Source organism: Haliotis rubra, unplaced genomic scaffold, assembly GCF_003918875.1.
Source record: "Haliotis rubra isolate DU_JTF1 unplaced genomic scaffold, ASM391887v1 Scf69, whole genome shotgun sequence".
Lineage (NCBI taxonomy): Eukaryota > Metazoa > Mollusca > Gastropoda > Lepetellida > Haliotidae > Haliotis > Haliotis rubra.
Genome location: NW_025767401.1, coordinates 2371793 through 2515971, shown reverse-complemented (window position 1 = coordinate 2515971; position 144179 = coordinate 2371793). Strand labels below are relative to the sequence as shown.

At 40.0% G+C, this 144179-nt stretch overlaps 4 protein-coding genes and 1 long non-coding RNA gene across 6 annotated transcripts; 4 read left to right on the top strand and 1 right to left on the bottom strand.

Moving 5' to 3' along the window:
- Nucleotides 1-30063: 30063 nt before the first annotated feature.
- On the top strand, nt 30064-44284 carry LOC124258339 (hephaestin-like protein). The gene is made up of 12 exons (XM_046692428.1): nt 30064-30317; nt 31511-31764; nt 33537-33749; nt 34524-34851; nt 36306-36412; nt 36933-37143; nt 37423-37700; nt 38379-38584; nt 39219-39405; nt 40256-40468; nt 41274-41481; nt 42206-44284. The coding sequence occupies exons 1-12, from the start codon at nt 30184-30186 to the stop codon at nt 43140-43142; spliced, it is 3276 nt and encodes a 1091-aa protein (XP_046548384.1). The 5' UTR covers nt 30064-30183; the 3' UTR covers nt 43143-44284.
- A 3331-nt stretch (nt 44285-47615) lies between these two features.
- Nucleotides 47616-63834, top strand: LOC124258281 (ferroxidase HEPHL1-like). Its single transcript, XM_046692347.1, is given in 15 exon segments — nt 47616-47773; nt 49837-50090; nt 51012-51224; nt 52114-52450; nt 54988-55094; nt 55571-55838; nt 57020-57140; nt 58151-58307; nt 59095-59306; nt 60222-60402; nt 61131-61343; nt 62028-62244; nt 62842-63095; nt 63132-63722; nt 63725-63834. Coding segments are annotated over 15 exon segments (3393 nt in total).
- Nucleotides 63835-70897: 7063 nt separating this feature from the next.
- Nucleotides 70898-74762, top strand: LOC124258363. The gene is made up of 5 exons (XM_046692454.1): nt 70898-71544; nt 72149-72534; nt 73656-73731; nt 74126-74226; nt 74595-74762. The coding sequence occupies exons 1-5, from the start codon at nt 70911-70913 to the stop codon at nt 74637-74639; spliced, it is 1242 nt and encodes a 413-aa protein (XP_046548410.1). The 5' UTR covers nt 70898-70910; the 3' UTR covers nt 74640-74762.
- A 10032-nt stretch (nt 74763-84794) lies between these two features.
- On the top strand, nt 84795-100972 carry LOC124258332. Of its 2 annotated transcripts, XM_046692420.1 has the most exons (5): nt 84795-84943; nt 92314-92767; nt 94176-94688; nt 95586-95621; nt 100571-100972. In XM_046692420.1, the coding sequence occupies exons 2-5, from the start codon at nt 92746-92748 to the stop codon at nt 100630-100632; spliced, it is 633 nt and encodes a 210-aa protein (XP_046548376.1). In that variant the 5' UTR covers nt 84795-84943; nt 92314-92745; the 3' UTR covers nt 100633-100972. The 2 variants fall into 2 exon arrangements, with proteins under 2 accessions (XP_046548376.1, XP_046548377.1); XM_046692421.1 differs by lacking the exon at nt 95586-95621.
- Nucleotides 100973-111539: 10567 nt separating this feature from the next.
- Nucleotides 111540-135904, bottom strand: LOC124258345. The gene is made up of 3 exons (XR_006893572.1): nt 135746-135904; nt 117284-117290; nt 111540-111550 (listed from the first exon to the last, which is right to left on the bottom strand). It is a non-coding gene; the product is annotated as an uncharacterized LOC124258345 (long non-coding RNA).
- Nucleotides 135905-144179: the final 8275 nt, after the last annotated feature.

The window sequence follows — 144179 nt, the reverse complement described above, 5'->3', positions numbered from 1 at the left end:
CGTTACACCACAGTGAGGTTCGATTCCTACATGGATGATGCATTGTATAACGCCTACTTCTGGTGGTTCCCCCTCACCACTCTCCCTGGGGTCACAAACTAACAACCAGTGTAAAGCATTGAATCAACATATCTGACAGCTGAAGGACATCTAAACCCTCTCCAAAGCTATTGTATCGCCCACGCAAATATCTCTATGGGCAAATGGTTTCGAACAACAAGCGTGGTAGCAGTTTCATAGAAAACTTGATGATACATCTTATAATGAACCGGAATCATTGAGAAGTCTCGGTGAGTCATGATAAGTCATTTCATGGAATACTTCCGTACCTACCATAAAGTCTATATGTCTGACTAACCTACTCGCTAAAGTCAGCTGTTTGATGCCGATATCAGCTATCGACATCTGACTGACATCACTGCGAGCGGAATCTGGTACAACACCATCACGTGTAGAGCAATGAACAAGGCATGCAAATACGTCGATATCACAATGAACTGTTTGATTCAGAACACCACCCAGAGTTGACATTTCCATGATATATATAGGAAGAAACAAATGTATTCTCAACACGATTTATGTGGGAATTTAATTTCAACAGGATTTGGCCTCAGTCGGGTAGATGCTAGATCGTCTTTCAAAAAATGATCATTAAACTTCCTGGTCTTACAGCTAACAGTGCAGTTTAAGAGTTATCCGTCGCTGCAGCTGTCTCTTTGTTTGCTGTCGTGATGTTTAAGCATCTACAGATTGTTTGCTGACACAGGGCGTGCTCATGATCATATATGCGCCATATATTGGTAAAGTGTCTTCATAGAAACGGACCGGTGAAGACCAGGGTTAGAATTGATCTTCAGTAACCCATGCTTGTCGTAAGAGACGACTAACAGGATCGGGGGGGTAAAGCTCGCTGACTTGGTTGTTTAACGCCTCATTCAGTAGTTGTCCTGCTATCTGACGGCGGTGTGTAAATAATCTTGCCTGGATCAGACAATCTAGTGATTCACATCGTGTTCATCGCAGTTGGGATAAAATGACATGGTCAACCAAGCCTGACCACCCGATCCCGTTAGTGGCTTCTTACGACAAGCATGGGTTACTGAAGATACATTCTTACCCCGATCTTCACATGTCCTTCGTAAGTTATCCTCCTAATAATGCGTGTACAGATTACTTGTTATTCAGCATTATCATACTTTACATGTACATGTATTTTGTATTCATATGAAAGTGTGACTCTGTCGCCTCCATTTCGAGTTACGTCCCTGAGGGAGCTAGGGATCCTGTGATCACAGGATATAATGTCAGATTCGCCCCGATTAAGATATCTGATTTTTCAACGATTTGGATATCGATTTGTTACCCCTCTTAAGATTTAATATCAGGGTTCACCCGACATAACATTTAATGTCAATTCGTGACAACATTGTTCTATTTCAAAATGTAGGCGGATTCGCAAACAAACTCAACGGACAGTTACAAGACTGGTAAAAACGCGTCCTATTTGCAAAACACCTAAAAATAACTCCTGGCATGTCAACATGAATTCCGTCACATTTTGTCTCGCAGGTTCATTAATTAACGAGCCATGGTAGCTGGAAAATTTCCAGGAAATAAAACTTCAACACTATGTATACGTCAACACAGCAATAAATGAAAATTCTTCAGAATTAAAGTAAGCTGTTTTAACTTGTAAAATGTTCCATGTTTACACATTAGTTTGATGTAGTGTTCCAGATATAAGTTTAAAACCATGTCAATATTCAGATATATTGAATATTCGAAAATTTATTTTACATTGTAAGATACACTGAACGCCAAAAGAAACGTTACCCTCCTTCCTTAATGACGGAGGTACCTATCTTCAACTGGCGTTGTGATGCGTGGACGTCCACTCCTTGGTCTGTCTACGGTGACCCCAGTCTGTCTGAAGCCCTGAATAAGTTTATAACCGTGATACGGTGGCATCCGAGGGCGTTGGCAATAGCATTGTAAGTCGACCCCATCTGCACCATCCCAATGGCTTTTTCTCTCCCTTCAGCTGTTAATCGTGGAATTTCTCGTACTTGTGTATCATATCGTCTTTTCTAGGCTTCTAGAATCATTCTACATGTGAAATGGAAGCATATACTGCTTGAATATTGCTGCGTTTTGGCGATAGATATTGCTATGTGTAAACAGAAAATGGAAAAATGTTACTTTGCAAGCAAAACAATGTTAGCAAAGATCATTGTAGGCGTTCCTAAACCTTTTTTCACAATATCAAAGACACGTTTTACTTGTTTTCACTAATGCAAATCAGCAGACTGAAATCATACGAATGATTATTTTACAATTTTACACACTCTACAACAGTTGTGTCTTGTTTTAATAGTTGAAAAATGGTGATTTTAAATGGTTTATCTTTGTCCCAAAGCAGAATTTTATTTCAACGTTCTTTTGGACATCTAAATTACTGTTATTGGTTTATTTCGGCATGGGAGAAAATAGAACAATTTAACTCTTCAGAAATAGATACATTTCACCTAAGTACGAATGCATTTGAGAATTTATTTTCGTGATTTTCGTAAAGCTGTGTTGTTCAGCTTTCTTGTAAACTAATACCTTCTACCATATCTTTGATAGTTTTTAAAGTAAGTTTTTAAGTAAACGGATTTTAAAAAGGTCTCAAGCGGATTGGGGTTTAAACCAAGTATGTCCAATGCCATTCTTTACAAAATAGCAATGTCTAATAATTCAAACCAATATATTATCATTCCTACTTTTGTTATAATATACATGTACAACAGATATCCGGCGAAGCAACCATATAGTTACTTTTGAGGGTCTGACTATGTCATTTTGAAATTTAACATTGAACATATCTAGCAAATCTGGTATCTATCGTATAAAATATTACTACAATTACTCTTTTGTATTCAAATATCCGTGTTCAAGGATGAACAGGTTTGTACATATATAATTACTGTTTAAAATATTCATCTGCACAAAATATGTTTTCATGCTAACTTCATTTCCCTGTTCCGTGAAACACAATCGTCATTAAAAAACTAAGTTTGACCCGGAGCCATGGTGTTTACATGCATCAGAGCATTATGTTTAATCGTTATTAGTAAGCCTTGGGTCCTGATTCGATGGAATGACTCGTGGGGTCTATACACGGAAATACGATCCTGCATAGGTACACAAAAGCCAATCAAAACTGAGACATCGAAATATCTACCAGGACATGGACTTTGATATCAACAGTAATATCAGCGCGCATATTCCGAGCTTTACCTTAACTGAGTTAATGCTAAATAATGCTTAACTGTCACTTAAATATTTTCTTTAAAGGGATTAACTGTCTGTATATTAATTTGTTTCTCACGAAAATACCACAACACATCAACTCACCTTGTGCATCCCATTTGCGATTTGATAGAGAAAATTGTTAATGTTTGGTGACTGGGGCGGTAGGAGCCTAGCGGTTAAGTGTTCACCCGTCACGATGAAGATCCGGGTTCGATTCGTAATGGGAGGACAACGATTCGGTTATCTGACAGACACCCATTTGACAGACAGTCGATTGACAGACACTGAACTAGAAGGTTTTCTTTTATTTCAAAGTAAATAATTTAGCTCCATTTTTTCTGTGTGTTTTTATTTGGACTATACCATTATAATGTGTAGGTAACAGGTAGTAACTAATATGTTCATTGAACCGTAAATGTTGTTATTTTAAGGCGTCTACGAACTGCCTGTCTGCGTAATGGGAGGACACCGATTCCCACATAGGTACAATGTGTGAAGCCCATTTCTGGTGTCCCCCACCGTGATATTGCTGGAATATAAAGCGGCGTAAAAGTACAGTCACTTACTCACTCTTATGCAGTTATTATTAATATGTTTGTTCAGAGACAAACGGGTCGAGAAGCATACCCACATCTCTAGAGATATATACACTAAACGCTAAAGAAACGTTACCCTCCTTCCTTAATGACGGAGGTACCTATCTTCAGCTGGCGTTGTGATGCGTGGACATTTAAATCACTGTTATTTGTTTATTTCGGCATGGAGAAAATAGCACAATTTAACTCTTCAGAAATAGATACATTTCACCTAAATATGAATGCATTTGAGAATTGTTTTCGTGATTTGCATAAAGCTGTATTTTAAGCTTTCTTGTAAACTAATACGTTCTAATATATCTTTGATAGTTTTTAAGTAATTCATAAAGGTAGGAGGGTAACGTTTCTTTTGACGTATTGTTGTGCCTTATACACCCTAGATACAAACTTTCTTAAATATGAGGGCGTTAAACGAGCAGTTGTATGATATGATAATTCATTAGGTATTACTTTATCCGATGTAAATTATGTAATCCTGTGTATCCGTTTATAATGAAATGTACAAACAATCGCCTTGGACATCAGAAGGTATACGATATGCTAGCTGATTCACGGTTTGTTAAACTCCCTTGTTATGATAAGTGGGAACACGTCACTGGTTCACACTACTCGGACTTTGACTGGAAATGTTTCAACTCGATCGCAAATAAATGTACTCCAAGTACCGAATTAAGATGGTTGCAGAACCATTCACAGAATATTGCCAATCAGACATTTCCTCTACAAAATAAACTATGTGGATAGCCCTAAATGTACCTTCTGCAACGATTATGACGAAACAATTTATCATATCTTCTGGGAGTGTGACAAGGTAAAAAACATATGGCGTGAAATAAAATTATGGCTCAGAACTGTAGACGTAGAATTGAGTTTTACAAATACCCAGGTAATGTTTGGCATTAAAGGAAAACATAACTATGCACTAAATGCGATAATTATTTTAGTCAAGAATACCATATACAACTGTAGTAAGAAAAGTTTCATTCCAAATATTTCATACATCAAGAGACAAATCATACAATATGATAATACCACAAAATATGTATATATTAATCGTGACCAGAAAGCCTACTTTCTAAAACTATTGTCCAGCCTACACATGCTATTTAGAACCGTTGAATAGGTAACTTATTTCGATGCATATGTAACAATGTTGACACTGTATAATTATACTAAAGTATTATTGATTATTTATTGAGACCCTACATGTTTGCATTGAACTAATACTTTACATAATATACGTCAACTTGTATAGTGTATACTGAAAAAATGTGTCAATATATACCTATAAACAAACAAATATACGTAAAACCATAGAATTAATATTCCGTTAATTAATAACTTAAAGAGTAAACTGAAAGCGAAAACAAAACTAATATAAAACTATATTATATACATAATTATGTTGTTAATTATATAACAGTAGAGCGTTACGGTACCTAATGAAATAGGTAGTGTGCCACTTAATAGTGAGTGAGTGAGTGAGTGAGTGACACCAGAAAACGGACTTCACACATTGTACCCATGTGGGGAATCGAACCCGGGTCTTCGGCGGCCACTTAATAAGAAGAGAGAATGATTAAACATGATCAAATATACATGTGCAATGCATCCTAATGAAAACGATTCTTTAAATTATATTTCGCTAAAGAATAAGATAATTGAGTTGCAAAGTAAAATATAAACGAATACAATGTACTTAGATTAACGATATTTAATTATGCATAATTTGAAGGGTTATAGTTCCTATGTAAATGAAGGGCGAACAAATATATTGGAAGAGTGGATGAATAAACATAATCAAAGAGAAAAAAAATTATTTTCTTGAACAAAATGCGAAACTCTTTCAGTGATAGGATCAAAAGCGATACAGTGAATGAGTGAGAGTTGGTCTTTACGCCGCTTTTAGCAATATTGCAGCAATATCACGGCGGGGACACCAGAAATTGGTTTCACACATTGTACCCATGTAGGTAATATTGCAACAATATCACGGCGGGGGACACCAGAAATTGGTATCACACATTGTACCCATGTAGGTAATATTGCAACAATATCGAGGCGGGGACACCAGAAATTGGTTTCACACATTGTACCCATGTAGGTAATATTGCAGCAATATCACGGCGGGGACACCAGAAATTGGTTTCACACATTGTACCCATGTAGGTAATATTGCAGCAATATCACGGCGGGGACACCAGAAATTGGTTTCACACATTGTACCCATGTAGGTAATATTGCAACAATATCACGGCGGGGGACACCAGAAATTGGTTTCACACATTGTACCCATGTAGGTAATATTCCAGCAATATCACGGCGGGGACACCAGAAATTGGTTTCACACATTGTACCCATGTAGGTAATATTGCAGTAATATCACGGCGGGGACACAATAAATTGGTATCACACATTGTACCCATGTAGGTAATATTGCAGCAATATCGAGGCGGGGGACACCAGAAATTGGTTTCACACATTGTACTCATGTAGGTAATATTGCAGCAATATCACGGCGGGGGACACCAGAAATTGGTTTCACACATTGTACCCATGTAGGTAATATTGCAGCAATATCACGGCGGGGACACCAGAATTGGTTTCACACATTGTACCCATGTAGGTAATATTGCAGCAATATCACGGCGGGGACACCAGAAATTGGTTTCACACATTGTACTCATGTAGGGAATATTGTAGCAATATCACGGTGGGGACACCAGAAATTGGTTTCACACATTGTACCCATGTAGGTAATATTGCAGCAATATCACGGCGGGGACACAATAAATTTGTTTCACACATTGTACCCATGTAGGTAATATTGCAGCAATATCACGGCGGGGACACCAGAAATTGGTTTCACACATTGTACTCATGTAGGAATCGAACCCGGGCCTTCGGCGTGACAAATGCTACTACGACGTGATGTTTGAAATCTTTAGCAGGTATCCTCCCATTTGTCAGAGATCCCAATAGTCAGACAGGTTAAAAAACAAACCATTTGGTTGAGTGCACAGCTAATCTCCTGCCTGTTCCCTCTTAATGAAATAGGAATGGCCCATAAAATAAATAACAGAACAGAACTTTATTACTCTCAGGCCGATATCATCGGCATATGAGGTACAAATGACAATAAATTTCTGTGGCGGAATAGTAGTTAGCCGGAAGACTTTACAATTTGCATGATATATTTACAGAATATACTGAGATGATTTTTCATAACAGATATCTTTTCACATGTAAAGAGTGATTTAACTTTTAACATATTTGGTCTGATTATAAAGGAAGCTGGTATATACATTGATCTTTCTTAAGTTTTCTAAAATATTTGTATTTAAGAATATAATGAAACTCATCACCCACATCATTCATACAACATAATTTACATTTTCTTTCATTTATTGGTATGCTATTCCATCTTCCTTCTTCAACTGGTAAATGGTGGGATGAAGTACGAAAATGGAGTAAGGGGATAATTTTGTTAAACGGTAGGGACGTTAGATAATTTTCAAATTCAAATTGAGATTTCAAAAGAGAATGGATTTTTCTTATTTTTCGGCTAATTATTTAACGAGGGGGGACCACTTGCTGGTAAAACAGCCAGGTGTGCACGTTGCACGTGTGAAATTGAAATTATACTGCACACGCATGTTGATTACCTGGCTGTTCTACCAGCAAATCCCCCCCCAGCCCCAACCCATCGTACAAAATAGTGTAAAGTGACAACAAAATAATGATCGTATATGTTAAACAACTATTTTATTCTGGTGTCCAAAATTATGAGACAAATCATCAGAGCTGGTGTGTCCATTTCATGTGACTGTGCAAAATTTGGTTTTGCAGCATTTATCAGATTTTGCGTTAGTGGGCAATTCATCAGTCTCAGTTGAACTCAAACGGACTGTAGGTTATGTGACTTAAGTAAACGATCAGAGTAAAAAAACATTGCTTAATAATATCTAAAATACGTAAATAAAAATACTAAATGTTACGTAATATATGAGCATCTGAAACTTCGATACCCATACCACGGCCATAATGTGGGGCTGTGGGGTAGCCTAGTGATTAAGGCGTTCGCTCGTCACGCCGAAGACCCGGGTTCGATTCCCCGCATGGGCACAATGTGTGAAGCCATTTCTGGTGTTCCCCGCCGTGATATTGCTGGAATATTGCTAAAGGCGCGTAAAACTAAACTTACTGCTACTTCTACTACAGTCATAATGTACTCATCAGTACATTCGTAATGTGCGTGTCTAGAATGTATGCGTGAGCTTCCATAATGAGCTGCAGACAGAAGGTCAGTCAACGGTCAATATTAGTAGCAGATAATCTACAGTTGAAACAATAGAAAGGCAGTCGTACTTCTCACGCTCGGTGAGAATCACTGTACATTGAGAGAGTGGTCTAGTGGTTTAAGCGTTCGCTCGTTACACCACAGTGAGGTTCGATTCCCTACATGGATGATGCATTGTATAACGCCTACTTCTGGTGGTTCCCCTCACCACTCTCCTGGGGTCACAAACTAACAACCAGTCTAAAGCATTGAATCAACATATCTGACAGCTGAAGGACAACTAATACCCCTCCAAAGCTATTGTATCGCCCACGCAAATATCTCTATGGGCAAATGGTTTCGAACAACAAGCGTGGTAGCAGTTTCATAAAAAACTTGATGATACATCTTATAATGAACCGGAATCATTGAGAAGTCTCGGTGAGTCATGATAAGTCATTTCATGGAATACTTCCGTACCTACCATAAATTCTATATGTCTGACTAACCTACTCGCTAAAGTCAGCTGTTTGATGCCGATATCAGCTATCGACATCTGACTGACATCACTGCGAGCGGAATCTGGTACAACACCATCACGTGTAGAGCAATGAACAAGGCATGCAAATACGTCGATATCACAATGAACTGTTTGATTCAGAACACCACCCAGAGTTGACATTTCCATGATATATATAGGAAGAAACAAATGTATTCTCAACACGATTTATGTGGGGATTTTATTTCAACAGGATTTGGCCTCAGTCGGGTAGATGCTAGATCGTTTTTCAAAAAATGATCATTAAACTTCCTGGTCTTACAGCTAATAGTGCAGTATAAGAGTTATCCGTCGCTGCAGCTGTCTCTTTGTTTGCTGTCGTGATGTTTAAGCATCTACAGATTGTTTGCTGACACAGGGCGTGCTCATGATCATATATGCGCCATATATTGGTAGAGTGTCTTCATAGAAACGGACCGGTGAAGACCAGGGTTAGAATTGATCTTCAGTAACCCATGCTTGTCGTAAGAGACGACTAACAGGATCGGGGGGGTAAAGCTCGCTGACTTGGTTGTTTAACGCCTCATTCAGTAGTTGTCCTGCTATCTGACGGCGGTGTGTAAATAATCTTGCCTGGATCAGACAATCTAGTGATTCACATCGTGTTCATCGATCTACGTAGTTGGGATAAAATGACATGGTCAACCAAGCCTGACCACCCGATCCCGTTAGTGGCTTCTTACGACAAGCATGGGTTACTGAAGATACATTCTTACCCCGATCTTCACATGTCCTTCGTAAGTTATCCTCCTAATAATGCGTGTACAGATTACTTGTTATTCAGCACTATAATACTTTACATGTACATGTATTTTGTATTCATATGAAAGTGTGACTCTGTCGCCTCCATTTCGAGTTACGTCCCTTGGGGAGCTAGGAGCCTGTGATCACAGGATATAATGTCAGATTCGCCCCGATTAAGATATCTGATTTTTCAACGATTTGGATATCGATTTGTTACCCCCTCTTAAGATTTAATATCAGGGTTCACCCGACATAACATTTAATGTCAATTCGTGACAACATTGTTCTATTTCAAAATGTAGGCGGATTCGCAAACAAACTCAAATTGGACAGTTACAAGACTGGTAAAAACGCGTCCTATTTGCAAAACACCTAAAAATAACTCCTGGCATGTCAACATGAATTCCGTCACATTTTGTCTCGCAGGTTATTAATTAACGAGCCATGGTAGCTGAAAAATTTCCAGGGAAATAAAACTTCAACACTATGTATACGTCAACACAGCAATAAATGAAAATTCTTCAGAATTAAAGTAAGCTGTTTTAACTTGTAAAATGTTCCATGTTTACACATTAGTTTGATGTAGTGTTCCAGATATAAGTTTAAAACCATGTCAATATTCAGATATATTGAATATTCGAAAATTTATTTTACATTGTAAGATACACTGAACGCCAAGAAACGTTACCCTCCTTCCTTAATGACGGAGGTACCTATCTTCAACTGGCGTTGTGATGCGTGGACGTCCACTCCTTGGTCTGTCTACGGTGACCCCAGTCTGTCTGAAGCCCTGAATAAGTTTATAACCGTGATACGGTGGCATCCGAGGGCGTTGGCAATAGCATTGTAAGTCGACCCCATCTGCACCATCCCAATGGCTTTTTCTCTCCTTTCAGCTGTTAATCGTGGAATTTCTCGTACTTGTGTATCATATCGTCTTTTCTAGGCTCCTAGAATCATTCTACATGTGAAATGGAAGCATATACTGCTTGAATATTGCTGCGTTTTGGCGATAGATATTGCTATGTGTAAACAGAAAATGGAAAAATGTTACTTTGCAAGCAAAACAATGTTAGCAAAGATCATTGTAGGCGTTCCTAAACCTTTTTTCACAATATCAAAGACACGTTTTACTTGTTTTCACTAATGGAAATCAGCAGACTGAAATCATACGAATGATTATTTTACAATTTTACACACTCTACAACAGTTGTGTCTTGTTTTAATAGTTGAAAAATGGTGATTTTAAATCGTTTATCTTTGTCCCAAAGCAGAATTTTATTTCAACGTTTCTTTTGGACATCTAAATTACTGTTATTGGTTTATTTCGGCATGGGAGAAAATAGAACAATTTAATTCTTCAGAAATAGATACATTTCACCTAAGTACGAATGCATTTGAGAATTTATTTTCGTGATTTTCGTAAAGCTGTGTTGTTCAGCTTTCTTGTAAACTAATACCTTCTACCATATCTTTGATAGTTTTTAAAGTAAGTTTTTAAGTAAACGGATTTTAAAAAGGTCTTAAGCGGATTGGGGTTTAAACCAAGTATGTCCAATGCCATTCTTTAAAAAATAGCAATGTCTAATAATTCAAACCAATATATTATCATTCCAGCAACCATATAGTTACTTTTGAGGGTCTGACTATGTCATTTTGAAATTTAACATTGAACATATCTAGCAAATCTGGTATCTATCGTATAAAATATTACTACAATTACTCTTTTGTATTCAAATATCCGTGTTCAAGGATGAACAGGTTTGTACATATATAATTACTGTTTAAAATATTCATCTGCACAAAATATGTTTTCATGCTAACTTCATTTCCCTGTTCCGTGAAACACAATCGTCATTAAAAAACTAAGTTTGACCCGGAGCCATGGTGTTTACATGCATCAGAGCATTATGTTTAATCGTTATTATTAAGCCTTGGGTCCGATTCGAGGAACGACTCGTGGGGTCTATACACGGAAATACGATCCTGCATAGGTACACAAAAGCCAATCAAAACTGAGACATCGAAATATCTACCAGGACATGGACTTTGATATCAACAGTAATATCAGCGCGCATATTCCGAGCTTTACCTTAACTGAGTTAATGCTAAATAATGCTTAACTGTCACTTAAATATTTTCTTTAAAGGGATTAACTGTCTGTATATTAATTTGTTTCTCACGAAAATACCACAACACATCAACTCACCTTGTGCATCCCATTTGCGATTTGATAGAGAAAATTATTAATGTTTGGTGACTGGGGCGGTAGGAGCCTAGCGGTTAAGGGTTCACCCGTCACGATGAAGATCCGGGTTCGATTCGTAATGGGAGGACAACGATTCGGTTATCTCCCAATTGACAGACACCCATTTGACAGACAGTCGATTGACAGACACTGAACTAGAAGGTTTTCTTTTCGGCCATATTTCAAAGTAAATAATTTAGCTCCAGTTTTTTCTGTGTGTTTTGATTTGGACTATACCATTATAATGTGTAGGTAACAGGTAGTAACTAATATGTTCATTGAACCGTAAATGTTGTTATTTTAAGGCGTCTACGAACTGCCTCTGCGTAATGGGAGGACACCGATTCCCACATAGGTACAATGTGTGAAGCCCATTTCTGGTGTCCCCCCACCGTGATATTGCTGGAATAAAGCGGCGTAAAAGTACAGTCACTCACTCACTCTTATGCAGTTATTATTAATATGTTTGTTCAGAGACAAACGGGTCGAGCAGCATACCCACATCTCTAGAGATATATACACTAAACGCTAAAAGAAACGTTACCCTCCTTCCTTAATGACGGAGGTACCTATCTTCAGCTGGCGTTGTGATGCGTGGACATTTAAATCACTGTTATTTGTTCGGCATAGGAGAAAATAGCACAATTTAACTCTTCAGAAATAGATACATTTCACCTAAATATGAATGCATTTGAGAATTGTTTTTCGTGATTTGCATAAAGCTGTATTTTAAGCTTTCTTGTAAACTAATATCTTCTAATATATCTTTGATAGTTTTAAGTAATTCATAAAGGTAGGAGGGTAACGTTTCTTTTGACGTATTGTTGTGCCTTATACACCCTAGATACAAACTTTCTTAAATATGAGGGCGTTAAACGAGCAGTTGTATGCTATGAAAATTCATTAGGTATTACTTTATCCGGATGTAAATTATGTAATCCTGTGTATCCGTTTATAATGAAATGTACAAACAATCGCCTTGGACATCAGAAAGTATACGATATGCTAGCTGATTCACGGTTTGTTAAACTCCCTTGTTATGATGAGTGGGAACACGTCACTGGTTCACACTACTCGGACTTTGACTGGAAATGTTTCAACTCGATCGCAAATAAATGTACTCCAAGTACCGAATTAAGATGGTTGCAGTACAGAACCATTCACAGAATATTGCCAATCAGACATTTCCTCTACAAAATAAACTATGTGGATAGCCCTAAATGTACCTTCTGCAACGATTATGACGAAACAATTTATCATATCTTCTGGGAGTGTGACAAGGTAAAAAACATATGGCGTGAAATAAAATTATGGCTCAGAACTGTAGACGTAGAACTGAGTTTTACAAATACCCAGGTAATGTTTGGGATTAAAGGAAAACATAACTATGCACTAAATGCGATAATTATTTTAATCAAGAATACAGAATACAACTGTAGTAAGAAAAGTTTCATTCCAAATATTTCATACATCAAGCGACAAATCATACAATCTAATAATACCACAAAATATGTATATATTAATCGTGACCAGAAAGCCTACTTTCTAAAACTCTGGTCCAGCCTACACATGCTATTAGAACCGTTGAATAGGTAACTTATTTCGATGCATATGTAACAATGTTGACACTGTATAATTATACTAAAGTATTATTGATTATTTATTGAGACCCTACATGTTTGCATTGAACTAATACTTTTGTGGGGAATCGAACCCGGGTCTTCGGCGGCCACTTAATAAGAAGAGAGAATGATTAAACATGATCAAATATACATGTGCAATGCATCCTAATGAAAACGATTCTTTTAAATTATATTTCGCTAAAGAATAAGATAATTGAGTTGCAAAGTAAAATATTAACGAATACAATGTACTTAGATTAACGATATTTAATTATGCATAATTTGAAGGGTTATAGTTCCTATGTAAATGAAGGGCGAACAAATATATTGGAAGAGTGGATGAATAAACATAATCAAAGAGAAAAAATTATTTTCTTGAACAAAATGCGAAACTCTTTCAGTGATAGGATCAAAGCGATACAGTGAATGAGTGAGAGTTGGTCTTTACACCGCTTTTAGCAATATTGCAGCAATATCACGACGGGGGACACCAGAAATTGGTTTCACACATTGTACCCATGTAGGCAATATTGCAACAATATCGGCGGCATGGGGACACCAGAAATTGGTTTCACACATTGTACCCATGTAGGTAATATTGCAGCAATATCACGGCGGGGACACCAGAAATGAAACTGGTTTCACACATTGTACCTCATGTAGGTAATATTGCAGCAATATCACGGCGGGGACACCAGAAATTGGTTTTCACACATTGTACCCATGTAGGTAATATTGCAGCAATATCACGGCGGGGGACACCAGAAATTGGTTTCACACATTGTACCCATGTAGGTAATATTGCAGCAATATCACGGCGGGGACACCATAAATTGGTTTCACACATTGTACCCATGTAGGTAATATTGCAGCAATATCACGGCGGGGTCACCAGAAATTGGTTTCACACATTGTACCCATGTAGGTAATATTGCAGCAATATCACGGCGGGGGACACCAGAAATTGGTTTCACACATTGTATTCATGTAGGCAATATTGCAGCAATATCACGGCGGGGGACACCATAAATTGGTTTCACACATTGTACCCATGTAGGTAATATTGCAGTAATATCACGGCGGGGGACACCAGAAATTGGTTTCACACATTGTACCCATGTAGGCAATATTGCAGCAATATCACGGCGGGGACACCATAAATTGGTTTCACACATTGTACCCATGTAGGTAATATTGCAGCAATATCACGGCGGGGACACCAGAAATTGGTTTCACACATTGTACCCATGTAGGCAATATTGCAGCAATATCACGGCGGGGGACACCAGAAATTGGTTTCACACATTGTACCCATGTAGGTAATATTGCAGCAATATCACGGCGGGGACACCAGAAATTGGTTTCACACATTGTACCCATGTAGGTAATATTGCAACAATATCACGGCGGGGACACCAGAAATTGGTTTCACACATTGTACCCATGTAGGTAATATTGCAGCAATATCACGGCGGGGACACCATAAATTGGTTTCACACATTGTACCCATGTAGGTAATATTGCAACAATATCACGGCGGGGACACCAGAATTGGTTTCACACATTGTACCCATGTAGGTAATATTGCAGCAATATCACGGCGGGGGACACCAGAAATTGGTTTCACACATTGTACCCATGTAGGCAATATTGCAGCAATATCACGGCGGGGGACACCAGAAATTGGTTTCACACATTGTACCCATGTAGGTAATAATGCAGCAATATCACGGCGGGGGACACCAGAAATTGGTTTCACACATTGTACCCATGTAGGTAATACTGCAGCAATATCACGGCGGGGACACCATAAATTGGTTTCACACATTGTACCCATGTAGGTAATATTGCAGCAATATCACGGCGGGGGACACCAGAAATTGGTTTCACACATTGTACCCATGTAGGTAATATTGCAGCAATATCACGGCGGGGGACACCAGAAATTGGTTTCACACATTGTACCCATGTAGGCAATATTGCAGCAATATCACGGCGGGGGACACCAGAAATTGGTTTCACACATTGTACCCATGTAGGTAATATTGCAGCAATATCACGGCGGGGGACACCAGAAATTGGTTTCACACATTGTACCCATGTAGGTAATATTGCAGCAATATCACGGCGGGGGACACCATAAATTGGTTTCACACATTGTACTCATGTAGGGAATCGAACCCGGGCCTTCGGCGTGACAAATGCTACTACGACGTGATGCTTGAAATCTTTAGCAGGTATCCTCCCATTTGTCAGACATCCCAATAGTCAGACAGGTTAAAAAAACAAACCATTTGGTTGAGTGCACAGCTAATCCCCTGCCTGTTCCCTCTTAATGAAATAGGAATGGCCCATAAAATAAATAACAGAACAGAACTTTATTACTCTCAGGCCGATATCATCGGCATATGAGGTACAAATGACAATAAATTTTGTGGCGGAATAGTAGTTAGCCGGAAGACTTTACAATTTGCATGATATATTTACAGAATATACTGAGATGATTTTTCATAACAGATATCTTTTCACATGTAAAGAGTGATTTAACTTTTAACATATTTGGTCTGATTATAAAGGAAGCTGGTATATACATTGATCTTTCTTAAGTTTTCTAAAATATTTGTATTTAAGAATATAATGAAACTCATCACCCACATCATTCATACAACATAATTTACATTTTCTTTCATTTATTGGTATGCTATTCCATCTTCCTTCTTCAACTGGTAAATGGTGGGATGAAGTACGAAAATGGAGTAAGGGGATAATTTTGTTAAACGGTAGGGACGTTAGATAATTTTCAAATTCAAATTGAGATTTCAAAAGAGAATGGATTTTTCTTATTTTTCGGCTAATTTTACGAGGGGGGACCACTTGCTGGTAAAACAGCCAGGTGTGCACATTGCACGTATGAAATTGAAATTTTACTGCACACGCATGTTGATTACCTGGCTGGTCTACCAGCAAATCAAAATAATGATCGTATATGTTAAACAACTATTTTATTCTGGTGTCCAAAATTATGAGACAAATCATCAGAGCTGGTGTGTCCATTTCATGTGACTGTGCAAAATTTGGTTTTGCAGCATTTATCAGATTTTGCGTTAGTGGGCAATTCATCAGTCTCAGTTGAAATCAAACGGACTGTAGGTTATGTGACTTAAGTAAACGATCAGAGTAAAGAAACATTGCTTAATAATATCTAAATTACGTAAATAAAAATACTAAATGTTACGTAATATATGGGCATCTGAAACTTCGATACCCATACCACGGCCATAATGTGGGGATGTGGGGTAGCCCAGTGATTAAGGCGTTCGCTCGTCACGCCGAAGACCCGGGTTCGATTCCCCGCATGGGCACAATGTGTGAAGCCATTTCTGGTGTTCCCCGCCGTGATATTGCTGGAATATTGCTGAAGGCGCGTAAAACTAAACTTACTGCTACTTCTACTACAGTCATAATGTACTCATCAGTACATTCGTAATGTGCGTGTCTAGAATGTATGCGTGAGCTTCCATAATGAGCTGCAGACAGAAGGTCAGTCAACGGTCAATATTAGTAGCAGATAATCTACAGTTGAAACAATAGAAAGGCAGTCGTACTTCTCACGCTCGGTGAGAATCACTGTACATTGAGAGAGTGGTCTAGTGGTTTAAGCGTTCGCTCGTTACACCACAGTGGGGTTCGATTCCCTACATGGATGATGCATTGTATAACGCCTACTTCTGGTGGTTCCCCTCACCACTCTCCCTGGGTCACAAACTAACAACCAGTGTAAAGCATTGAATCAACATATCTGACAGCTGAAGGACATCTAAACCCTCTCCAAAGCTATTGTATCGCCCACGCAAATATCTCTATGGGCAAATGGTTTCGAACAACAAGCGTGGTAGCAGTTTCATAGAAAACTTGATGATACATCTTATAATGAACCGGAATCATTGAGAAGTCTCGGTGAGTCATGATAAGTCATTTCATGGAATACTTCCGTACCTACCATAAAGTCTATATGTCTGACTAACCTACTCGCTAAAGTCAGCTGTTTGATGCCGATATCAGCTATCGACATCTGACTGACATCACTGCGAGCGGAATCTGGTACAACACCATCACATGTAGAGCAATGAACAAGGCATGCAAATACGTCGATATCACAATGAACTGTTTGATTCAGAACACCACCCAGAGTTGACATTTCCATGATATATATAGGAAGAAACAAATGTATTCTCAACACGATTTATGTGGGGATTTAATTTCAACAGGATTTGGCCTCAGTCGGGTAGATGCTAGATCGTCTTTCAAAAAATGATCATTAAACTTCCTGGTCTTACAGCTAATAGTGCAGTATAAGAGTTATCCGTCGCTGCAGCTGTCTCTTTGTTTGCTGTCGTGATGTTTAAGCATCTACAGATTGTTTGCTGACACAGGGCGTGCTCATAATCATATATGCGCCATATATTGGTAAATTAAAGTGTCTTCATAGAAACGGACCGGTGAAGACCAGGGTTAGAATTGATCTTCAGTAACCCATGCTTGTCGTAAGAGGCGACTAACAGGATCGGGGGGTAAAGCTCGCTGACTTGGTTGTTTAACGCCTCATTCAGTAGTTGTCCTGCTATCTGACGGCGGTGTGTAAATAATCTTGCCTGGATCAGACAATCTAGTGATTCACATCGTGTTCATCGATCTACGCAGTTGGGATAAAATGACATGGTCAACCAAGCCTGACCACCCGATCCCGTTAGTGGCTTCTTACGACAAGCATGGGTTACTGAAGATACATTCCTACCCCGATCTTCACATGTCCTTCGTAAGTTATCCTCCTAATAATGCGTGTACAGATTACTTGTTATTCAGCATTATCATACTTTACATGTACATGTATTTTGTATTCATATGAAAGTGTGACTCTGTCGCCTCCATTTCGAGTTACGTCCCTTGGGGAGCTAGGATCCTGTGATCACAGGATATAATGTCAGATTCGCCCCGATTAAGATATCTGATTTTTCAACGATTTGGATATCGATTTGTTACCCCCTCTTAAGATTTAATATCAGGGTTCACCCGACATAACATTTAATGTCAATTCGTGACAACATTGTTCTATTTCAAAATGTAGGCGGATTCGCAAACAAACTCAACTTGGACAGTTACAAGACTGGTAAAAACGCGTCCTATTTGCAAAACACCTAAAAATAACTCCTGGCATGTCAACATGAATTCCGTCACATTTTGTCTCGCAGGTCATTAATTAACGAGCCATGGTAGCTGGAAAATTTCCAGGGAAATAAAACTTCAACACTATGTATACGTCAACACAGCAATAAATGAAAATTCGTCAGAATTAAAGTAAGCTGTTTTAACTTGTAAAATGTTCCATGTTTAAACATTAGTTTGATGTAGTGTTCCAGATATAAGTTTAAAACCATGTCAATATTCAGATATATTGAATATTCGAAAATTTATTTTACATTGTAAGATACACTGAACGACAAAAGAAAAGTTACCCTCCTTCCTTAATGACGGAGGTACCTATCTTCAGCTGGCGTTGTGATGCGTGGACGTCCACTCCTTGGTCTGTCTACGGTGACCCCAGTCTGTCTGAAGCCCTGAATAAGTTTATAACCGTGATACGGTTGCATCCGAGGGCGTTGGCAATAGCATTGTATGTCGACCCCATCTGCACCATCCCAATGGCTTTTTCTCTCCCTTCAGCTGTTAATCCTGGAATTTCTCGTACTTGTGTATCATATCGTCTTTTCTAGGCTTCTAGAATCATTCTACATGTGACATGGAAGCATATACTGCTTGAATATTGCTTCGTTTTGGCGATAGATATTGCTATGTGTAAACAGAAAATGGAAAACAATGTTAGCAAAGATCATTGTAGGCGTTCCTAAACATTTTTTCACAATATCAAAGACACGTTTTACTTGTTTTCACTAATGCAAATCAGCAGACTGAAATCATACGAATGATTATTTTACAATTTTACACACTCTACAACAGTTGTGTCTTGTTTTAATAGTTGAAAAATGGTGATTTTAAATGGTTTATCTTTGTCCCAAAGCAGAATTTTATTTCAACGTTCTTTTGGACATCTAAATTACTGTTATTGGTTTATTTCGGCATGGGAGAAAATAGAACAATTTAACTCTTCAGAAATAGATACATTTCACCTAAGTACGAATGCATTTGAGAATTTATTTTCGTGATTTTCGTAAAGCTGTGTTGTTCAGCTTTCTTGTAAACTAATACCTTCTACCATATCTTTGATAGTTTTAAAGTAAGTTTTAAGTAAACGGATTTTAAAAAGGTCTCAAGCGGATTGGGGTTTAAACCAAGTATGTCCAATGCCATTCTTTTACAAAATAGCAATGTCTAATAATTCAAACCAATATATTATCATTCCTACTTTTGTTATAATATACATGTACAACAGATATCCGGCGAAGCAACCATATAGTTACTTTTGAGGGTCTGACTATGTCATTTTGAAATTTAACATTGAACATATCTAGCAAATCTGGTATCTATCGTATAAAATATTACTACAATTACTCTTTTGTATTCAAATATCCGTGTTCAAGGATGAACAGGTTTGTACATATATAATTACTTTGACCCGGAGCCATGGTGTTTACATGCATCAGAGCATTATGTTTAATCGTTATCATTAAGCCTTGGGTCCGATTCGAGGAACGACTCGTGGGGTCTATACACGGAAATACGATCCTGCATAGGTACACAAAAGCCAATCAAAACTGAGACATCGAAATATCTACCAGGACATGGACTTTGATATCAACAGTAATATCAGCGCGCATATTCCGAGCTTTACCTTAACTGAGTTAATGCTAACTAATGCTTAACTGTCACTTAAATATTTTCTTTAAAGGGATTTACTGTCTGTATATTAATTTGTTTCTCACGAAAATACCACAACACATCAACTCACCTTGTGCATCCCATTTGCGATTTGATAGAGAAAATTGTTAATGTTTGGTGACTGGGGCGGTAGGAGCCTAGCGGTTAAGTGTTCACCGGTCACGATGAAGATCCGGGTTCGATTCGTAATGGGAGGACAACGATTCGGTTATCTCCCAATTGATAGACACCCATTTGGCAGACAGTCGATTGACAGACACTGAACTAGAAGGTTTTCTTTTCGGCCATATTTCAAAGTAAATAATTTAGCTCCAGTTTTTTCTGTGTGTTTTGATTTGGACTATACCATTATAATGTGTAGGTAACAGGTAGTAACTAATATGTTCATTGAACCGTAAATGTTGTTATTTTAAGGCGTCTACTAACTGCCTGTCTGCGTAATGGGAGGACACCTATTCCCACATAGGTACAATGTGTGAAGCCCATTTCTGGTGTCCCCCACCGTGATATTGCTGGAATAAAGCGGCGTAAAAGTACAGTCACTCACTCACTCTTATGCAGTTATTATTAATATGTTTGTTCAGAGACAAACGGGTCGAGCAGCATACCCACATCTCTAGAGATATATACACTAAACGCTAAAAGAAACGTTACCCTCCTTCCTTAATGACGGAGGTACCTATCTTCAGCTGGCGTTGTGATGCGTGGACATTTAAATCACTGTTATTTGTTTATTTCGGCATAGGAGAAAATAGCACAATTTAACTCTTCAGAAATAGATACATTTCACCTAAATATGAATGCATTTGAGAATTGTTTTTCGTGATTTGCATAAAGCTGTATTTTAAGCTTTCTTGTAAACTAATATCTTCTAATATATCTTTGATAGTTTTAAGTAATTCATAAAGGTAGGAGGGTAACGTTTCTTTTGACGTATTGTTGTGCCTTATACACCCTAGATACAAACTTTCTTAAATATGAGGGCGTTAAACGAGCAGTTGTATGCTATGAAAATTCATTAGGTATTACTTTATCCGGATGTAAATTATGTAATCCTGTGTATCCGTTTATAATGAAATGTACAAACAATCGCCTTGGACATCAGAAAGTATACGATATGCTAGCTGATTCACGGTTTGTTAAACTCCCTTGTTATGATAAGTGGGAACACGTCACTGGTTCACACTACTCGGACTTTGACTGGAAATGTTTCAACTCGATCGCAAATAAATGTACTCCAAGTACCGAATTAAGATGGTTGCAGTACAGAACCATTCACAGAATATTGCCAATCAGACATTTCCTCTACAAAATAAACTATGTGGATAGCCCTAAATGTACCTTCTGCAACGATTATGACGAAACAATTTATCATATCTTCTGGGAGTGTGACAAGGTAAAAAACATATGGCGTGAAATAAAATTATGGCTCAGAACTGTAGACGTAGAACTGAGTTTTACAAATACCCAGGTAATGTTTGGGATTAAAGGAAAACATAACTATGCACTAAATGCGATAATTATTTTAATCAAGAATACAGAATACAACTGTAGTAAGAAAAGTTTCATTCCAAATATTTCATACATCAAGCGACAAATCATACAATCTAATAATACCACAAAATATGTATATATCAATCGTGACCAGAAAGCCTACTTTCTAAAACTCTGGTCCAGCCTACACATGCTATTAGAACCGTTGAATAGGTAACTTATTTCGATGCATATGTAACAATGTTGACACTGTATAATTATACTAAAGTATTATTGATTATTTATTGAGACCCTACATGTTTGGATTGAACTAATACTTTGTGGGGAATCGAACCCGGTCTTCGGCGGCCACTTAATAAGAAGAGAGAATGATTAAACATGATCAAATATACATGTGCAATGCATCCTAATGAAAACGATTCTTTTAAATTATATTTCGCTAAAGAATAAGATAATTGAGTTGCAAAGTAAAATATTAACGAATACAATGTACTTAGATTAACGATATTTAATTATGCATAATTTGAAGGGTTATAGTTCCTATGTAAATGAAGGGCGAACAAATATATTGGAAGAGTGGATGAATAAACATAATCAAAGAGAAAAAATTATTTTCTTGAACAAAATGCGAAACTCTTTCAGTGATAGGATCAAAGCGATACAGTGAATGAGTGAGAGTTGGTCTTTACACCGCTTTTAGCAATATTGCAGCAATATCACGACGGGGGACACCATAAATTGGTTTCACACATTGTACCCATGTAGGCAATATTGCAACAATATCACGGCGGGGGACACCAGAAATTGGTTTCACACATTGTACCCATGTAGGTAATATTGCAGCAATATCACGGCGGGGGACACCAGAAATTGGTTTCACACATTGTACTCATGTAGGTAATATTGCAGCAATATCACGGCGGGGGACACCAGAAATTGGTTTCACACATTGTACCCATGTAGGTAATATTGCAGTAATATCACGGCGGGGGACACCAGAAATTGGTTTCACACATTGTACCCATGTAGGTAATATTGCAGCAATATCACGGCGGGGACACCATAAATTGGTTTCACACATTGTACCCATGTAGGTAATATTGCAGCAATATCACGGCGGGGGGGTCACCAGAAATTTGTTTCACACATTGTACCCATGTAGGTAATATTGCAGCAATATCACGGCGGGGGACACCAGAAATTGGTTTCACACATTCTATTCATGTAGGCAATATTGCAGCAATATCACGGCGGGGACACCATAAATTGGTTTCACACATTGTACCCATGTAGGTAATATTGCAGTAATATCACGGCGGGGGACACCAGAAATTGGTTTCACACATTGTACTCATGTAGGTAATATTGCAGCAATATCACGGCGGGGGACACCATAAATTGGTTTCACACATTGTACCCATGTAGGTAATATTGCAACAATATCACGGCGGGGACACCAGAATTGGTTTCACACATTGTACCCATGTAGGTAATATTGCAACAATATCACGGCGGGGACACCATAAATTGGTTTCACACATTGTACCCATGTAGGTAATATTGCAGCAATATCACGGCGGGGACACCAGAATTGGTTTCACACATTGTACCCATGTAGGTAATATTGCAGCAAATATCACGGCGGGGACACCAGAAATTGGTTTCACACATTGTACTCATGTAGGTAATATTGCAGCAATATCACGGCGGGGGACACCAGAAATTGGTTTCACACATTGTACCCATGTAGGTAATACTGCAGCAATATCACGGCGGGGACACCATAAATTGGTTTCACACATTGTACCCATGTAGGTAATATTGCAGCAATATCACGGCGGGGACACCAGAAATTGGTTTCACACATTGTACCCATGTAGGTAATATTGCAGTAATATCACGGCGGGGGACACCAGAAATTGGTTTCACACATTGTACTCATGTAGGCAATATTGCAGCAATATCACGGCGGGGGACACCAGAAATTGGTATCACACATTGTACCCATGTAGGTAATATTGCAGCAATATCACGGCGGGGGACACAATAAATTTGTTTCACACATTGTACCCATGTAGGTAATATTGCAGCAATATCACGGCGGGGGACACCATAAATTGGTTTCACACATTGTACTCATGTAGGGAATCGAACCCGGGCCTTCGGCGTGACAAATGCTACTACGACGTGATGCTTGAAATCTTTAGCAGGTATCCTCCCATTTGTCAGACATCCCAATAGGCAGACAGGTTAAAAAAACAAACCATTTGGTTGAGTGCACAGCTAATCCCCCTGCCTGTTCCCTCTTAATGAAATAGGAATGGCCCATAAAATAAATAACAGAACAGAACTTTATTACTCTCAGGCCGATATCATCGGCATATGAGGTACAAATGACAATAAATTTTGTGGCGGAATAGTAGTTAGCCGGAAGACTTTACAATTTGCATGATATATTTACAGAATATACTGAGATGATTTTTCATAACAGATATCTTTTCACATGTAAAGAGTGATTTAACTTTTAACATATTTGGTCTGATTATAAAGGAAGCTGGTATATACATTGATCTTTCTTAAGTTTTCTAAAATATTTGTATTTAAGAATATAATGAAACTCATCACCCACATCATTCATACAACATAATTTACATTTTCTTTCATTTATTGGTATGCTATTCCATCTTCCTTCTTCAACTGGTAAATGGTGGGATGAAGTACGAAAATGGAGTAAGGGGATAATTTTGTTAAACGGTAGGGACGTTAGATAATTTTCAAATTCAAATTGAGATTTCAAAAGAGAATGGATTTTTCTTATTTTTCGGCTTATTTAACGAGGGGGGACCACTTGCTGGTAAAACAGCCAGGTGTGCACATTGCACGTATGAAATTGAAATTATACTGCACACGCATGTTGATTACCTGGCTGTTCTACCAGCAATTCCCCCCCCCCTCCCTCGTACAAACTAGTGTAAAGTGACAACAAAATAATGATCGTATATGTTAAACAACTATTTTATTCTGGTGTCCAAAATTATGAGACAAATCATCAGAGCTGGTGTGTCCATTTCATGTGACTGTGCAAAATTTGGTTTTGCAGCATTTATCAGATTTTGCGTTAGTGGGCAATTCATCAGTCTCAGTTGAACTCAAACGGACTGTAGGTTATGTGACTTAAGTAAACGATCAGAGTAAAGAAACATTGCTTAATAATATCTAAATTACGTAAATAAAAATACTAAATGTTACGTAATATATGGGCATCTGAAACTTCGATACCCATACCACGGCCATAATGTGGGGCTGTGGGGTAGCCCAGTGATTAAGGCGTTCGCTCGTCACGCCGAAGACCCGGGTTCGATTCCCCGCATGGGCACAATGTGTGAAGCCATTTCTGGTGTTCCCCGCCGTGATATTGCTGGAATATTGCTAAAGGCGCGTAAAACTAAACTTACTGCTACTTCTACTACAGTCATAATGTACTCATCAGTACATTCGTAATGTGCGTGTCTAGAATGTATGCGTGAGCTTCCATAATGAGCTGCAGACAGAAGGTCAGTCAACGGTCAATATTAGTAGCAGATAATCTACAGTTGAAACCATAGAAAGGCAGTCGTACTTCTCACGCTCGGTGAGAATCACTGTACATTGAGAGAGTGGTCTAGTGGTTTAAGCGTTCGCTCGTTACACCACAGTGGGGTTCGATTCCCTACATGGATGATGCATTGTATAACGCCTACTTCTGGTGGTTCCCCCTCACCACTCTCCCTGGGGTCACAAACTAACAACCAGTGTAAAGCATTGAATCAACATATCTGACAGCTGAAGGACAACTAAACCCCCTCCAAAGCTATTGTATCGCCCACGCAAATATCTCTATGGGCAAATGGTTTCGAACAACAAGCGTGGTAGCAGTTTCATGGAAAACTTGAGGATACATCTTATAATGAACCGGAATCATTGAGAAGTCTCGGTGAGTCATGATAAGTCATTTCATGAAATACTTCCGTACCTACCATAAAGTCTATATGTGTGTATCCAGTGACTAACCTACTCGCTAAAGTCAGCTGTTTGATGTCGATATCAGCTATCGACATCTGACTGACATCACTGCGAGCGGAATCTGGTACAACACCATCACGTGTAGAGCAATGAACAAGGCATGCAAATACGTCGATGTCACAATGAACTGTTTGATTCAGAACACCACCCAGAGTTGACATTTCCATGATATATATAGGAAGAAACAAATGTATTCTCAACACGATTTATGTGGGGATTTTATTTCAACAGGATTTGGCCTCAGTCGGGTAGATGCTAGATCGTCTTTCAAAAAATGATCATTAAACTTCCTGGTCTTACAGCTAACAGTGCAGTTTAAGAGTTATCCGTCGCTGCAGCTGTCTCTTTGTTTGCTGTCGGATGTTTAAGCATGTACAGATTGTTTGCTGACACAGGGCGTGCTCATGGTCATATATGCGCCATATATTGGTAAATTAAAGTGTCTTCATAGAAACGGACCGGTGAAGACCAGGGTTAGAATTGATCTTCAGTAACCCATGCTTGTCGTAAGAGGCGACTAACAGGATCGGGGTGGGTGGGGGGTTGGGGGTGTGTGTAAAGCTCGCTGACTTGGTTGTTTAACACAGCATTCAGTAGTTGTCCAGCTATCTGACGGCGGTGTGTAAATAATCGTCCCCTGGATCAGACAATCTAGTGATTAACATCGTGTTCATCGATCTACGTAGTTGGGATAAAATGACATGTGTCAACCAAGTCAGCGAGCCTGACCACCCGATCCCGTTAGTGGCCTCTTACGACAAGCATGGGTTGCTAAAGATACATTCTTACCCCGATCTTCACATGTTCTTCGTATGTTATCCTCCTAATAATGCGTGTACAGATTACTTGTTATTCGACATAACATTTAATGTCAATTCGTGACAACATTGTTCTATTTCAAAATGTAGTCGGATCCGCAAACAAACTCAACTTGGACAGTTACAAGACTGGTAAAAACGCGTCCTATTTGCAAAACACCTAAAAATAACTCCTGGCATGTCAACATGAATTCCGTCACATTTTGTCTCGCAGGTTATTAATTAACGAGCCATGGTAGCTGAAAAATTTCCAGGGAAATAAAACTTCAACACTATGTATACGTCAACACAGCAATAAATGAAAATTCGTCAGAATTAAAGTAAGCTGTTTTAACTTTTATAATGTTCCATGTTTACACATTAGTTTGATCTAGTGTTCCAGATATAAGTTTAAAACCATGTCAATAATCAGATATATTGAATTTTCGAAAATATATTTTACATTGTAAGATACACTGAACGCCAAAAGAAAAGTTACCCTCCTTCCTTAATGACGGAGGTACCTATCTTCAACTGGCGTTGTATGTCGACCCCTTCTGCACCATCCTAATGACTTTTTCTCTCACTTCAGCTGTTAATCGTGGCATATTTCTCGTACTTGTGTATCATATCGTCTTTTCTAGGCTTCTAGAGTCATTCTACATGTGAAATGGAAGCATATACTGCTTGAATATTGCTGCGTTTTGGCGATTGATATTGCTATGTGTAAACAGCAAATGGAAAAATGTTACTTTGCAAGCCAAACAATGTTAACAAAGATCATTGTAGGAGTTCCTAAACCTTTTTGAGGGTCTGACTCTGTCATTTTGAAATTGAACATTGAACATAAATTATCTAGCAAATCTGGTATCTATCGTATAAAATATTACTACAATTATTCTTTTGTATTCAAATATCCGTGTTCAAGGATGAACAGGTTTGTACATATATAATTACTGTTTAAAATATTCATCTGCACAAAATATGTTTTCATGCTAACTTCATTTCCCTGTTCCGTGAAACACAATCGTCATTAAAAAACTATGTTTGACTCGGAGCCATGGTATTTACATGCACCAGAGCATTATGTTTAATCGTTATTATTAAGCCTTGGGCCTGATTCAAGGAACGCCTCGGGGGGTCTATACACGGAAATACGATCCTGCATAGGTACACAAAAGCCAATCAAAACAGACATCGAAATATCTACCAGGACATGGACTTTGATATCAACAGTAATATCAGCGCGCATATTCCGAGCTTTTCCTTAACTGAGTCAATGCTAAATAATGCTTAACTGTCACTTAAATATTTTCTTTAAAGGTATTAACTGTCTGTATGTTAATTTGTTTCTCACGAAAATACCACAACACATCAACTCCCCTTGTTCGTCCCATTTGCGATTTGATAGAGAAAATTATTAATGTTTGGTGACTGGGGCGGTAGGAGCCTAGTGGTTAAGCGTTTGCCCGTCACGATGTAGATCCGGGGTCGATTCGTAATGGGAGGACAACGATTCGGTTATCTCCAAATTGACAGACACCCATCTGACAGACAGTCGATTGACAGACACTGAACTAGAAGGTTTTCTTTTCGGCGATCTTTCAAAGTAAATAATATAGCTCCAGTTTTGTTCTGTGTGTTTTGATTTGGACTATACCATTATAATGTGTAGGTAACAGGTAGTAGTTAATCTGTTTATTAAACCGTAAATGTTGTTACTTTAAGGAGTCTACGAACTGCCTGTCTGCGTAATGGGAGGACACCGATTCCCCACTTAGGTACAATGTGTGAAGCCCATTTCTGGTGTCCCCCACCGTGATATTGCTGGAATATTGCTAAAAGCGGCGTAAAAGTAAAGTCACTAACTCACTCTTATGCAGTTATTATTAATATGTTTGTTCAGAGACAAACGGGTCGAGAAGCATACCCACATCTCGAGAGATATATACACTAATCGATAAAAGAAACGTTACCCTCCTTCCTAAAGACGGAGGTACCCATCTTCAGCTGGCGTTGTGATGCGTGGACATCTAAATCACTGTTATTTGTTTATTTCGGCATGGGAGAAAATAGCACAATTTAACTCTTCAGAAATAGACACATTTAACCTAAATATGAATACATTTAAGAATTGTTTTTCGTGATTTGCATAAAGCTGTGTTTTAAGCTTTCGTGTAAACTAGTATCTTCTAATATATCTTTGATAGTTTTTAAGTAATTCATAAGGTAGGAGGGTAACGTTTCTTTTGACGTTTAGTGTATACTGAAAAAATGTGTCAATATATACCTATAAACAAACAAATATACGTAAAGCCATAGAACGAATATTCCGTTAATTAATAACTTAAAGAGTAAACTTATGCAAAACTAATATAAAAGTATATTATATACATAATTATGTTGTTAATTATATAACAGTAGAGCGTTACGGTACCTAATGAAATAGGTACCCATGTAGGCAATATTCCAGCAATACCATGGCGGGGGACAACAGAAATTGGTTTCACACATTGTACTCATGTAGGGAATCGAACCCGGGCCTTCGGCGTGACGATCGAACGCTTTACCACCAGGCTACCCCACCGCCCCTTCAAAGCGATATAGACCGCCTCTGTGGTATAGTGGTTAGAGCGTCCGCCCGGAGAGCGGAAGGTCGCGGGTTCGATTCCCGACCGCGTCATACCAAAACACATTAAAATATGGTACTTATTGGTCCCTGCCTGGCGCTCGACATTAATGGGTAGAACAAGGACTGGTCGGCTCGGAGTCAGTATAATGTGTCTGAGTGGGGTATTCATGCTTCACTGCGACATGGTATTTCAGTGGGCTAGCACTATAAAACCAGCTTAAGTCCGCACATACACATACACACGCATGCACGTCGTCATATGAGCCAAATATTCTCAAGTACGACGTTAAACCCAATTTAACCTCACCTCCAAAGCGATACAGGGTTACAAGCTTCTAATGGTGGACGTTAAAACAATTAAAATATGAGAAAGGTTGAACGAACGAAAATGGGCGTAAATATCAAATCGATTTAATAAAAGGTGATCATGAATCAATAAAACGTATAAAATAAAACAAGAATTCATTCATATAAAACGATTCTCATAACACTGAAATGATAATGTTTAGCAACGCCGACAAAGCCTCGTGTCTGTAGTTTACATTAGGGACACGCGTACATGACCCAAAGGTTCACTGAGTCACCTCGTACGTGAGTGAAAACATGTAACTATGTAGAGCAATAGCTAAATATTGTGACGCAATCAATAGGTGAAAACGTTTAACTCCTTGCTAAGTTTAGTTACATTTACTCCACAATTCTGGAAAGTCCAATTCCTGCGAACTTCCTCATCGAAGATCCGTCCACGCCTTTTATTTTCTTTGCACAATCATACGTCAATAGACCACGTGTGTCTTATCCGGTTTGGAAAAGATATAAAATATCGGGGACTCGTTAAGCTTCGGAACGCATCGGAGATCGAATCACTAAAGGCTGCTACATAGGTTTAGTTCGGACGTTTAAAATATTGAAAAACTTGCGATTCGAATTCCATTCAGAAGTAGATTTTTTTGTTTAATGAAATGAATTTTTTAGTTTTCTTTTGTGTATTGGCACTGTTTTATTCAGTGAATGCTCGCATACGTGAGTATTACATCGGTGCTGTTGAAATCGAATGGAACTATGCTCCCCACGGGAACAGGGTAAATAACAACAGGTAAGTACTTTTTAACTGTATAGAATATATTGAATATTTAATACTTTTTCTCCTCCCGCTTGTTTCTAGCAGGGATTTTATATTTTATTTGTTCTTATTTTGTTTCCTTCGAACTTTGTTGCTGTATTTGAATATATACTGCGGGGTAAATGAAAGCATACTTCATTTTAGTTGTGCCTGAAAATGAAACGAACACGAAATGGCTATTAAACAACACTTAAATTCTTGTTTGTATTTTTCTAAAACGTATGGTCGACAGGTATTTTTTTATTTCGTTAAAATTCAATGATGGCCATATCTTGACAATTTGTTTTGGGATCAGGTATGAAAACAATTTTGTTTTGATAATATTTCTAAATATGGATTTTAGTCTCAATGGCAATAAAATAAACTCTTTAATTGATATTTTTATATTTCTCTCGGGATTTTTATGGTCAGTGGATTCCTGTAACCCATTTATACCCATGAAGGTCCGGGTTAGAATATTGATCTTCAGTAACGCCATATAGCTGAAATATTGCTGAGTGCGGTGTAAAACTAAACTCACTCACTGTAACTAATTTATAAGAACTAAAACGCCTAACGGATTAAATAAATAAGACCAACGTGACTTAACGCCAAACTCACTCACTCCTGAATCAAACTATACTTCACGTATCTGTATACTCGTTTAGCTAACCATACCTGTTAATGAAATACCGACTATAAGAGTCAAAGTATGCGAACCAGCCTTGATATCTCGTTGATAACATTAACTTAACATTCTCCTTAAAATATATTTAGCCTGCTTTCATTAAGTATATAATGTGTGAATATTGTAACAGAAAATATATTGCAAATGAATACTATTTTTTTATTAGTGTGTGACTATTATATAGACTTAAGGATGATTTTAAGGGGTTTTACCCATTTTGTTCTAGGGAGGTAGGGGGATGGGGTAATCAATTTTGTACACACGGATGGCAATTACTTGGTACAAAAACTTTACGGCCCTAACTGTAGTAAATGTCGAAACAAAAAACTGCTGCTTTGATTAGCAGAGAATTTGGTGATTAACATTCAAACGCAAGATACCTCATGGAAAACAGCTTCTTTTTTATATTATGAAGCCACGTTTCAGTTCATTTTCTTATACCGTTGTCATCACATTTTGGGGATATGACTGATATCAAGTCTGTCTATTTTGTTCGCAGTGATTTTGATACGTATCTTAAACCGGGACAGGACCGTATAGGAAGTGTGTACAGGAAAATAGTATATCGGGAATTCACTGATGGCGGTTTTACAAAGCAGCGCCCCCATGCGGCAAGTTTGGGATATGTGGGTCCAACCCTACGGGCCGAGGTTGGAGACACTATCAAAGTCTACTTCAAGAACATGGCGATGACCGCTGGACGTAATTTCAGTGTCCATCCTCACGGTGTCCAGTACAATAAGGATGCTGAAGGTTAGTTTTGATACAGCAGCTGTCGTAGTTTTCATTGTGATGCCTGTGTTTGTTTGTTTGTTTGTACGTTCCAAGTCTCCATTATTCTAGTTACCCCAAGGTTGACTGAATGTAATTCAGTTTGGGAATGGACAAACCATTAACCAGTGATTGATATTATAAGCAAGGTCCCACGGTGTCAGGGCGACATGCAATGGTCGTAATCACCGGATCGAATTCAGTTAAATTAAAACAAAAACATATTGGAGGCCTCGTCTAAACTTGACCCCATTCGCTCAGTAATCTGACTGGCTGTATGTTTCGTATTACGACGGAGGACACCAGAAATGGGCTTAACACATTGTACCCGTGGAATCGAACCCGGGTCTTCCTTTGGTGTGACGAGCATACGCTTTAACCACTGGGCTACCCCACGTCCCTGTTAACGAAAACGCAGACGCTGCTGTTGATTCTTATGACAATATAGCATGACCAGAAATTATTGAGAATTTTAGGAATATGTTTAATTGGATTTCTGGTATAAACAACCTTGACCAGCTATCAAGTGCTTGGTTTCATTCAAGAGAGACAACTCCGTTAATCCTTTTTCATTAGTTTGTGAAGAGTTATCCCCCTTTGTTTACTTGCTGGCAGACGACATTTTCAGGGATTTTTATGGATGATTTAGAGAAGAGGAAGTTGATCAGCTAAAGTGATTTCAAGTAGAACAGGCATCTCTTTGTCCACTGTTTATCGTGTTTTGAAAAATATTGCAAATGGAATATGGCATTGAGCACCAGAGAGGCGCAGGTAGGCCCAGAAAATTGACTGTCGGTGACAGGAGGCGGCTTGGTATTCTTGTTTCTAAAAACAAACGAAGGAGTTTAGAAAACTTAAGGCTGGATATGATTGATAGAGGAACTGTGGCTGTCTGTAAGGAGACAATTAGAACTGAGTTGCATGCAATGGGTTGGCAGAAAAGTCGAGGAATTCCATCACCGATCATGAAACCTGAACAAAAGGAGCGAAGGTTGAACTGGTGCTTACAGCATAGAAATTTTAACTGGGACAATGTGATTTTCTCAGATGAAAGTTCTGTGTGGCTGTTTCCTAATACACTGAAATTCTGGACCAAACAAACTGAAAAACCTTTGTATCAGTGCCCAAAGTACAGTCCGAAATTTAACGTGTGGGGTGGCATGTCTGTGTTAGAGGCAACGCCCCTCTGTGTATTTGAAGGGAATATGAACAGTGAGCGGTACACAGATATTCTCGAGGGACATTTACTTCGGACTGCTCACGGGTTCTATGGAAATATTTGGATTTTCCAGCAGGACAACGACCCAAAACATCGCTCAAAGCATTCACAGGCCTGTTTTCGGACCCAAAATATGACATTATTAGATTGGCCAAGCTATAGCCCTGACCTAAATCCAATAGAAAATGTTTGAGAACTTATGAAGGAAAGTGTCAATAAGAAAAATCTGACAAATATTGCTGAAATGAAAGAAGAGGTGGTCCGATATTGGGACAGCATGGACCACGACTTTCTAACTTCTTTGATCAGTAGTATGCCCCGCCGCATTGAAGCCTGCATTGCTGCCCATGGTGACTTGACAAAATACTAACTGTTCACCTGTCTTTGAATCTGGAGTTATTTTCTGCAAATATTCACATTTAATACGTGAGTAATGAGTGAAAAAATATATATAAATTAACAATCTTTAAATTCTCAATAATTTCTGGTTGTACTGTAACTGTGTTTGAATGACTTTTCACTTGTCATTTTCAAGGTGCGCTTTACGTCGACGCGACGACAGGTACAGACAAGGCTGATGACGGCGTAGGTCCCGGAGAGACGTTCACGTATGTCTGGAGGTTGACACCCAACTTTGCCCCCACCAGTGACGACTCGCGATGTCTCGCCTGGGCCTATCACTCACACGTGTCGCCGGTCCAAGATGTGGACAGCGGATTGGTCGGCGTCCTTATGACATGCAAGAGAGGTCAGTAAACACAGTCTAAACTGTGTACAGGGTTCACGCAAGGAATATTTTCTGACATGGGTCCTTTAACGGGAAAGTTCAATATTGCAAGGGTGTGCCTATATTTGCCCATACAACACAATGGTAAATGCCTCACGTGTTTGAAAACGTGGGCCTAAAATCTCAAGGGCTTCTACTACTACCATGGACTACAAATGTCAATTGTATATCAGTCATATATCATCTGGAATAGCTAACTGTTTTGGTGATAAGGTTGTAACTGACATATGTACATGTCATCTTGAAATTTGAATTCGAGTTCACTATCGCCTGAACCTGGTGTTATTAAGGGTAGAGACTCTGTACATCGAATCTCAGTATCCTTGAAATACATAATCTAAAGGATTCAATACATGCATTGATTCAGGTCTGTTTAATCATATAGTATTAAGTAATGTTCATGTTATTACATATTATTGTTTTTATCAATATTAGCAACGTATAACTCAGAACTAGAACGTATGTGCTTCAGTTCCATTTGGTATGTGTTTATTGGGACATTACAACGAACACGGACATACGTGAGAATCTCGGGAAGGGGGCAATGATTTGGGAAGGAGACATATATTTTGCATTATGTCTATGAGTCACATAGACATGTCTTCTTCATTATGTCTATTTTTGTAAAAATATGCCTTCTGTAACAATGAGTTTTTGGTGCAGACAATTCTTTTTTTTCAACCTGTTTGTTTCAAATAAATGTTGGACAAAGCTTTGCTAAATGTGTTCATACAGGAACGCTTCGTTTTGGCAACAAACGTCGTGACATTGACAAAGAATTCGTGCTGTACATGGACCAGACTGACGAAGGACGGAGTTGGCTCCTCTCCCAGAACCTAGACAAATGTGGCAATCCTTCCGCATGCTTATCGCTTAGCAACAATAACGATGGCTCTTTCAAGACATCCAACTTGTTGTTCCACGTCAACGGCTATATGTATGGAAACCTGCCTGGCCTCGATGTGAGGCAGCGTGATGACGTCATCTTCCACTTCCTGTCCCTCAACACCGGAATTCAGAGTGCCCACTTCAGTGGTCAAGTCCTGACCTACAGGAATCACAGGTATGTCGGGTGGGATAAATAAATAAATAAAGAAATAATAATAATAAACCTTCATATTCTCCGGAAAGTTCTTGGTGGGTTCGACTAGGCAGCGTTTCCTGGGAGAAGACCCATTCGCTGTCTGGGCTGCGTGTAGAGGGGGCAAGGGCCCTGAGCTGATGATGAGCCTTACCAGCCTGACTGTGCCAGGATCACCCGAACCCTCTCTGCTGCATTTTCATCTTTAATCCGTAAAACATAATAATAATTATAATATGTGCACCAATACTGCGACAAACCCCAGGCACAGAGTGTTTGCTCATGGCGCTACAAACAAAATGAAGTCACTGCAAAGAGTCAGTGAGTTTAGTTTTACGCCACACTCAGCAATATTCCAGCTATATGGCTGCGGTCTGTAAACAATCGAGTCTGGACCAGACAACCCAGTGATCAACAGCATGACCAATTTCTCCATATATATATCTACACACTTTCCTTATTAACCCAGGGATACAGAACATGTTTTGGTGAGTGTGTGAGTGAGTTTAAGTTTACGCCGCACTCGATCTGCGCAATTGGGAACCGATGACATGTGTCAACCAAGTCAGCGAGCCTGACACCCGATCCCGTTAGTCGTCTCTTACGACAAGCATGGGTTACTGAAGATCAATATTCTAACCCGGACCTTAACCATATCTGGGTAATATATCCCGAGTAAAATGGTTTGGATACGACTGTACAGATGGAAAAGGATGAAATAAGATTTAAGTGGAACTCTACTCTACTGAGTGTCTATTCAGTACCAGTCTTGTATTTTGTGCCTTGTGCTTAAATTAAACACTGGTCAAGCACGGTGACATATTTGATACATGTCATCTTCATCCCAATCGATGTTTTTGATGCCAATCACAAGGTTGTCTCGTCAATTCTCTATTGTGTCCAGAACATCGCAATTTAACCGGAATATTGCTGAGCATTAAACAGCAATCCATAAACAACTGTTTGTATGTGATCAGTGGATTATTAACTGATACAGTTTAAAAGGTTTGTGTGAGCAGTGTTGGGTCAACAATATGATCTAAAATTCATCTGAATGTCAATTGCAGAAGCTAAGTTTCCCATTTAAGCGGGTTTCAGAAACTACCAAAAGGAAGATGGTTAGGGATGAGAATCTCACCTCCGGCAACAAAACATTCTCTGAGATATATTCTTGGGTTTAGTTTTCCTCGTGTGTTGCGTTGATCTGATTCTAACCAGGTTCGGATCCAATCTCCAGTATTATGTGTAAAGTTCAGGGCCTAGATTTTCGAAGCTCTCTTAGCGCTAAGATAGTCGTGAGTTAATGTTAATGTATGGCACTTGCTGCTATCTTAGCGCTAAGAGAGCTTCGAAAATCTAGGCCAAGAATCTTGGCCTTAAACTATACAATCTGAACAGATAATATCATACAACTGTCTGTCGTCTGTCTGTTACAGAGTGGACACAGTTACCTTCTATCCAGCTACGTTTGTATCAGCTCGTATGATACCCATCAACACCGGCACGTGGCTGCTGTCGAGCAGAATCGCCGAGGCATTCGACGGTAGGTGGAAATCTTGTAATATCACTACCTTCCTTTTTGTGTAGAATATTAAGCATTCTTTTAGAGTTTAATCAACGAAATGGAAGGAATTATGTTTTACCGCCTACATTAAATGCGAGAAGTTAAAGGGGCGTACAGATTTTCGAACATCGCTCGTCACGCCGTAGACCCGGGTTCGATTTTCCATGAGGGTACAAGATGTGGAGCGAATTTCTAGTGTTCCGCGCAGTGATATTCGTAAGATAAATGCGGTAGGCACCATTAGGTAGATTTACGTAGGTTTACGGAATCTGGCAGACCTCGCGAGCGAATCCAAGTGTAAAGTCCTTGTGAACACTATTTTTTGGTCCAACGGTGAATGATATTCTGCGTTAAACTACTAGAATATTGCTGTCTGATACTATTTTCAACCATACACTGTCCAGACTCCTATAGAATTACACAATGTTCTTGTATTTGGAAGTCAACAGTGATCGTGTAATTCTCGTTATGTAAAGGATATACTTCTCATCCCCACCAGGTGGCATGCACGCATTCCTGAATGTAAACCCTCGCAGAGGTTGGCGAGGGAAGAGAAGCATTAATTTGTTCGAATCACCGCGTCTTCCGTGGGGCTACGGCAAATCCCGGAACAGGAAATACTATCTTGCTGCGGAACTCATTGAGTGGAATTATGGTCCTTCCGGTAAAGACTTGTTCAATGGAGGAAATCTGACTGGCGATTCAGCAGGGTAAACCTTCCATTTTTTCTAATTATTTGATAACATTACGTTGAGACTATTGTATGCATGATGTAAACGCAGATAATGGCGGTCCTAAATGCAGCTGTGCTTAAAAGGGTTGTCTCCAAAATTTAAACCCTTAAAACAGGGACATTGTATGTGCTTAATTAAGATGATTAGTAACCGCTTTACGAGCATTCATAAAGACTAAGTTAGCAGAGTGTAGAATAGTACCTAGATTCGATGGAACATGACTAGCAATTTAAGTTTGAATTTTTAACCTTTCAGCATTGCGAGCCAGTATTTTACACGAGGGCCAGACCGCATCGGGGGAGTGTATAGAAAGGCTGTTTACGTGGAGTACACTGACGATAGTTTCCGGACGAAGAAAGGAAGGAAGGATAATGAGAAACACCTGGGATTCATGGGACCTGTCATTGCAGGCGAGGAAGGGGAGACAATCGAGATCGTCTTCCGCAACAACGCCGATAGGCAGTACTCGGTATATCCACACGGAGTTATGTTTACAAAAGAAAATGAAGGGTTCCTTTACAACAATCCCAAGAGTAAGTGTGAAGTTTTTGTCTAAACATCAGACTTGATTCAAACAGTTTTAATTGACATTATAGGCACCAAGTGTCCCTGTCAGTGTACAGAGTTACGCCCCGTAGATGCTAAGATCCGTTGCGTGTTAGTTCTTTGCACTTACTGTTACGTTTCATAAAAATGCAGCCATGTAGAAAGTTTACAGGTGTTATTTTGAGCTTCACTCCGACGTAAGGTAAACACGACAAGACTTTACACACATACCCTTCGAAGTTTTGGAGTATATTCGCTCAAAATACCCACAAACGTTTTTGAGTTATGTAGTCACGGATTGTCCCAGAAACCATAAACACATTACCACGCATTTGACAAAATCTGCGTATGCGTTCAACTAAAGAGAACCCAGTCCTTACAGAGAATATCATTAGGGGCACGATTTACTCGGCTTATGACCTGCACGGGGATCCGTAACCCTTTGCTTGTCTTAAGAACCGACTAAAATGAGGATCGGATGGCCACAATATGAGAACTTGCAAAGAGCATGTCATTGTTTTCTGAAACCGGGATTCATTGGGATTGATTATATTCATTGCCTTGATATAGATTTAATATTATGGCCTTAAACAACATGCTCTCTAGATCTCCCGCTTTTGAATCTCCATTACCATGCGTTATGACATTTGAATCTTTCGTTTCAGCAAATCAAACAACCGGAAAAGTAGCTCAGCCAGGGGAGACAATCACCTACAAGTTTCGGGTCCCCCAGATCATGGGACCTTCACGAGATGACCTCGACTGTTTGACCCACACATATCACTCCGCGGCTGACCCGATCAGAGACGTGCACTCCGGTCTCCTTGGCCCACTCCTCGTCTGCAATAGAGGCCAACTTAGAAAACGAACGGTCAGTCAGTAAAATATGACACTGTGATGCTAATATTATCGTAATTGTGTATCGTTTTTATCTGTGATACAAACGTATTGCTAGAAACGTATGTTTCAATGGGACAGTGGTACAAAGAACACGGCTGACATTTTCATTAGAGACCAATTTCTTCATATTTCTATCTACACAATTTCCTTATTAACCTAGAGATACAGAACATGTTTTGGTGAGTGTGTGAGTGAGTTTAGGTTTACGCCGCACTCGATCTGCGCAACTGGGAACCGATGACATGGTGTCAACCAAGTCAGCGAGCCTGACACCCGATCCCGTTAGTCGTCTCTTACGACAAGCATGGGTTACCTAGGATCATTTCTAGCCCGGACCTTCACGGGTACGTGTTTTGGAAACTGACTGCATTGTTAACAAATTTGAAATTGTTGTCACCCAACAGGCAACAGAAAAAAAACTTGGAAAAACTAGTGTGATCTGTTAGTTGACCGTTCGCCAAGAAGACCACCTTCCATTCCACATAAAGTTACAATATGTGATAAACCCATGGTCATTCTCGCCTGCCCAGTGATACAGGTTTTGGTGTTGTTAAAACGGTTGTTTAAAATACATCATTTCACCCACGAACGTCTTTTTCTTTCAGTCCGGGTTCCTGTTCAGGAGGAGTCAGCCCACCTGGTACGGTCGTCTGACCCACCTGTACCTTCTGTTCTTGACAGTGGACGAGAACAGGTCATGGTACATTGACCACAACATTCAGACTTACACAACGGACCCAGCGTCCGTCAACAAGGATGACCCTGCCTTCTTCGGCTCAAACCGAAAACATGGTAGGTGACAAAAGAGGATCGTCGGTCTGTTAGACATGAGAACGTTGAATAGATATGTAACATGATATATGATATACAGTGGTAACAGTATAACCGGCTTCTGACTAGTTTGGTTCTGTTAAAACCAGACTAAACGTTTGTTCTTATACAAATTCAGTTTATTCAGATTCCACTGTAGCAGTAGTAGCCACACTGGCAGCGACAGTGGCGGAATGATATTGTTAAAGTAGAAGCAGTAGCAGAGGCTGTTGCAGCGGCGGTAGTAGTAATAGTAGTAGTGGCGGTGGTGGTAACATCAATTGTAGTAGCAGTAGTAGTAGAGAATGACAGTAGAAAGAGCAATAGCTGTAGTAGTAGCATCAGCTTCAGCAGTAGTAGTAGTAGTAGTAGTAGAGAATGACAGTAGAAAGAGCAATAGCTGTAGTAGTAGCATCAGCTTCAGCAGCAGTAGTAGTAGTAGTAGCACCAGCAACTGCAGTAGTAGCAGCGGCAGCTGTAGTAGTACTAGCATTACTAGTAGTAGCGGTAGTAGGGTTAGCAGTAGTATCAGCACTATCAGTATTACTAGTAGCAGCAACAGTAGTAGCAGTAGTAGTAGTAGTATCAGCTGCAGTAGTAGTAGTAATAGTAGTAGTAGTAGTAGAAGCAGCTGTTGTAGTAGTATCAGAAGTAGTAGCGGTTGCATTAATTTCAATTCATTTAGAATCAGGTATGTGTTTTGATGTCTATTGACAGGAACGGGTATCAATAGAGTTGTTTACATGCCTATGTGTGGAATTCATAAACAGAAGCACCTGCAGTGATACACCAATAGAGTATTGACTATGATATGTTCCTTTCTTTATGACAGCCATTAATGGACGAATGTTTGGCAACCTGGAGGGTCTGGAGATGTGCCAGGGAGATGAAGTTGCCTGGCACATCATCGGCTTTGGGGGATGGTTTGACATGCACGGCGTCAACTTTGACGGACAAACGCTGGATTTCCTTGGGACAAAAGTGGAGGGCAAAGAAATCATCCCTGGCTCGGCCGTCACCCTGTTGTCGACACCAGATAGAGTTGGTCAGTGGCTCATTTGTCAGTGTTAAAACGGGTTTATCGGGACCTGTTATTTCATCATTTTGTTTAGGAAACGTTCCTGAATTATGTGGTTATCTCGATGAGAAAATTCAACACAGACGGGTGTTCAGTAGCCTAGTGCTTAAAGCGTTCGCTTGTCACGCCGAAGGCCCGTGTTCGATCCCCCACATAGGTACAAAGTGTTAAGCCCATTTCTGGTGCCCCCTGCCTTGATGTTGCTGGAATATTGCTAAAAGCGGCGTAAAACCATACCCACTCACTCACTTACTCCACAACTCAGATGTAATATCATTATTGACAAAATAATCGAGTCTTGAGAGTTGGTTCATGCCGGGGTTGTTATGAGGGATATCATTTAAATCAAAGGTCCAGTTTCAGATATATATGGCAATTTTATGAAAATTAATCCTGATATGATTATACTTTATCACCCCTTTTTAATCAACATGGCTCTGGTAAGTCCTGTTTATGTCAGACTTCCATTTCGTATGGACGCCCAGGTGGCTGAGTGGGTTAGATGACTGACTTTGTGTGCTGGAGATCATCGTTAGGTGCCTCACTCTGAGAGTGCAGGTTCGAATCCTGGATTGGAACCAACCTAACAAAAGTACTAGAATCTGTACTTTTCTGAGAAAATCCCAAATATAACATATGTTACATTTAACCACTATCTAAATGACATGTATTCATAGTCCTGTGCATGACAATCAAATATTTGTCTGTCTGTCTGTCTGTCAAAGAAATATTTTTGCAGCATTATATAGATCCTGTTCTATCTTTCTCATAGGTAAATGGGCACTTGTATGTCGGACTAACTTCCACTTTAAGACTGGGATGGTGGCTCTGTATGACGTCAAGTCGTGTGGAACCCGGCCGAAACCTTTTGTAGCCAGCAAAACCCGGAAGTATTTCATCGCTGCCGAGGAAGTAGACTGGGACTATGCTCCGATACAGCGAGATCTCGTGACAGGGGAGAATTTGACAGATCCTTCTTTGTAAGTCTAATTGAAACGAAATGTTTATTTCTAATACATTTGAAATAGGTTGGTATTCTATAACAGATCTAAATGTATGGTTAAATATCTTCTTAGCTTTCATGTGTGTAGATACAGAATTTCAGTTTATATATTAAGTATTTTGAAAGTGATTTCATCGATAGTAACTAAAACAGGACAAACTATTCACATAGTCATGAAATATTAGAATGTAAAATATAACTCGAATAATACTGTATTTGACATAAATATCTGTCATGCAGATATTTGGCTCATTCTTCAAATTCTAACATGTTACAATATGGAAGAAGCTGCATATCCTTGGAGTCTATTATTATTTTTACTGTCTAATCTTATCGAGGAACGCTTTGCATGATCTCAATCACTAACTGGTCCAGAATCTATTATTGACAAGGGGTCGTTAATTAGCTGGAATGAAACCCGTGATGATCCGGCTTAGAATTTGTCTTCAGTAACCCATGCATGTCGTAAGAGGCAACTAACGGGATTGGGCGGTCAGACTCGTTGACTTGGTTGGCACATGTCATCGTATCCCAATTGCGTAGATCGATGCTCATGCTGTTGATCACTGGATTGTCTGATCCAGACACGATTATTTACAGAGCGTCGCCCTATAGCTGGCATATTTGCTGTGTGCACACACAAGCACAATCAAGAATTAACTTCTAGGAACGACTCCGAATGCTCTTCCCTTATTTTTCAGACCAGGGCACTTGTTCGTGAAGGATGACGACTATTTCATTGGTAGCACATACAAGAAGGCTGTATACCGAGAGTACACAGATGCCACATTCAACACTCGTAAAGCCCGCACAACGAAACAGGAACACCTTGCTGTCCTCGGACCTGTCATAAGAGGTGAGGTCGGGGATATCATTGAGGTAGTTTTCAAGAATAAGGCCACAAGACCCTACTCCATTCATCCTCAAGGTGTCCGGTACGACAAAGCCAATGAGGGGTCGCTTTACAACGACGGAACCAGTCAGAAAGGTGACGACGGAGTACTTCCGGGTCAAACATTCACCTACAGATGGGAGGTGCCTGAAAGAGCCGGTCCCGGAAAGAACGACCCTGATTGTATATCCTGGATGTATTATTCGTCCGTGAACTCTGTCAAGGACATGAACAGCGGGCTGGTTGGCCCGTTGATCATCTGCAGCTCCGGGACGATGAGTTACGATGATGCAAGACGTGACGTCGATCGGGAATTCGCCATACTCTTCTTCGTGTTTGATGAAAACGACAGCTGGTACCTTAACGACAATGTTGACAGGTTCGCACCACAAAGAACGGATCTTCAAGACGCCGAGTTCCGAGCAAGCAATTCCATGAATTCCATTAACGGTCGTATCTATGGTAACCTGGATGGTCTGGTCATGGATGAAGGAGACTGCGTTGATTGGTTCATACTTGGACTTGGATCAACATTTGACTACCACCCTGTTCATTTCCACGGGCAGACTTTCCTCTCGAGGTCCGACAAAGTTCACAGAGGTGACGTCATTGAGGTATTCCCTTCGACGACGCAGGTGGTGACAATGCTAACGGATAATCCGGGCACCTGGATCCTGCATTGTCACTTCAGTGAGCATGTGAAGAGCGGCATGGAGGTGACGTATACCATTCGCCCGGCACCATAGTACTCAACGTGAGCGAGTTAGGTTTAACGCTGTGAACAGTATTTCAATTGCATGACGGCGTGTCTAAAAATGGGGGGTGGGGTGGGTGTCAAAGCAAGAAGGTCGGGCCGGTACACACTTCACTTACTGTAACGTCTGAGTGAGTTTAGTTTTACGTCGCTTTTAGCAATATCGCGACGGGGGACACTAGTACTGGGTTTCGCACATTGTTCCCTTGTGGGGCATCGATCCCGGGGTTTCGGCGTGACGAGCGAACGCTTTAACCACTCTGCTAACCCACCGCCCCTTGTAGCGTCCGATATCACCGGTATCGCATAATATTTCATGTGATGTTAACATACATGTATTTCAGAGTTCTGAGCTGAACGAACGGTTGTTTATCGTAGACAAATCAATAGTTTTGTGGATATATGTTGCTGTTATCAGCTGTTTCACGCCATAGTCATTCATTCATTGTATAAAAGAGTATGCATGTTCCGTATTTATCAAAAGCAGTCAGATAGTGTTCGTTCAAGATGTTAGAAACTCGAAATCCATCATGTTTTGCGAGTAGAGTGTGTGAGTGAGTTCACGTCGTCGTTTAGTAGTTTGGTGAAATTAGAGTACATGTAGTTTGATGTATGAATCAAGTCAAATAGAATATCATGACTTATGAATGTTAATTTCTAATATAATATAATCTCTAAACAATCGAATAGAGCTCATTTTCAACCGTCATCTCTCATTTAAAATGTTAAAGATATGTTTGCAACATTTATGACATAGATAAAGCAGAATTATTATTAATATCAAACTCAATTTTGCATAATCATAACTTTTACTTTGTATATTTGTATGAAATGGATGCTTAATCAGATTTTATATATTTTATTAGTGTTTTGTCCCATGTCTTGATTGCTTGTCAAATCCATTTTGGAATATTATGTTTTTGAAAAAATATTTATATGATCCAAGAATATTCTGTGATAATGATTTTATATGAATATTTATTAGATACAAACGTGTCATGATATGTGTTGTGATTGATGATGTGCATCTTTCCAAAAGTGTTTTATATGATATCACATTGTTTTATGTTCACTGATATCATTCACTTGATATTTAATTTCATTTATTATTATAATAAAAAACAAACAAATATATTTCCAATGTTGGTTGTTATAGGAAACACGGGATGAAGATAATATTTACCGCATACTATTTACGTAAACTAGAAGGCAAAGGAATATGATATCGCATGTAAACTGACGTTTAAAAGAAAATATACACCCATATTTGGTGGTCTCTGAAAATGACACAAACATGATAGTGCAAACCAGTGGGAATATCATGCCGCTGTTTAACATAGATACACCAATCAGAACTGTATACTGACTCCCACCCTTCTCTCTCCGGACGTTCTATACACTACATTAAGATTGGTTGGTTGTTTAACACCGCACTATATGGCGACGGTCTGTTAATAATCGAATCTGGACCAGACAATCCAGTGATCAACATCATGAACATCGTTCTACGCAACTGGAATACGATAACATGTAACAACCAAGTCAGCAGGACCTTCACTACCTCAGCGAGCCTGACCACCCGATCCCATTAGTCGCCTCTCACGACAAGCATGGGATACTGAATATCAGTTCTAACCAGGACCTTCACTACTACATTAAGGAGGCAGACAGACCTCAACACTAAAAATATTTGAACACTACAAAGAAATATAGTCCATGAAACAAATTACCTATACTGTTGCATAATGTGCAGTCATAACACACTGGATTGAAAAATAGTCCATGGAACAAATGACCTAGGCTAATATACTGTTGCATAATGTGCAGTCATAACATACTGGATTGAAATATAGTTCATGGAACAAATTACCTATAGTGTTGCATAATGTGCAGTCATAACACACTTGATTGAAAAATAGTCCATCAAACAAATTACCTATACTGTTGCATAATGTGCAGTCATAACATACTGGATTGAAAAATAGTCCATCAAACAAATTACCTATACTGTTGCATAATGTGCAGTCATAACATACTGGATTGAAAAATAGTCCCTTAAACAATTGAAATAGGGTAATATACTGTTGCATAATGTGGAGTCATAGCATACTGGATTGAAAAATAGTCCATGGAACAAATTACCTATACTGCTGCATAATGTGCAGTCATAACATACTGGATTGAAAATAGTCCATGGAACAAATCTCTTAGGCTAAGATACTGTTGCATAATGTGCAGTCATAACTTACTGGATTGAAAAATAGTCCATGAAACAAATTATCTATACTGATGCATAATGTGCAGTCATAACATACTGGATTGAAAAATAGTCCATGAAACAAATTATCTATACTGATGCATAATGTGCAGTCATAACATACTGGATTGAAAAATAGTCCATGAAACAAATTATCTATACTGATGCATAATGTGCAGTCATAACATACTGGATTGAAAAATAGTCCATGAAACAAATTGGCTATACTGATGCATAATGTGTTTCATAATACAACGGATCGACACTTAGTTCATGAAACAAATGTCATGTAAATACTACTACTGAATTTACTTTGGAATGATACATGAATTGAATGACATGTACTGCTACATAGTGAGTGAGTGAAAAGTCAGCATCAGCAACATTTCGGGTATATCGTGACGAGATACTGCTACAAAACTTAAATTGAGTACACACATAATACATGGAGGAAATCGTAATTATTGCTACTGAATTAACATTGAATTGACACATTGTTCATGAAACAAATGATATATATCGTTATTCAACTTATGACACATTTACATGAATATATGCCACTTAGTTGCATTGACACATAGTTCGTGTAAATGAAGGAATATACTACTACTGATTTTACATTCGATTGACACATAGTCCATAAACAGCAACGCATATACAATGTACTATGATTTTACATTGCATTGACACATAGTTCATGAAGATCAACGCATATGACACATAGTTATGAAGATCAACGCATATACTACTATGATTTTAATTCGATTACATAGTTCGATTCGATTACATACATGAAGATCAACGCATATACTACTATGATTTTACATTCGATTGAAGATCAACGTATATATACTACTATGATTTTACATTCGATTGACACATAGTCCATGAAGATCAACGCATATACTACTATGATTTTACATTCGATTGACACATAGTTCATGAAGATCAACGTATATACTACTATGATTTTACATTCGATTGACACATAGTCCATGAAGATCAACGCATATACTACTATGATTTTACATTCGATTGACACATAGTCCATGAAGATCAACGTTTATACTACTATGATTTTACATTGCATTGACACATAGTCCATGAAAATCAACGCATATACTACTATGAATTTGCATTCGTTTGACACATAGTTCATTCATGAAGATCAACGCATATACTACTATGAACTGACATTGGATTGACACATAGCTCGTGAAGATCAACGCATTTACTACTATGAACTTTTTGGATTGACTCATAGTTCATGAAACAGAGGACATATACTATTACTGAATCTACATAGCATAGGCACACAGTACACAGCCTGTGGCACTCTTTAGAATTCATTTCTTCCCGCAAATATCTATTGCTAAGGTTTGCCACAGACACTGAATACAAATTAATGCCTAACACATCAATCCTTCAATTGCACGCCCTTCGAGTCATAACGTCATCCCGGATATCAAATTCAACATCCCACCAGTTAATGGTTTACCTCAGCAGGCGGCTGGTTTGACATTACATGTAAGATATTTACAGGCTCCACAAAGAGAACAAAATCACCGTAGGATTCAAATGTCCTTTCATTCACTTCAGCAGTAAGTGTAATTACCCTCTCGTAAACATCAATCACGGCAAATCCATATTATGTATACTATTGCATCCACAGATCAGGTGATGAAGTATAGCGCCAATAACCATCCCACATTGCCATGTGTTCAATGTAAGAGAATATCACATTCATTCCGCCTACTGCTTAAGCCAGTAGATAACGGAACATCCCAGCTGCGGTTATAACAACGAATTGAATGACTTTCCGAGTCTGCATTAATCGGACTAACAAATACCATTGCAGAAGGATATTAATGTCCATCACTATAGATTATAAGCACAGGCTTTTCCAAACAATGACCGCATAATGAGATAGCGGTGAAAATTATTTAGATCTAAAGTATGGATATTCAAAGGATTCATTGAACATCACTACACCTGCTTGTTATTGGTGAATAGTGGACACAGAATGTGGTATATTTATTACCTTTCTGTTGTTCTACTCAAGTATATAAGGCACGGGGAATATTTATACCAGCATATACCAGCATCTACATCCGCATCATGTTGTAAATACTCTTTCGAACAGACCTTTGCTATTTGTTTTGCTTTAAACAAGCATTTTAGTTGGTTAAGTCTCTGTTAACAGTCAGAATGTGGATAGCTATAGTCCTCTATTCACTAATTCACCTTAGTTATGGGCATCCTATTCACACGAGTAAGACTATTGGAAGAACCCGAGTAATCAACATAGCTGCTGTCGACATTGACTGGGACTATGCTCCACTGGGCAACCTTGTCAACAATGATCCGTGAGTATGAGTTAGTAGATCGATGCTCATGATGTCAATCACTGGATTGTCTGGTCCAGACTCGAGTATTTGCATACCGCTGTCATATACCTGGAATATGAGTGCGGCGTTAAACGAAAAAGAGAGAGTATGAGTAAACACCTTTTTAATCTGTTGATGTGTTTTCCCGGAAGTAGTGGTTATAACGAGAACATGATGGACAATCAATTTCGACTATCGCAATGACACAATAAGAGAAAATGATTTTGGTTTCAAAACTATTCAGACAAAACGCTTGTTTTAGAGTTAAATATGCGTTCCTCAAACTACTCATTGAGCTATTATCGAAGCGGTTACCCTGGCGTAAGGGATCATGTAACAACTGAGCTCGTCCTCATATACAACAATACAAGTAAAACTATCGTCATATCACATATAGATAATGACCATAACAAGTTAATTATAGTAAGTAAAGGTGAAAATATGTTCAGAACAAACAAAGTGTTCCTTGACTTCCGCTCACTAGTCTACATGCATATTCTGAGTTTCACCGACAATTTGCAACATCTCCTTTGCAAAACCAATAAATGTTCGAAATTGTTTAGTTTTGAAATGAAAATGTTCCCTGCTTTTAATTCATTTGCGTCGAATTATAATGCTTTCTCACTGGTATATTGAGGTGTCTTTAGACTTTGCGGGTTTGATCACCCAGCTGCAGCTCAAATCGAATCCTTATCATCTGAACTTGTGACTATTTGACTATTACAATACAATGAATACCGAAAGTCTGGCAAATATAACTTTTACATGTCGGTAGCTGGGGTTTAGAGGAATGTATAGATTTATGTATAAAACAGCATATTGATTCGACTAGATGTACCTGCTGGTTCCCGAATTTACACGCTGAAGTGTGCAGACGAACATTCAGCTGGTGAATAATATATAGCACCTCACACTACGTTTTTGACACGTGTTGTTCATAAATCGAGCACTTAATCGTATCTTGATTCACGGACAGGGGATGAAGGCGTTCTAGACATTTACGGTTTATATTAAACTGGAAGCGCTATCTTTATCTTTCAGGGCATCTTCATTATGAAAGCATATTTCATAGAAAGGATACATGTAGGTTATGCATGTCTCATATCAACGACCGCCTCCGCGGTGTAATGGTTAGAGCGTCCGCCCGGAGAGCGGAAGGTCGCGGGTTCAATCCCCGAACGCGTCATACCAAAAGACGTTAAAATATGGTACTTGTTGGTCCCTGCCTGGCGCTCGGCATTAATGGGTACAACAAGGACTGGTCGGGTCGAAGTCAGTATAATGTGTCTGAGTGGGGTATTCATGCTTCACTGCGGCATGGTATCTCAGTGGGCTAGCACTATAAAACCAGCTTAAGTCTGGGCTGGTACAAGCAGCCGCACATACACATACACACGCATGCACGTCGTCATATGAGCGAAATATTCTCAAGCGTGACGTTAAACCCAATTTCACCTCACCTCACCTCATATCAGCGTGAAAAATACAATACCATTGGGAACTATTCGATTATCATTCAGACTGTGTGTTCCGTACTTTAATATACAACCCGTTGATAGCATCATTATGCAAATCCATCAAAGGACTCAATACACGGTGTATCATATAACATATGAGATACAACAACTATCGATACACTGTCCTTCAGACGTATAGGGGAGTATCTATTCATGCAGTTATGCAATTACCCGTTTACGATTATCAATGACAACAATGGACAAATTATAGTTTACAGGATATATAACTCATGTGATTATACCACGAGTTTACTGTTACATTAAGTGTTTATATTGAATTCGTTCAGTGCATGTATTTCGCAAACGTATTACTTGACTCACCATTTATCCTTTTAGCATATCCTTTGAAATACATGCATCTAGTTTGTGCTCAATCCTTGTATTTTGCTATCCTATATATGAAACGTCCTCGGACGTTTTATTTTGAAAATACTTCAAAACGCCATGGTCATTCCTTTTACTTCTATTTGTAATTAGACCTTTGAAATATTTCATTTGAATTCATTCGTTGATGCTCTATTCCAGAGTTGCAAATAACTTCATCCAACGAGGTCCGAATCGTATAGGCAGCAAATACTCAAAGGTTGTATATCGTGAATACACAGATAACAGCTTCTTGTATCAAGCTCCGAGGCCTGCATGGTTGGGCTACCTTGGTCCCGTGTTCAGGGCGGAGGTCGGAGACACAATCCTCATCAGATTCGCCAACCTGGCCTTCAGATGCAACCAATCCTTCACCCTACACTCTCATGGAATCTTCTATTTGAAGAATGCTGAAGGTGGGTGACTGCGGCTGGAACAGGCATGCGTGTAGAAATGTAGGGTCGAGGCAGCCTAGCGGTTAAAGTAATGCCAAAGGTCCGGGTTTGATTCCCTACATTGTGTGAATAATTTGAAGGGTCTGACTTTATGTTTGTATCTATATCTCTCTATCGATCGTCAAATGTTTGAGACAAAATCCGTAAACCAATCAAGAAATATCCTTGGAGCAGGACCATAAAATATTCTGAAGTAAAGGAAATATTAAGATTTATATGCAGTGGCTTATAAATTTAAATACGAGATCATTTATTAGAATTGCTTCCTGTTTTCAAAAGTTAAATATAATTTTACAGTATGCAAGGAATCTGACAAAGAAATGGTGAACCGATGTCAGGAGTTAAAAATCAGTTAACTTGTATTTGTGTGTAACGTTCACAGTATGTGTGAGTAACCCATACATACACCATCGGGATTAACTGTTAATTTTATGCAGTCTTAATGAATCTTTTACCATTAATCAAGACTATGCTTATTCTACGGCGCATAAGCAGCTTTGAATAATAAAATATGAAGGTTTCATTAACAATATAAAATTGCTTTGAAAAGAACTTTCTGTGTATTGGCGAAGGCATAATATTGACCTGAATTGTTAAATCGGATAGTCGTTAATGCGGACAGTTTCTAAAGTACATAGTTTTCTAGGGGTTGTACTGTGAGCAGACATGCCATTGACATCATAGCCTAGTAGTTAAGCGTTCGCTCGTCACGCCGAAGACCAGGGTTCGATTCCCCACATGGGTGCAATGTGTGGAGCCAATTTCTGGTGTCCCCCGTCGCGATATTGCTGGAATATTGCTAAAGGCGGCGTAAAACCATACTCACTCACTCACTATAAGAAGCTTAAACCTAAACTCACTCAATCACTCATTTAACTACAGGGGCGCTCTATGAGGACAACACAAGCGGTAATGACAAGCTGGACGATGCTGTGGCCCCTGGCCAGGTGTATGCGTATGAGTGGGTTGTTCGAGAAACGTTTGCCCCGACGGCCGAGGATGAGAACTGTCTCCCCTGGGCCTACCACTCGCATCGTGTATCTACCAGGGACGTAGACGCCGGTCTCGTCGGCATGTTCCTCACGTGCAAGAGAGGTACGTGTTTGTATGTTTTTTGAGGAGTGAGTACTAGGAATGGAAACTCAGAGACTTCAAACTGACTCTGGGCTACCAGTGTTCGTTCTGTTCCTATATTCACGGAATGCAAGGCAGGGTAACATCAAGTACCCACTTTTGGTACGGCATACTGGGGAAGACGATCTATCCACTAGTGGCACTACACAACGGGGACACATTTTGTGTCATTTTCACTGATCCATCTATTTAGTTTTCATTGCTGTTTTTAGCTTACGCCAAATGGAATCGGGTTATGGGATAATCGTAAATAATTGTTCTATTCACGTTGACGTGTATATTTAAACCGTCAAAGTCAGTAACTGTTATGCATAATCAAAATATATGTTCACATTTTCCGCGTCTTACATTCTTGACGACGGACATTGTTTCGAACAGCCGTGTATGATGTGTGGCCTTTTGAGTTGGTGTTCTTGGTGATTAAAAGAGTGTCCCTCATTTCTTCAAAGACGGCGGGGTAGGTTAATGGTGAATCGTGCACTGAAGGTCCGGAAAGACCAGGGTTCGATTATCCACATGGGTACAACGTGTGAAGCCCATTTCTGGTGTCCCACGCTGTGATATTACTGGAAAATTGCTAAAAGCGGCGTAAAGTCATACTCACTCACTCACTCATCAACAAAATACTTTAAAATGTTACCTCTCTTCAATTTTTAGAGAAACGTATACGAGAAACATTGTATTTCTTTTACTCAGCGAAGAAACATAAGCGCGAATACTATACTCATGCCAATAATGGTTGTCACCCCTCCCACCCCACCCCCACACACCTCACACCCCCACCCCTCTCCAATTAAAAAGATCATATTTAAACCAGGTCCTTGTGTCAGGTGTTATGACTACTTTCCAGGAACTCTCGACTCCAGTGGCCGTCGACGTGACGTTGACAAGGAGTTCATTATCTACCAAGACGTCGTCGACGAACAAAAGAGTTGGTGTATTAGAGCCAGCATTAACAACTGCATGAACGTCACCGAGTGTACACGACTTCTCGACAACGAGGACGCTGCCTTTGCTGCCTCAAACACCATGGCTCACATAAACGGCTACGTGTACGGCAACCTCCCGGGCCTCGTGGTGAAGGTCGGCGAGAGTTGTGTGGCATTTCTTCTCTCTCAACGTCGGTCTACAGAGCGCCCACATCAACGGACAAGTTTTGTTGGTTCAAAATCACAGGTAAAGTCGCAGTTTGTATCTGTGAGCTTATTCACAGGGGTCGATCATCCATGTGTGTAATGTGTGAGTTGTGTTGCTATTGTGTGTTTTCACCCGTAAAGATGGATCCGGGTTAGAATTGGTCTTTAGCAACCCAGCTTGAAAGTGGCGACCAACGGGATCGGGTGGTCAGGCTCGCTGAGTTGGTTGGCCTATGTCATCGTATCCCAATTGCGTAGATTGATGCTCATGCTGTTGATCACTGGATTGTCTGGTTCAGACTCGATTATTTACAGCTGCAATATGTCTGAGTGCGGTGTTAAGCTAAAAACAATATAATAGAATACGGATTAGAATTGTCTTCAGCAACCCATGCTTGTCGTAAGAGGTGACCAACAGGGTCGGGTGGTCAGGCTCGCTGACTTTGCTGATGAATATCCTGATTGTGTAGATAGATTTGCATGATGCCAATCAACGGATTGTCTTGTCCAGACTCGCTTCTTTACAGACCGCCGTCATGTAGCCAGGCAATTGCAGAGTGCGGCGTTTGACAACAAGCACGTGCGTTGTGGTGCTGCTAGCTGATAAAAGCGCCGTAAAATCTCAGATTTGTTAACAGATATATCTCAAACCAGAAAACCATCGTGTCCCGACTGCTTGCCCTGTTATTCACAGGGTGCCGATATATAGCTTGGTGACTGCGGCAGTAAAAAAACATTCAATCGCACACGTAATATGTAACGAAAGTCGTTTTTGAGAAACTATGGTTTACCAGAATAATAGTGAAACACTTATATCCTTGTGAAACAAATGAATCTTCTAATCTAATATAATCCAGTATTGAGCGAGTGGAACTTTACGCATCCGTTAAAAACATACCGAGGGGGTACCTAAACACTGAGTTCCTTTGAACCCAAGAAGCGGTAGACTAACGCTTAGTCCCTGAATATACATAATTTTGATAGTAACAAATAAACCCAATTAAACTGAAAAGGAGCCCCAGTGAGTTAGGACATTCAGGGGAAGCCCGAACCTGGGGAAATCTAGACTTGCTTCATCTAGGGCTTTAACTTTGCCGGGAGGGCTAGGCAGTAGGGAAACTAATGTGGTCCAGGGACTGTGAGACTACGGTATAATCTGTTATACTTTATGGGGATGCCGCCTCCCCTGGGTCCACATACAACAATTAAACTACAGCCCCTGGTTTACTGTGGAGCAGAGCAATAAAAACGATCAGTTAACATCATAAACATACCCAGCTTGTAACATAACCCAGGTTACCTGTCTCCCTGCAATCTGTCCAACAGTTTCCCGTAGGCCTGGTCATTGAGTAGTGACACAGGCGCCTGCTGTTTCACTGTGTCAAGGTGTTCCACATTAACAGGGGCTTTCATTACCACGCGGTGACCAGCGGTCATTGTTCGAACTGGACAGTATAACTGTGACACCTTAGACCGGGTTGAGTAATGCCGAACATTATACCCATGTTAAAGCAGATATATAGCTTGTTGTTACGCTGCACAGATAGATTTACCGTTTAGAAATGACCTGTTCACAGATACAGGCATATCTGGTATCACAATTGGTTCTGAATTGTGGAATGAATGATGAATAGAACTAGATCGAGGGACGTTAAAATTATTTGAAAGTAATTTCAATGTGTTAGAATATTTCAAATTCAAATTTTATAATTACACCAATTAGAATACTCCGATGGTCTTTTTCACAGCCGAAGCTGTAGTGCATGTACGTTCGTATTGTAAAATTATAAGTAAGGACAGTGAGCCAGCCAATGTGTGAAGCATATTTCTTGATGCCACCGGACCCAATTAATTTTACTAATGTATAACTAAACCTGATGTCCAACTTCATTTAGCGATTCACTTGATATTTATCCGTTGCTAATGAAAATAGCCCTATGTCACATTCCCTTTGTTTCGTCAACAGTGTTTTGGGGCAATTTACTTTTGTGTATGGAGACATGCAAGCATATAGCTATGAGTATATGCAGTGTATGAAATGAGGCCCGTCCGACCGCTCGAGACGGGCTAGATTTCTGACGGACGGTCTAAATTTGCAGCTAGCCAGCCCGGTGATCTGGTAAAATCTATAGATAGTATGTTCCATACATCTGAGTAAATTCACCATGTTTTACAAATCTATAATAATCTATTTTTCAAATTGAGCGTTACATTTAGACTTGACAATTACCGTTTGAACATTAAACTATTGAATCGCAAGCTCAAAGCACTGCGTTGACATAAATTATCACTAAAACAGCGACACCTATCGATGCGCGGAGTCGGATTTCTCTGAAAATGACTGTTGTGAATAGACTGTAAGATAGTAAATACATGTCTCAGGTTTATGGAATTATTCATTGTGACCAAAAATTGAGTTATTTTCTTTGGATTGTCTGGTATTTTGGACTGGTAACATTTTGAAGTTACCAGCCCTGATGTCTGGCTGGGTTTTTGGCTTATTTCATACACTGGTATATGATCAGTTCTTAGTGTCCTTCATCAGCAATAAATATACAACATGTATATTGTTTTTTACCTTTTTTCAGAATGAACACAGTCACGTTTTATCCGGCTACGTTCCGGTCAGCGCTGATGATACCCGAAAATCCGGGCGTCTGGCTGTTTGCGTCGAGAATCGCTACCTGGTACAGAAGTGAGTAACACACCACGACCACACATAGTGTCTCATGATTAATTTGTAACTTCAAGTTAGTATATTTTAAACTTGTCCCTTACCGACAACGTATATCTTGTACTAACTTTTATAATAGCAGCAGAGAATTGTTATCTCTGAGATCCACAAGCTCGTTGATACAGTGAATCCCCCTTATTCAGGACTCCGTTAATCCAGAAACCCGTCTTTTAGAGCCGACTAATGAGAGTCGAGTGGTTACGATGTGATGCTCATGCTATCAACCCCCGGCACATAGTGTTTACAGGTTGGGATAGCAAAGCTGTAACATGGCTGACTGCATCTGTAAGAATAAACTCTTCCGTCACATGTGTGTGCTTGAATAAATGTAATTATCTCTGTTATTAACTTTTGTCTTGACAAAAATGGCGATCGTTCAGAATAAGCCACTGTGTTATCATCATCCCAATCGTTATTGTTGTTTATATTATCATTAGATGGCATGCAAGCATTCGTCCTCGTTCAACCGAGACAGAAAGGCGGTTACGGTTCCCTGACGCCCTACTATTCCGCCATTGACTTCCTGTCACATGACCACTTGCCGGGGTTATCTGTCCATGGCGGACATTCTGGGAGTTACCTCCCTTACCACGACGACATCCATCCAATCAAGCGGTACTTCATCGCAGCAGAGAAGGTGGTGTGGGACTATGGTCCGTCCGGTCAGGACTTGTTCTTTGGAGGATCGCTGACGAACCCAAACAGGTGATGCTTGACATGAGTGAGTGAGTGAGTTATTATTTAACGTCACATCGGCAATATTGCAGCCATATCGTGACGAGAACATATTTGACATTGAAATGGAATATATGTATATTATAAAAACCTGTCGACGAAGGACAGTAAAACAACTAGAATATCGCAATTAGAATTAAAACTAGCGTGGAAAGTTAAAACTAATAGCACTATTTGGACAATACAATATAAAAACAGGCAAAAGATCGCCAACAACTGAAGGTAGATCACCATACTAGGGGCCATGGGGACTTACAGTACCTTTGCTACCTCCATGGACCCTAGTTGGATTTACACCATCCCTTCAGCTGCTGGCGATTGTAAGAAATGTTAGCTTAAATTAAAATAACAAGAATACTACGTTTAAAAATCCTGGTAAGTTTAAATTGACTTTGAAAATTTGGGGACTTAAGTACCCTCTCAGGAGGACTGCTTGACATGAAATATGTATCCTCTGAAGATACAATAAGCAGAGATGTGGCAAACCTGATGACTGACTGTCTGATACGACTGAAGGTAGAAATATATGAGTAGATGTAAAGTGTATATTTGCAATCAACAATCTAAAAAAACAACAACCGACACCCATGCTTGTAGTAAGAGGCAACTAACAAGATCGGGTGGTCAGGCTCGCCGACTTGGTTGAAACATGTCATCATTTGCGTAGATCGATGCTAATGCTGTTGATCACTGGATTGTCTGGTCCAGACTCAATCATTTACGGACAGCCGCCATATAGCTGAAATATTGCTGAGTGCAGCGTTGAAACAACAAACAAACCAGTCAAATGACAATGGACAAACGACTTGACATAAACTTACAGTATCCTATGAGTGCTCATATATATTAAAATGTGTGTGACTTAATCATTCTCTTTTATGGATATGACAGAATTGGCAATTTGGTATTGGCCGGTTTACATCACGTTTCACTATCAGTTTAACTTTTTCCTCCTCAGTAAAATACACGGACACTAGCACGATGCTGTAAAGTATAATGATCAGGACTACCCGGGGTTCGCTAAGACACTCAGCGGATCCTGGTACAACCCTGCTGAACGTATGTTGGTGTAAGCTGCGTGTCCCTGGGTATTGCCAAGGCGTGGGACCATCGATTAAACATTTTACTCACATTCATATTCTACTCGACAGCACTTCCTCGAAATACTTCACCCGCAGCAACAGCACCATCGGCGGCCAGTACGTGAAGGCGCTGTACATAGAGTACACCGACGCCACCTTCACGCAGAAGAAGCTGCGGACCCCCGACAAGGTACGACACACCAACGTTGGTTGCATTGCTTGTAGGAATGCAGAATACCGGAGTGGAACTTACATTTGCTTTTCATCGTCAGTGATACTGATAAGAATTAGTTGATAAAAATGTCACAAAATTAACTGACCTTTGGGTGTCCAAAGCGTTTGGAAGGTTTCGAATCTTTAAGATATATTTGTTCAGTCTCACTAATGTTAACACGATTTGGGGGGGGACTCTGTAGGGATTACTTACTTCCAAGGTAGAATAGGTCACGTGTAACCAATGCGTTTCGTAAGAAACAGCTGGCTATCAGATGGTTACAATATTGAGATTGTGTCATAGTTTTCCCGATGACAAAAATCAATGTTCATGTTAATAATAATATACAAAATTTGAATAGCTCGCTTTATGTTTTAGGAACTAAAACACTCTAAGGCAGTTAAACATGGTCTGATGAGCCATCGTATTATGGTTCAATTGTGTAGTACGTGCATGTCTGAGTGGGTGTTTATAACGTCGCAGTATATCAGTTGTGTAATGGCGTGTCATCTTGATGGGAGAGGGAAGCCCGAGATAATTTAGGTCGTAAATGGTTACCAATTGCTGACAAACTAACCGTGCTGCGAGAGCTCGGATATCACACCTTGTAATATTAGTCATTTGTATGTGCCAACACAAAGCATATTCCGATGATCAGACTCATTGACGCCTAAGGGAGATAACTCTGCACTGCGATCACGGCTACCAAGATGCCTTGACTAACCGTGTTGTGTGAGTTCGGATTAGAAACCCTGTAAATATTAGTAATTTGTATGCGCCAACACAAAACATAGTCTCAGAATAATTGATCTGAATAATCCGTTCCGTGAACGCCCGAGGGAGATAACTCTGAACAACGATTGCGCCTAACAAGACATCAAGACTAACCCTCCAGTGCGAGTTCGGACCCCATGTAGGGCGATATCAGTAATTAGTATGTATCAACACAAAGCATAGTTTGATGATCAGAATCATTCGTTCTTCAGATTCACCTTGGGCTGCTGGGTCCTGTCATCAAGGCCGAGGTCGGTGACACAGTGGAGATAGTCTTCCTCAACAGAGCCGACCGCAACTACTCCGTGTACGTTCACGGCGTCACATTCCCCAAGGAACAGGAGGGATTCGTCACCAGAGACCCTAACAGTGAGTAATGAATTAACTGGTTAGCGTTGTACTCCAAATCAAACATCATGTGAACGACGAATCCAGGAACATGTAAATGTGAAATGTCCAAACAAATTTGGTTGACACAAGTTTTCTCAACACAATCCTAACTGAACTCATGCATTGGCTATTTATTGCATTCGCACTGCACTGAACAAAACTCTTAGGGATCACTGATATGGAAATGTCCTCAAAACTATTCATGATAAGAACTTCATGTGTTCACGTTATATTTTCAATACAATTTTTTCCTGTTAAACTGGAATGCTACGTTTTTATTAACCAATCAATACGAATTTATTTATTGAACAAACTGAAATATTGAAAATCTACGATAGAATGTCTGTGCCTCGACACTTATGACAGTTGTGCTTTTGGGGTCTGATTGGATGTTGTTCATCTGAAGCCCATCAATATGTGTTGACGTGTAGAATTATATACCAGTCATCCATTGAGCAGTCTATAGAGACAGAGAACTTGTCCAGATCACATCCTTCGCTTGGTGCGGGAATGAAAATTCCATAAACTTCATTCAATTCCCATTTTGATTGTCCAGTATTTCATGTCTTTCGATTGGATAGTGATTCATAAACACATGCTCTAGATATAGGCCAAGCCACTGTTTTTGCAGAGGTTTCTTGTTGAGGCGGAAAGGGTTTTGATGTTTTTATATAACCTCGGTTCGGCTTTTCGACACTTAGATCTGTATAATACAGTTGTCTCTACTGTGCTGAAGACCACCATTCACTGTTTCCTTTCTGTGCAGGGAACGGTACAGTTGGTAAGTTCGCCCGGCCTGGCGAGACCGTGGTGTACAGGTTCCAGGTGACCGACAGCGTGTCACCCACCGAGGACGACCCTCCTTGTCTCACGTACACGTACCACTCCGCTGTTGACGTCGTCAGAGACGTGTACACTGGCCTCATCGGACCAGTGGTCATCTGTAAGAAGGGACACAGCTTTGACTGGAAGTCCGAGGTATATATTTGTCAGTTTTCTTAGTTGATGAGTACTAGTATGACCGCGGTTTGTTTGTAGTTTAACTCCGCACTCAGCAATTTCCCAGCTATATGGCGGCCGTCTGTGAATAATATCGCCTGGACCAAACAATCCAGTCATCAACAGCGTGAGCATCTACTTACACATTTGATATTCGATAACATGTGTTAACCACGTTAGCGAGCTTGACCACCTGATCCCGTTAGTCGCCTCTTATGACAAGCATGGGTTGCTGAAGACCAATTCTAACCTGGACCTTCACGGGTACTGAACCACGGTTCTTACGATTTCTTTTCTAATTTCATAACGCTTTGAGTGAACGAATAAGTCAATGAGTTGGATGAGGAAGTAAGTGAGGTGACAAAAGTGGGTCTGGAAACACAAGACCAGTGTGTATACTGTATGTCAGCATCATAAAATACATATGTAAATGATCAGGTTAAAACATGCGCAAAAGAAAATGTACGCATCTAAATTAGCGGTGTCATGATAGGTCACATGACATAAGATACAATACATCGATTTAATGTATTTACAAGAAATATATGAATATAATCAGAGACCATTCACCTGATCTGCACAATGCCTCTAGCTTATATATTTCTCCCTAACAATATGATATTTTCGTTACCTGAGATTGTGAACTTATAAAATGAAAGTACTGTACCCGTATACAAATCGTATCGCACTCAAATTAATGGAGGTACGTAAAGCTGCCGCAGAGTAACATTACATCCTGCTGTTACTAAATATTCTTGGAATTATTATGTTCCACATGTGTAGTCATAAAACAGTGTGGTGGCGGTGTGCTTTCCGTCTCATCACGCACCCATCTGTTCAAGTGCAGTGTTAACGTGACCGGCTTACTTATTACGTTGACCTTCACCCCTGCAGGTTGGACCGGGGCACTGGAGCAGTACTGGGTCCCCCACAGACCGGGAGTTCTACCTCTTGTTCCTTACCCTCAACGAGAATGAGTCGTGGTACATTGACGAGAACATCCAGAGATTTGCTCTGAATCCCGCCAGCGTCGACAAGACAAATGCTGGATTTAGACTCTCAAATACCATGTTCTGTGAGTTGTAAAGAGATGCGATAAATTATTCTTGTAATGACTATCATGTATGTAAGACTCTCATCCATGGTAGACTCCGATGAGTGTGAAATATTTTATATGATATTAATCGATCTTATGTCGACCTATGAAGACTGAAGTTAAATCTGGTCACCGACCAACGCTTTAATCTGATAAGAATAAAATGTGCCCAAGGAATCAGATAGTTAAGGTCGTAATAGGGCTCAGATAGTGAAGGGAATCGAAAGGTGCAGATGGTGAATGATACCCAAGGGTTCAGACAGTAAGGATCGTCACAGGGGGTCTGAGGGCGAAGACAGTAAAGAGTTCTGAGGGTGCAGATAGTAAAGGTATCTATTGGCTCAGACAGTAAATTCGTCATAGGTCACAGTAAGTGAAGTCGAAGAGCTCGAATTGTAAAGACCTAGTAAATGGCCCCCGGGGTGGAGATATTAAAGGAACTCCGAGGCTGCAGATAATAATAACTGTCAAATGGCCCAGATAATAAAGGGTGTCATCCCTCATCACTATCACGACCGTCACGTACCAGCAAACAGGGCCATCAGTCGAACTGGACCATCAGTATTTTCTATACAAAGATCACCATTAAAACAAATGATCGCTGTAATTCCGGTTGAACTACCCAGAATGTGTCCTATCTACTGTTACACGTAAGGCAGATTAAATCTGTTCATTTAACAATTTAACACAATTCATGTCTACTTCAGCGATAAATGGCCGAACGTTCGCCAACTTGCAAGGACTGGACATGTGCGTCGGCGATCACGTCACATGGCACGTGTTTGGCCTTGGTGCTTTCCGGGACAACCACGGCGTCAACTTCAACGGCCAAACACTGGAGGTGGACGGCAACCACGTGGAGGGGAAGGTCATCATTCCTGGGTCCGGGGTTACTCTCCACTCCATTCCGGACAGTGTTGGTCAGTATGGTAGCTGGTCGTTTGTTAAAAATAGACGCCCAATAAAGCAATTCCTTAGTTTGTACAGACATGTCAGTTCATTTACCTGGATGTTAGATATCGATAAATAAAATAACATATTATATAAATATCATGTCACAACTCTAAATATCATGTCACAACAAAAGTGGGTCTGGAAACATAATACCAGTGTGTATACTGTATGTCAGCATCATAAAATACATATGTAAATGATCAGGTTAAAACATGCTGATAACTGTTTTGGGATAAACAGAACCTTTTTTTGGTGTTTTTTTATATAATCAGAACAACAACCAAATATTTTTTGTTAATTATTTGTTAATCACTTGACATTTTTTGTTAGAAAATAATGTTCTACGAAAAGTTATTTGTTGATTGGATTTAAGGCCTTATTATGTGTGTTACTTGTTCTTGTGGACACATTTTGCAGGAGTAGCAGGAAATCAAAGATTTGAAATTATTTAAATTTGAAATCTTTTATGCTCATGCTGAAAAAGACTTTTGTATAACTTACATGGATCTTAACCCTGATCTGTCATGTAAAAAATTCACCTCCCAGCCTTTGTGGTATTTGCCGAGCTAATCTGTAGGAACAGGAACAAAGAATGAACACCAAGCTCCCAGGAACTTATCTAATGTCCTATCTATGTACTATGTTTTTAGGCCGTTGGTCAGTACATTGTCGCACCAACTTCCACTACACCAACGGCATGGTTGGTCTGTACGACGTCTTCTCTTGTGGTGCACATCACTCCCCGCAGTGGGGCCATCACCGACATCATGTGCGACGTTACTACATTGCCGCTGTTGAAGCTGTGTGGGACTACGCCCCAGTCTTGACAGACCTGGTCACTGGACTCCCTCTCACCAACACCTCGCTGTGAGCATCTCCCATCTGTACTAGGAATGTGTTTCAGGGTCCCGACGCGCATATCATTCGTAGCGCTACGACATTAATATGCGTTATGAGTTACGTCAGGTCGTAACGTTACGAACGCTTTCTATCGTGGATCGTAACCCTGGACCGTTATCTACCAAGCGTTTGTAGCGCTACGACAGGCATAAGTCTATGTTAATATATGTAGTTCGCATAGTCGTAGTGCTGCGTGAGTGAGTGAGTATGTTTTACGCCGCTTTTAGCAATATTCTAGCAATATCACGGCGGGGGACACCAGCATTGTACCCATGTGGAGAATCGAACCCGGTTCTTCAGGGTGACGAGCGGACGCTTTAACCATCAAGTGCTACGTGAGCTTTGATGACTAACGTTCATTGCAAGATGTTTATCCACAAAGCTATAACATAAGACAGCCATATGTCTAATGGGAATTTATAGAGTAATATAATTTTTTGTAACAACAAAAGTCGTAGCTGCAGAACGTTTTGCGGTCCTGGTTCGTTAAAAAGTGTGTACATGTATATCGAATTAACTGTCTGCTATTACGTTTATCATGAATGATTTCCATTCTTCTTGCAGGGACGGATACAAGTTCATCAAAGGAGGCCCAAATTTTATCGGCAGTAAATATAAGAAAGCCTTGTACCGTCAGTACACAGACAGTACCTTCACAACACAAGTACCACGTGGACCGGAACAAGAACATCTGGGAATTCTGGGACCGTTTATCAGAGCAGAAGTAGGGGACACCGTTGAGGTTGTGTTCAAGAACCTGGCCTCCAGGGCCTACTCGATCAATCCCCAGGGATTGTTTTACAACAAGGCCAGCGAAGGTGCACAATATCAAGATGGTAGCGCCTTCACTGGAGACAATGCGGTACCGCCAGGTCAAACGTTCGTGTACCATTGGGAGGTACCCAAGAGGTCAGGCCCTGGCAAGAATGACCCCAACTGTATCAGCTGGTTGTACCATTCATCCGTTGATTCCACCAAAGACATCAGTAGTGGTTTGGTCGGACCTCTAGTAATATGTAGACCTGGGGTGTTGAATGCTTACGGTAAACGTACGGACAAGATAAACCGCGAATTTGCTCTTCTCTTTCTAATATTTAACGAAAATGACAGCCATTATCTGCAGGAAAATGCTGCGACGTTTGCACCTAACCGAACCAACCTTGGCGACGACGATTTTGAAGACAGTAATGAGATGCACGCTATCAATGGGCTTATTTACGGGAACGTTCGTGGATTAACCATGACAGAGGGAGAGACTATCGCCTGGCATATTCTTGGTCTCGGGAGTTCTGGCGATATTCATCCTGTCCACTTCCATGGACAGACGTTTATACACCGCACCGACAAGGCCCACCGCAATGATGTCATTGAGGTTTTTCCTTCCACAACTGAGACGGTTGAGATGTTCACTGATAACCCCGGTACGTGGCTGGTCCACTGCCACCTGGGGATCACGTGAAGTTTGGAATGGAAGCTGTTTACACAATCAATCCGAAAAATAGTATTATAGGCCCACGTCATGTCAATCACTTTTTATTCCGACCAAATCATTATTAACTGAACCAAAGCTTCCTTACTTATCACGGATAACATAAGACATCATAGTTTTTTGGCGGCGAGGATATTGCATCTAAGCAATTGATACTTAATTTTGTATGAAATGGATTACTTTTGTAAAAGAGGATTACCTTTGTAAAGCGTTCAATAAATTCTGAGCAAAGTAAGAAATATCTGTCAGTTGATTTGATCAATTTGAAAATATCTGAAAGTTGCATTATTACATCCAATAAATTGACAGCAGTGACGCTAATGAAAAGACGGCTTTCAAATAATGCCCTTTTAAGGTCGTATGTTTTTGATATACATAAATGTAAAACTTTCTAAATATAAAAGTATACATAATCATAAATTATACATAGTGTTTCTTTAAATTATATTAATGGTTAAATATACCCAAACAAGTTTAACATAAGCATTTTTTAGTTTTCAATAACACTAAAACAAACCCGGTACACTTTCTTTTGCTCCCAATAATTTTTTGAATGGTTTAAAAAAAGAAAAAAAACTTTGCAAGAATATTTATTAGATGTTATTGTAAGGTTCAATTCGAATCTCCATTTCATCGTAAATGCGCAGTCATGTAGAATGAACAGGTTACAACGAAATCAAGTTTTATTTCTGAAATACATGTTTAACATTGGTTTTAACAGCTAACATTGTGATTAACTTCTGTCTGCATGTACAATGTACACATTATTTGACGGACTGTGTTCACGCTTGTACTGACCGTATATTAATACCTGCCACATAGTCCCACCCTACTCTCATTCTGTATATTAGTACTACAACTGGTTCGAATCGCAGTTCCCCGATTGTTTCTAGGTTTGTTAGCGCATTATCCGTGCTCATTGATTTCACAAGTGGTAACCTAGTTAACAACTTCACGTTGTCACAACGTTGTGACGTGACGTTGGGATAAGTAATTTTATCGTCGTCACAATGTTAAAGGTATTTGATGCTAACGTATTTTACGTTGTCTTAACGTTCTGTTTAACGTTATTACTTGAATAGATTTCCCAGTAGGGAAAAGTACATGAGAAACAAAGCAGAAATCCACTTCAATGTTTATTCCTCAATTTGCATGTTGTTTTGGCCCTGCGTTTTGTGATGTTGTTGCTGAATAGTGAAGAAAGAATCTCAAAGTGAAACGTTTTACAGAAAACTCTAGCGTGACTCCAAGTTATTGTGTAATAGCCGATACACAACGTTTTGAAAACGTATATATGTAACGCTGTGAAATAACGTTATAACATGACGTAATACTAACGTTGTGTCATGACGTTACCAATCTACAACCTTCTCACAACGTTGCGGAAACGTTGTGTGTTAACTGGGAAACGCCAGAGAAATTAACCAGTTCGGGCTTTGCTCCGCAGGAAAGGGTACGAATACACAATGCACAACGTTAACGTTACTATTACAACTGGCGTACTGTTTAGTGCGACGTCTTGTCGTAAGAGGCGACTAACGGGATCGGGTGGTCAGACTCGCTGGCTTGGTTGACACATGTCATCGGTTCCTAATTGCTGTTGATCACTTGATTGTCTGGTCCAGACTCGATTATTTACAGACCGACGCCATATAGCTGGAATATTGCTATTACTAAACTAACTCACTTTAGTGCGACGTGCAACTCACTCACTAACACGTTTTTAGAGAACACCTGCTGATGAGCCTGTGGGCGATGGGTTTAATAAGTGATTAACATAATGTCTCTACACGTACAGATTCGATTTCGGATATTGGTGCATCGCTTGATTGTTAGAAATGTGTAACAACCATATAATGTGAATAAAGTTTTCATGTTTTCAATGTCGTTGTGGCTGGAGTAATGCTTGAAATGGCCCAAATTTCATTCGCTGATATGGAATTCAGAAGACTACAGTGTACATCTTTGATTCAAACATACATGACTGATGGTCACATTACAGTCTTGGAATACATAATATTTACGTGAACCTCTTTAAGTATTGAGGCTGCACGGAAAATTCACTGCAATGATGCCTTAGCCAACCATGAGTTGTGTCACCTTAGCTGAGCGAAAGATCCGCAAATATGATTCTACTTTGGTAAGCGTCAAACCCATGCTCTGTTTCAGCAAAAGGTCCACGCGATAAGCCACTTTGAAATCTCCTGCCATATTAAACAGACATGGTGTGGTGTAACTGAAATACAGTTTATAGTCACATAAAACTTGTTGACCACTGGGTTGTCTGGTCAAGATTCGATTGTTTTCCGACCGCCGCAATATATATATGGAATATTATTGAGTGCATCGTTAAAGAAGAAGTAAACACATAAAACCCATATCACAATGGACGACTCATCGCTTCACATTTCACGTAAGAGGCTACTAACGGGATCGGGTAGTCAGGCTCTCTGACCTGGTTGACACATGTCATCGGTTTCCCTGTTGTGTAGATGGATGCTCGTGCTTTCGATGATCTGCAGGTCCCCCCATATAGCTGGAATATTGCTGAGTGTGGCATTGAACACCAAACCAACCAAAAGCTTCACATTTTAACCGGCAGGACAAACAGTAACTATCGCATAACACAGCTGTCCTCTGCGCCCTTAAACCTTGCATCCTAGTTTATATCGTGTACCTACTTCATTCCTGTTAATGCATCAGTCATCACGTAGACAAGCGATTATGTGCACTATATTCAGAGGTGATTGTGAATATATACTTACAAAACAATCAAAATGTTTAAAAACAGTGAGAAAAATATCCGTCCGCCCTAAAAGGTCGAGTCCTAAGTCAAGATCCTGAACCTGATCTAAAACCACTCAATAAAGATTGCAAAGGATTAGTGTTACGAAAAACACTTTGCAAGTAAACTCACGTTCTGTGATTCTTATTGAAATAAATGTAAACAATTTAACAAAGCAGCATCGAAGTTGAATTCTCTGGGAGAATAAGATTAGTAATTATGACTAAAACAATATATAGTATGACCAGAAATTATTCAGAATTTTAGGAATATGTTTAATTGGATTTCTAGTATAAACTACCTTGACCAGCTATTAAGTACTTGATTTCATTCAAGAGAGACAACTCCGTTAATCCTTTTTCATTAGTTTGTGAAGAGTTATCCCCCTTTGTTTACTTGCTGGCAGACGACATTTTCAGTGATCCTCAGTATGGATGATTTAGAGAAGAGGAAGTTGATTTTAGAGTATTATAACAAGGACATCAGATCAGCTAAAGTGATTTCAAGTAGAACAGGCATCCCTTTGTCCACTGTTTATCGTGTTTTGAAAAATATTGCAAATGGATATGGCATTGAGCACCAGGGAGGCGCAGGTAGGCCCAGAAATTTGACCGGAGGCGGCTTGGTATTCTTGTTTCTAAAAACAAACGAAGGAGTTTAGAAAACGTAAGGATGGACATGGTTGATAGAGGAACTGTGGCTGTCTGTAAGGAGACAATTAGAACTGAGCTGCATGCAATGGGTTGGCAGAAAAGTCAAGGAATTCCATCACCGATCATGAAACCTGAACAAAAGGAGCGGAGGTTGAACTGGTGCTTACAGCATAGAAATATTAACTGGGACAATGTGATTTTCTCAGATGAAAGGTCGGTGTGGCTGTTTCCTAATACACTGAAATTCAGGACCAAACAAACTGAAGAACCTTTGTATCAGTGCCCAAAGTACAGTCCGAAATTTAACGTGTGGGGTGGCATATCTGTGTTAGGGGCAACGCCCCTCTGTGTATTTGAAGGGAATATGAACAGTGAGCGGTACACAGATATTCTCGAGGGACATTTACTTCCATCTGCTCACGTGTTCTATGGAAATGTTTGGATTTTCCAGCAGGACAACGACCCAAAACATCGTTCAAAGCATTCACAGGCCTGGTTTCGGACCCAAAATATGACATTATTAGATTGGCCAAGCTATAGCCCTGACCTAAATCCAATAGAAAATGTTTGGGGACTTATGAAGGAAAGTGTCAATAAGAAAAATCTGACAAATATTGCTGAAATGAAAGAAGAGGTGGTCCGATATTGGGACAGCATGGGCCACGACTTTCTAACCTCTTTGATCAGTAGTATGCCCCGCCGCATTGAAGCCTGCATTGCTGCCCATGGTGACTTGACAAAATACTAACTGTTCACCTATGTCCTCTAATATTCACATTTAATACATGAGTAATGAGCGAAAAAAATATAAAGCTTACAATCTTTAAATTCTCTATAATTTCTGGTTGTACTATTCAAAAGAAACATGTTGCCAGTGAACTTTTCGCCCCGCGATAAAAGGAGTCAAATAATGGCAAGAGCTTTTGACTGTCTGGCTATTCCATCTCCCAACGGAATGATTAGCAAGTACAGAAATCTAATCACTCTCCCTTAGTCTAATTCTCTCTGTCATTCCTATGGCAATATTCCGATACTCGATCACCCTGGAGATTAGCTTTGCTCCAAGGCTGTACTGATTGCTGAACCCATGGATGTGTAGTGGTTCTATCCTTCAGAGAGGCAAGTCCAGATAAGCGAACAGTACTAAGGACGCCAGTCTGTTGGAGGAATACTTATTTTTGTTTAGAAATTATCATTTAAACTATTTATTATTACCTTAGAGACTTGCGCAAGTCTACCTGGAGACCAACACATGTCAGTATTCAGTCCTGTTCAAACTTACATTCATCAGCATGACAACTGAACGCCATTCCGGCCATGCCCACGTTCAACATGGAATATTTTATTCACAAGTTTGTTTTTAGTTTCTGTCACAAATATTCTAGTGTGTATAATGCTTGAAATTTGCAAGTCTTATTATTCCAGCCTTAATTTATCATACTTGAACCGTGTACTTCCGTGAACAATTGAAACACAACATACACCGCCCTTCTTGGAAAACCCATGAAATGAATAGTATTACTTATTTCAACGTCATCTTGTTTTTCTTAAATATGTAACTTGCAATTCTATACCTAACCCGTTATCGCATCTTATATTATCTTATATTAATGATTACACAATATAGTTACACATTGAACATGTACATACATTGAGTGAATGAGTGAGTTTGGTTTTATGCCGTTTTAGCAATATTCCAGCAATATCACGGAGGGGGACACCAGCAATGGGCTTCACACATTGTGGTGTCCCCCGCCGTGATATTGCTGGAATATTGCTAAGACGGCGTAAGACTGTAACTCACTCACTCTCACTCACTCACTCAATGAATGTACATGTTCAACATGTGGCTATATTCTGTTGACACACGTCTCATCCATGTGGGGAATCGAACCCGGCGTGACGAGCGAACGCTTTGACCACAAGGCTACTCCACCGCCTCTACATACATTGAGAAAATTAAAGTATCATTGCTTCGTTTCACGTAACAAATCCTGCGGACAATCCGGGTCAAGAAGGTTCCACAGTATTCCATGCTTGTCATTAGAGGCGCGGTTTGAGGATCGGGTGGCTATAGTGACTGATGAAACTGCGATATTGCTCATAGCATAATAAAATACATTAACTCACTCATAAAAGATCACGATCATGATAACGCGTGTCAATATATCAGTATCATTTTAGGCAAGATATTTCCTTACAGATTCCAAATTCCTAGTTCCTGTTTAAAATCACAACAGTCTCTAAGGCAATATTGATTTTGATTAATGATGAAGCTACCAAATGTGTCAGGTACTTTAGATATTCACAAGTTTGCATAATACATGTGTCATAAAGGATACACGAAAGGACGATCACATTACCTATCTTCACTTGGTCACCTGACGTCCTGATGACCTTCACCCCAAAACAAGCACTAGATACTCAGCACGGTGTCAAACATAAACTTTACGTGAATAGGTGACACGAATGTGGGATTGGGTTGAATAACATAGCATATATTACCCTCGATGTTATGTATTTCATTGGAACATTCCTTCAACCACGGTTGGACATGCTAGGCGTTAAAGCCTTTTGATGACGTCATCTTTGTAACCAATCACAGTGAGTCTTGCAATTAAGGTAGGTATAAAAGGGAGCAGTTGTATCTTTTCTTTGTGCGGGTTTCAAGTGAGGGAGCTCAGGTTAGTTAATATAAGATGTTGCAATAATATGTATATTAATAATTGATTGTTAGCATGTGTATGCTGTTTATGAAATCAACTATGTTAAGACTTTGAAAATTAACTGTAATTATTTGTTTTACTTTAAGAGCCATGCACTATCATTATATTTGTGCTATTTAAGGCGAGTTTCCATTATCTATAAGTTACGGTCGTGTGTTTGTGTTTGTTTGTTGTTTAATACTGTACTCAGCAATATTCCAGCTATATGGCGGCGGTCTGTAAACAATTGAGTCTGGACCAGACAAGTCTGCAACATCATTAGTATATAGGTTCGGGTGTATGGAATCTGATGACCTAACATAACCTGCTACAAAGCATGCAGTGCCATGAGGTGTTTGCTCTTTCATTCGGTTGTTTGTTTGTTTGTTGTTTAACGCGGCACTCAGCAATAGTATAGATAATGGCGACTGTGTGTAAATAATCGTGTCTAATAAATACGACACAATTCTAACCCGGATCTTCAAGGATCTATGAGCTGTACTTAATGAATGGAATCTTTCTAAATGGAACCTTGATATCCACAGTTGTCCAGGTGAGTATGATTTGCCTGAGACCCGTGAAGATCCGGGGTAGAATAGGTCTTCAGCAACCCATGCTTGCCACAAAAGGCGACTATGCTTGTCGTAAGAGGTGACTAACGGGATCCGGTGGTCAGGCTCGCTGACTTGGTTGACACATGTCATCGGTTCCCAATTGCGCAGATCAATGCTCATGCTGTTGATCACTGGATTGTCTGGTCCAGACTCGATTATTTACAGACCGCCGCCATATAGCTGGAATATTGCTGAGTGCGGCGTAAAACTAAACTCACTCACTCACTCAACTCACTCATGATTTGCCTGATCCAGACTCTGCGTACACGTCACCCTGATACAGCTGTGATATTGCTGCCTGTGGCATAAAACAAAATGCACACATACGTAATTTATCAACAAACGCCTGATTTGTATTGTCTCCTTCCAGGACTAGTGGATACCACAATGACGGGTAGATACATCACAGCTCTATATGTCCTCGGTCTGTGCTGCGTTTCTGCGCAGCCGTACAATACCAACGATGGAGACTCGTTCAATCTGGATTTTATTTTCGGCAACCCGAGTTCCCCGGCACCGAAAGGCGATGGTACCTCTATAAGCAGAGTTCCCAGTCGTAGTAATTTAGATTGGTCCTTGAGTCTGTTCCCCAGCAGCGATTTCTTCAACGACATTAACCTTGACAACGGCTTTAATGACGACGATAATTACCCTGACAACCGTAACACAAACAGTGAAATTGGAGGGTTTGATGGTGGCAAGGATTACCATGACAACGGTAGCCCGTACGGAGATAACAGTAACAATTATGATAGTTCTCCCGTTAAGCCGGATTACTATGGAAACAGCGAGACGCATCCAAACCTTTACCCACAAGGTGCGTCTCTTCAGGTATATGATGACGATGATGATAATGATGATGATGATGGTGATGATGATAAAGGCTATCCGTTTCCTGGTAATAATGACAACTACAGACAACCATACGCTCCTGGGCCAAATTCAATCTACCCACAGTACCCGGGTAAGATAACTGTGCCGACGTCTTCCTACGACGTTGACTACGACAAGAAGCCTGCAGGTAAGTCAAAGGGTAATATCGTCTTGTCTGTAGGTAATTTTGATTCGACTGCGAGCTTCATAACATATCTTCAATTATTCATCAAAACGTGCAAGCTTAAAAAATTCAACACGAAATACACGTGTAGTACAAATTGTCAACATGAAGCAGATCCAGTAGTAGTAGTAGTAGTAGTAGTAGTAGTAGTAGTTTTTTCCTTTATTCCTCCGTTTTGAATAAACACTTATTCGGTTCATATAAATAATTAAGTCATCAATAATAACTTCCAATTCCCAGACTTCAGTAGTTATCAGTAACACAATACACTAGACTACAATAAGAAATCAGCAAAAAACGTTCAGCGCCCAAGCCTCGCCAAATCCATCATAAGTTTCAAGAGGGCGTGCCCTAATTGCTCGGTTTAAAGAAAAATAAACGCAAAAGTATTGCATGGTCAACCAGTCAACCCTCATGGAATCAGTTCTAATTCATTTACACATCGTTGTATCATTTTAAAGACGTGATATTGCTGAATAAAACCCTCTCACTCACTTTTGCTGAAAGAGCGGGCGTAAAACCACCTAACTCACATTATAGTCCCACTTCAACTTTAACCTGTTTACAGCGAAGAAGTGTCGACCGGAATTCGCTTTTGACTTCGAAGGTAGCCATCCGTTTTCCGAGCGTTACAACAGGATCTGGATGGGGAGTGAAGGGAATGTGTTTCCTCAGGATGGAGCTGCCGTCTTTCAGGGGGGATTTCTTTACATCCCATTTTTCACCGGAAATGACCTCCGACCTGCATACCGCCTATCTCTGTTGGTGAAGCCCAAATCTTCAAGGTCATCAGGTCAAACTATCGTCAGCAACAACTTCTCTTGGACATCAAGCACCTTCAGTCTGGCTTTGATTGGGAACAAGATACAACTGGTTATAATACCACGGTACCCGAAGAAAGACGGACATCGACAAAACAAAAAACCAGTGATTCTATCTCTCCCGATCAATCAGGTAAGCTTATCATAATGCAATATTGCTACAAAAATGTTTTTATTCTGAAACAAGTAAATGTTTCTGTTATACCTATCGCAGTGGGTCAATTCAGATACGTTTTATAAAAACAATCGTTTTTAGGCCAATCATAAATCGGTTCTGGTCAGCAAAAAAATCCGGTATTAACGCAATTTTAGCTTGTCCGGATCTTTACGAAAGAGTTTAGCTTATCTTTCCTTGATTTAAATGTCGGTGGTGTTGGAATTTGTTTCATGTTCCCAAACCGACTGAGAAAGGGCCCTGAGATCTGAGGTCACAAAACAAAACACACTTATGATTACGACTTAACCCTAGAAAACTATTTTAAAAAGATTGCTAATCAAGAAATTTGAATTGAAAGGGATGAGGTTTGGCAGTCAGGACCACATGCCCCTATTTCATAGTGAGTAAGTATGGTTTTACGCCGCTTTTAGAAATATTCCAGTCATATCACGGTGGGGACACCAGAAATGGGCTTCACACATTGTATCCATGTGGGGAATCGAACCCGGGTCTTTGGCGTGTCGAACGAACGCTTTAACCACAAGGCTACCCCATCAGCTCCCCTTTTTTAATAACTCTGTAGGCAATGAGAGAAAGGTTAGTTATGAAAATGATAGTTAAGCTCCTCACAGCACTAAGATCGGCTTAAAGAACAGTGCCCAGGTCATTTGAACCTGAGCTCCAAGATGTGAGAAAGATTCAAGGCTCGGAGTCTACATATTATGGATCCCATGTAATCTTGCTATTCATGGCCAATGTGGACGCGAACAGCTGCAGTGCATCCTATACAACTAACTGTATCTTTTCGAGCCACATCAATATTCACTGAGCCAACAATCAATAAAAGTGGAGCTCTAACGGTGGCGTAATTATTCTGACAGGATTATCAATCGATGTTTGGATGTGAACGCATTTGATAGCTGGTCACATTTTTACGGCAACATTAACCCATCACAATTCAACAGGACTCAGCCTGTTTAAACATGCATTCACACGTGTCTTGACATTACCCAAAGATCCATACTGTTGTGTAATACCTGGTACCACGCATTGAGAGATGAGCGACAGCTGTGATATTCTATGCACATATTCTACAGGGATCTTATACGTACGTCTCGGTGGAGCAGGACGATATCACGGTGAAACTGACAGTCGGCCATAGAGCCGTGTACGGTAAGACAGCCTCGGGCTCTAAGGTGGAGGGCATTTGTAGAGGGTTTGGGTAGTACGGAGACCATCACACTATGATTCACAATCCTCATAAATTATGCAAATTCTATTGAAATCCAGAAGTGTCAAATAATAATGAATTCTAAAACAGAAATTAATTCTGAATTAAATTCGTATTTGTTTTCGTGTGAATGGCTGAAAAATAGTATGCTTCCTTGTAATACTTTTTCATTCGTTACAACACAGAGCTTTAATGAATATTTTCCCCTTGAACAATCAAACTGACATTGATCAGTATGCATTTATGATTTTGTAGTATTACTTTGATATAAATGTTATTAAATTATGTTCATAAAAGAAACATGATTGAACAGCCTGATTTCTACATATTCTACAGCTCAGGGACGGATACCAGCCGTGAGCAACGAACCTCTCTACATGGGGGCCGGCGGTAGTCCACTTGGCTATCTGGACCGTTTTTATGGGAAAATTGATTCGGTAATAACTGATTAAATATATTAAGTGGAAGCTATTTAGCTATTAACTATATTTACATATTGTAACCACTTGAACACTAGATGTCTTTCTACAAACATTTGGTACGTAGGGCCTATTTCTTCCGAGAATCCTCATAACTAGTTTTAGAGATTGTACGAGCGCTTCGAGCTAAGTTTCATTTCGCACTCGTTAACCAAGCTGAGTGTTCCGGCGTCCAGTGTTGTGCATGAATGAAATTGACATGTATTTAGTGAATATCCTTTTTTTAAAACATATCTGACGAAGGTAATACAATAATATTACGTTGTTTTTCCATATATACTTCGTAATGCACCCTCATGTATTGACAATATATAACCATTCTGCAGCTGGTCTTCGACAAATGTCCGGGGACAATAACGAGAGACTACTGAGGTGACAACTATCAACGTGTTGATGTAAACAGGAAGCAAGAAATGAAGAGACTATTTTCCATAAAAAGTATATTGTAAATTATATTCGCGTGCCAAACAACAGAAATTAAAATGTGATACACATTTACGTATTGTTTTGTATATCAATTTGATTTTATGCCATATTGAAGCAAGCAAGAATTGGGTTCAGACATTGTTTCCTTGTTGCGCTTTGAACATGGATATTCGGTAAAATAAAATAAATTGTTAAATCAATATCTATACATGTCGACATATAAGTATTATGATCACATTGTCATACTCGGTTCATAATGTCAATTGTTTTGATTTATACTTGTTTGCGGTCTGTAAGTATTCGAGATTGAACCAGACAACCCGGTAATCAACAGAATGAGCATCGATCTGCGTAACTGAGATACAATGTATCAAGCGAGCCTCACACACACACACACACACACACACACACACACACACACACACACACACACACACACACACACACACACACACACACACACACACACACACACACTCACACTCTCACACTCACACTGGGCTGAAGAGCATAATATGTGCTTTCTGTGTAGTGACGTTAAATGGTTTCACTTCTTTGACTGTTTTTCCCATGGAATATATGTCACATATATGTTAAGATGTAATGACGACACTTAAGGCACATTGAGCCGTATCAAATTCTTGTTTCTACTACCGACCAATATTGAAGCTGCTTGCATGCTAAATTCTGTCCCTGTTTCACTTCAATTAAAATTCCAAATTCCAAATTCCAAACCTGTCTGACATTGATTGAAGTGTTAGATGTTTTACTTAATTCTACTATGTCACTTCGCAACAATATCCAAATGTAAAATGATTCATTGTTAGATAGATACAGATTATTGTGAAAATATCCATACAATTTATGACTAAATCTTATATGCTTTTGCGTCACGTCAGTTTGTTTGAGAGAAAGGAAATAAAGAGCACGCAGCAGATGTTAACCGTTCTGGTGAAAGCCAAGGTGAACGATTATGGTGCAGACTGAGTGAGTGAGTTTAGTTTTACGCCGCGTTTAGCAATATTCCAGCAAAATCACGGCGGGGGACCCCAGAAATGGGCTTCACACATTATGCCCATGTGGGAAATCGAACCCGGGTCTTCGGCGTGACGAGCGAACGCTGCAACCACTAGGCTACCCCACCACCCGAGTATGGTGCAGACAAACCAAGGGTTATAATCAAACTGAATCTCAGACTCGAACACGTGATCAGCACATCCTGACACTACTTAGCGAATTGCTTCCTGCTAGGCCACTAGTCCTATGTAAAGTTAAATATGAAATTTCAGATACATACATCCCATTATCCCACAGCGAGTGAATATTCTTTTACGGCGCTAACAGAATTCATCAACTAGATTGCGAGGGAACACTACAAATAGGTTTTGCACATAATATATACCTATGTACCTATGTGGGATTCGTCCACGAACACCTGAGTGAGAAAGTGAGTTATACTATATATATAGTAGTCAGTGACAGTATATACCTTGATGGCAGTTTTAGCGTCACTGACGGGATCTTAGTACTATATAAAAGGTACTAAGTATAAACAAATGTAGTACTAAGACCCCGTCAGTGACAGTATATACCTTGATGGCAGTTTTAGCGTCACTGACGGGATCTTAGTACTATATAAAAGGTACTAAGTATATACAAATGTAGTAGTAAGACCCCGTCAGTGACAGTATATACCTTGATGGCAGTTTTAGCGTCACTGACGGGATCTTAGTACTATATAAAAGGTACTAAGTATATACAAATGTAGTACTAAGACCCCGTCAGTGACAGTATATACCTTGATGGCAGTTTTAGCGTCACTGACGGGGCCTTAGTACTATATAAAAGGTACTAAGTATATACAAATGTAAGTACTAAGACCCCGTCAGTGACAGTATATACCTTGATGGCAGTTTTAGCGTCACTGACGGGATCTTAGTACTATATAAAAGGTACTAAAGTATATACAAATGTAGTACTAAGACCCCGTCAGTGACAGTATATACCTTGATGGCAGTTTTAGCGTCACTGACGGGATCTTAGTACTATATAAAAGGTACTAAGTATATACAAATGTAGTACTAAGACCCCGTCAGTGACAGTATATACCTTGATGGAAGTTTTAGCGTCACTGACGGGGCCTTAGTACTATATAAAAGGTACTAAGTATAAACAAATGTAGTACTAAGACCCCGTCAGTGACAGTATATACCTTGATGGCAGTTTAGCGTCACTGACGGGGCCTTAGTACTATATAAAAGGTACTAAGTATATACAAATGTAGTACTAAGACCCCGTCAGTGACAGTATATACCTTGATGGCAGTTTTAGCGTCCATGACGGGATCTTAGTACTATATAAAAGGTACTAAGTATATACAAATGTAGTACTAAGACCCCGTCAGTGACAGTATATACCTTGATGGCAGTTTTAGCGTCACTGACGGGATCTTAGTACTATATAAAAGGTACTAAGTATATATACAAATGTAGTACTAAGACCCCGTCAGTGACAGTATATACCTTGAGGGCAGTTTTAGCGTCACTGACGGGATCTTAGTACTATATAAAAGGTACTAAGTATATACAAATGTAGTACTAAGACCCCGTCAGTGACAGTATATACCTTGATGGCAGTTTTAGCGTCACTGACGGGATCTTAGTACTATATAAAAGGTACTAAGTATATACAAATGTAGTACTAAGACCCCGTCAGTGACAGTATATACCTTGATGGAAGTTTTTAGCGTCACTGACGGGGCCTTAGTACTATATAAAAGGTACTAAGTATAAACAAATGTAGTACTAAGACCCCGTCAGTGACAGTATATACCTTGATGGCAGTTTTAGCGTCACTGACTGGGCCTTAGTACTATATAAAAGGTACTAAGTATAAACAAATGTAGTTCTAAGACCCCGTCAGTGACAGTATATACCTTGATGGCATTTTTAGCGTCACTGACGGGATCTTAGTACTATATAAAAGGTACTAAGTATATACAAATGTAGTACTAAGACCCCGTCAGTGACAGTATATACCTTGATGGCAGTTTTAGCGTCACTGACGGGTTCTTAGTACTATATAAAAGGTACTAAGTATATACAAATGTAGTACTAAGACCCCGTCAGTGACAGTATATACCTTGATGGAAGTTTTTAGCGTCACTGACGGGGCCTTAGTACTATATAAAAGGTACTAAGTATAAACAAATGTAGTACTAAGACCCCGTCAGTGACAGTATATACCTTGATGGCAGTTTTAGCGTCACTGACTGGGCCTTAGTACTATATAAAAGGTACTAAGTATATACAAATGTAGTACTAAGACCCCGTCAGTGACAGTATATACCTTGATGGCAGTTTTAGCGTCACTGACGGGATCTTAGTACTATATAAAAGGTACTAAGTATATACAAATGTAGTACTAAGACCCCGTCAGTGACAGTATATACATTGATGGCAGTTTTAGCGTCACTGACGGGATCTTAGTAGTACATAAAAGGTACTAAGTATATACAAATGTAGTACTAAGACCCCGTCAGTGACAGTATATACCTTGATGGCAGTTTTAGCGTTACAAGGTGAGGTGAGGTGAGGTGAAATTGGGTTTAACGTCGTGCTTGAGAATATTTCGCTCATATGACGACGTGCATGGGTGTGTATGTGTATGTGCGGCTGCTTGTACTAGCCCAAACTTAAGCTGGTTTTATAGTGCTTGCCCACTGAGATACCATGCCGCAGTGAAGCATGAATAACCCACTCAGACACATTATACTGACTCCGAGCCGACCAGTCCTTGTTGTACCCATTAATGCCGAGCGCCAGGCAGGGACCAACACGTACCATATTTTAACGTATTTTGGTATGACGCGGCCGGGGATCGAACCCGCGACCTTCCGCTCTCCGGGCGGACGCTCTAACCTTTAGCGTTACAAGCCCCCGTGAGTGTTCTTGTATGGTGGGTTGTCTGTAGGTTTTCCTTGCTTCCGACAAAGGTGCATTTCACAAGGCAAATTCCAATAATGTATTTTTGAGTTAGGATACAACGTGTCCGAGATTTCATGTCAAACACGTTTGAGCGAGTGAATATAAGAACGTTGAATCCTACAACGTGTTTGGAGGCCGTGAGTATTGACGAGCAAAGTTGGAGTTGAAGCAGGTCTGAGATCTTTACCGCTTTGGTGAAACCCACGAGTATGTTCAAAGTCGATGCACTTTTACCAGGTCAGTGTGGGATTCGAATCCACGCAATTAGAATTCTGGCAAAGCGAAGTGCGTGCGTGAGTGAGTGAGTGTGATTTTACGTTTTTCGTGGTTTTGGCAATATTCCAGCAATATTACGGCAGAGGACACCACAAATAGTATTCATACATTGTACATATGAGAAATCGGACTAGGGTGTGGTGTGCTGAGCGAACACTTTATACAGAAGGCTGTCGCACGGCCCCGCCAGGCCAGTACGCTAACCACACCCAGTGCGCGAAATAGCTCGAGGCTAGTAAATATCAAGTCGGGACAGTAAATCTACACAGTCACTGGCCCGACTAGCTAGATAATTTTAATGGAGTCATTTTGTAAATATATCACTCTCACCGACTTGTTACGTACGCTTTTAAATCATGCAAGATAGTGGCCTGATAAAACTGTTCATCATATTTGCAGCATAAGGATGTTGAGCATAAACATAACATTTCAGAAATTCAGACATGTGTTTTCTTATTTGTTTTTGATGGTATTTTACCTTTTGTAATCTTTTGCTCAGTTTCTACATTTAAATTTCGGGTTAGTGAGTTAACTTTGGGACCGTTCATAATTTATGGCTGGGGGGATGATGATTTTTATGGAGAAGCATGTACAATGTGAATGACCCCCTAAATTTATGTACAAAATAAGTGACCCCCTGCATGTCATATACAAAATCAATGACCCCCTCCCCTTCCCTCCCCATAATTTCTAAGCATAATTTTAATCATAATTGACAAAATTGATGACACCCCCTATAAGCAGTCATTTACTTGCAAGGAGGGAAGCAAAACTGGTTATTGTACATTTTCTTTGTATATGCATTACTCACCGTGGACTAACTTCTAGTCTCGGAAATTTACAGACACAGTTCCATAAATTATCTTGACAAAATATAGTAAGGAGCCCAGAGACTCTGCGGTAATCTGGACTTGTTACACACACGGCGTATATCGCGGCATCTTGGACGTTTACCACCTTCATGAAACCCGTGAACACCGACGTTAATTGGGTTAAATTTGGGACTTGAAGTTCGGGTAAAGGAAGCGTCTTTGCACAAAGAATAGAGGCGCCTTAAACAACAAGTGAGTATGATTTTACGCCGCATTTAGCAATATATACATATATATATATAATCAGCAACATTTCGCCGTGGGATGAGTAACCCGGGCAGAAAGTGTGTGAGTGAGTTTAGTTTTACGCCGCTTTTTCCACTATTCCAACAGAAATGAACTTCTCACATTGTTCCAATGTGGGGAATCGTACCCGGGTCTTCGGCGTGAGCGAAAGCTTTATCTATTAGGTTTCACAACTTTTAGCAATATTCGAATATTTTTAAGTCAGGGACAATTAGTAGCCGTAAACTACAAGCATGTTTGTTCGCGTGATGAACGAATGCGTCAACGTCTGTGCTGCGTCACCGCACCTTTAACCAAGAGGCGTCTTCGAGGATGAAAAACGAAAGAACCGCCCGTAAAATATTCCATTTTCATTAGTGCATATTCATGGCTGACAAAAAAGCCCTCAATCAATATTTTTCTTTCAGCACGCAAGACTGTAAGTCAATATCAGGACACACATCGTATGAGAACCGTCCATGAATAACCTTTATCATGAGCTGAAATCAAAGTAAACAAATCCCCCACTCTATCTGTGTCAATACAACAGTGAGCCCTGCATTCGTGATCAGACAGGGTGGCTGTATGGGCAGTCAGCGATCTGCTAGACTAACGCCTAGTCTCGGAATATAAGCCCATTTAAATTGAAAAGGAGCCCCAGTGAGGATGAGACTTGCTTCCTTTAGGGCTTTAGCTTTGCGGAGTGGGCTAGGTTGTAGGGAAAATAATGTTTTCAGGGACTGAGACAGACTAGTGATCTGCCTGCTGCAGCTTTCAATCCACACTGCTCCAGAGACGACATTTCCATGTATTTTGTTATAGCCATATTGATTTCCAACCTTAATCTCTACATCCAAATATACTATTCACACTTTGCTAAGGATCAAATCATGGATTAAACAGAAAACTATGATGTGGTGTCAAATTTGGTTTGAATATCTAAGCTTATTGTAAGCATGGATCCTAGGTTCCAGTATGTCATTTCATCTTGTGGATCCCCTACCTGCTATTGACAGGTGTTGTGTACTTGTCAATGACTCGTTCCATGATATGCAAAATGGTTGAATGGTGCCTTGAAAACCATTTTATGGTTACTCATGTATCAAGTGCATAAGGTTAGATTAAAGTGGCTGTTTGCCTAAAGAGGGGTTACCATATTATTATTTAGCCAGTTTTAAATGGATACAATTTCAAATTATGAATCTACGTTTAAGTAAAGTTGTGAATTTTTGTGATCCTTTGCAAAGTGTGAGTAGTATATCTCAAACTGACATTGGCATCGAGATAATTTTGTGTTTTTGAGTAGTCTGTCATATAGACTATGGAATCCAAATTGTCAGAAAAGTCACACGATTTCAACAGTTTCAGGAACAGTTAGGTTATGTGGTTTGTTTGTTGTTTAACGCTGCACTCAGCAATATTCCAGCTATGTGGCTCCAGTCTAAATAATCGAGTCTGGTCCAAACAATCCACTGATTGACATCACGAGCATTGATTTATTCAAATACGAAACGTGGGTTGCTGGAGACCAATTCTAACTTGGTTCTTCACGGATAAGGTGTTTTGGGCTTCGTTCTGTTCAACAGTAAAATACAATTCAACACAATAAAATCTCCATATATATTTTCTTTTCAGCTTATATATTATTTACCTGCATAACAGTCGACGTCTACTGCGAAGGAAGATGTCAGTTCCACTTCCATATAGTGACGTGTCAATACTTTGACCCAGACACTGCTTTATCTGAAGACGATACCCAAGTATATGTCCTGATGTGTAAAGAGATGCGGGTCATATTTGGTACCCGGCAGAAAAATGGGTACCCGGTGGGATAGGTAATGTGACTATTAACCTTCAAGCGCAACAGGCAGCTTGGGTTATCCGGGGTGATAATAATCAGATTTTACGGCGCTTCGAGCATGCATTATGCGTGGAGAAATGTGCATGGTAAATGGACTTAGTCTATTATTATCAGCAACCCATGCCTAGATTAATAATCGTAGGAGGCGACTATGAGGATCGATGGTTTGGCTCGCTGACTTGGTGGACACATGTAAGCTACTCGCCGTCATCTTACGACAAGCATGGGTTACTGACGACCAATTCTAACCCGGATTATCACGGGTTGACTGCCTCATGAGCATGTGTGAATGAATCTCTGGAACATATATGATGACAGCATGTATTCCGGAAAAGGTGTCGTCCATCACAAACACAAGCGAGGTAAGTCAATATTCCGCACTTGAAAGATCACAGCAACACATAGTTCAAGGCAAAGCTTGCAGGGAATTGCATCGGACCTTATTCATCAAATGCAGAAATATCCTCCACATGTGAGCAATAGCACGTTTTATCAGTCATAAAAAAATCAGTGTGGTGTCAAACTAATCCTGCCAGAGACCCATATACACCTGATATTCGACAACCCATGTTTGTCGTAAGAGGAAACTAGTGAGTTTAGTTTTACGCCGCACTCAGCAATATTCCAGCTATATGGCGGCGGTCTGTAAATAATCGAGTCTGGACCAGACAATCCAGTGATCAACAGCATGAGCATCGATCTGTGCAATTGGGATACGATGACATGTGTTAGTCGCCTCTTACGACAAGCATGGGTTACTGAAGATCAATATTCTAACCCGGACCTTCACGGGTTAAGAGGGAACTAACGGTATCGAGTGGTCATTCTTTATTGACACGTGACATCTTATCCTAATTACCTGAATCAATCCTAATTACGTAGATCGATACGCATGATCGTTATATCACTATATTGTCTGTTCCAGACTGGATTATTTATAGCCCGCCACCATATAGCTTGAACATTGTTGAGTGCGGCGTTAAACAACAAACAAACAAACAATACGGCCAGACGCTTTAATACATTAAATATTTTTTTTCAGTATAGATATGGGTAGGTAAGTGCACGGAACGAAAACCAGCAAACGGATGTTGATTCAGAATATCGTGACGGAAAATATCATGCCATAAACATAATTATAAATTAGACAAGGAACTATAAACCAAGCTTATAAACAAGGACATAATATTGATTTTATAGATGAAACTAAACCTTGAGAAACGTGATTTTATGTCAATATTTTTCCGGAAATTCCTTCTAAGGTATTGATTATAGGAAGGTTTTCAAATGTTTACGCGATCGAATTTCAGGATTTTAATATTCTTTTGTCATTAAAACTTCCCCTGGGCACCTGGGCACAACACTGCATTCGTGTTCTACTACTTACCGACCGTTATAACGAGTAACTATACCATTCATACCTCGTTATAAGAAAAAGCTGTTTCTCTCAATTGATCCGGTTATAAATGATCATGGGTCGACGTTTTCCTTTATTATTCTCAAGTGCCCGTTTTTGTACAATAACCTCGATATGGCTAAACGTCAGTGTGGACGGGACTGTAGCTCTCTATACATACCTGGTATGCCATGTCATTGGCCACCCACCGTCAAAGCGTTGTTCGGGAGCGGTTATTTGGTGGAGGAATGTGTAGGCCGGGGCTATGAGAGGAGGGTCACACCAGTTCAAATGTTCGTGACAAAATATATCTACTATTGTTTTCCCTATTACTGAGGGAAATTCATGATCACGACATATTTATGTATGAAGCATAGGAAGGGAAGGGAAATATTGGAAGCGTCACAGCCCCAGCGGCCCGTGTGAACTGTGGTGCCCAAGTTCACCATACTTCAAACACCATACCACACCACGTACTGGAGAGACACACGTTGTCGTTAGACATTGCTGGGTTTTTGTTGTTGTTTTTTTGTGTTTAATTCTGATTTAATTATTATTGCTTATTTTATTAAATTTACTGATTTTTAGGGGGCGGGATGGTGGTGGTTGTTTTAGGGTTTAGTTGAGGTGTTTTATTTTAAAATTATTTACACATCACAACTTCTATTCTCCGCAATAAATAAATAAATAAATAATAAATAAATAAATAAATAAATAAATAAATCAATCCACCAAGGTCAACCCAACCCCTTCTTCCTTTTTAAATTGCCGGACCTACCTCTCGGCATGGTACCTACCCAGTTTTCAATTGATGAAAACAGAAATGGTGATTAGATTACAACTGCAAATCCACGCTTTTCGTGATCTGTGTTGAAACACGAGACGTTTACAAGTTTCCAATATTCCTCAACACTTCAAAGAATATCTGCTGGGGTGGTGGCCTCAACACTGAATACCATTTCCTATTTATAAACAGTTAGATCGATAACAACCCTCTTAATGAATACGTGATCGATGAGATCGCTTTCATGCATGCATATGCCTCTCGAGCATTGCTTTAATTCTTTCACTCCACGCACAGCGTGCATTAATGCACGTACAAAATTGCAATGAAATATTTTGAATGAAATCCATACTTCCAATTAAATCTAAATATTTGTATAATAAGACATCAAATTAAATGTAAATCAGAAGGGAAATTGTTCTATTGCATTGCAAACGGAAAATTTTCTACTTTTAAAAAAAATCAATATTTCATCACTGCCATTTGCTCTGTAAACTCAATCAAGGTAAACGCTACACACAAACTCTAAAAAGAGGAAGTTGTTGGATTTCTCTGACAGTACGACCCCAAATATTTCGCTCCTGTCAACGCAAGTTGTCAGAAAAAGCGGAATAACATTTTCTGCATAGCGATCACTTTGCTAGCTAAACGGTAGCCTAGCTACTTAACGATGCGGAACGACCGGACCAAAGGGAGATTATCCACTTCGACGAGAGCAACCCGGAAATGATACTGGAGCGAATATCAACAATTATTTAGAGTGAATATCCGCGAATTTAATCCTGTGACAATGTAACGACGTGGTGGTCAAACCGCAGCACGACTATAGATGACTCCTGGCTCCATAAGGTAAGTGTATCAGATAGAATTCTCCCGTATTGCGATAATCACTTCGCGACGGATCATGCGTGCATATAATGTCTAATGGCACACAGTCTGGCTGAAGCGAGCGAGAGCGGACCACACGTGGTTGCCACCGTACAAATCATAGCTGTTATTCAGTGAAAGGGATACGGTGTAACACCTTTCATTTGTAGGATTCGGCGCCAGTGTTTAAACCTGGGTACATGCTTCACAGGCAATGTTATGAGCAAGTATAGAACGGCAGGCATAACTGTTACTTTGTAGCCTAGGCTCGTCCTTATCATAAGATCGGGACCGATGATTCATTGTTATGAATGCCTTAAAGACGCACCGTCGGATTTTTTTTTTTATACTTTTGAAAAAGATGTAATCAGTTTTAATCCAATATTATATTAAATATGATCAGAATACGAATTGTAATTATAACAGTTTAGACAATGTCATGATTCTATAGTCCTATATGTTAAATTCATATTATTTTCTGTATACATGTATATCGACTGCATGTTTCTTGTTTAACGCCGCACTCAGCAATATTCCAGCTACATGGCAGCGGTCTGTAAATAATCGAGCCTCGACCAGACAATCCAGTGATCAACATCATGAACTTCGATCTACGCGATTGGGATTCGATGACATGTGTCAACTAAGTCAGCGCGTCTGACCACCCGATCCCGTTAGTGTCCTCTTACGACAAGCATGGGTTACATATTGACAGTAACTAATCTATATATGGAGTAATCGAATTCAACTTTTCCCGTGATGTATCGATAGCGCTGACAGGTATTTATATTTAATTATGACACCTGGAATTCCCATTAACCGTATTTATTGTTGTTCAGGCACCAATCAATTGTTTGCAGAGCGAGTGTATAGTCATATATAAGAATATATCAATGCTGGCTGTGATATGTAAATATAACCATACCCACTGCAGCGTGAAGACTATCTGATGCAGCGTTTTATGTTGTCATGTTGGAAGAGATGTGTGTAAAAATACTTTTCTTATTTAATTTTTTTATTTTACACTCTAACATGGATACGTGTTCGTTCATGTGATAATTCGGTATATATTTCTCGTATCTAATTATTGCTAACCCTATGACATATATACGTGTTCATTCGTGTGATAATTTTGGATATACATTTATTTCTCGCAGTTAACTGTTTTACACTATAACATTGTACTTGTTCGTTCATGTGATAATTCATGATATTGGTGAGGTGAGGTGAAATTGGGTTTAACGTCGTGCTTGAGAATATTTGGCTCATATGACGACGTGCATGCGTGTGTATGTGTATGTGCGGCTGCTTGTACTAGCCCAGACTGAAGCAGGTTTTTATAGTGCTAGCCCACTGAGATACCATGCCGCAGTGAAGCATGAATACCCCACTCAGACACATTATACTGACTCCGAGCCGACCAGTCCTTGGTTTACCCATTAAATGCCGAGCGCCAGGCAGGGACCAACAAGTACCATATTCAAACGTCTTTTGGTATGATGCGGTCGGGGATCGAATCCGCGACCTGCCGCTCTCCGGGTGGACGCTCTAACCGCTACACCACGGAGGCGGCCTAATTCATGATATAATATTTCTCGTATTTAATTGTTTTACACTATATCATATACATGTATACGTGGTCGTTCATATGAGAAGTCGGGATAAAGATAGCATATAATTAGTCGAGAATGTATTCAGGCAACTATTTAGCAGGAATGCCACTTCATGTACGTGTTTAATCATACAGTGGGTGCCACTACCCAAACGTAATGTGGTAGACCCTGGGGCAAGGTATGGATGGGTGTCAGTTGCACGTAATTACACATCAGGTCATTTCATGTGACTCGTTACTATTGATTCCTCGTGACACTGAGTCATTCAACTTCCTGATTCGCGGCATGTTCAGAAAACGGAATTTGGGACTTTTCGAAATACGCACTTGCATACAATAGGATGAAATTTAATTACTTTGGCCCCTGACTTCACACCCAGGGACAACTGCAGAAAAACATGACGCTACTAATATTGTAAAGGCAAGATATTGATCTCAGTCGTGTTTTTGTTCACCTCTTTACTCCCCCTTCCCCGCCCTCCAAAGATAAAAAGATTATCCATGAGAATATCTGAGAAAAAATAGCTTTTTCTTTTGGTTGTTGAAAAATACATCCTGCGAGATGATTTTACGGGGTATTTTTTTAAAAAACAACCGTAAAACCATCTTTTAAAAAAAACACCCTAAAACATTATTAGTTCATGATTTTCAATTATTTACGTATCCGTGTTTTTTTTAGCTACAGCGTATATGTTTTTTTTGTACGAACGCCTGCAGAAAAGGGTCAGTGACAATGATGTTATTGTGTTAATTTCAGACTTATTCAATGTTTTATGCGATGCTTAAACCATCGAAATATTTTCAATTTTAAGGTACAGTAAACTACATTGTTTGGATACTAAATTGTGAAATACAGGGAAGCGTTGGTTTAGTTCTCCTGTAGTTATACCTGTTTTTGGTGCCATGAGGATTCAAGGGGATGTGGGAGGAGTTATAGCTCCCTGACTCCTCATGATAACACATGGTACGAACCAATGGTATAGTGTTTGAAATTCCCGCCTGCCCGGGTCTATTTTCATCTCGGACGGTAAACTTTCAAAAGTAGCCTGTCCGGTGGTCTGGTAGATGTTTTTACCCCTAACAGAAAATATTTCATAATATCAGACAGGTTCTCTTGTCGTCAGTTTGAGGTGTTTAAGGTATTATGATCATTATGTTAAACTATTTACGACTGGACAGTTCATTTTACAATAACCAATCACAACACATGTACTTTCAGTTTACCTAAACTCTTTGCATTGCCTGTTTGTGCTATGTTGTTCATTGCGATGCTTGCAAACAGTAAAGTATTCAGAAACCTGATTTTGGTTTTCATTGTTGAAAACCGGACTGGCAAGTGTGTATCCGGACTTTATTAAAGTTACCAGTCCGGCTGTCTGGCTTGGAATTTTGGGACTTTTTAACACTGCCAATGGTGGATGAATTCCGGACAGCCGTGCTATAACGGCACACATTGGTGATGATGGCATTGAACAAAATTTACTTAGTCACTCGCCCATCGGATGTGAGTTCAGGTTAAGACTCTACATATGAAGGTCTATTTAATGATGGCAATCAATATGTCGTTGTGCGGAGCTGCGTCCATTTGTCAGACCAGGATCCGCTTCAAATCAAATTCCCGATTTCTCCTTCGGTTTAATCGTTGTTTTGTCAACACAATAATGTGGTTATGTATTTCGACATCAGTGGCTAGCGAGCAGTATCGCCTGACAAACATAAGGTGTATACAAAACATGTATTACGCGTCTGTGCGTCTTGGCCATGTTCCTTTCACATAATTAATTAATCGCCTTTCGTCGAGTAACATTGCATTTTAGGTTTTTGTCTCAGAAGCCAAATCAAATTCATAAAGAGGTGTCGGTCATAGAACTGCCTATCTGTTTATGTAAAGCTGTTTGACATGTATCCAATTTTGCAACAAATATCCACCGTGGAAGGTGAGCTACATGTACTCATTCCTGTATGTCAAAGTGTCAGTGTTTGTCACTTACCGGGAAGGAAATGCATGACACCTTTCCTTATACCTATAATCACCTTCACTAGGACCAGCTTGAAGAGTGAGTGAGTGAGTGGGTATGGTTTTATGCCGCTTTTAGCAATATTCCAGCCCGGCGAGGGACACCAGAAATGGGCTCCACACATTGTACCCATATGCGGAATCGAACCCGTGTCTTAGGCGTGACGAGCGGACGCTTTAACCACTAGGCCACCCCACCGCCCACCAGCTTGAAGAAACTATAAATTTATCATTAACTTCAGCGATAATCACTACTCGAAGGAACCAAGATTTAATTGTTTATTTGGCAGCCATTATTTGGACATAAATATCGTTTATAACGAACATGCTTATGACGAACTGAAAGATATAACGAACTGGTTTGGGGCTTCCGTACCATGCTGTACATTTTAGTCGAAATGCATATAACGGACAATGGTTATAACGAACTAAATGTGGTGATCCCTTTGAATTCGTTATTACCTTTCGTTATTCGTCGTTTGTTGTAATGATTTTTACTGGCTTAGGATCGATGCATTGTAATTGTCGGTCGGTTTATAGCAATACTTTGAATACAATTTCAGTGTTTGACATCGACCCAAGGTCATGACCGTAGCCTTTATAATCGAGTGTGGACATTTGAGGTATTGAGAGCAACGATCCGTCCAGATACAAAGACACGAAATAAACCATGTGGTAAATTTGAGTGCCGCTCTCGACCAGCATAATATAGTGGAATCTTGTTCAAACCCAAAGTCCCTTGGCCGCGTCATGGTTTATTAGAAGCAGGGATGACAACAGCATTGCAAACTATAAAACAAAAGTGCCGATACTTTCGCAATACAGGGTAGAAAGTCCTTTGAACTGGAGTGCCATCGGACCACTTTGAAATAAGTATGAAATAATATGTCACATTTGAAATACGTTACCGTTGCCTTCAGGAAACATGCACTTGGAAATGGAAACTCGACGTCAGATACCATCTGAACATATGTTCACACCAACTAGGGATGCAAATATTTATCAAAGACGGGCTTTTGTGAGTAATCCATGGTTTGATTCATGTGTTGTTGTTTAACGTCGCATTGCAATATCTAAGCTTAGTAACCAAGTCCAGATCAGACAATCCAGTGATGGCTGTTATGAGCATCGATAGTTTGGGATACGATCAAATGCTTGAACCAAGTCAGTGAGTCTGAACACTCGACCCCGTTAGTCGCTTCTTACAACATGCAAAAATAGCGGAGGTAGTTACCATCCCAAAACACTCAAACGTGAGCATCTAATTATCACATAATGACTTGTCATTCCCGCAAGTTCCATTTCCTGGGAATATGCGCATTGTTACATATTTTACTGTATAAGATCAGTATTCTGTCAGTCGAACAGTGACAGCAGTTAATGCAGCAAACTGAAAATCTGTGTCTTAGTCTGTGGCCTAAGTATGTACAGGACCGCCTCCGTGGTGTAGTGGTTAGAGCGTCCGCCCGGAGAGCGGAAGGTCGCGTCATAAGACGTTAAAATATGGTACTTGTTGGTCCCTGCCTGGCGCTCGGCATTAATGGGTACACCAAGGACTGGTCACTGCGGCATGGTATCTCAGTGGGTTAGCACTATAAAAAACCTCCTTCAGTCTGGGCTAATACAAGCAGCCCCACTTACACATACACACGCATGCACGTCGTCATATGAGCGAAATATTTTCAAGCGCGACGTTAAACCCAATTTCACCTCACCTCACATAAGTATGTACAGGCAAAATACAAATTGTTTAGTCTATAATACGCAGATAGTTTATATTTGCCTTTCGATCCTCCCATCAGATTCACTGCCCTTTCTGAAAACGACTATATCCATGCGATTGTTTCAATTATAGGAAAAGGCCTCAAGTCGAGAGGTCTTCAAGCAGAGATGTGAAAACTCATTCCGCTAGAAAGACGTCCTCGCTAATTGTTTTCCATTTTTTATTTCTAAAGCTCATTGTAAAATACATTAGCTAGGCAGTGACTTCCAGTCTCTTTGACATTTGTTTTGATAATGATAATAATTATTCCTGTAGCTTCGTCAGATTCCTGATGGTTAAATCCGACTTAGTCAGATCGCCGATTAACGACGATGGCGTCATCTTTCTTTGTAAACTCTGAACGTAGTGCCTATACCTGACCTTTGATCTTTGCATGTTTATCCGTATATGACCCTGAAGAATACCTGTTTTGTCCGTTGGCTTTTTCCTGCCGACAAACCTACCATTATGTGCTGAAAGGAACAGTCTTTCACATCACAACTGCTTATTATGACGCTATAGGTTAAATGACATTCATTGTGGCAGTGCGCAATTGTGTAGATTGCTCGAGCGATAAGGGCATGATTTATGAGCACATTCTAAATGCAAACTCACTTATCTCTGAAGAGAAGGAATTTTATAACCAAATGAACTGCGCCGTCCAAGGGCTAAGCATCTATTTCACATGTGCACCCCGACATATTTACTTCCTAAAATAGTACAGGATGACTTCGAAACCCTAGCAATGGCTGAAGCCCAGGTGTCCACAAAAACAGCGATATTGCTGGAAGATTGCTGGAATATTGCTAAAAGCGGTGTGAAACTTTATTCACTCATTATGAGACCCGAGAGGATAAAGTCAGAAAGGAATCCAACTCAAGTCTAGAATCATGTGGCAAATTTAGACTGAGAAAATTAGGCATTTGTGTTTGCCGTAATTGGATATTTTGTACTTTGAAGATGCTATTAGAGTAGAGCTACTCCATTTCTTCAGGTTAGTATAAAAATAGTATTGCTATAAATGGTTGTCACCTATTCTCCTTGAATTCCTACCCACGTTCAGATTCACACGTGAGCACTGAGCTGTCCGACACGTTTATCTCTGTAAGACGCTTATTGTCACAAATTGATATATGACATTCGACTTTGAACGATCCAAGGCGGCCAATTTTCACATTTGCATCCTCTGTGCACGAAAAGCCCAATACTTCAAGTCGACAGGATAATCTATACTCCCACCACATCGGTATTCGTTTTAGAAAGGCTTCTTGAGACGAAGCACAGGCACACGTTCAGAGCCCCAGAACCTCTGAGTATTTGTGCAAAATACCTAAATACATTGGCATTTACCCTATTTATTTTGTGTTGCTTGACACTAATCGTAATTACCCATTTTGTAATTCATTGCATGAACTCTACTGCAGTGAATAAGGCGCATTCGTATATTGTCACTTCGGACATGCACCTCACATCGTATTTGTGACACATATGGGCAGCACATGAACAGGAGTAGTCTGTCATACACACCCTGAAACAATTATATCCAAGAAAGCCCATGCAAGTCTAGAATATGTGGCAAGTCTAGATTTCAAGAGTTTCAGGAGAATGAAGAAAGTCTCAAGGCTCCTTTTGATTATGTTTTATATTTATTATTTATGAACCGTTTTTTCTGTAAAATATTATACTAGTATGTTCATTTCAAAGACTAGATGTTAGTCAAGAACAGGAGCAACTTGACAGCATTTTAAGAAGAATTATTTTATGATATTACGCACCCACTGGTTTGGAATGCTCGTAAGACTGGACTCTGTGAGACAAATTGAATAATAGAAGAAACAAACATTATTTATAGAATAAATTAGAATTATTATATATCATTTCATTATAATTTAGTAATTATCAACTCAGTGGCTAAACATATCTGGAGCATTGTATTAGTTTTGTCTGTTCTCTACTTGCAGGCAATAATGTGATATGAGTTCACACGATGTTGTTTTCATCAAACCATGGAATCAACATTGTGTTGAGCGAGAACAACTCGGTAGCGTCATGGCTTCTGAAACAACACCAGGGATTGTGTATCACCAACAAGCCTATGTTGAAAGGAGGACATTGTGAATCTAACGGTACAAGGGAGTGGTCACCTGGCAATCGGCCTTCTTCAAACTCTGCCCCATGATCTGATCAGAACGGGTGATGGTGGCTCGCTGCAAGATGGCGTCCACTGGCATCGTTTCCGGTTCAAAAAGGACCACACGGTTATCTCCCTTCAGAGAGCCAGTGCCCAGACGGTGACCGTGCACCAAGGGAAGGAACTCGTGGATACTGTTGAGCATCGTCATCTGAGCAAAGGAGCGGGGCTATGGGTTTGCCTGGATGTTCAGTCTGGCGATATGAAAATCAAGATAGATTCTGGTAGGTAATCTTTAATATATATTTTGTTTTTGACTTTGATGTGTGTACATGAATTCATCTATATCTACACAGGCCGGCTATAGCTGTGTCAGTTAGCTTACGGGAAACCGATAGTTATCATTTCGAATCTAAGAATGGTTCCCAGTATGTCTCTGGTATCGTTGGCACCAAAGTGTTAAAGTTTTCATCATACAAAATAACCGGCCTGCCTTTATGTGACTGAAATAACGTAATTATAGCCGCGTTAAACACTTTCAAGTACATTTACTACGTGTACCCAGGAGCTGACATCAAGATTGCATTGTCTTTATGACGCATAAGATCTGGTAACAAGTAGGGGGGAAACGGTACGCTCTTACCACGGTATGGTACGTATTGCGGTACAAGGCCTTCGGTTCGGTCCGTTTCGGTTCGGTATATGAGAACATACTTCCGGGAAAATAGCGGCCGTCCAGCAAAGAATTTCGATTTCTAGACATTGTGAAGAATTATAAAAAGGTTAATAAAATGACCGTACGAAAACAGAAAATACCGCGGGTTTTTTACTGCATTACGGTATACCGAATTCTACTAATACCGCGGTATACCGTTTCACCCCTACTAAGAGGTGTCGTGCATGTCGTATATAGGGCACGCATCAAGTCATGTCATCGGAGACTTAGATATATCTTCTTCATATAGCTGTCAAGCCATGGTGTAACTGACATAGTTGTTTCTTTAGTCTGAAGGAGTACCATCCCTCCTGATCGTTTCCTACACCCTGCAACAATTTCTTCCCATGTGTGCATGAAATCCGTGAAGATCAGGGTTAGAATTGATCTTCAGTAACCCATGCTTGTCGTAAGAGGTGACTAACGGGGTCGCGTGGTCAGGCTCGCTGACTGAGTTGACGCGTGTAATCGTATCCCAATGCGTAGATTGATGCTCATACTGTTAATCACTGGATTGTCTGGTCCAGACTCTATTACTTACAAACCGCCGCCATATAGCTGGAATATTGCTGAGTGCGACGTTGAACAATCAACCAACCAACTACAATGTTGCTTGCCGTAACAGGCGACTAAATTCAATTGGGTAGACTTAGTGAATGGTGTGCCATGGTTCTCCGAAAGTTTTGGACATTGTTCCTGTTATCAACCACTTGCTTGACTCGACCGGATTCGAGTGTTTACAGGCTGCCCTGACCCCCCTAATGTTAGATTCATAAGCAAAAATATATTCGAGGAATTGTTTTTCGAGAAACAGCTTTTGATGGGGTTTTTTCAATGTGCACGATGATGCTCACTGTAATGATCTGAATACTGCTTAGATAAATTGTTATATGAAATAATTAGGGTTAATTTTTGTAGGATGTCATAGGTTACTTTCAAACGATTCTAAAGACAAGATTGCAACTTCTTGTTTTCAGAGACCAGCCAGAACCAAGGATGTGGCTTCTTAATGAACGCTCCACGTACCATTGCCTTCAGCGAGACCTCGGGACCAAACATTGTGATCTCTAACGACACAACAAGCGCAAGTCTCGTCAAGCCTTACGGTGGCGCCCTCTGTGTAATAGATCATCCGCTCAAGAAAGGGGAGGCAATCCACTTCAGCATTGCTCAAATGAATTTCACCTCAGTTGCATATGTGAAAGTCTTTCTGACAAATATAATACCTGTTCTGTTGACATTGAACAGTGGTGTGGACACCACAGGTAGGCTCTTCCCGTTGTTCAGTATTGATGTTGATGCAGACCTCGATGTAAAGCTGCAGATCAAGGGCGACGGACGCGTGACCTACAGGGTCATGACTGTCAAGAAGAGTGCCGCTGTACACGGCCTTGACCTGTCAAGGCCAGTCTTTGTCTGTATTCAGCTATATCAGGTCAAGGTCAAGTTGACTCCACCGCCACAAACAAACGAAATGGATGAGTACTATGGTGAGTAACAAAAATGGAAATGTCGCCGAAAATTCTATCTTGAATCCCTTGACCTGAACAGGCTGTCCTGACGTAATGGCCATCAAACAGCATTCTCTCTCTCTAAGGGGCGATGGGTAGCCTTTTGGTTAAAGCGTTCTTTCGTCACGCCGAAGACCTGGGTTCGATTCCCCACATGGGTACAATGTGTGAAGCCCATTTCTAGTGTCCCCAGCCGTGATATTGCTGGAATATTGCTAAAAGCGGCGTAAAATCCATTTCACTCTATTGGTTAAAGTGTTCACTCAACGCCACTCACCCACATCACTTCAATCTTTCCAGATTGGGAGCGGTGGGGGAAGCCTATTGGTTAAAGCGTTCGCTCGTCACGCCGAAGATCCGGGTTCGATTCCCCACATGGGTACAATGTGTGAAGCCCATTTCTGGTGTCCCCCGCCGTGATATTGCTGGAATATATCAAAAAGCGGCATAAAACTCACTTCACTCGCTCACTCACTCACTCACTCTCTTTGTGGATTGATTCATGTTTTATAACAATAATGACAATGCCTACACAGTATTGAGTTAATACAGTTTTGTTTCTTGAATCAGAAGGTATCTCGTGAATCTTGATTGACGACTGCACATTTGTAAGAATGAAGATTCACTGAAAATGTATTCAATAAGCGTCACCGTTACTGCGTGATTAGTAGTTTTGAAGTTACTATATACTGTACTCACGCATTGCTTGCTAATGTGCATGTCTGTTTAAAGTAAAAGTACCATTCAATACTATAGTTGTAAAATTATGATTGAACAATATGTCCTATACATCCCGTTATTGTTTGTCATATACTGTTGCATAATTTGCAGTGAATATCATTTTAAAATAACAATAAGTCAAATCGTTATATTTAGGTTCAGTGCCATCAACACCACTGGCTCTGCGACCAAGTAAGTGTCTCTTGTAACTGCATTTCAATAGATTCGTTTATATTACTCTATGGGACCGGTGATTTAATATTCTGTAAGGGTTGGGGTACGGGAGGGTCGTTTGGGGTGTAATTTTTAAAACGAATTTTTCTCCTGAAAATAATGAAAGAAGACTCAAATTAAGAAGACAAATGCTACTACAACGTGATGTGTAAAATTGTTTGATTTGTTTGTATTGATTGATTAAATGGTCCCAAATATGAAATATCTAGGCACGTTTACACTCTCTCTAGATATTCACCTGTAAACATTAGCACGTGCACAAAACTCTCTCTGTGTAAGTGTATACTCTTAAACATTAGCATGTGCACACTACTCTCTAAATATACACCCTTAAACATTAGCATGTGCACAATACTCTCTCTCTGTAAGTATACACTCTTAAACATTAGCATGTGCACACTACTCTCTAAATATACACTCTTAAACATTAGCATGTGCACACTACTCTCTAAATATACACCCTTAAACATTAGCATGTGCACACTACTCTCTAAATATACACCCTTAAACATTAGCATGTGCACAATACAATACTCTCTAAATATACGCCCTTAAACATTAGCATGTGCACAATACTCTCTAAATATACACCCTTAAACATTAGCATGTGCACAATACTCTCTAAATATACACCCTTAAACATTAGCATGTGCACAATACTCTCTAAATATACACCCTTAAACATTAGCATGTGCACAATACTCTCTAAATATACATCCTTAAACATTAGCATGTCTAAATATACACCCTTAAACATTAGCATGTGCACACTACTCTAAATATACACCCTTTAAACATTAGCATGTGCACAATACTCTCTAAATATACGCCCTTAAACATTAGCATGTGCACAATACTCCTCTCTATACACCCTAACATTATACAATGCTCTCTAAATATAAATATACATGTGCACTTTAACATTAGCATGTGCAATACACTACTCTCTAAATATACACTCTAACATACCTTAAACATTAGCATGTTAAACATTAGTTAGCATGCACAATACTCTCTAAATATACACCCTTAAACATTAGCATGTGCACAATACTCTCTAAATATACGCCCTTAAACATTAGCATGTGCACAATACTCTCTAAATATACACCCTTAAACATTAGCATGTGCACAATACTCTCTAAATATACACCATTAAACATTAGCATGTGCACAATACTCTTTAAATATACGGGGGCGGTGGGGTAGCCTAGTGGTTAAAACGTTCGCTCGTCACGCTGAAGACCCGGGTTCGATTCCTCACATGGGTACAATGTGTGAAGCCCATTTCTGGTGTCCCCCGCCGTGATATTGCTAATAGCGGCGTAAAACTAAACTCACTCACTCTAAATATACACCATTAAACATTAGCATGTGCACAATACTGTGCCAATAATTATACACCCGTAAATATTCATTCTGTATATGCTCGACAAAACATCCCTAAAGATTAGCATATGTACTGTATACTCACTCTTTAAATATACGTTAGTTAATTAGCATGTGCTCTGTAGGGACAGTTTATATAAGTGAACATTTCAGGTGATTGATATATGTTCAAACTCTCAACATGGAAATGTTGGTCGCTCTTTTGGGGGGACGGGGAACCTCACGGCATCTGTGCCTCTTAGATGGGTGGGTGAAATTGTCGGTGCAAGCCATCCATATTGAGGTAGTATTCTGTTTTCTTATTATGACAATTGTCCAGCAATATGTATATGTTTCATTCGCTGTACGCAGCATGGCCAAAGGTTTCCGCTGTCAGGATTTCAATAGCGAATGACAGTAACTGATATGATGGCTACAATAATTTTCATAGTCGTGTCGTCGGAACCTTTCTCAAAAAAGTATCTCGAAAGTATATGGTGTCGAATGAGCCCCGGATGTTTTTCACGACATATTATACTTATAATACACCGGCTAATAAAGCTTGTGTTCGTAGGGGCGGTTAACCATACTCACCCAGCCTCTAGTCATAGAATACATATCACCAGACCAGTAAAGATCCGGGTTAGAATTGGTCTTCAGTAACCCATGCTTGTCGTAAGAGGCGACTAGCGGGATCGGGTGGTCAGGCTCACTGACTTGATTGACACATGTCATCGTTTCCCAGTTGCGTAGATCGATTTTCATGCCATTGATCACTGGATTGTCTGGTTCAGACTCGATTGTTTACAGACAGACGCCATATGGATGGAATATTGATGAGTGCGGCGTTAAACAACAATCAATCAATCACTTATCACCAAGTTTCTAATTAAAATGGTCTGTTTAAATTCTCTTGTTTTTAATAGAAATAGGAAATTTCAATAGATTTTGAAGAAATGGGCTAACATTATGGTTGATAGCTAATAGTGTTACCACAGTGCAATCACATGGGGATGAAGTATTGTAAAACGATTGTCCTCTGATAAGATAAGATTGTCCGTCATTCCAAGTAGTATCACAGTACATTAGAAACAACCAGAGTTGTCCGTTCATAAGTTATGGCTGGTGTGTGTGTGTGTGTGCGTGCGTGAGTGTGATGTGATGATGATGATGATTTTTTTGGGGGTCACCCATTTTGTCCTGGGGAGCTAGTAGGGGGGTCATCAATTGTGTACACATGTATTCGTCAACAAAGTGGCAGTAAACGCAACTGTTTTGATATTGTCATTATCAATATTTACAGCTTAACTATATTCTGTCCCTTTTGACAAAAATATGATTGACACGATTCAGGAGAAACAGGGCAAATATGTCTTGCATATATATGCTTGCATCCAAAGTACCAAATTGTTCTACTCTCCATTGTTCTTGGTGCCTTAGGTTTGGAATCTCCAGATTTGCTAAATGACTAAAAGAGTGTCCGGGTTAGCCGATGACCACATACGGCCCTTTATGACTGTCTGGGAGATGCAGAGGGCTGCAGTGTTGGGGAGTTCCTGGGTGAAGTCCCATTAGCTGTTTTGGCTGCATGTGAAGGCGCAGTGATCCCGAGGTGATGAGGACTGGTTGGTTGGTTTGTTCGCACTCAGCAATATTCTAGCTATAGGGCGACGGTCAGTAACCAATCGAGTGCGGACCAGACAATCCAGTGATCAACTGAATGAGCATCAATCTACGCATTGGGATACGATTACACGTGTCAACCCAGTCAGCGAGCCTGACCACGCGACCCCGTTAGTCACCTCTTACGACAAGCATGGGTTACTGAAGATCAATTCTAACCCGGATCTTCACGGATTTCATGCACACATGTGTGACTGCTTGTGGTAATTTAGACTTGCTTGCATGGCGCCTGTCAACATGCAGGGCCAGTCCTTATTTCATTTAACGCTAAGACAGGATAGCGATACCGACTTTCTCAGTAAACCTTAAAAATTATTCCATTCATGTTATATTTACACACATATGAGTTGATGAGAAGCCAAACCAGCCTTACTGTGCCAGGATCACCCAAAATGTCCTCGCTGCATTTATGTATTTTAATCTGTAAAATAATAATAACTTAGCCGATCAAGAACAACACTGTCGATCCTCACTTAACGGCCCGGACTAACACATTGCTCACTCTGGCTGTACCTGATCAGCAATAACATGAAGGTATTGATGGAGAGACGGAGCCGTTTGGAAAAAATATTTCCAAAAAGAATACTAAGCCTTATGATATTGAAATCCAGTCGCCTGCGGTGTAGACACAGACGCCACCATTTCCAAGGAAATGTCAGCTCTTGCATTAACGCTGTACCATGCAGGAAAGACCAGTCATGTTCTATATTCTGGCATTATGAAATATGTGAATGCGATAGAAAACCCGGAAATTATAAACGTCGCGGGCTGAATTGCGTTTGACGGTTATGAGTTACGAGAACTGAAATTGAAACTCATTTAGACCAAGCGTAGAAGCTAGCAACTGGTTTTTAAACTTTTGTGCAGTAATTCAATATTACTAGGGCTCTTCCTGCCAGGCGTATTGCTTATAATACGGGATGGGATGGGATGACTGAGCTGCTGTTGATAGGGGCTTAAAACACAACGTGGGGGCACTGTTGTCCCTATTTGCATCCCGTGAAACTTAAGAGGGCGGGGTCGAATCCCGGATGGCTCGGGGTTTGTTTCTTGAATTGTCAGCATCATGCCCGTCTTTATCGGGATTCAACAAAGTGGTTAATGTGTTACCATCAGCTTGATCTTACCTCCCAAGCTTACAAGCAGGCATACCGCTCGTACTTTGGCCTCGTTGTTAAGGTGCTCGCTCGTCGCGCCAAAAGCCCGGGCTCTATTCCCCACGAAGGTACAATGTGTGAAACACAACTCTGATGTCCTCCGTCGTGATATTGTCCAATATTGCTAAAACCGCGTAAAATCCAATTCACTCATCGTTCGTACTCACGTAAAATCACACTCATTCATTCATAAAACTAATGATGGGTGAGTGAGTTTAGTATTACGCCGCTTTTAGCAATATCACGCCGGGGGACAGAAATGGGCTTCACACATTGTACCCATGTCGGGAATGGAACCCGGGTCTGGCGTGAGGAGCGAACTGTTTAACCACTAGGCTACCCCGCCGCCGCGCCACTAGTGATGCGTGGGTGGCGTTTAACGCAGATTTCAACCGTATTCTAGGTACATGTATATGTCGGTATGTCAGCTAAATGTGGGAGGAAAGCCCGAAGTAACGCAAGTCTTAGACGTTCACGACTTCGGCGAATTCCACGGGAGTAGGTATGGAACTGATGAATCGGACTGAAACGGAATTCGAACCAACAATCATAGGTTTCTGGCGTGCCTAAGGGACGAAACTCATGCAGCTACTCTTGCTCTTCATTGAAATGAACTCCCGACTGGTATCATCGAGGAGACCTAAACATATAATTCAAATGTCGTTTTACAATATTAAAATTATGTTTTATCTTTTTCAGTCCACTCTTCTCCGCCTTCAATCGGAAGACCTCCCCGAGACACGCTTGTCAAGAAGCCTTGAAGACATCATAAATACCGTGTATTGTATTTTTCTTGTGCATACGGAACGCTGATTTTTGTAATTTGAATATGTATGGCCAGTTTCAAAAAAGCACGATCTGTTTACGGTCATAAAGGATCTTTGTGGTGGAAGAGTCACCTCCCTTTGTACACGGGGGTGTGGGGGGTGGTTGGGGGTGTTGACGAAGTTTATGTTAATTTCGAAGTCAATTCTGGAGGTTTCTTGTCATGTAATCATCTTGGAGGTGTATAATGTCATATTTTCGTCGTATTTTAATCTCGACTTTCCCTTTGTCAAAGTTTTATCTATTACTCTTTTTTGAATAAACTATGTATATGTATTATGTGTTTGAACGTCCCTTGTTCATAAAGGATGGCAGTTTGCGTTTCATGAAATATTCCAAATATTGTTAAAACTTACAATGAAACAAACACCCGATCCCGTTAGTCGCCTCGTGCGACAAGCATGGGTTACTGAAGACCAATTCTAACCTGCATCCTCACGGGTCTCCTCCCAACGAGGAGATGCTGAAGATATAGACTTGGGTTCATTCCATCCTGCGTGATAGAGACAGTATATTTTTGAAAACCCGGATGGTATTTTGCATGCAAAATTACCACGTGAATATTGTGTCAGCGTTCGTGCACATGTTTTGTTTGTTGTTTAACGCCGCAGTCAGCTTTTTTTCAGTTAAACGGCGGCGGTCTGTAAATAATCGAGTCTGGACCAGACATTCCAGTGATCAACATCATGCAGTGATCCCGAGGTGATGGGGATTGGTTGGTTGGTTTGTTCTTAAACACCGCACTCAGCACTATTCCGGCTATAGGGCGACGGTCAGTAACCAATCGAGTGCGGACCAGACAATCCAGTGATCAACTGTATGAGCATCAATCTACGCATTTGGGATACGATGACATGTCAACCAAGTCAGCGAGCCTGACCACCCGACCCCGTTAGTAGCCTCTTACGAGAAGCTTGGGTTGCTGAAGATCGTGACGGGTTTCATGCACACATGTGTGACTGCTTGTGGTAATTTAGACTTACATGAAGGGCGGTTTTATGGTGCTAGTCAACTCTGACAGTAGACACCCACCCAGACACATTATACTGACACCAGACCAGTCCTAATTTCCCTTAACGCTAAGGCAGGATAATGATACCGACTTTCTCAGTAAGCCTTCAAAATTATTCAATTCATGTTATATTTACACACATCGAACTTTTGTCCTGTGCCTTGATGGAAGGATGGGTTGGTTATTGTTGGCTGTTCTATGAAATCTTGATAGTTAACATGACCTGTTAGCCATTTGATCAGTTAATACTGCACCCTCAATGGTGCCATCAAAACAGACGCGAAAAATGAATGATAGTTATGTTTGTAAATAAATTTCCCAAAAGTTCAAGAAAGTTTTCAAAAGTGTTTTCTGTTAAACTTCTTCTAACATCTTGCTCTTCCGACACAACGTTTTGACCTTATCATCCATCGATCCCTGGAGGCCAGACATTGTGTATGATAATGAGAAACGTATTGGCCGCCTGGCTGTAATTGAACCAGTTGTTGCGACAAGACGGATCACTCGGATGAATAAACAGATCAGTATCGATTTCTCCTTTACTAATGTCCCCTTCTATATATAAACACCGTATTGTTGTGTATTTGCACGTACAGATTATTGCGTTTTGATAGTTTTGTTTTATGCGTGATGTCGCACGACACTCTTCGCTAAACTGATGACCAGTTTCATATGCCTCATAGCAATTTAAAAAAGATCCCTATATTGTTAATTTGGTAACTTAATTTCTTTGTGTGTTAATCGTCAATATGTGGAGATGGTGCGGCTCCTTCCAGGGAATAAAATGTTTTGCTTGGATACGGAATTTGATTATTTTCAGTCTTCTAGTCTGCCCCTAACGATTATAATATGTCTTTTAGTACCTTTTACCTTTTTGATAAAAACTATACATAATTGTAGGTTATATAATTACTATTCATATCATCCTTTTTAATCTACAAATTTTTAACTGTCTGCTAGTTATTCCAAAAGTTTGATCCGACTTTGTTATACTAAGCTTTAAATCAACTTCCACGATGAAGAATCAGTGTTACTATGATGTTAATCACATTTTCCGGTCACTTTTAAACCCGCACATTGAGCCTTATTCATTTCTTTTTAAAAGAAAAATGATTTTCAGTTTGTTCTCCTAGAGTCAGTACTTCCTTCACCAGTTTACAAGCCCTATATTGTATTGTAAGTCAGTGCAGTCATTTCAGTTTGTTCTCCTAGAGTCAGTACTTCCTTCACCAGTTTACAAGCCCTATATTGTATTGTCCTAGAAGTCAGTCAGTCATTTCAGTTTGTTCTCCTAGAGTCAGTACTTCCTTCACCAGTTTACAAGCCCTATATTGTATTGTAAGTCAGTGCATCATTTCAGTTTGTTCTCCTAGAGTCAGTACTTCCTTCACCAGTTTACAAGCCCTATATTGTATTGTAAGTCAGTGCGTCATTTCAGTTTGTTCTCCTAGAGTCAGTACTTCCTTCACCAGTTTACAAGCCCTGTATTGTATTGTAAGTCAGTGCGTCATTTCAGTTTGTTCTCCTAGAGTCAGTACTTCCTTCACCAGTTTACAAGCCCTATATTGTATTGTAAGTCAGTGCGTCATTTCAGTTTGTTCTCCTAGAGTCAGTACTTCCTTCACCAGTTTACAAGCCCTGTATTGTATTGTAAGTCAGTGCGTCATTTCAGTTTGTTCTCCTAGAGTCAGTACTTCCTTCACCAGTTTACAAGCCCTGTATTGTATTGTAAGTCAGTGCGTCATTTCAGTTTAATGCGTCAGATTAGTTTTGTGCGTCAGTTCTGTTCACCACGACAGTCAAGCTCAGTGAGTCTGTTCTGTGCGTCAGGTCAGTGCAACTCAGTGCGTCATTGTAGGTGCAGCTCAGGGCGTCAGCTCAATGCGTCAGTTTAGTTCAGTGCGTCATTTAAGCTGACCATGTCAGCGCAGGGCGTCAATGCAGCTCATTGTGTCAGTTCAGTTCGGTGCGTCTGCTCTATGCGTCAGTTAAGCTGACTGTGTCAGTTCAGTGCGTCACTTAATCTGACCATGTCAGTTTAGTGCATCAATGCAGCTCAGTGTGTCAGTTCAGTTCAGTGCGTCACTTAATCTGACTATGTCAGTTCAGTGCGTCACTTAATCTGACCATGTCAGTTCAGTGCGTCAGTGCAGCTCATTGTGTCAGTTCAGTTCAGTGCGTCACTTAATCTGACTATGTCAGTTCAGTGCGTCACTTAATCGGACCATGTCAATTCAGTGCGTCAGTGCAGCTCATTGTGTCAGTTCAGTTCAGTGCGTCACTTAATCTGATCATGTCAGTTCAATGCGTTACTTAATTTGACCATGTCAGTACAGTGCGTCAATGCAGCTCAGTGTTTCAGTTCAGTTCAGTGCGTCACTTAATCTCACCATGTCAGCTCAGGGCGTCAATGCAGCTTATTGTGTCAGTTCAGTTCGGTGCGTCTGCTCTGTGCGTCAGTTAAGCTGACTGTGTCAGTTCAGTGCGTCAGTGCAGCTGAGTGGATCAGTTCAGTGCGTTAGCTTAGTTTAGTGCGTAAAAGGTCAACGCAAATGTTTTGTGTATGTCCCATTTATGCACAGACTGTCCGTATCCGTTTATGAGCAACCGGATTTCGGACCAAAAAAACCCTGCATTGGTTGGGGTTTTCATCCTCAACTTTATCTACTTCCTCAACGTTGGTGCAGCGTCCTGTTGAACGAATACTCCATTTCCTCTTCATAAGTGAGATGAGAAGATCCGTGCGTGTCGGCGACGGAAAGAGCTTTGGACAAAATGTTGCGCACAAGTCACCAGATTTGGTTTAAAAACAGATTTTATTTATATCCAAAATAGCTCAACAGATGTGCGTTATGGAGGCACAGAGCTCAGTTTCACCAGCATGGCAATTCCCGTCCTCATACAGCTGAGAAAAAAGATCGAGGTCGCCAGGATATTGAGACCGACTGAGCAGCTGCAGGAAGATGCTACCAAACGTAAATGACATTCAGAACCACAGCAACTGCAGCAATTACACCAAACTCTTCATGGCGAATGGGTATCGTTCTACAAGGTGTCACCCGCATTATTCTTAGTTCCATTGCACTGGCAGGTCCAGCGGACTTCCTCTTCCCAGTCACCTTACATATACTGGCCAAAAAAAGAAACGCATAACCAAAATATAACTTTACCTTTACGTGTTTTATAAAATCGGATTACCCAATAAATAAAGAATGTACAACAACCAAATTGTGCACTGGGTTAGACACATGTTTCCTCTACTACATGCAGTCATGTAATGCTCAAGGGGACATCTGTGTCTGTGACGGCACTGTGACAAAGTCAGTACCTGGTGTGACCACCACGAGCATCGATCACTGCTGTGCCCCGCCTGGGCATGGACTGAATGAGTCGTCGAATCTGGCGTTGTGGAATCCTTCTCCACTTATCCTGCAATGCATGGCTCAGCTGTTGTAGCGTTTGTGGTTGAGGCTGTCGGCATCGTACACGTCTGTCTAGCAGATCCCACAAATGTTCAATGGGGTTGAGATCCGGCGATTTGGATGGCCATGGCAGCACATTAACATTGTTGTTGGCAAGATAATCCATGGTAACACATGCAGTATGCGCTCTGGCGTTGTTTTGCTGGAAAATCTCTCTTCTGGCGTCAGTGGCGAGAATAAGGTGACGTTGGAGGATTTCATCACGGTAGCGTACAGCAGTTACATTTCCCTGCACGGGCACCAGATCTGTCCTACCTTTGAAGGATATGCCCGCCCACATCATGACACTTTTACCGCCGTATCTATCGACTTCACGAATACAGTGTCGAGTGTAGCGTTCATTTCTCCATTTGTAGACACGCTTCCTACCATCATGGCGATACAGCAAGAACCGTGACTCATCACTAAACCAGAACCTCCTCCAGTGCACTAGGGTCCATGGTCGAACGTTTCTGCTCCATTGCAGACGTGCACGACGATAATGATGCCGCAAAACAGGCGCTGTATATGGTTGCATTGGTGTATCCCATGCTATCGTAGGCGATTTCTGATGGTTTGCGCTGATACTCTACGAAGCCCAGGAACATTGTTGGCTGTGTACGGTGCACTGATTGTCCGGTTGCGCAGATGCAACACCCGGATGAAGTGGTCCTGCGCCAGAGTTGTGACCCTTGGTCTACCAGTTCTCGGTCGATCACTTGCAGAGTTGTGGAGTCTGTAGCGCTGCCACAGTCGACGGTAGATGGTACTGTGCCTCACGTTGAAGTACCTGGCTACTGATGACTGACTTTCTCCAGCTTCCAGACGTCCAATGGCTCTGTTTCTACAGTCTTCATTCAGCCTTGGCATCTTGAGGGTCGCATATACGGAAAAGCTTAGAGTGATTCGCAACTGGACTGTCAGATTTTTATACCCACCGGTATGAAGTTTTAGTACCCGTATTTGCACGTGCAACATGCTTACAGCTTTTTCTCCATGCGATTTCTCCCAGATTTAATCCAAGGTGCTGTATTTTGGCGACAGTTCACTAAATGTTGCGTTCGTGTGCAATGAATTAGTGTAAGGGCTGCATTCACAGTTAGCAATGACTTTTATATTGATTTCAAGCCTTCATCTTGAAAACATTCTACTTTGAGAAACAGATTTTAGCTATGCGTTTCTTTTTTTGCTCAGTATATTACTCGGCCAGGTCACTTTGTGATTTTGGTACCATCTGGCTCTGACCTTGTGTGGGCAGGACTTGTGGGGCAGTCGTTCAGGCCAATGGTGGACACCAACACTACTTCACTCGTCATCTCAACTGCTGCACTTGAGATAGTGACATAACGCTCACATGCAAGGTCATATCCGTGGTCATGCCGAAGACCCGGGTTCGATTCCCCACGTTTGAAACCCATTTCTGGTGTGATATTGCTGGAATATTGCTGAAGCGGCGTAAAACCAGACTCACTCACTCCGTCAACGTCTGATGACATTTGTTTCACTCTATAATTATGTAATCTTCAAAAACCAAAATAAATGTCCGTATAGAATTTTCTGTCATGGGGGAAATATTTTCAAGTTAGAAATATGTATGCACGGTAGGGATACTGGTGTATGAGTGAGTGATGTTTAGTTTCACACCGCTTTTATCAATATTCCAGCAATATCACGGCGGGGGACACCAGAAATGAGCTTCACACACATTTTACCCAAGTAGGGAATCGAATCCAGGTCTTCGGCGTGACGAGCGAACGCTTTAACCACTAGGCCACCCCACCACCCCTATTGCCCTTAACGGTAAGGAGGATGGGGGTTGGGGGTTGGGGTGGACATTAGTAAAGGAGAAATCGATACTGATCTGTTTATTCATCCGAGTGATCCATCTTGTCGCATCAACTAGGACAATTACAGCCAAGCGGCAAATACATTTGCCATGCTTTCTCAGTTAACCTTCAAAATAACTCAGTTCAAGTTATATTTACACACATCGATCTTTTGGCCTGTGCCTTGATAAAAGGTAAATGGATTTTGTTATTGTTTTATTGTTTGTTTATCTATGAAACGCTTGCTAACATGACCTGTTAGACATTCAATCAGTTAATACTGCACCCTCCATGTTGTCATCAAAACAGACGCGAAAAAATAATGAGAGTTATATATGTAGATAAATGTTACAAGAGTTCAAGAAAGTTTCCAAAACTGTTTTCTGTTAAACTTCTTCCAACATTTTGCTCTTCCGACTCAACATTTTGACCTCTTCATTTACCCATTTAATCCATATGGGGAATCGAACCCAGGTCTTCGGCGTGACGAGTGAACGCTTTAACCACTGGGCCACCCCACCGCCCCCGGTGTATGAATGACTGACTAACGCATTCGCAGACCTTCATCAGGTGCATGTATTCCAACCAGGTTCCCGATCCACAAAGCGTTCGTAAAGTTACGACCTGTCGTAACTTTAAGTTTGTCATAGGCTTACGAATGTCTGTGCTACGAACGTTTTGTGGACCTAGGTCTCCTTTCACGAAGCAACCTTTACTAAGGTTAACCTTAACTCCCATTCTTTAACACTGCAGGTTACATTAGTAACTTACGATCACCTTAGTGCTTTGTGAAAGGAGGCCCAGGACACCCCGCACACCACAGTTTACTGGACACATTCAAACGTGTCTCCCTGTTACGCCTACGAGCTTGAAACTTGACTATCGCGTACGTATAACACTTTAGAATCTGTATACTACTACACGAATTGTTATTGTTTATTAACCCGGAAATTTAAGCTTAACATGCACATTACTTCCGGCTCACCATAGTTGAAACGGTGTACCTACTGAACTGCCGGTTGGTGAATCTCATTTAGCTTCACATTAGGCCGCCATAAGTTGATCATTTATTTAGTGGAATAGCCGTTTTGAAGTTGGTTATACTTTACACCCTGTACTGGCCCTCCTTGCTAAAGAAGTTAATGTTATATAATATCCTGATTGGATAATAATCAACAATCTTTCGTTCTCGCGCGATTCTCTCTGTGTCCGTTTGTATGTTAATCAGTTGATATTTTTCTGGATTGGAATATGTCAGAAATTTAAAGCGGAAAAACAAGATGGACTGGATTATATATTTGTTGTTCTGTGTCAACAGTAACCAGAGACAGCATATCGAGGTAAATTACAGCTGTCAACGTGGCGCTTATTGATAATAGAAAACTGTGAAAAGAGTTTGTAATTGTCGTGTTTTGGGCCAATGATAACTATTACCACGCGATACAGTGTAATTAAAGTCACCCGCCATCCGCGCTGATTTCCGTCTCGTCCATTTCAATTCGCTTTTGTCATTTTACGTCTTAATCATATCACTGATTTGCCAACGTTTCAGCGGCTCTGCTAAACTCGACTGCACATGATGGGTTATCATTCTGCTCGTTAAGTACGAGTACGCTTTTGTAAGAGGTGTGGTTAAAATGAGTTTAAAGCTGTGTTCAAGAGTAGTTAATCCTTGAAGTTCGAGAAACCCTAGCTCGTAAGAGGTAACTAAAATGTCATCGTATCCCAACTGCCTAGATCGATGTTCATGATTTTGATCACTGGGTTGTCTGGTCCAGACGGTACATACTGGGTTAAAATTGATCTTCAGCAACCCATGCTTGTCGTTAGAGGCGACTGATGGGTACGGGTTGTCAGGCTCGCTGACTTGGTTGACGCATGTGCGTTGATCGATTTTCATGGTGTTGATCACTGGATTGTCTGGTCTGATTATTTATAGCGGCCCTTGGACCCCGACCTCTCTAGCTTTTTCTCTCTCTTGAGGTTGGAAACTGTATATACCTGTACCGATGCAGAGAGTGCAAATACTCCCTGATCAAGCATTCAAGCAAAGAACGGACTGCAATCATTCCTTTAGCCCTTGGGTTTATGTCACTGTGAGTTTGACTACAGGATAAAAATGTTCCAGTTATTTGTCAATCGGTAAAATGTTCAAGCACTGACTCATGGTTTTTCTAAGCGTCCATAAAATCATCTGATTCCGCCTTGTAAAACTACGTTCAGCGGTTCGTGGAATGTGACTCCTTTTAAGTAGTCATTTTATATTAACGTATTAAATAGCATAGTGGAATATGGGACATAATTGTGTCTAAGTGTCTAGGCCAGGAGCATTAGACATGACATTGGAAAAAAATAGTAGAAAGCTGAATTTTTCAGGAAAGCTTCAGAACATCATTGCCATGTACAAGATACAAAGTTCTGCAAATTCTACCTTGTGGCATTTTCAAAATGGCCGCCAATTTCAAGATGGCCGCCAAAATCATTAAAATGATTATGCAAACAGATATTTTGTAAATAATTATGCCATGTGATATATCAAATGAAAGCTCATCTCACAGGGATTCCAAATATATTGATATCATGCCTTGTGCATTTTCAAAATGGCCGCCAATTTCAAAATGGCCACCATTGTCCTTAAAATAATCAAAATAATCTCACGAAAATATTTCTTTTTAATTAACCATACCTTGTGATATATTAAAAGAAAGCCCTTCTCACAAGGAATCTAAATATATTACTTTTAACACCGCACATACATAAGACAATTAAATTTGGCATGATAACCACACATTTTATGCTTGTGCTTTTGGTACCAGACGTCAAAATGGCTACTCATGGTTGGTTAATCAAGACAGCTGTGGTCACCAAATTGATGGTAAATCACTTGTACAATTATCAATGTCATCATTTTTAGTTAGTAAATTTTGAAACTCACTGTAATCTTCACTCTTTGATTGATGTATCAAAAGGTCTTTTTGTCAATCACAACATCTCATTCTTCAATACAGTACATTTTGGCAGGTTGGCAATCCTCGACATCCAGTGCAAAGCAATGTGCACTCAATTCCTGCTCTTCGACAACTGCATGGTCTCCTGCACTCAAACTTGCATCCACAAGATATCATCTTCAAGACTTTCTCTGGAGCAATTGCTCTATCTGTCTCAATAGGAACAAGGACCCCATCCTTGAATTGCCATCCCCACTCTGTTGGTGAAAGCTCATTCCCTTGCCATTGCTGAACCGTATGGTACACACGGTAGCTGTGGAATTTAGCGGCTGCTGAAGTTGGGGGAAGTGATTCCAGTTTGAAACCTGAAGAGGACACAGAGGCTCGATGAATGGACTTGAAGTACATGTTGTTCGTCCAGTGATGTTGAGTCCACAGCTCCATAGAGTTTAAGCATGAACATCTCTCCAACTTGTGCAATGCCATCATTTGAACTACCAAATTGAAGGAAAACATCCAAGCAATCCCAATTGGACCTCTCCTGGAATAGAGCAAGAGCTTTCTTTTCCCCTGATTGTAGATGGCTGATGCTGTATCACAGCCTGTTATTGCATGAACAAACATCAGATGCTGTCATATATTGGGCATGGTTTTCTGTAAAGATCCATGTCATTTGTGGCTTGTGCAATCAACATTACCAACAGGTCCGTGTCGTTCCCCACGACAACAACAGGTGATTGGTTGTCTCTGGCCTTGTTAATTGCAGTTGAAGCAATCAAGCAGTCAGCATCAGCAGGGCTCTGTTGCACAGCTAAATCTTCTCTGGCAAGTCTTCCCTTCAATAATGTTATGAAGCGACCTTTGTTCTTCTTGTTGCTCAGAAAAGGTTTTGATGAAGTTGTTACTTTCATGTCTGGCTCAAAAATGATTTGAGATGATATGTTCGGCTGAGCAGATTTTGTGGAACACGCACTGCCATATCCATCACACACCACTGAAGATGCTGAACCGTAATGTTGAAGCACAAATGACACATAGCTATCACATATCTGGCTGTATGTAGCATCCGTGGGCCAAGGCAAACTTTGTAGCAGGTGGCCACCGTCAATGACATAATGCGCTCCCTTTGGATGGTCATTGTGGACTTGGACTTGTGATTTCAGTTGATTAGCCAGAACACTCTTCATATTCTTTCGCATCATCTTTCGTCAAACAAGGCAGGTGGTTGCTTGGCAAATTCATGAAGTAGGTACAACTTCATCTCTGACTTATCCTCTATCACACAGGTGACTCACATGAATAGCATCACAGAGTTTACTTGGACTGGCTCTCCTCTGATTTTGATTTGATTCTTTTCCTCACTGATACTTATCACCTTATCTTTGCGCTTCAACTTTATGTCAGCAAACATCTGACCTGTCACTGCTGAAGCTGCCTTCATTCCTATAGAAACTGCTTTCCTATGCAGATGAGCGACTCATGCTCTTCATAGGAGAAAGGAGAATGATTTTTCAGCCAATGGAAGAATGTTCCATAGTCCTTGTTGTTTCTCACGATGTTACATAAATGAAGGTCAACATGTTGCTCAGATGTTTGGCCGTGCACTCCTGTGAACCTCTCTAAAGCATCACATATTGGTATGCACTGAGGCATTGCATGGACCCATTTGGCGAGATATGCTGTCAGTTATACCACGACCATGAGCCATGCCACCACAGATCTTCAGCAGTCGCATCAGATCTTGCTCGATCACTTGGTCAGTGAAGTTGCCACTCCAGAATTTGGCAGTTCTACGGATGGTGAAGTGCCCTTGTTCTGTGTAGGCCTTGAACTGATCTGGTGACATAATGTCCTTCAGGTTTTTCATTTCTTCCAGATACAGACGTGCAGATTTGGCAAGATGACCAGCATCATGGAATAAGGGAATCATCTTGCTGACAGACAGCAGATGTAGATTCCAGTCTCCTGTGCGCTCTGCGCGAATGAACTGCTGAATCAATGACACTTGTTCCTAATAGTCTATCCAAAGTCTACCTGTCCTGCTTTTTGATGAGACTTTGATGTTAGTCTTCAAATCATCAACAGTTTCAGCTAGCCGTAGGATATTGTCCTGGTTTTGAGAGTCAAGGGAGCCAATATCGCATTCGCCACCTAACAAACTGCCATGTACGGTACAAAGCTTTTCCACATTCAAAGAATCAAGAACATCTGTTGATTGCAGTAGGATGGACATGATAGCCGCAGATGACAGCAGATGACTTCGAAGTGCACGGGCATAAGCATGGCTTGTCAGCATGTGGATTACAGAATTAGGTGCGTAAACAGTTGCCCAAAGATCTTTCAAGCCGCTTCCACCCATCACATATATAATTGAACCCATGTATGACATGTATTCATGTAAATGAAACCGTCCTAATTTAAGGACAACCCTGTTGAGCTGTGGATGTGCCGATTCCACAATTTCTGCTGCTTTAATGTAGAGGGGCTGGTCAAATGTTACTGGACAAATCCCAAGATGTTGGTTTTCAGCCAACAACTGTACAAACGCTAGAGCAGAGTAGATGGTGTCGGGCCTTCATTGGGTCCTTCATGGGTCCTGGTTGACAAATGGCAAAATCTGAATTTTGCTTCTTTCGTTGTTGTCTCCAGTTACAGTTGACTGCATAAATCTGCTCCATGATGGACGTTGTGAGAGTGGAATATCAAGTGAAAAACTTGCTAGCCATAGATTGTCCAAAGGTTTTGTCAAGCGAAGAACTGGCACAGTTGGTTTGGGTAGTTCAATTGGTCCAATCTTGACAGACTGTAGGCCCGATGTAGAAGGTTTGTGGTATACCTTGACAGGGATCTTTGTGCCCTCAGCTGCTACGTCAGTTGATGTCATGATTTGAGTGGAGCGAGGTATAGATATCTGAATGGGCTCTTTCCTGACTGGCTTCACACATGCAATTCCACCTAAAACATGCCACGTACCAAAGCCAATGGTAGTGCTAACATTGATATCAGCATTGTCAAATATGAAATTGACAAGCTCACCCTCAATATCCAAAAATTTGTCGCCTGAAAGAAGTGCATAATACAAGCGTTGGACCTCTCTATATTCATCAGCAAAGGAAACAGGATATCAACCAATTCTCTGCTTTCATACTTGCGGTTAATGTAAGTGGATATATATTTGACGTCTGGTACCAAAAGCACAAGCATAAAATGTGTGGTTATCATGCCATAATTAATTGTCTTATGTATGTGCGGTGTTAAAAGTAATATGTTTAGATTCCTTGTGAGAAGGGCTTTCTTTTAATATATCACAAGGTATGGTTAATTAAAAAGAAATATTTTCGTGAGATTATTTTGATTATTTGATTGGCGGCCATTTTGAAAATGCCACAAGGTATAATTTGCAGAACTTTGTATCTTGTACATGGCAATGATGTTCTGAAGCTTTCCTGAAAAATTCAGCTTTCTACTATTTTTTTCCAATGTGACCTATTGTTTGTGTCTAATGCTCCTGGCCTATATACCGAAGCACGGCACATTAATACCAGCCTTCCTGTTAAGTTCTGAGGCAACAGTCGAAATTGTAGACAGCTTCCATTGAAACAGAAGTCGACAGGCTTCCAAAATGTTGTGCAACCGCTTTTCTAGTTAAATACATTATTTCCGTGACCATTTGAACTACAGTTTAGTGCATCCACCAGATAGAGGGACTTACGAGATGTTTGGTATAGGAATTAAGTTAAACGTAACTCACACTCGGTGCTCATCTATACACTTCTTGGAGTGGTGGGATCTTGCAAATAAAACATGTACAGTAGACGTAACACGCTATATGGCACAGGTCAGGATAATGAGAAATCAATATCTTATGTGTCCATCACTTGCACTAAGTACAGCCAGCAGGCACCATCTTGGGTAACGACCTTCTGTGTCTAGGTATCCGATATACAATCTCATTTATCTTGGCAACTGGTAGTCTTGATCACGTACTTTGTACACCCCTCTGACACGCTGGCACAGCGTCCACGCGATTTTCTGCCTGATTTTGAGAGTGTGGGTTCGAATTCTGGATTGGACTCAACCTTAAACGTACTAGAATCTGTGGAAGTGTAATCCCAAATATAATATATTGCACACTTGACCACTTTCTAAATGGCTTGTGTGTCCTTAGCTTTCGTCCGTGGGAGCCGTGGCAATTTACACTTTTCAGAGAAGTACACAAAATACGTGATCTTGACCACCAGTTGTGTGATGTCCATTTTTGTGGAAGCCACGGTGGCTGGATCACTGACTGTGTGTGCTGGCGATTAGGTGTTTGACTCTGAGAGCGTGGGTTCGAATCCTGCATAAGACTCAACCGCAACAAAGTACAAGAATCTGACAAAGAGTGATTCTTGTGCACCTTTGTTGGCAACACCTCTCGTCTCTTGGTATCTGACATACCGCACATTTTGTCATGGCGTCTGATTTTCTTGCTTGTATGGGTCACATCAATATATAGCTGCTAACAGTATATAAGACTTGAATATCACACGCACGGCCATGCCTGCTCTTAAAGTCAAACCATCTCATTAGTTTGCAAAATGAAAAACAAAACATTTCTGAGCTGCAAAACGTCTGTTAGCGATGATTCAACTGCGAAGAAGCTTTTGAGTTCTTTAGAAGGTTTGAACTTAATCATAAATGACTTCATATTCATACTTCTCATTCTATTTATTTGCAAATGTCTTTCACATAATTATGCATACAGTAATATATTTTATCAATCTCACACGTTTCTTTCTAAAAGGCGTATAAAATATGACGCAAACATGCATGAATATTCTTCTTTGTACTCCATTATAATTCGATAAAAGATGAAAGGCGTCGACTGTTATTTATCCTGCTATAGAGTACACCTTATACGTCGTAATTGACGGTCGTCTTAAATACTGTATAAATTCCCTTCCTTTCAAACCTACCTTTGGAAACTTTCTTTCATAACTTTAAACCAAGATGACTCATCCACTGCAATTGTTATTGTGTGAAAATGGGTGATTTTAAACTTGTCGAATAATTGAACATATGTTCTGATGTTAACATTCTTTCATGCTGAGCGTTTTTCCCCAAAGATATTCAAACCACAGTATCAGGGCCACAGCAGTCACATACGTATCAGAGGCAGGCGTTGCTGTCCTTGAAGTTATCGGTATCTCTGGACAGAGACAGGCTCAATCCTTGAAAAGTTTAATCGGCAGATGTGCATATATCTAGCAGCAGAGGCAGCGACACCTAGAATTGCATAGGATATCGTTTTTGTCACTGACTCGGGAATAAGATTACCTTCAAAATGTGTACCACCATCTTAGCATAATCGAGCCTTGAATATTGTTATCCCAATCACACATTCCCAATCAAAAATCCCAAGTTGTATGACGCTCTTTGAAATCTTTCAAGAAAGAGCATCTCTCTAGAGATACTGAAGGAAAACGTTCTGTCCTGTAAAACATATGATTTGATAAGAAATAAAACTGATCGGCTCCTTCTGTCAGAAAACACGTGTTAGGTCACATGCGAGTAGTGAGTGTTGTATACGGTTGTAGTGTTTCTGTTATATCGGGAATGCCAGCTTAATGTGGAAGGAAATTGAGGCTGAAGTGAGGCAGATCTTAAAGACTACAATTTTGATTAAATCCACCAGCATCTGGAATTGAACCAATGATCTGCGGTTTTTCTAGGCAGTTGTCTTGTGATTGCCACACGAAGTATCGAGTTTTTATAACCTTGAATTTGTCAGTTTTATTCAATGTCATTCTTCGTTCAATGTCTTCATATTGGACCTGTGTCCATTGCTGTTCCGTTTGTAATATTTCACTAATCTCTTTTTCAAACGGAGTAAATATGTACAATACACCGTGCTCTTATAGATATTGAAACAACTTAATTGAACACAATGTTCTTCAATGACCACATTAATATAGCTCTATTACTAATGAGTGGGGCTTAAAACTACATTCACTCTCACACTCAGTCAATTTGCCGGGTAGTGAAAGTATACCATAAAATTGTTTAAAGTTGTGAAAACCGCCCTGGTATTCAGTCATAAGTTGCGTTATAGTTACACAGAATTGAGTGAATTCCAAATCAATGCATTTAACTGACAACAGACATCCACTAAATGGCTATATGAATTAAGCCTTAATTTAATGCTTTGTGATTGTTAGAGTGCATCAGAACACGTCAAAATCCTGTACATCTTCTATAAGTGCCCGTGTGAGTAACGATGAGTTCTGGCAAAGCAATTCGTTTACATGAAGTCAAGCGTTGCTGATATCATGGGTATTCCTTGAATCACACACAAAATTGGGATTTACGTTCTGAAGAGTGAGCAGTGATTGAATGTTTGTGTCTGGGCGAATGTTTTGCCCACTATCGACAACATCGGACAATTCTCGTGGTTTATCTGTCCTCGTGTAAGGAGACATCACATGTCTTTCTCAACTTGATTTGAAAAGGGGTCATGATGCACATTTTTAATGGAGAAGCTGCAAACGTACCCATTGGTATTGACGTCTACCACAAATGTCATCTTGATCTATGGATGGACCATATTGATCGATTTCCTCTCGTCGTCTCGTGGGCGTACCTACTGTTTGGGTGAAACCAGCTACTGATCCAGTGGACAAATTTAATCAATCTGGGGTACTAAGACAATCTATTTAAAAGGTTACGTTATTGAAAATGAGGGAAGATACAGAACCTTTGACATTTGATCGAACATGTGCACAAGAAGCTCTCACGGAGATGGTTTCTGCTGTTCTCAGATTCTGTTCAATTGGATTTCAGGTAATCAACGTTCTGTTATCTGCATAGTATACATGTTGAGGTAGACTGGACGTAACTCAAATACTCCGTCTCCTGTTGACAATGCCATTTTCTATTGAGACACAGTCACTCACTCTTCTTGCCAGCTTGTATGGGGCTCATGGAGCGGTGAATGATATGGTCCTTTATCGGACCAGGAAGCACACTTTACAATTGAACCAGTTCCTGGACGCCGAAATTCCTGTAAACATTCCATCTGGGAAAGCTGTTCAATTTTTCGTGACATCTAATTTGTCCAGATCGATTTTATCGAAAACATTTCGTGCTTATCGTCAGTATTTATGAAGAAAACATTTGAAAATTGTAAGGTACACTCTTTGTTGTCCTTTTAACTTCATGTCCTGGCGAGCGAGAATGTATATGTAGGTGGCGCTAGTTTTGTAGAAACTACTTACTACTTTCAACAAAGTCAAGGTTATAAATGACAGCCTTTTTTAGAATCAAAGGTTACTATTAATACACTCATAAAATATGTTCACATTTAAGCTATATAATATATAAGCTCCGTGCATCGCCGATCATAACAATATGTTAAAAGTCAAGACCACTACATCTTCAGTAGTGACCCGTGAAGATCCGGGGTAGAATAGGTCTTCAGCAACCCATGTGCTTGCCATAAAAAGGAGACTATCTTGTCGTAAGAGGCGACTAACGGGATCGGGTGGTCAGTTTCGCTGACTTGGTTGACACATGTCATAGGTTCCCAATTGTGCAGATCGATGCTCATGCTGTTGATCACTGGATTGTCTGGTCCAGACTCGATTATTTACAGACCGCCGCCATATAGCTGGAATATTGCTGAGTGCGGCGTAAAACTAAACTCACTCACTCACTCACATCTTCAGTAGTACATGTACTACCCTTTCAAACAACCAATGACCCCAATAATGTCTTCATTTTATGTTTGTTTGTTATCTGGAATTTGCATGCTACTTATGTTCACGTATAGAGCCACGTATTTACATTTACTGGTTAGAAACTTGGCATTTACTGTCTATTAATCGTACTCGGACGCAGTTGCATAATGCATCAGCCCATACTGAGATCAGTAACTTTAGCTAAACCCACCCCTTAGTTCAAAGGATATCCTCACATTTGTCACACACCTCAAAACAGCGCCGACCCTCTCCTCTCACCTGTTTGTTGCACCAGAACACACTAAGCAGAATAGCACAATTGTTTAAAGCATCCCCGCACATGGACTATTTTCACCACTATTCAACACTATGTTGTTATGTTACAGATTCTGCAAGGCGAAACAGAGATGAAAGCATAAGAATGGGTAGCTGGATAAAAATACATCAGGAGAACACGAAAAGGGCCATTGTAATTTATCCTATGATTCTGGTTCTGTCCGTAAATATACATCCGGTTAGAATGATAAAGATATCATGTGCACTTCAAGGTACGACAGTCCTGATCTCCTACAAGAACCCAATACTTTTCTCCTTACTTTGACTTTGAGTATTTCTTTGATCTTTCAGTTGAAGAACACAAGGAGGCCTAAACTAAACTAAAAGACATTGGAAAGGCATTGGAAGGTTTTAAGACATTGTTTGTCGTCAATAAAGCATCAATGTGTTCCGTGTCATCACATAATTAGAAGGACAATTTTTTCTGACACCCAACAATCAAAACATCCTTAGTAGGAACCATTTACTGCTTATAAAACCTTTAGCAACGAGCAAAACACCCCAATTTGCACAAGAATTAATACCCTGAGTTAATACCAGTTCACTGATAATTGCTCATCTTCACTCACCATGAGGAGGAAGAAATATTTTAAAAACAGGAAGCTTTTTTCTCTTCACACAACTTTCTAGCAACAAACAAAATATCAGTCCCAGTTTGCACGAAGACTGAAACCTTGTATTCGATTACGTAATTGCTTTATGCAGCAACTGTGTTCAAGTATCATCCATACTGTATAAATCCCATGTTTGTCAACCCCTCCACACAGTAAGCATTGTCAACACATTATAAATGATTGAACAAACAATTTGTTGGGGCTGAGTGATAATTTTATCTCATTTGTCCTTGAGCTGCGTGAATGTGTACCTTCAACTTGAAAAAACATCAAAGTCGTGGTGGCCAAACTGTTGAATACAATCATTTCAATTGCAGGAAATGAAGTTATCACAGAAGTAATATCGTCGTTTTGTTGGTCGCTCATTTTGCATAAACGTCAATGCAAGAAAACACAGAAGTCTTAATCATTCTCTGAAACAATATCTGTGTGGCGAAAAGGCCAAAATAGCGATGGAAACTAAACAAATTGACCACTAAAATTCAACGTGAAGTGTAAATTTAAATCGTCGAAATAGCCGTGAAAACTATATGAAAGTATCAATGATGACAGAATGTGTTTGCAATGACGACCCATTTGTCTCATGTGATCACACATTATTTCATGCAAGAGTGTATGCGTCTTCAGAAGGTAACTGTTGTACCCCGAACTGGCGCAGTTCATTAACGGTATAAACATGCCTTACTGGGGTGCCCCATGTGCATGCATTTCACATTATAACTGACACAATCCTTCAAAGATGGAGTAATTCAAAGTCATTCACTATCACAAGCACACATTCCTCAACGGGTGGTCTTCAGCAACCCATGAATGCTTGTCGTTAGAGGCGACTGATGGGATCGTGTGGTCAGGCTCTCTGACTTCGTTGATGCATGTCATCGCACCCCAAATGCGTTGATCGATGCTAATGATATCAGTCACTGGATTGGTCCAGACTTGATTATACAGAGACCGCCGTAACACATCTAAAACATTGGCGTTAAACAAGCAAACATGTACGTGATATCCAGCAGATGGTTGATGAGAGGACTTGATTGCTAAATGTGTTTGGACTGATTGGATTGACACAAATCTAAATACAACTGCAACACGAACAGGTGTTTGTGTTGTGTATATGCTTGGTTATTATTCTTTATACAAATTTATCACAAACGAGGTTTGCCGCCATTATTATCAGTGTATCTGATATTACTCTTACAGTATCGCCTAATGTGGGACGAAAGCCTGATGTGATGTAGATCTGTAATGTGTATCACTTTGGGGAAACAGCGATCACATGTGAAGACATCAAGGATCACAGTCAGTGCAAATCTGTGATTCCAACCAACGACCATAGGATTCTGACTCATTTAAGGGGCGCAACTCCCTGCACAGAAATCGTTCGGGGTTTCTGATTGAATTTGTTTTGACAGGTAGTGACATTAGGTATCGTGTTTGAATTACACAGCTTCTCTGTTTTCACAGAAGAATTACCAGGAATCCATAGTGAGCTGCGAAGTGTCAAGTGTTATGCTCAAAGAATGAGTGAAGTGGGGCTGTAAGAGGCTGGTAGATTCAGACAGACTTCCATTTCCAGTGAGAGAAATAACGCGACAAAACGAGAGGAACGTCTTTTCAAGCGTGCCTCATGAAACGTTTCACTTCATTGATAAGCTAATGTCGTGAGTCGATGGGTTTTGAAAAGATGATAAAGGTAAAGAAAGTTCTGTACAACGTTCTTGGCTGTTTTCAGCAGAATAATTTAATCGTTTTGAACGAGCCGTAAACTCCCCACGATGATTGATTCAATATGACAGTCTCCGTTTGAATGAATCAAATTACTTTAAAAAATTACACAATACACCACTTCCTACATTCCCAGCCAATTACAGGATGAATGAAGGTCTTATAAAGTTACGCCAGTGATATCATGACGTGTGGCAACATAAAGGGTTTTATTTAAATAATGTATGACCCCATGGAGTTGGATGTCCAAAGTTTTTAGGACCAAATCATAGCTCTTTTCAAACTCGCAAATGAAGTTTGGAAACTGGTGACTGCATCTGCATTGTGTTCAACAGATTAGTTTGTGCCCCGAGAGTGTGCTCGGCCGAGCTGTTTTTAACAGCCTATTGAGGTGTCTTAAGATTAAAGATAGTCCAAGTATGTATAATGAAAGCCTGTTAATTCAAGTAGAAAGTATTCTAATGTCCTGACTGAATCTTGTTTCTTCAATGTCATCATATTGGTCCTGTGTCCATTGCTGTTGGGTTTGCAATATTTCACTGATCTAATTTTCAAAAGCAGTAAATATGTGCAACCTACCATGCTCTTATATACTGTGCAGATACATGTTACAATCGAATTGATCAAACGTTTTTATAGACCACATTAATATAACTCTAATACTATGAGTGCAGCGTGAAACTACATCCACTCACATTGATTGACTGAGTATGGCGTTACGCCGCTTTTAGCAATATTCCAGCAATATCACGGTGGGGACACCAGAAATGGGCTTCACACATTGTACCCATGTGGGGATTCGAACCCTGGCCTTCGGCGTGACGAGCCAACGCTTTAACCACCAGGCTACCCTACCGCCACCCACATCCACTCACACACTTAGTCACTCTGCTGGGAAGTGCAAGAAACTGAACAAGTGTTTAAAGTTGCGAAAACCGCACTGGGATTCAGTCATAGGTTGCGTTCATGGTTACACAGAATGAAGTGAATTCCAAATCAATGCATTTAACTGACAACAGACTACTCTGGGAGTCTTAGAGTGCATCACAACACAGGGAAATCCTGTAGAACATCTCCGAACATGGACTACTTCCAACACTATGTTTCACACTATGTTGTTATGTTACAGATTCCGCAAGGAGCAAAAGCGAAACAGGGGTGAAATTCATGAATTCGTAGCTGGAAACGATTACATCAGTCTTGCGAATAGGATCACTTTATTATATCTATATTTCTGCTTCGGTACATTAATAAAATGAACAACATCCGGCTAGAACAATGTAAAACAACATGTGCTATTTCACGGTATGGCATTCTTTGGCCTCAAATTGTTATCTCAAGCCAGAACCCAATTCGTTTCTCCTCTCTTTGACTTTGTACGAGTATTTTTTTCTTTCATCTTTTCAGTTGAACAACACAAAGAGGCCTGCTACATAGACCTTGGAAAGGCATTGGAAGGTTTTGAAATCATGCTAGTCATCAATCCAGTAATAATATGTTCCATGCCATCCAAATTAGCGCATCTTCACAAACCATTAGAAGGGCAAATCCTTTTAAAACCAAACAACCAAACAGTTGTATCTTCAATCACCATTACAAGGAATAAATACTTTTAAAACAAAAACAGCAACCCAAAAAACATTTGGAGGAAGCATTTTCCTCGTCACATAACATTCTAGCAACAAAGAAAATGTCAGTCCTAGTTTGCATGATGTCGGAAACCTGTTCGATTCCGTAATTGCTTTATGTAGTAACTGTGTTCAAGTATCATCCATACTGTGTAGATCACATATTTGTCAACCCCTTCACACAGTAAGCATAGTCAACACATAACAAATGACTGGACTAACAATTGGTTGGAGGGTCTTCACAATAAAGACTCCCATTCCCAAATAAGACTTAATCTACACTAGGAGACCAGCAACGCAGACTCCTTGACCTCAGCGCGACTTTTCTCATGAATGTATCATAACAGTCAATACTGACATCAAATTTACAACGAGGGACCCAATTATTCTGAGTGGTAAGGCACTCTAAGATTCCACTCTAAGATTACTACCTTAGCAAACAACATCCTGGGGCAAAGTCACAGACGGATAAGTGACAATAATCCCTTGTCAGAGTACAAAACATTGTGCTTTATATTGTGTTACTGAGAAGCATACAGCAGTTTCAAAATGGATCTTCCAAATTTTATCTAAAGGGGTAACCTTTTGATTGTAAACCTTATAGTATAACCTAACCAAGCAATCTAATCCAAGGGGAGGGGATATGGTGTGCTGACAGGCGGGTAAGTTACATATTGCTGTCCATTGACTTACACCATGATGTTACCCATGCAGATACGAGTTAGAATAATGGTCTTCAGCAGCCCATGTTTGTCACATGCGTCGACTTAGCCTGAATGTTGTAGAATTAACAACAAACAGACAAGAAAATATTATCAGGAGTCAGTACATTCCTTAGATTGTTCTCACTTGTCTCAGTATATATGCCTTTTGTTTTGGCAATGTGACGTGTAGGCACTTTAAATGTTTTTATGGTATTTGACCACGAAGGTCTTTCAAGCTGTCTTTCATTCCCTGTTTACCTCTTCTTAAAGGCATATATAAAGTGACTTTTGACGCAAACATACATAAGCATTCTTGTTGTGTATTCTATTATGGTTTCAAAATTGCTGAAAGATGAGAAGCGATAGAGTACACATATTAAGTTGCGCCATAATGGACATGCTTTATAAATGCTGTATAAACTCCTTTCAACGCAATATAGCATATCTTTGGGAACGTTCTTTCATTACTTCCAATCAAGATGACTTCTGTTGTTTTCGTTCCGTGAAAAAGTTCCTTAAAACTTCTCGATTAATTGAATATATATCATGACAAAATGATATCAACATTCTTTCATGCTGCGTTTTTCCCCCAAACATACCACAGTATCAGGGCCACAGTAGCCACATAAGTGTCACAGGCAGGCATTGCTGTCTTTGGAGTATTCGGTGTCTGTGGACAGAGGCAAGCTCAATCCTTGAAGAGTTTAATAGGAATGTGTACACTTTTGGCTCAGTGTTGTAAATGGTAACATACACAGCAACACCCAGAATTGCATCGAACATCTTTTTGTCACTGATTCTGAAATAACTGCTGCAATCATACTGTATACCATAATCTTTTTAAAAAAAGAACCTTTAATATTGTTACCCTGAACAAACATTTGGCCAAGTCGTATAAGGTTCTTTGAAATCTTTGAAGAAATAGCATGCGTAATTGCACCTCGAAAGCTGTCGAATGCTGGAGCCGTTGAACATCGTAAGTGTTCACAAGAGATACTGAACGAAAATGTTCTGTCCTGTAAGATGTATGTTGTGATAAGACTTAATACTGATAGGCTACTTCTGTCAGAAAATACAAATGTATTTATTGAAAAATATCAAATATATCTCGGTCACGAAACTCCAGCCCATTCTATGTTTTTATATACTCTATAACTGGACTTTGTTAAAGTTGGATACAGTTTCAAATTTGCCAAACCTCTGAGCCTCATGCTTCATGTAACACTGAGCTGACACTATTTCGGTCTTGCGTATGGTCTTGCAGGCGTCTGGAAATCGAAATGATGATCTTTAATTTTCTAGGAAGTTGTATTGTGATGAACATACGAGGCAGTGAGTTCACCAAACCTTGACTTTGTCAATGTTAATAAATGTCATTTTTCGTTCAATGTCTTAATACTTCATATCACTGATCCAGTTTTCAAAAGCAGTACATATGTGCAACGTACCATACTCTTATATATGTTATAGATATTTGTTACAATTTAATTGATAAACTGTTCTTTATAGACCACATTGATATAGCTCAAATACTAATGAATGATGCATGAAACTACATTCACTCAGAAACTTAGTCACTCTGCAGTTTTGTGTAAGTATTCTGAACAATGGTTTAAAGTTGCGAGAACCACACAGATCCAGTCGTAACCTGTTTTTATGATTACATGGAATGTAGTGAATCCCAAATCAATGCATTTAACGGCCAACATACATAAACCAAACGACTGTTTGGGTTAAGCCTTAATTTAATACTCTGTAATTGTTAATGTGCACCGAAAGACGGCGAAATCCGGTACATCTTCTATAAGTGCCTGTGTAAGTATCAATGAGTTCTGGCAAAGCAATTCGTTTACATGAAGTCAAGCGTTACTGATATCATGGGTATTCCTTGAATCACACACAAAATTGGGATTTACGTTCTGAAGAGTGAGCAGTGATTGAATGTTTGTGTCTGGGCGAATGTTTTGTCAACTTTCGACAACATCGGACAATTCTCGTGGTTTATCTGTCCTTGTATAAGACATCACATGACTTTCGCAACTTGATTTGAAAACGGTCATGACGTACATTTTTAATTGAGTAGCTGGAAACGTACCCATTGGTATTGACGTCTACCACAAATGTCATCTTGATCAATATTTAAATTGTCATATTGATCGATTTGCTCGCGTCGTCTCGTGGGCGTACCTACTGTTTGGGTGAAACCAACTACTGATCCAGTGGACAAATTTAATCAATCTGGAGGACTTAGACAATCTGTTTGGTCACGTTATTGAAAATGAGGGAAGATACAGAACCTTTGACATTTGATCGAAGATGTCCACGAGAAGCTCTCACGGACACGTTTTCTGCTGTTCTCATATTCTCTTCAATTGGATTTCCGTTAATCAACATTCTGTTATCTGCATAGTATACATGTTGAGGTAGACTGGACGTAACTCAAATACTCCGTCTCCTGTTGACAATGCTATTTTCCATTCAGACACAGTCACTCACTCTTCTTGCCAGCTTGTATGGGGTTCACTGAGCGGTGAATGATTAATGGTCCTTTATCGGACCAGTAGGCATACTATAATTGAACTAGTTCCTGGACGCAGTAATCCCCGTAAACACCCCATCTGGGAAAACTGTTTAATTTTCCGTGACATCTAATTTGTTCTGAACGTACTGATCGAAACTATTTCGTTCTTACCTACAGTGTTAATGAAGAAAACATGAGAAAATTGTCAGGGACTAACTTTTGTTTGTGCTCATAAACTTTTAACTTCACGTCCAAGCAAGCGACAGTGTACATGTAGGTGGCGGTAGTTTTGTCGAATACTGCTACTGCTGCATATGTACACTTTTTGCTCAGGTTGTATTTAGTTACATACACAGCAACACTGTAAAACGCATTACTGTGTACCACGTGTAAGAAGTTACGTTATGATATACAATTAACATACTTTAAGTGAGTGGCTTGGACTTATTATGGACCAATTATTTCAGATTATTATATGAATTCAAGCCAAATCAGGTGTTCAGGGGTTCACAGGTCTGATTTTCCAATAAGCATACGATCCCCTTATATCACGGCTCTTTGTGAGAGGTATTTTAATTATTAAAATCTGAGTTTGTTTCTCTTTCATGTCAGGCTAGTATGATAAAGAAAAAAGATGTCACAGGAGCTTCACAGTACGAAATCAGTTATGCTAACATGTCTTATCTGAGAGCAACTGAGTGCTTTCCACTTCTTCGACTGCGTTAGAACAGTTCTTCCTTCCGTGCTTCTTGTGTATGTCTGTATTCTACTGGTTGCACTTAGCAGTTAAAAACAGTTCAAACCTCTCTTCAAAGGCTTATTTCATGTAACCGTTTTCGCAAAGTGAAAATGTTGGATGAATATAGATATAATGTCAAGATAATGTTTCTCATACCTGTACTGCAATGACCTTCGCACAAACAACCAATCAATAAGATGCACTCTGTTATAGCTATATAAACAATACAGAAAGAGGTATATTTTTATATATGATATTATATGATGATTGTAGAGGTTTAAATGAAGCTATATGACAGAGTGTTCTATAATTCCCAGTCAGCTTCAACTCATATCGGACCCGTAAAGATCCGGTATGGAAATGGTCTTCGGCAACCCATGCTTGTCGTAAGAGGCAACTAACAGGATCAGGTGCTCTGGCTGGCTGACTTGGTTGACACATGTCATCGTATTCCAGTTGCATAGATTATTGATCACCGGATTGTCTGGTCCAGGATCGATTATTTACAGATAGCTGGAATATTGCAGCGTTAAAAATCAATCAATCAATCGATCGATCCGTATCGAGTTATTGTAGTACAGTATCCTCACTGTACAAACATTGACAAACCATAAAATACTTTTGTCCTTGGCTGCAGGGGAAAATCGGGAAGTCTACACTGCTTCAATATATTTAGCTTATGTTTTTCCGCGGCCGTCCTGTAGATACATGTTCATTATCGTTACTTTAAGGCATTATTGCTAAAAAATGTTTGGCAGTCACTCATAAATTTGTTCCATGTTACAAGCGAAGAACACAAGGACGGTAGCTCAGACACCGTCAAACCAAAGGACGTTGAAAGATGGCGTCTATATTTATCCTGACTGGCGATGGGTATTATGGGCATAGAACAGAGATTCAATATATAACGTGACCGATTCGGGTATCCATTTTAAAACAGTACCTCGGCGAGCTCGTACTGTAACATCGACATAAGCGCGGAAGTCACGCTGCCACACACACGTGCTTGCATGTCACTTAGATATGAGAGAAAATAATCTTGAATTCAGTTTTGATTTCAGTTTCACCTCACCTGGTTTTTGTTGAGCACAAAATTAAAAACTATCACAAAATACAGAATATAAAAAGAAATTGTATTTATTATTACATAATCCCACTGCCTAAACATAACCTGCATAAATTTAATTGTTGTATATAATTGCTGAAATCCTTCTATATAATATAGACAACATGGAGAAGATTCAGTCTTCACTCGCTGGAAAGAATGCTTCTTAACCATGGACCACAAATTGTACATTTTGTACAATATAGTCTTTAGGACCAGTCGACTGAAGTGCCATGTCACAGTTTAACGTGGATTCCCCACTTTGGCCCAGTCTACTGATTCCGACTCGATCAGCCCCTGACTTCATTACGTCAACGTTTCTGTTGGTATGACGCGTCCGGCGATCGAACCACCGACCTTCCGGTCTCCCGACTGACACTCTCCCGATCAGACTGCAGAGGTTATGCATTAACGGAATTCGGACTGATGAGGTTTCACAATACAGAAATGCATATACAACCCTACCTAAGTCTGTTATTGGGTGATCTTATTGTAGATATAGGTTGCAGAGAGGCGGCCCAGTGCTGAAAGTGTTCACACCAAACATCGGGATTCAAATAGACACATTGTTCTCGCCGCGAAGGATCTGAAATAAGAAGATCGGCGTAAAACCGTAGAAGACCGATCGATCGATATATGACCTCTGACGAAACAGACATACATATAGTAATATTATATCACATATGGCATAGATTAAGAAGGTGGTGGTTGTACTTCTAGTGTCTGAAGTACAGAAAACATGTTTCTGAATGAAACGTTATGCATATCACACCTACATGTTTACGCGAATAAGCTAGCTGACATACCACACTGACCAGTTGCCCTAACAGAAGAAGTTAGTTTCGAAAGGTCACGTTAATTGGAAATGGAGTGTCTTGACAACTGATTGAAGTTGTCCCCAGAGATTCAATGAAACGTAATTAATCAGGGCCCAGATTTGACATCAGTCCTCAGTGTGTCGTGTTGATCTCCTACATATTGGACATTATATGTCTTGTTGTCAAATTAGCAGCATGCAGAACATTCGTTATGAACAAAATCGCTTGGATCATACAGATAGCGGTTACACTGTGACTAAAATTCTAAATCAGAAGAAGATGTATATGTATTTAACAGATCTGATGTTAAAAGTCAAGTAGTAAGGTATATGTATTAGATATACCGACACTTTCCGAGGTGTGCCGCTCAATACCCCTACTGTTTGAGTCGTGTGGCCCCGAGGAGGAGACGGAGACCACACGACTCAAACAGTAGGGTATGAAGCGACACACCGAGGAAGTGTGGGTACATCTGACTTATACCTCACTTCTGGTCGAGTTACGAGTTTATTATAACACTTTATGTTCTAATTATGACCAAAAAAATTATTTCTTTTCCATCTGTTTCATTTATTTTTAGCCCACTGGTTAAGACCCTCAAATGTCCCGCGTCTATAGTCTGTTTGCAGTGAAACCTACCGATCAATTTCACTTTAAACAAAAAAGTACTCAAATAAGTGAAATTAAGATTGCGAATCTCATAATTTGACCTTGCCAAATGAACATCTCAGAATTATATTCAACTTAGAATAAAATTTGTTTAACAAATGATCATAGTTTCAAATCAATATTATTGGTTTGTATTACAATTTTAGGGGGGTAAGCGCAGTAGTTGGAACAGTGAAACAAATGCCCGTGCGGTACGTAATGAGCGTTAACTTCTACCAAACCTGCATGTTCTGGGTGTTTCATTTAATGCGCATACCCCATTGTAATACAAACCAATAACAGTGCTTTGAAACTATGATCGTTTGTTAAACAACTTTTATCCTAAGCTGAATATAATTCTGAGATTTAAATGTTCAATAGGCAAGGTAAAATTATGGGGATTTGCAATCTTAGTTTCACTTTATTTGATTTACTTTTTTAAAGCGATATTCATCGGTACGTTTTCACTGCAAACAGACTATAAGCAGTCGATTGCACGTGCATGCACGGGCTTGCACGATTTCACACGATTTTAAACACCAGTTCGGGCGCGAGAATGACTTCAAGTAGCCCCAAATATGCGCAATATTACTGATAATTGACATTTGTATGGGCAGACCAATGCGCATGCGTTCTCTGACTCGCATGTGGCATAGAAAACATTTGGAAGATCACACGTTCGTTCGCCATGGATGCTGAAGAGTGGACAAAGGATTTTCTTTCTCAAATTGACAGTTCGTTAGCGTCACATTTCGACCTGGATGATAAGGAAGATTTTGAAACAATCGAAATCTCAATGTGAGTCCATTGAAATAAAATTATATTTCGCCGTTTGTTGTGTCTGTATTGCTTCGGTATACCCTAGTGAAAAAGTGTAGGTGTATCATTGATACACCTACACTTTTGACAGGTGTACCGGTCAATACACCTACACTTTTAACAAAGGAAACCATGGCAACGAGACCGGAAGTGGGGTATAACAATGGATACACGTACATGTCCATGCTCACGCACATGCACAAGTACACACTCACGCCAATTCAAGGCACACACGCATACGCACAAACACACTCTTACTTCAATGCACAAGCACAAAAGTATACACACAAGCAAAATCTCACGCCAATGCACAAGCATCAACACACACTCACGCCAATGCACACATTCACTCCAATGCACAAGCACACTCATGCCAATGCACAAGCACACTCACGCAAAGCACAAGCCCAATCACGCAAATGCACAAGCCAACTCACGCCAATGCACAAGCACACTCACGCCAATGCACAAGCACACTCACGCCAATGCACACATTCACTCCAATGCACAAGCACAAGCACACTCAGCGTTTACGTGGTACATTTCGCAATGAAATGGCTAATCTGGTCTGGCCTTTTATACTCGATGCCTCTACTAATGTTTCCGACACATTGCACATGCATTACGGGGAAAACATTTTCTGCATGCACTTTTCATGTATCGTTTTCATTTTTTTATGACAAACGTTTACAAACACATTTTGGGATGCGTTTGCGCGCAACTCACAACAACCACGACGTGACACGACATTGTCTTAATTGTCTTCATGACGAATGCTGTCAAATTATATCGTAATGAACTGCTGAAGACGCCTATGCGTTTCTTTTTTCTTTTTAAAAAAATTGTTTTTTGGTCTGTATTTGTCTGTTAAATTTTTTAACACGGCATAATCAGGCCAATAGGATGTAAATATACAGATGAGCAGCGTCTGTATTTCCATAAGCTGGGATGACCAGGATGAAGCAGTTTGACCAGGTTGTACTAATAATTTAGTTTAAGGACGATTAGATTTCTATATAATGATCAATTCGTTTTATGATTGCCATCAGACTTTCAGGAACGCAGCAAAGGTTACTATTTTTGTGCGCAGTCTTGGAAGCGATTTTGAGACGGTGGGCTTGCCTTTGACCCGGCTGTGAATATAGATTGACTTTGTCGTCGGATTATTTTGTTGAGTTTGGTGTTTTGGAGTGGATACCACGCCTGCGTGACTACTTTGGTACTGATTGGGGCCTTCAAAGTAAATTTGATGTCACTGTCAGCTTTTGTACTACATTCATGAGCAATGTGGCGTTGAGCTCTTGGGAACGTCTTGTAAGTCTTCCAGAGTAGATTAAGTCATTATCGAGGGAAATGGCAATTCGACTGTGATTACACGTGACACGTGACCGGCAAGAACAAACATGTACCTCAAGTCTGTGATATAGCTGAAATACGACTCAAAACTTACTCACCTACTGTGGTATGGTTTTGAATTAAACACAATCTCATAAATCAATACAGTTGACTGCATCTTGAAACACGTGTTGTTATAGAGCAGTGTTATTTATTGTGTAGCAGTGTTCCAAGTGTACAGTGAGTGAGTGAGTTTAGTTTCACGCCACACTCAGCAATATTCCAGCTATATATCGGTGGTCTGTAATTATCGAGTCTGGACCAGACAATCCAGTGATCAACATCATGAGCATCGATCTGCGCAACTGGGTTCCGATGACATGTGTCAACAAGCCAGCGAGCCTGACCACCCGATCCCGTTAGTCGCCTCTCACGACAAGCATGGTTTACTGAAGGCTCATTCTAACCCGGACCTTCACGGATCCCAAGTGTACATGTGCCATTGTGTGCGTGCGTATGTGTGTGTTATTTAAGCTTAGGTTAGATATATAACCTGGAAGGGTACCTCCAGGTCCGACAACCATATGGGCCTTTCCACTATATTTTGACCAAGGGAGTTAGAAAATCTTCTTGAGTCTTTTTCTAAGGTCTTTAAAGGGAGTTCACTTTTGCCTCTCATCTCATATTACATCTCAAGTCACAAGAGGACCAGAATTTGTGTGTGGATTCATTCTTGTCCTGGATAATCAGCCTAAGATGGACACTTGGCCAGTGTTGTAGTGAGTGAAAACTACTCCGACCATTGTCTTTATTGCTGTAATCTATGGGACGTAGAGGGCAAAGAGAGGACGTCAGAGACCAAGGATCCCACCAGCACGGCACCCGTGAAGATCCGGATTAGAATTGGTCCCCAGTAACCAATGCTTGTCGTAAGAGGAGACTAACGGGATCGGAAGGTCAGGCTCGCTGACGTGATTGACTCATGTCATCGTATCCCAATTGCGTAGATCGACGCTCATGCTGCCGCCATGTAGCTGGAATATTGCTGAGTGCGGCGTTAAACAACAAACAAACCAAACCCAGCCCACCAGCACGGACAACTTGGGACAGCTCTCGATGTGGAATTGAGTGCAATATATGCCAATGGTAACAATAACACCTTTGTCAACAGTATGCCATGTAGGTGTCGTGCATGTCTCACCCAACTAAGTGGAGATACCACCCATTGATCCCCACGCACATGTTAATCTAAATGACATTCTCTGTCATTACACTTTCACGATCGGTTCATTTGTTCCTCTATATTTTGTCGGTGGTATATGTACATCATTAAACGACATTGTACAGCACACAGTGTACATTAAAAGACACATATGTGCTTCATTAAACGACATTACACAAACTAACAAGGACACACTGTGCAACACTGTTTGAAATTGATTTTCTCTACATCAGATAAAGCATGAACAGACACCGCTGGATTCTCATTGATTACCAGAAACAAATAGGTTTCTCTATACACCATACGCAATTAACTGTAGTCTTAAGTCGTTTTTGTGTCCTTCACCGCATGGGTTCCGTTTTCAAGACGTTTTGCGTGATGGGATTGATGCGAGCTTGGTGTATTTAAACAACAGTCAAAGACACCCGATCCTTTTGTAATTTCTCTTATTCTATTCTTGGACCTTTGATGGGGACCACGTTACAAAGTTATCACCTGCCATGTCTATTTCCGTCTGTTTTATTTATATGTGACAGTGCCATTCTATGTCCATGTCATGGACGTTAGTAAATGTATCCATGCCGCGTGTTTGTGGAAGGTCAGATATTTTCAAAGATTCTTCGATTCGACATTGATAGTTATAGTTTTCCAACAATTTTGAAAGCAATGTCATTTTTATTGATTTTTATGTGATGTTTCATAAATTTCTGTTTGCTTTTGTATGTAGATTTTGTAAATGGTCGGAGTTGCAGGTAAAGCAGAACATGATTAACCTTTCGGCGAACGCCTCGTGTCATCACTGATTTCCGTGGTCCTTTCATATACTTATCGAACCAAATCATCATCATCATCATCATTTCATTCCGTATAAATGGCCATAGAACCAACAGTACAACATGTGTAAAATATGAGTAAACATATATACTGCGCCACTAGCAAAAAGTATTTGAATTTTAACATTATGCATTCACCTTCTCAATGAAAATACAAAGGTTAACTAGCTTATCATTATCAACATTGGTGAACCAGTAGATCAGTTTGTACATATTTGGGTGGTAATAATAACCCAAATGGAATGTCTTTCAAGATAGTAATTCTGTTGCCTTGACGTTTGATATAGTATTATATGTTAACGTTTTTCGTTAAATTCCTGAAAGTTATTAAATGATATCTGTTATGTGTTGTCTCTTGTACTGTGTGCGATAATGGAAAAATCTAGATCCTACCTACCTGATCCAGTGACGGAACTGAGTCACCCAAACAACGCATATACTTGTGTCAGTTTCGTACAGATATTGGACATGAGTTACGGTATGTAACGTAACATTCAGCGATATTCGAGCATAACCATGGCAGTCTGTAAATAATAGGGTCTCAAGCAAACAGTAATTATATGATATACTATTGTTATGTGGTAGTGATATTAAAGGGGAGTCTTGCCTCTGACCTCACATTACATCTCAAGTTACAAGAAGACCAGTTCTTTGTGTGACATTTTGCCAGGGCTATTGTGCAAGTTTGATTATTGTTTCTGAGAGGTGATTATTACCACTGTTGTCTTTCTTGTTATAATCACTGCACTTATATTTCATCACCTTTGAATTTGTAAATTCATTTATATTTTGTTTTGCCATAGTTATACCTTTGTTGTGAATAGTATTAAATTTGTAAACATTAGACTTAAATTAATTTAAGAATACAGTTAATTTCGTCATGTTGTTTTAGCTGTTTGCTAATTTCACACCTAGCTATTTTACGGGCTGAAGCTCGGACTTTTAGTTCCAAATTAAAGACCAAGTACATGCGTATTTAAAATGCGATTCTGTTTATTCTCTCTTGTTGCCATGTCCTGAATCGTATATCACATCATGTCAGATTAATGTGGCAGGAACGCAGTAAGAGACGGAAGCTGACGTTCTGGCGTCTTTGACCTTTACCGTTTAGCGCTAGAATGTATTCCAATGACGCATCCTCTTAGAATTTTCTGTAGGCCTACCTTTCATTGGTTTGGAATGGTTTGGAACTGTCTTGAATTCGAAGCTTATTACACATTAGGCTAGGGGGGAAAGAACATTAAAACAGCAATATATTCTGCATGAGGAACATTTTTAGGGTCGGACTTCTCCTGATCAGATAAAGACTTGTTGACAATTCAAATGACGAACGCAAAAACGATCTATGCTTCTCAGGAACACAATAACGAGTATAATGTTTTGTAGTGACTATTTTCTTCTTATCTGCGTTTTGTAGTTTCTGTGTGACCGAACTAGAAGATAAATTCCATATTACATTAGTATGTCCTCTTTACAATGAGTATCGTGCTAAATATTTACCTGAATACTGTCGTAATTACCCTCATGTTCAAATGTTTATTGAATTGATGAGAACAAGCGATAGGAATAGACTCTTAAGACTTTGTATCTTTCTTCAACAAATGTTTGTATTTCGATCGAAACAAAAAATCTCTGTGAACACATAATCGTATCAATTGTAATAAGATCTATCGTTTTGCACATGTTGTACTGTTGGCCTCATGGTCATATATACGTAATATAGGATGGATAGAACAATGTTTTTTACTCTGACAAGGGATTATTGTCACTTATCCGTCTGGGACTTTGCCGCAGGATGTTGTTTGCTATTGTAGTAATCTTGGAGTGGAACCGAAGCTTGCCTAATCACTCAGAATAATTGGGTCCCTCGTTGTAAATTTGATGTCAGTATTGGCTGTTATGATATATTCATGAGAAAAGCTGCGTTGAGGTCAAGGAGAATGTGTTGCAAGTCTCCTAGAGTAGATTAGGTCTTTATTAAGGGAAATGGGAGTTGGATTGTGAAGACACTCCAGGCATGGAGAGGTTTTCATAGAGGCTTGACTAACTATGTAAGCGTATGGGTGCCACATGCTGAAAAACAATTATTATTCAACGTGGATATATACCTACCAACGACAATTGACCCATAAGGCATAGATAACTATGTTAGCCAATCAGAGCGCTGTATGTCTTGTATCGCCTCGGCAGCAATTACCGCAATATGTTCTCGTTTAAACACATCTGTCTGAAACTAATCGATATTAATGGAAGAGTGTGTATGTACATGAAAGTTAAATTAGCGCCACCTTAAACAGTATTTCATGTATAACATAGTATGTCTGCTGGATTGGGAGGAAAGCCCGAAATGATGCAGGTCATTGATGTTTACCACTTAGGTAAAACCCAGTCACTCTGGCATGTTTCAGAAATATGTAGAACAAAACCTTCCAACATACGATCATTTAAGCTTGAAATACCATGCACTTCAATGACTGTTGGGTAAGCAGTGCCCAGTGTTGTCATTGGAAGCTCGTCATGTAACATGTAATCAAATATTACAAGATTATATATCATTGCAGCTGAAGGGATTTGATCTATTTTGTATAGTGTCTTTGCTTGTATTAGGTTTAATTGTTCATATTTATATGCTAAAATATATCTTACTATGAACATTGAACATATGTTAAAACTTCTACACGTCGGTTACCTAAGGCACAGGGCAATATTAAAACATTATCCCTTGGCCAGAATGATATTTGGTAAAAAGAACCTAACGAGAGGCATTGTAATGTGAAGACAAGGCCAATTAGAACAATTGGATGATGTCGCCAAAAAGTTTATAAGAGGTATCTACAGACCCGTGTCAGTTATATTCTGACACTTAAAGTTATTTCCATAGACTTACATGTTAATTTAGTGTAGCATGAATAATTTTCATGAACTTAATTTTCGTAAGATCCCAGTCAAAATTTGCACATGTGTGAGGAATCATCTTACCTACAGTCACATAATTCCTGTTTAATTTACCTTGCTTATTTTATCGAATGACAACAACATGGCGGCCTATGGGATTGTGCATTGTGGAACCATACGTAAGTTGGTAAATGCGATGTCATTAGTTAAAGAGTGGTCGGAAAATTGAACTGAAAATATGTGCGCAGAGTAGAGATGATTTCAAATTTGCCTTACAAATTTTACAAAGATCTATTCTAAACTCACTTCATGAACATTATTTATGCTACACTGAAATAACATGTAAGTCTATGGAAATTATGTCAAGTGGCCGAATATATATGACACGGGTCTGTAGTTGAGGGGAAGAGAGCTTCGAAGACCTTCCCACATTAGGAAGACCTTCAACTGCTGCAACTGAGAAAAACGTTGATAACATACATACCATGATAATGGCTGTTAGGCGACGTTCCATGTGACATACATCTTTATGAGAGAGTTGAAAACATTGTGAGGAATAAACTGGGCATACCAAACATTTCGGCATACTCTGTCCATCGGATACTCACTTCTGATCACAAACGCCTCTGGTTCATCATCTTACTTGAGAAGTTGCAGCGGAACAGGCGCAAAAAAGTGTGTGTACTTTTTCACAAGAGCTGCACATGTGCACAAGAAGTAGTTGTCGAACCGACAGTGTAAGAATTCCACCGCTTGCAAAACTTGCAGACAGAACTGACTGGTGGGCGTTATTCAAATAACGATGTACATTCTGTGGACGTTTGAAGCCGCCAGGAGGAAGCCTCCAGCAGGGCGAACATTGTTGGCAGAGTGAGTGGACCTCGAATGTGGTTATATTGAAAAATGATTAGGTCATCACACCTTCAATGTACTAGTGAATGAGTGAGTTTGGTTTAACGCCACTTTTAACAGTAATCCTGGTGCTGTGAAACCTAGAAACATTATTGGACAAATCGGGATTCGAACCAACAATCATAGGTTTCTCGCATGCCCATGGGGCCCAAATGTAAGAAGCGAATATGATGATTTTAACTGATCTGAGGCACAATAACCCATTTGAGAGCTAGAATCGAGAATAGGTAAGACATGCAATTCATGATGGAGGTTGACCATCGATCTTCTCCTCTTCAGGAAGATCGTTATCCATTACACCACGGAGGCGAGCAGACCGTGAAGTGATTGAATAAGTTAAGTGGATGTCCTTAGATTGTCAGAGAAAACATTTTTCTGTTACGTTAATAATAGATAAAACAGATTCAGTCATGACATTAGAATACCTTCTACTTGAATCACCAGGGTTTCATTATGCATACTAGGATGTTTTAAAATAGCTCAGCCAAGCACACACAGGGGCACAAACTAATCTGTTGAACACAATGCAAATGCAGTCACCAGTTTCCAAACTTCATTTGCGAGATTGGATTACCTATGCTTTGGTCTTAAAAACTTGGGACATAGAACACCATAGGGTCATACATTATTTAGATAAAAATCCTTTATGTTGCCACATTACATGATGTCAATGGAGTAACTTTATAAGACCTTCATTCATCCTGTAATTGGCTGGGAATGTAGGGATGTGTATTATGTAATCTTACAAAGTAATTTGATTCATTGAAACGGAGACTGTCATATTGAATCAATCATCATGTGGAGTTTACGACTCGTTCAAAACGAGTCAATTATTCAGCTGAAAACAGCCAAAAACATTGTGAAGAACTTTCTTTACCTTCATCAACTTTTCAAACCCCATCGACACAGGACATTAGCTTATCAATGAAGTTAAACGTTTCATGAGGCACGCTTGAAAAACACGTTCCTCTCGTTTTATCGCGTATTCTTTCTCACTGGAAATGGAAGTCTGTCTGAATCTACCAGCCTCTTACAGCCCCACTGCACTCATTCTTTGAACGAAAAACAAATTGACACTTCGCAGCTCACTATGGATTTCTGGTAATTCTTCTGTGAAAACAGAGAAGCTGTGTAATTCAATCACGATACCTAATATCACTGCCTGTCAAAATAAATTCAGTGAGAAACCTTTAACGATTTCTGGGAAGGGAGTTGCGCCCCTTAGGCGTGGCAGAATCCTATGGTCGTTGGTTGGAATCACAGATTTGCACTGATTGTGATCCTTGATGTCTACACATGTGATCGTTGCTTCACCAAAGTGATACATATCATGAATCTGCATTACATCAGGCTTTCCCCCTACATTAAGCAACACTGCAAGAGTAATGACTGATGCACTGATAAGAATATCGACAAAAATCATTTGTATTGTGATAGATTTGTATAAAAAAATATAACCAAGCATATACGCAGCACACAGTTGTACAGCTGTAGCAGGATTTGTGTCCATCCAACTAATTTGTGATAGATTCCTATAAAATATATAATTAAGCATAAGCACAGCATACAGTTGTACAGTTGAAGCAAGATTTGTGTCAATGCATCCAAACTGAAACAAATGAACAGATGAAGTGTCTCCCATCCACCATCTGCTGGATATTACATATTTGCTTGTTTATGGCGACAATTAGAAATTTTCTAGATATATTACCGCGGTCTGTTTATAATCGAGCTCAGACCAATCCAGTGATTGATATCATGAGCATCCATATAAGCATTTGGGATGCGATGACATGTGTCAACCAAGTCAGTGAGCCTCACCAACCTATCCCATCAGTCGCCTCTTACGACAAGCTTGGGTTGCTGAAGACCAATTCTCACCCGGATCTTCACGGGTATAGTTGATGAGGAGTTCAACCAGCCTCATTTCCTCTTTCTAAAAAACGAGCCACTGTATTATTATAATGAAAAGAACTCTTTGGAATAGGCCCATTTACAGCCGCAGAAGAATTCCAGCAACCAAACCTGATCTTGTCCTTTTTCATTAAGCCAATGAATTTATTTATATCCTTGAATTTTCTGTCCCTTTTGACAGCAACGTGTTTCGAAAGGTTCAGGAAAGGCATGCTAAATATGGGGACCTCGCCTTTGAAATGTCTCACTTGCATCCCAAGAACACTGTCGTCAGACTCCCCATTGTTCACAGTGCTCATGTTTTGGTATCTCCTGATCTCTTTGCGCAGATCAGGAGAGTGCCCGGGTTCTCCACCGGGAGCACCGCCCTTCTGACACTCTGGGTAATGCAGAAGGCTGCAGTGTTGGGAGTCTACATATTCTCCGGAAAGTTCTTGGTGGGTTCGACTAGACAGCGTTTCCTGGGAGAAGTCACATTAGCTACCAGGACAGTGTGTTTAGGGGGCAAGGGCCCTGAGCCGATGATGAGCCTTACCAGCCTGACCGTGCCAGGATCACCCGAACTCTCTCTGCTGAATTTTTCATCTAAATCTGTAAAACATAATAATCATCATTTGATCCGTCATAGCAATGACATAGTGATGCATCTGGAGAGAGGACCATGCAGAACATATGATGACATGTCATTATTACATTCCTTCCCCCTTCGATTGTTTCGGGAAACAGATGAGAATGCATGGAATGTTTTCCAGCTTGAAAGCAATCCTACAGGAGCTTCTCAGTCCATTCGAGGGATGAAAAGCCTCACAAATAGCCTCATGACAGTGAATGCAATTTGTCGATCTGGATTGTTTCATGCAAAATGCATGCACATGGGGTACCCCACTACCGCACACTTATCCCGCTAATACACTGCGCCAGACAGTGGTTCTAATGATGAATATACACTTACATCAAACACAGTTTGATCATATGGGACAAAGGGGTCGTCACTGATATATCGCTGATATATTCATATAGCTTTCGCGGCTTTTTTGACGATTTAAATTTACACTTCACTCGCACGTTAACTTTCAGTGGTTAACTTGTATAGTTTTCACCTTTATGCTAAATAGAATTTGTTCCGGAGGATGATTGAGACTCTTTCTCCTCTTGCATTGACGTTTATGCAATCTGAGTGATCAATGAAAACGACGGTAGTAATTCTATGATGATTTAATTTCATGTAATGGTTGTATTCTAGTTTGACCACCACAAACTTCGTGATTTTATCAAATTGAATGTACACATTCATGCAGTTCAAGGACAAAATCTGCGAGGTAAAATCATTTGTAATGTGTTGACTATGCTTACTGTGTGACGGGGTTGCGAAACATATGATCTACGCAGTATGCGTGATACTTGAACACAGTTAATACATAAAGCAATTACGAAATCAACACAGTTTCAGTCATCATGCAAACTGGGATTGATATTTTGTTCATTGCTAGAAAATTATAAAAACAGAAACATGCTTCCTCAAATGTTATTTTGGTTTTAAAAGTATTACGTCCTTCCAGTGGTGATTGAAATAGAGCAGGGCATTAGTTTTTGTACAAACTGGGATGTTTTGTTTGTTGCTGAATGTTTTATAAACAGTAAATGGTTCCTCCTAAGGCTTTTTACTTGTTGGGTCTTAAAAGTAATTGTCCTTCTAATGGTTTGTGAAGATGCGTTAATTTGAATGGCATGGAACATATTGTTGCTGGATTGATGACAAACATGATATGAAAACCTTCCAATGCCTTTCCAATGTCTTTTAGTAGGCCTCTTTGTGTTGTTCAGCTGAAAAGATGAATAAAAACCTGAAAGTCAAAGAGAGGAGAAACGAATTGGGTTCTTGTCTGAGATAACAATTTTAGGCCTACAGATATCATACCGTGAAAAGTACATGGTGATATTCTAGCCGGATGTTTTTCATTTCATTAATGTACAGAAGCAGCATTATAGGATAATGACCCTTTTCACGATCTCCTGATGTAATCTTTTCCAGCTACCCATTCATGTACTTTCATCTCTGAATCGCCTTTTGCTTCTTGCGGAATCTGTGACATAACAACATTGGGTTGAATAGTGATACAATAGTCCTTGTTGGGAGATGTTGTCAACATGTTCTGCCTAGAGTATTCTGATGCTACAATCAGGGTAGAGGACAGGGTTAGCGCTCTCTTATGGTGTTTTGAGGTGTGTGACAGATGGATGGGAACTAACGGGTGAGTTTGGCTGAAGCTTCTGGTCTCAGTATGGGCTGACTGGTTTTATGCATCTGCATTCGAGACTCCGAGCCGACCAGTCCTTGTTGTACCCGTTAATGCCAGCGCCAGGAAAGGACCAACAAGTACCATATTTTAACGTCTTTTCGTATGACGCAGCCGGGGATCGAACCCGTGACCTTCCGCTCTCGGAAATGTCAAGCCTCAAACCAGTAAATGTAAACACGGTCACTACCTGGGCACAATTGACATGCCGATTCCGTGTAACAAAATAACCCGAACAAATAACGACATTATTTGGGACATGGACCCTAGTTGGATTAACACCATCCCTTCAGCTGCTGCATTGGTTGTTTTAAAGAGTAGTACATGTACAACTGTATTTATAGTGGTCTTGAATTTTGACATATATTTTTTCCTTATATAGTTATGCTCGGAGATAATATGAAGAGTGCAATTTTTGAAGAGTGTATTGACAGTCACCTTTGATTCTAAATGCGCTGTAATTTATAACATTGTCTTTATTGAAAATAGCAGTATTTGACAAAACTAGCGCCACCTATATGAAAGTTGAAAGCACAACAAAGAGAGTCCTTAACAATTTTCAAATATTTTCTTCATAAATACTGAAGATAAGCACGAAATCGATCAAATCGATCTGGAGAAATTAGATGTCCCAAAACATTTAACAGTTTTCCCAGATGGCATGTTTACATGAATTTCTGCGTCCAGGAACTGGTTCAATTATAAAGTATGCTTCCTGGTCCGACAAGGCACCATTAATCATTCACCGCCCAATGAGCTCTTACAAGCTGGCAAGAAGAGTGAGTGACTCTGTCTCAATAGAAAATGGCAGTGTCAACATGAGACGGAGTATTGGAGTTACGTACAGTCTTCCTCAACATGTATACTATGCAGATAACAGAACGTTGATTACCTGAAATCCAATTGAAGAGAATCTGAGAACAGCAGAAAACGTGTCCGTGAGAGCTTCTTGTGGACATCTTCGATCAAATGTCACCTTCTGTACGTTCCCTCATTTTCAATAACGTAACCTTTTAAATAGATGGTCTAAGTCCTCCAGATTGATTAAATTTGTCCACTGGATCAGTAGTTGGTTTCACCCAAACAGTAGGTACGCCCACGAGACGACGAGAAGAAATCGATCAATATGGTCCATCCACTGATCGAGATGACATCTGTTGTAGACGTCAGTACCCATGTACGTCATGACCGTTTTCAAATCAAGTTGAGAAAGACATGTGATGTCTGCTTACACGAGGACAGATAAAGCACGAGAACTGACAGATGTTGACGAGCGTACAAAACATTCGCCCAGACACAAACATTCAATCACTGCTCACTCTTCAGAACGTAAATCCCAATTTTGTGTGTGATTCAAGGAATACCCATGATATCAGCAACGCTTGACTTCATGTAAACGAACTGCTTTGCTCATTGTTACTCAAACAAACACTTATATATTATCCCCCAAAAGAAACGTATAGGCCAGAAATCTGTAGCAAACATGTTGTATTTTCAAACATGTATAACTCGTCCCCAAATAGACTTTAGTGCCTGAATTTTTACATCAGATGAGAAGAAGGAAATGTCTATACAACCAACTGGATAATTTTAGTAACGGAGACGATGAGCGCGATGGGGACGAGGTAGCACGGTCCCGACGTCGGGTTTCCTGGCTCTCAGTCCAATATCTCTCAACCTGTTCCGTACAGTTTGACCGGATATCCTCCGAAGTCCAGGCACCTTGGCTGCTGTGCTCTCACCCGTGGCAGTACGATCACGCTGTACCGATCTTGGGCTGCAGTGGTGACTCGAGGTCAGCCTGTACCGGAACGGTCATTTGTTATACCTGTTGGGTTGAAACGAGCTGCAGGCCAGTGATATCGTGCTCAGCGTGCATTCTTTCAATGGCTATGTTTCGTGTCGCAGCGTTAAGACGTGGCGTAGTGATTTGACCTTGAAACTCCTTCAAAACGAATGACGATTTCCGAAAGTAACCTGGATTTTTATAGCCAGACAGTGCATGCTCTTTGCTGCACAATTTCAACTGGAAGGTGATTTCTGTTGCGTTGTGGCGATGCGTCTTTAATCCTTGTAAGAAAAGTCATCAAATCAACATTTTCAGGTGAAGTCGATTTTTCACATGTGCAATTGTTCAAAATCATGTTATTAACACTTTTGTTACATATTTTGACGATTGTTTGAACACAATATATAGGTAATTAATAGATTTTTTTAAATGCAAAACGCATGTGCGTTTCTTTTTTGGATAGTATACAAAGATGTACAGTATTTTGCCGGGTTTTCTTTGGGTGTACTCTAACAATCACAGAGTATTACAAGCTTAATTCATATAGCCGTTTGGTTAATGTCTGTTGGCAGTTAAATGCATTGACGTGGAATTCACTTTATTCTATGTAATCATAAAAGCATGTTATGACTGAATCGCAGTGTGGTTTTTGCAAGTTTAAAAATTGTTCAGAATACTTACACTAAGCTGCAGAGTGACTAAGTGTGGGAGTGAATGTAGTTTCACGCCTCATCCATTAGTATTAGAGCTTTATTAATGTGGTCTGTAATGGGCAGATTGTCATTTAAATTGCTACATATATCCATCCAATGTGTAAGAGCATCGTCAGTGATTTGTTGAAATGTTTGTTCAGGGTAACAATATTCAAGGCTCGAATTTGGTCCTTTTCTTTAAAAAAAAACAAGAAAAAGACGATGGTACACATTATGATGGTAGAAGTATTTTCAGAGTCAGTGACAAAAAAAATGTCTGAAGATGTCTGTGCATTGTCAAAATATTATCCCAGTTGATAAGTACGATAACAATGTCAAAGGTACATATAAACTTTAATGGAGGGATCATGAGAGCATAACAAGTCGGGAGAATTTCAATTGAAAAGTCAATCACAATGACGTCACGAGTCCACAAGCGGGACAGGGGTCAAACGACCATGTCACAAGCTCAATAACGGGTATGTCCACCATCGGCATTGAGAACAGCAGTGCATCGACGACGCATAGAGCCTATCAAACGTGCAAGGAAGGCTTGTGGGATGTCACGCCAGATTCTCTCAAGTTCTGTTGCAAGGTCAAGGGCGTTATCTGGCGGATGAGGAAGACGGCGTAGACGTCGATCCATCTTGTCTCAAACATGCTCTATCGGGGAGAGATCCGGTGAATTTGCAGGCCAAGGCAGTAAGTCAACGTTGTGGTGTTGCAAGAAATCCATAGCAACCTTTGCCGTATGAGGGCGGGCATTGTCCTGTTGGAATGTTAACCCAGGGCCATGACGTTGCAGAAAATGAATTGCCACAGGTCGAAGAATCTGATCCCTGTAGCCCACAGCAGTTAAGTTGCCCTGAACAATCACCAAAGGAGTTCTTTGGCGTGCTGTTATTCCACTCCAAATCATCACGGAACCACCACCAAAAGCGATTCCTCTCCAAGAGACAGGCCTGTGCATAC

Excerpts from the sequence above, each read along its gene's own strand:
- LOC124258332 (XM_046692420.1), top strand. The coding sequence starts at position 92,746 with ATGAAAATCAAGATAGATTCTG. Across the intron at positions 94,689-95,585 it reads CGAAATGGATGAGTACTATG|GTTCAGTGCCATCAACACCA; the intron begins GTGAGTAACAAA and ends CGTTATATTTAG. Across the intron at positions 95,622-100,570 it reads ACCACTGGCTCTGCGACCAA|TCCACTCTTCTCCGCCTTCA; the intron begins GTAAGTGTCTCT and ends TATCTTTTTCAG.
- LOC124258339 (XM_046692428.1), top strand. The coding sequence starts at position 30,184 with ATGAATTTTTTAGTTTTCTTTTGTGTATTGGCACTGTTTTATTCAGTG. Across the intron at positions 33,750-34,523 it reads CCTTATGACATGCAAGAGAG|GAACGCTTCGTTTTGGCAAC; the intron begins GTCAGTAAACAC and ends GTGTTCATACAG. Across the intron at positions 39,406-40,255 it reads CGGCTCAAACCGAAAACATG|CCATTAATGGACGAATGTTT; the intron begins GTAGGTGACAAA and ends TCTTTATGACAG.
- LOC124258363 (XM_046692454.1), top strand. The coding sequence starts at position 70,911 with ATGACGGGTAGATACATCACAGCTCTATATGTCCTCGGTCTGTGCTGC. Across the intron at positions 71,545-72,148 it reads CTACGACAAGAAGCCTGCAG|CGAAGAAGTGTCGACCGGAA; the intron begins GTAAGTCAAAGG and ends ACCTGTTTACAG. Across the intron at positions 74,227-74,594 it reads TTTATGGGAAAATTGATTCG|CTGGTCTTCGACAAATGTCC; the intron begins GTAATAACTGAT and ends ACCATTCTGCAG.